A 125,820-nucleotide genomic window follows, 5' to 3' on the forward strand; every position below is an offset into this window, starting at 1 on the left:
TGAGGTTTTCTGTCCTTGGTGTGTCTTTGTCTGGTTTTGGTATCAGAGTGATACTAGCCTCATAGAATGAGTTTGGAAGGGTTCCCTCCTTTTCTATTTCAGGGAATAATTTGAGGAGTATTGGTGTGAATTCTTCGTTGAAGTTCTTGTAGAACTTGGCTGAGAATTCATCTGGTCCTGGGCTTTTCTTGGTTGGTAGGTTTTTGATGGTGTCTTCTATTTCTTTGCTTGAAATTGATCTGTTTAGATTATGTATGTCCTCCTATATCAGTTCGTGTAGATTATTTGTCTTTAGGAATTTGTTGATATCTTCAAGTTTTCTATTTTTTTGAGTATAAATTTTCAAAGTAGTTTCTGATTATCTTTTGTATTTCAATAGTACCCATCATGATATTTCCTTTTTCATCATGGATTTTAGTAATTTGAGTTTTCTCTCTCTTTCTCTTTGTTAGTGTGGCTAAGGGTTTATCAATTTTATTTATTTTTTTCAAAGAACCAACTTTTTGTATTGTCAATTTTTAAATTGTTTCTTTTGTTTCAATTTCATTAATTTCAGCTCTGATTTTAATTATTTACTGTCTTCTGCTGCTTTTGGTGTTCATTTGTTCTTCTTTTTCTAGGGTTTTGAGATGTAATAGTAGGTCATTTTTTGCTGACTTTTTATTCTTTTAATGTATGAGCTCAATGCAATGAACTTTCCTCTTAGCACGGTCTTCATAGCGTCCCAGAGATTCCAATATGTTGTATTGGTGTCCTCATTTACTTCTAAATATTTTTTATTTTTTATACCCTCCTTGATTCCTTCTTTTATCCATTTATCATTCAGTACCATGCTATTTAGTCTCCAGGTGTTGGAGTAGCTTCTATTTTTTATTTTATCATTGATTTCTAGTTTCATTCCATTATGATCTGATAGAATACAGGGTGGTATTTCTACTTATTTATTTGCTGAAAGTTGCTTTGTGGCATAACTTATGGTCTATTTTAGAGAAGGATCTATGTGCTGCTGAGAAGGAAGTTTATTCTCTCAATGATGGATGAAATACTCTATATATGTCCGTTAATTCTAAATCAGTGATTGTATTGTTTCATTCTCTAATTTCTTTGTTTAGTTTTTGTTTGGAAGATCTATCCAGTGGTGAAAGAGGTGTGTTAAAGTCACCCAGTATTATTGTGTTATGGTTTATTTGATTCTTGAAATTGAGAAGGGTTTGTTTGATGTACATAGATGCTCCACTGTTTGGGGCATATGTATTTACGATTGTTAGGTCTTGTTGGTGTATGATTCCCTTAAGCAGTATGTAATGTCCTTCTTTATCCCTTCTTAGTAAGTTTGGTTTGAATTTCACTTTGTCTGACATGAGGATGGAAACCCCTGCTTGTTTACACAATCCATGTGAGTGATATATTTTTTCCCAACCTTTCACCTTCAGTCTGTGGATGTCCTTTCCTATGAAGTGAGTCTCTTGAAGGCAGCATATTGTTGGGTCTTTTTAAAAATCTAGTCTTCAAGTCTAAGTCTTTTGATTGATGAATTTAGGTCATTAACATTCAGGGTTATTAATGAGATATGATTTGTATTCCTGGTCATTTGGGTTTAATTTTGGTTTTTAACTTGACTTAGTTTCTCCTTTGATTGACCTTTCCTTTAGTGTAGTTCCTCCCTTTGCTGGTTTTCAATTTTTTTAAATGTCCTTCTCATGGAATATTTTGCTGAGAATGTTCTATAGTGCAGGATTTCTAGTGAATTCTTTTAACTTTTGTTTATCATGGAAGGCTTTAATTTCATCTTCAAATCTGAAGCTTAATTTTGCTGGATATAAAATCCTTGGTTGGCATCCATTTTCTGTCAGAGTTTGATATATGTTATTCCAGGACCTTCTGGCATTGAGTGTATGAGTTGAGAAATCAGGTGAGATCCAAACTGGTTTCCCCTATATGTAATTTTATTTTTTCTCTCACAGTCTTTAAAATTCTATCCTTATTCTGTATGTTAGTCATTCTCATTATAATGTGCCTTGGTGTGGGTCTGCTGTAATTTTGTACATTTAGGGTCCTATAAGCCTCCTGTAGTTGATTTTCCATTTAATTCTTTAATATGGAAGTTTTCTGATATGTCATTGAAAAGATTGTGCATTCCTTTGGTTTGTATGTCTATGCCTTCATCTATTCTGATAAATATTAAATTTGGTCTTTTCATGTTATTCCATATTTCTTGGAAGTTCTGTTCATGGTTTCTTACCATCTTCTCTGTGTAGTAACTTTATTTTCAAGAGTATATATTTTGTCTTGATTATCTGAGGTTCTGTCTTCCAAGTGGTCTATTCTGTTGGTGATACTTTCCATTGGAATTTTTAATTTGGTTTATTGTTTGCTTCATTTTGAAGATTTCTGTTTGATTCCTTTTTATAACCTCTGCCTCTTTATTGAAGTGGTCTTTCACTTCCTGTATTTTCTCTCCAATACCATCCTTCATTTCAAAGATCAATCTCACTGTTTTCTAAACTCCTTCTCTGACATTTCTTCTACAGTGTCATCTATGGATTCTATTGTTGAAACATCTTGGTTTGTTTGAGTCATTTTGTTCCCTTGTTTGTTCATGTTGTTCATGTGTCTTCTCATCTAGTGGTATGGAACTGAGGCAGTATAGATTCTAACCTGTAGTCTCATAGTGTCACTGAAGGCTTCTAGTACCTCACCTTAAAGTGGGAGACCAACATTGACAGCATGCAATGCAAATGATATACAACCTTAAACCAAATGACTCCTTATTAAGGTGTTTACTGTTTTGTCACAATGAACCGAAATAAAGTGTTCAATTATTGTCTACAGTATAAACAGTAAGTTTGCTAAAAGGGTATACCATTTCAAATGATGGACAATGAGGGAACAGAAGTAGTGTAAGATGTGATTTTTATGAGAGACCGAGAGAGAAGATAGAGGTAAGAATGAGGGTTTTTAATAGAGGTTGGCTGTGGTATGAGAGAATTGAGGAAGAGAATACAGAGAGGTAAGTGACAGAAAAAACTATGTACATATTTTTTTAAAAAGTAAAAATATAAGAATACACAACAAAACTGTCATATACTATTCAGACATCCCATTCCTCAATAAATTGATGCATGAAAAATATTTGGATTAAAAGATGGCAGAGCTGTGAGAGAGAGAGGGCAGAAAAGAAAAAAAGGAGGAAAGTCTCAATGGAAAATTGAATGATTGCTTCCATTGGCTTTCAAAAATGTTCTCAGTTTCCCTTCTCCACTGATTGGTGGGGTTGTCTGAAGTTTGGTATTAGCTCCAGTTCAGTGGGTGCTGGACATATTGGGTGGGTGAGCTGATAGCAAGATGCCCTCACACCCTCTTACAGTCTTCCCACCTGTTGTAGCTGACCCCTTCTGTCCCTGCACACCTCAGGACTCACTGAGCTGGAGAGAGCCCAGTTTTCTCAAGTTTCTTCAACTTGTGCTCCCACCAGGGAACTGCCCCTAGTCTCCACCACAGGCTTGCCAGACCCAGACTGGCCCACACAAACCCAGCTGCAATCTGATGGACCTTCGGCTCCCCCAGGCCCTGTCTTGCTGCAGTCCCAAGATCTCAATGCCCTTTCAGCTTGCAGAGAGACCCCCAGGGATGTGCTCACACAAAGGAGTGACCCTGCAAAGAGACAGTCAGATGGCAGCCACTACCACACCAAGCAGAAAGACCTCAGGTGCAACTGGAACTGCAGGTACCCCAACATATCTCCAGGCCCCTGTCTGAGTCCTGAGACTGAGGTGGCCATGCCCCAAGATGGCAGTGGCTGGGGCAGCAAACCTGCAGGCCCCAGCTGGTGTCCCAAGATGGCAGCAGCCATGTGTAGACAAACCTGTGAATACTGTGACAGTGGACTTCCAGGCAACAGCAGGCAGCAGGTGATCTGCTGGTGGTCTGTCGCAGGTCTGCAGGTTAATGGTGGATGATCGGTGGGTGGCTGTTGGGTGGTGGGCAATGGGTAGGTGAAAGGCAGGCCATGGGCAGGCAAGAGGTGGGCAAACAGGCAAATGGTGGATGATAAGTGGTGGTCAGTAAGCAATCTGCACTCAAAAGGTAGGCTATATGCTGGCAGGTGGCGGGTAATCACAGTGGACCAATGGGGTAAAGAGCAGGGGATCAGTGGGTAGTAACAACTGCCTCACAGAGAAACAGTATTTCCTCTGCTTGAATCCCAAGTTATGAAGCTACTAGGAATGCAGACTCCCCTAGTTCACCATCTTGGATCTCTAATCAAATTATCACATTTTAGATACCTATATTCCATCATCTACAGAATGCAAGTGTCTAGGTGATCAACTAGGTGCTCCCTGGGAACCCTGTAGCAAAAATAAGAAAGATAGATGACTGGTTGACTCTTAATATGTGGGAGAACCAGGGAAAGAAAAAGATGTGATCAGATACTTCACATTCCCTATCAAAATCCACATGAAGGGACTGAGATTTTCCAGGATGGCTATGAAGCTGTGGTGTTGAGATTTGGGAAAACCAAACCCAAAGCTTAATCATCTGATCTGGTGAATTATAACAGATATTGAATTTTGACCCTCAGGGGGTCCTTTCTGTTAATCTTAGGGCACTTATTGGAAATAAACGGGATCATGAAAATTGGTAGAACCACAATGAAATATCACCTCGTACCTGTCAGAACTGCTGTTATTAAACACAAAACAAAACAAGAAATAATGAATATTGCCAAGGATGTTCAAAGAAGGGCTCACTGTTGGTAGTTATGTAAATTAGTATAGCTATTATAAAAATGGTATGGAGATTCCTCAAAAAACTGAAAATATAACTACCTTATGATCCAGCAATCCCACTTCTGGGTATATATTCAAAGGAGATAAAAATATGGATCTTGAAGAGATATCCACACTTTCATGTTCATTGTGGCAGTTATTTGAAATACCCAAGTTGTGGAGTCAGCGTACATGCCCATCAACAAATGAATGGATAAAAAAGTGTGGTATATACACAATGGAGTATTATTTATCCTTTAAAAAGTAGGAAATTCTGTCTTTTGTCACAATATGTTTGTACCTGGAGGCCATCATGCTAGTTGAAAGACAAATACTGCATGGTCTCACTCACATGTAGGGTCCAAAAAAGTAAAATTCATAAAAGCAGAGACAATGGTGGTTGCCAAGGGCTTGGGAGTGGGGGAATTCACAGATGTGGTCAAAGATAGAAAATTTTAGTTAGATAGGAGGAATAAGTTCAAAAGATCTATTGTGCAACCTGATGACTATAGTTAATAATACTTTATTATAATAACAATGTATAGTATACTTAAAAATTGCTTAGAGATTTTAAATGTTCTCACCATACCTAAAAAAATTTGTGAAGTGTTTTTGCCAGTAGAAGTACACATTCTACTCCTGCCTGAGGTGATTATTTCCCCATTATCTGAAGAACCCATGTGAAGTAGTGGTCTTACAGGGCACTGCTGAACCACCACCTCTTGTTGCTTCAAAAATCTTTAATGAGCGTCAAATTCCCAGAGACCAAAAAAGTGGGAGGTAAAGTTTTGACCCTTGTGGAGGTATAGAATGCACTGAAGAAATCAATGATTTTTTCACTAATGCATACAGACAAAATGTGGGAAAATTTGTGTGGGAATGGTTCTTAAGGGTTGAATGTGAAGATAGAAAGAAACTCATGTTGAATGACACCAAATTCATTGATATGAGCTCATATCAATGCTAAATATTATGCACAGTATCTAGATTCAATGGCTTAATTTCAGAAGTTAGGGAAACTTCTCATAGTTCACTTGGTTGGTCAACTGAAAAATGTCCCAAAGGAGCCCAAATTAAAGGCAAATGTAAGAACTTGATGTGCACACAAAGAGATCTGAATGCTTAAGGAGATTGCAATGCTAGAGTGAAACTGATCATGCAAGAACTGTTCACTCACCTCCGTAGGCCTGGAGGACATGATGTTCAGCAAGGCAGTGGTGGATTACTTCACAGAACCCAGGCATCTTTGCAGAGATCTGTGGTGGATCTGCTCTGTTGGTAAGAAACTACTGTGTACTTGACTTTGAGGAAGAATTTCTACTAATATAGTTAAATAATTATGCTGTTTATTGTTCTCCCAACCTTCACTAAATGGAACTGTGACAATTACTAGTGTAATGATGCATTATAAAAAGGTAGGTTTATTCCCTAAGGTCCTCCAGAGAAGTAGATTCAATAAGACATATCCATATAAAAATCTTATATTCATATATATTATTGGAGAGAGGGAGGTGTTTCTTTTCCTTGTACCAGAGATTGAAACCCAGGGGTGCTTAACCACTGAGCAACATCTCCAGTCCTTTTCTTACATATTTTATTTAGAGACAGGGTCTCACCAAGTTACTTAGGGTCTCACTAAGTTGCCGAGGCTGCCTTTGAACTTGTGATCCTCCTGCCTCGGCCTCCTGAGCTGCTGGGATTACAGATGTGCACCAAGAAGGAGTTTTTTTTTAAGAATTGGTTTATGCAGTTATGCATGCTGAATAGTCCCTCAAGCTGGAGACCCAGCCAAGTTTGTGAGGTAATTCAGTCTGAGTCTGAAAGCCTGAGAACTTTGGGAGCTTATGATATAAGTCATAGTCCATGGGTAGAAGAATACCAACCTCCCTGCTCAGGCAGACAGGTAAGAAAAAAAGGAATGAATTCATCCTTCCCCTGGTTTTCTGTTCTCACCAGACCCTCAGTGGATTGGATGGCCCAATCACATCAGGAAGGAATTATGGTTTGAATATGTCCCTCAAAGTTCATATGTTAGAAACTGAATCCCCAGTCTAAGAATGTTGAGAAGTGGGACCTTGAAGAGGTCTACCCACACAAAGATTAATGTCATTATTGTGGAAGAAGGTTATCACCAGAGTGAGTTTGTTATAAAAGCAAGTTTGACTCTTTCTTGATCTCTCTAGCCATTTGATGCCATCTACCATGTTATGACACAGCAAGAAGGTGTTCATCAGCTGTAAGCCACTTGACCTTGGACTTCCCAGCCTCCACAACTGCAAGAAATAAATCTCTATTTTTAATAAACTGCCCAGTCCTGGATATTTTCTTTTATAGCAGCACAAAATGGTGTAAGATGGGAGGGCAGTCTACTTTACTGAGTCTGCCGATTCAAATGCTATTCTAAACCAGAACCATCACAAATACATTCAGAAATAATGTTTAACGCATGGTGCATTGCAGAAACAATCAGAATTTTCAGGGATTATTTGATACTGGGTCTGAACTAGAGTTATCTTTTGGAGAACCAAGATTTCACTGTGGGTTATGGGTCACTATAGTTGCTTATGGAGGTCATATGATCCACATGGTTTTACCTTAGATCCATCTCACAGTTGGTCCCTGAATTCACCCTTATCTGTCCCCAGATTCAGAAGGTAACATTCAGAAAATGGCAGATTTCACACTTTTGTTTGCTCACCTGTGGAGTGAGGGCTGTTATGGTAGGAAAGGCCAAGTGTAAGTCACTAGAACTGTCTACCCATAGTTACAGTAAACTAAAAGCAACACATCATTCCCAGGAGGATTATAGGAATTGGTGACATCATCAAGAATCTCAAAGATGCAGGTGGGTGATCTTTATGCCATGTACAAAAAAACATAAATCATAGTGAATGATAATGATTACAATCATCTTGGGCAGATGATTATTTCAATCACAGATGCTGCTCTATATGTGGTTCCTTGTTTAGTTATCAACACATTCCTGGGCACCTAATTATGATAAAGGAAAAGTGTGGCTTCAGTTGGAAAGGGCAGCAATGCACTATCACTTTTTTCATAACTTTATTGAGGTAAAATTTTATTACAATACCATGCACATATTTGAAGTATGCAATATGATCAGTATACAACCAATACAATCAATGTAAGAGCATTTCCATTACTTTTTCTTAATTTGAAATCATGCAGACTGTGTTTCCTGCATGATTGATTACATCAGAAATCAATCGCCTTAAGATACATAGGATGCCACCCTCACAAGTAAACTCTTTCAAAATTAAATGGCACACTTATAAACATCTCAGAGGTCAAGGAAGAAAGCACAAGTAAATAAAAAGTGCTTTGAACCAAGCACTATCACTTTTTACCTCAGGCTTATATCAACTCTCTAGACTTATGTTTTATATTTCTTTAGGGGCCTTGATCACTTTTTCCTTACAATACACATGACGCCATTCCTTTGCATTGATGACATTATTCTGAGTGAGTAGGAAATAAGAATTAACCCAGACACATTGGAAACACACTTGCAAGGCAGAATGTGAGAAATCATTCCCACACAAAACCAGGGCCTTCCAAATAAGTGAAAGTTTTAGTGATCAATTGGGTTGAGGCACATGAAGATAGTACTTGCAAGGTAAACAGCAAGTTCCTCCATTTTGCCTTTCTTATTCCTACTAAAAGGGGATGCAGCAATGAGTGCCTACTAGATTCTGGTAGTAACATATACCCTATAGTTGTGTACTACTATGACCAAATGAAAAGTGATCTGAAATCTTGCTAATCCAGCAAAAAGGAGTTTTCTGGCATTATCAGTGCCCTTATGGGTAATTCCCTGTCATCAATTTGCCGGAAAATCAAGCGAACAAACAAAATATCATGCCTGGTTTTCAGTCGTTACTTCATAATATGCAGGTACTATCTGTATCAGTTTTCTACTGCTGTATAAAAAACTACCCGCAACAACAAAAAATTACTGCAACAAAATCATATAAACAAACGGTTTCATATGCCTCAGCTTCCATTCTCACAAGATGAAAGTTAAGGTATCAACCAGGCTGATGATTAACTGAGACTCAGAGATGAACATATGCAAGCTCATTCAGGTTACTGGAAAGTCTAGTTTGTAAGGTTGTAGGAATTAAAAAAAAAACACTCTAAGATCCTAGGACCACACCTATACTTCCCTAAGTGCACACCTCCTTTTTTATGCTATAATAGTGTATTTTGGTGATAGTGGCAAGGATGGAGGTTATTCATGGATCTGTAAAAATTAACTTCCATGCCCAAGATGAGTCCTACCACAGACACAGCTAACTATACAATCTATGATCAGAAGAGACCAATAATGAGGAACCAAAAATGAACTTTCTTCCACAGTGATTTGTGGGCTTCCGGGAGGCAGGCTGATTATTTTGGAAACTGCCTGAAAGAATCAAGGCAAGGGCAGCTCTTTGTACTTGCTTCAATAGGCATTTATGAAGTACATGGAATTTCCTCCTCAACCATATTATTTGGAGAAAATCAACATTCATGGAAGGAGAAAGTGCATTCTGCAACATCATGGTATTTCCCACACCATTACTAAATAGAATTTCCATTTGGCACACATGCTCTTTGAATTCAATGACTTCCTGTACTCACTAAAATCCTATTGTGGCTGACTAAAAAGAATATTGCCTTGATCATGTAAAACCTCTATTATGGTTCCAGCTTCGAGGCAGAACTTTGGAGAGTTGAGTCAGGATAACCCATAAGGAGTTGAAGCTCTATTTCAAGTAGCAGTGATAAGGACCTGTTGCTCTCACTGGTAAAATCATATCTTCAGCAAAGAAAGAGGCAATGTGAGGTCTCCTCTTCCAAGTGAGTACCCAGAAGCACATGTTACTTCCCATCCCAACAACTCGGCTCTTCTAGACTACAGACCTTTGGAATTGGATCCCTTTTCATAGGGGGATACAAAAACAGCTCCATAGAAATGGAAGCTGGGTCATCCAGCACGTTCATCACTATGGATTGTTCTTCCCCTTCCATCCACAGATGCAAAGGAAGGTTTCCCAAATGTGTGGAGTGACAGAACCTGGCCATCACAGGGGACTGGGATGCTGCTAAACAGAGGCTAAGGAGGAAGATGCATGGAAGACCTAGAGTCCTCTTGGCACTCAAGGGTTCTGCGCTTACAGATCATGGAAAATGACAATTCAGCAGGACATGAAATGGCATAGACCCTTCTGTAAGAAGGCTGTATGTCATCCTGCCACACCAAGCACTGGGACCTGCTGTGGAGCTGCAGGACTAAGAAAGACGTGGTGCAGAAGATGGTTATAAGTAGCAGCCATCACTCTGCGACCTGCTTCAGAAAGGAGGTCTTATGGCCTGAATATGAGGGTCCCCCCAAAGACCCGTGCTGATGCAGGAGGGAGGTGATTAGATTACGAGAGCTGCGACCTAAGCGTGGGCTGATCCAGCTGCTGGAGGAATTGAAAGGACTAACCGGGTGGTACCTGGAGGCAGGTGGGGCACAGCTGGAGGAAACAGGGCCCAGGGAACATGCCTTTCAGGTTTCTCTTTTGTTGCTGGCCCCTTGCATTCTCGCTCTCTCGCCCTCTCTCTCTGCTTTCCAGCTGTCTGAACACAGCAACTATCCTCCACCATGGCCGTCCACCATGATGTTCTGCCTCACTTCAGGCCCAGAGTCATGGTGCTAGCTGTCCATGGACTGAGCCTCTGAACCTGTGAAACCAAATTAAACTTCTGCTCTTAGGTGTTCTTGCCAAGTACTTCTTGGGTCACAATGATGAAGAGCTGACTGACACTCGAGGACTAAGGTGCATCTGGCCTGAAGAGTTAAAAACATCTCCCACTCAGGTGGGTGACAGACAAACAAACGACTTGCAAAACAATGAGGGCAAAAGCCAACTTTTATTAACAGAAACTCATAACATCAAAACGCCGGGCCCCTTGACTCAGCCTCTGGAAGGCCAGCCTCTCGAGTAACACAGGCCAGGACACTTCAGTACATGCTGCTCCATTCTCAAGCACAGCAAACTGGTTCTCCTTTCTAACTCATCACCGCGAGGACAGAATTGTGTGTTCAGGTGCGATATCTTAGTTGTGGGAACCTGTTTTCTCCAGCACCTTCTCGAGTTGCTTAATTAAGTCTCGACGTTTAAACCTGAACATGAAGACACAGGCCATTAACCAACAGAATCCCAAAGAAGCCAGGAAGTGGAGGCGCCATGGGAGACAGAGAGGGCGCTCGCCGTCTAGGTGGGGAGGGAAGATGCATGCACAGGGAGAGGCCCTGGTGCATGAGGAGTGTCCACTGGGGATCGGAACCCGGCTCAGACCATGGCGAGCCGGCTGGGCCAAGTGGGCGTGGGAGGGTGAGTGGACTCACAGGAGGCGAGTTGAACAACACAGAGCGAGCCTGAACCGGGCGTGAGTGGGGGCAGGACCCAAGACGCTCTGGCCGGACTGGCCCTGTCCCCTACCACTCGACCCGGCACTGCCCCGGCCCAAATGCCGAAAGAGATCAAGCAGTTCCTCGCTCCACCCACCTGGCTGCTTCCTTGATGGTAAACTCAACAATCTGCTTCTTGACTTCCGCAGAGCCTCGCACTTGCTCCAGCAACCTGAAGATCCTTTCATACTCTGAAGATAGTAAAAACAACTCAATCTTTCCCAAAATGAAGAAGAAACAGAACTCAGTCTTGCAGGATGTGGGCCTCACTAATCCTGCCCTCTGGGCCAGAATGTTACGGACTGGAGGGGACAGAAAGGGTGACATGGAGATCCCTGCACACAGCCACCAAAGGAACTCCAGGAAGGGGTAAGCATCAAAGAGAAGACAGGACGTATAGGGGGACATGGTAAGCAAGGAGGGGGCAACTGTCCCAAATTACCCAGGACTCAACTCGGGCAAAGGCCGAGTGCACTCGGCCTATTCCGAGCTCTTCCGAATCACAGACTCAGAGCCTTCCTGCGTTTCCATTGCTACATCCTCCCGCCACTTACTTCGTCCAAACTGTCGAACTTCCTTCATGAGCTGATGTTTGATCCCAGCATTGATTTCATCAAAACTCTGTGGAAACGGATCAGGCACCACCTCCACCATGGGCAGGGCTGGAACGTCACGACCAGGTGCACAGGGGCCACCGCTAGTGATTGCTGCCCCCAGTGGGTCCCCACCAGCTTCCAGAAGCAGCCCTGCCTTGCTGGGACCAGTAGAGTCGTCAGCTGGAGAAGCCAGTGGAAACAAGGGAAGAACACTGCCAGCTGCCATGCTGGTGGACAAAAAGCCTTCCAATGTGGGGGATTCACTTTCCACGGTCTCCTCATGGGCACCACGGCTGGCAGAAGCACCTGGAAACCAAATGGAGAGGCTCAGCTATGAGGCGGGCAGGCTTCAGCGCCCCACACGCACATGTGCGTGCTCATGTTCTGCTGCGCTCTTACTCAGAGCAGGTGGGTGCAGCAGAGAAATCGTGCACCTGAAAGGTGGACTCCAGGACACAGGACAGGAAAAGCACCTCCCAACTGTGGCTCTAGGACTGCAGGTAGAGACACAGGGACAGGACATCTATCAGCAAAGCATCCACAGAGTGCTGGCACTCAAGATTCTGTGTCCCCTGGAGGCACTTTGGGTGCCAAGAAGATGGAGGTCTCACATGCTGTCAAGATGCCTGATGTGATTCATAGTCAATCACCAGAGATCCCTGTCAAGAGGACGGAGCCTCCTCATCCATGCTTGCAGTATCAGAAAAATGCATTTGCTGCCCTCAAGGGTGGCACCTCTAACTACACCAGCCCCCTTGGTGCCAGGAGCTGGGGATCAGCAGTGAAGACGACAGACAGAAAATGTCCCTGCCCTGATGGAACCTGCAGCGTGATGGGAAGTCAGACAGGAAGTGCATGGCGAGCCCCAAAGCCATCCCAGCTGCACTGCTGTGGGGAAGAAGTGAGCAGGGGAATGAGAGGGAGCAGCAGAGGGAGCCTGCAGGGCTGAGGGTGGTGGCGGGGCCTTCTGGGTGGTGTCCTCTGAGCAGAGCCTGAGGAGGAGACAGAGCAGGCTCGTACAGATGCAGAGGGACAGAGCCAGGCTGCAGTGGGGGTGAGGGTAAGGGTCACAGGGGGGACCTGCTGAGGACCATGGAGTGGAGGACAGAGGCAGAGAGAGAGGAGCAGGCCACAGGCACCCAGGAGAGGCCGAGGCCCACAGTCAGGACTTGAGGCTGGGTTCTGAGTGCTTGGGAAAGTGGAGGACACACTTCCAGGGTGGACATGGCTTGGGCCCATTGCTTCCCTGCCGACACCATCACGCTCACTGCAGGAGAGAGGGTGGGGGGAGGAGGGGGCGTCATGGAAAGCAACATGGCAGGGGATAAAGGCATGAGAACAGGTGGTGATCAATCATGTCAGAGTAGAGTAGAAGACCAGGGCAAAGTCATCACAAAGGTAGATTGGAGAGGAAAGCAGAGGCAGAAAGATGCAAGAAAGATCGGGATCCACCAAAGAGGAGAAGCAACAAGATTGGGCGGATGGAAGTCCCACAAGGTGCCCACCAAGGAGCGAGTGAACGATTTGGCCACATGCAGCTGAGAAACGACTGGCAGTGGCGGCTCCCATGCTGGCCTTCTGACCCTGGTTTCGGTGGCATGAGGAGGCAGGAGGTGGAGCCCCTGTGGTGCAGTGTGAAGGAGACTGGGTGCACGCTGCGTCCCGACCCACAGCAGAGCCCGGGCAGAGAGGGGCTTCACTTGCATCTCCACGGCTGCTGCCCCGTCCTGTCCTGCCTGCGGAAGCTGCTTTAAGCTGTGACTCCTGAGCATCTCCCAACAGTCCCCTGGCCTCCCAGGCATTCCGTTCCACGTGCAAACTGCAGGTTGGCCCACCCACCCAGGACACAATTACCATCTCCCTGGGGCTTGGCGGAGCGCTCCAGATGGGGTTCGCCCTCTCCTTCCTCTGGCACTGGCTGCAGGACCAGAGGCTGCTTCCGCTTGAAGGGTCTAGGGCTCCTGTCTTCTGCAGCACGTTTCCCTCCGTTTTCAGGCCCTACAGAGAACTCATCTGCTTTGTCAGCCATGGTGTCCTGAAACACACCAGCACAAACATTCCGCTCATTGCAAATGTGACCCTCACAAGACTGCAAAGAGACTTGCATGCATGAGGAACCGTGCTCTTGTGTCCCCATGTGACTTCACCTGTGGGCCAAGCTTGGCCACACCCCCACAAACACTGTTCTCAGAAAAGGCACCTCATTTTAGGCCTGTCCAGAGGGATCGAGGGGGATGAGAACATGCAAGGTGCTGCTCAGGGCCACACACGGCACATGGTTAATCAACGCCTGCGCAACGAGCACATGTCACCAACCACGTGGGGACATGCCTGATGACCTCATTGGGGAACGCCACACTGTCCCGGGCACCCCCTCTTTGGAGCGGGCAATCCCTTGCTTGTTCTCATACGAGAGGCAGTTTGTCAGGTACGTGGGTTGGCACTGATAAGCTAGGGTGTGCCCCATGACTGTGGGTGGCGGGTAATGGTGAGAGACAGTGACAGAGAAGACCAAACCCTGCCATCCATGGGAAGCGCAAGAATCTCCCCACCATTACTAGAGTAAAAGCAGGACAACCGCTTTCGGAGTCACTTACATTACCCATGAAAGAGGAATGCAAAGAGGAGGAAATTGTTTTCCTGAGGCCGTTTAATAACAGCCAAGAACTCTGTATTTTATTTTAATTACTTTTTCTGATGCATTAGAATTTTACATCAGAATGGGATTCTTTTTCATATCCTCATCCATGCACACAGCATAACTTGGTCCAACGCCTTCCATGCCTTAGCTGGCTATTCGGCAAAGCCACAGTTCTGGGAAGAGAAGATGCAGCGGTTAGGAAGATTCAGTCCCATTGGTTGGGATGGACTGTCCCAGAGGCACCTTGTCCTGGCCCAAGCTTGCACCCCAAATATCATCTGCTGAGCAAACCTCTCTGGACTCGGAGGAGGAACACCATGCGAAGCAAGGAGGTGTGTAGAGGCGAGGCAGCAAGCAAGAAAGGAAATGGAGGATTACTGAACTCCATAGAGTGAGGCGCCATGGGCTGTGTTCGGTGGCAATTTGCAGGCACCTAGGAAGCAGGTATAGTGTGAAAGAGGAATGCAGTCCGCCCAGCAGTACCAGGCTTCTCACTCAATCCTGGGCATTCGTGGGCATCCAGAAAGCTCCTGTGACATTTCTGAGTGTGAATCAACACTTGTGGCAATTACCAAGCCCCAGGAAACTGCTAGACTGATGTTTGAACCCAAAATGGTGCACATCAGGCTGAGTGTCTGGTGAATGTATGAAAACTGAGCAGCACCGTCACCTCCCAGGGACTCCACCTGCAGCCAGGGACATGGCAAGCCCATGGGCTCTATGGTTGGGGTCGTCAGCCGTGGGCTAAAGGCTTGGTCCTCAGCGTGGACACTACTGGTTGGTGGTAGGAAGTTATGGAGGTGGAGCCTACTTGGAAGCCATGGGACACTGGGGTGTGCCTTTACAGTCTCTACCGTTTACACACACACGTCATATTCTCTCTCTCTCCCCCTCTCTCCTCCTCCCACTTTATCCTAAGCAGTGAGTCTGAGGCCAGTGTGGGCAACAGGCTGAAACCCCATCTCAAAACTATTAATTAAAGTGAAGTCAACAAATGCACTCTGCTCTGAGGAATATGTCACATAAGAATACCTGTGGAATGCAGTCATGTCGAAGGTGGAGGGAATTTGAGGGAGTGGCAGAAAGATATTCTGAAAATCTCTAAGCTGTGACATCTTAGGAAGTTAGAAGAGGAGTCCAAGAAATCCCAATGCAAAGAAAATAGAAGAGCTTTACTTTCTTGGTGGGCAGGGTGCTGCGATTGCAGCCAGGGCCTGGCACTGGCAGGCAGGGGTTCTACCACTGAGTCACACCCCTAGCCCCAATTTACTTCTTAAGGGGAAGCAAAACTAATGAAATGCAATGAGAAAGGGACAACGCAAAGACCAACAAGGCCAAAGTTCATCTTTTAAACACAAACAAAGTGTAGACATCTGGGGCCTCGCTAAGCAACAAACATCTTAGTGCTCCCTGGGACCGCAGGTCCACTAGAATTGGAGAGTCGCAGGGCAGATGAGCAGTGCCCTCGAGCAAGCAGGACACGCAAATTGTGGAACATTCCATGTTTGTAAAAGAAAACAAACAAGAGCAAAATCTTATGTTAAAGCATGCTAAGAATGGAAAAGGAGATGTAGCCACTGATCCAGGAGCAAAGGAAAAGAAGAGGTTGAGATGAATATGAAAAATATCATTTCACCGTTCAAAAAAATGAGATGACAAAGATAACACTTGAAGATTAAAGAAACAAAATCTTTTTTAAAAACTCAGGAAAAGTTAACCCAAGGTAAAAGAGAAAGCCTGAAGTTTCTTGGGTTTGGTAATTTTTTTCCTTGGTACCAGGGATTGAACCCACCGTGGGTAGCCCTGAGCCACATCCCCAGCCCTCTGCCCTTTGTAAGTTAGAGACAAGCTCTCACTGAGTTGCTTGGGGTCTAAGTTGCTGAGGCTGGATTTGAACTTGAGATCCTTCTGCCTCAGCCTCCTTGAGCCACTGGGATGGTAAACTTTGGAATAAAGAAAAAATTCTGACCAATGTGATCCTACGATATGCATAAGCAGAAGAGTGAGAAATTATACTCCATTTATGTATGATCAATCTAAAGGTAAAAATGCATTCTACTGTCATGATGGAAATTATAACAAAATAAAAAATTAATAAACAAAGGAAAAATTCATACCTTCCAATTCTCCTAAATCAGTCCTCCAAATGCTCAGGAGAGACGTGTGTCTTATACAAACTCCTTTGTAAAGTAGAAAAAAGGAGCAAGTTTTTGGCTCACTTTGTGAGGCCAATGTCAACCTGACGCCAACACCTAACAGGGACATTAGAAGCAAAGAAAACCATGGGCCAACAGCTCTCCTGAAAATACTGAAGAAATCCCTAAAAACAGGTAAGCGCCCACTGCAATGAGAGATGAAAGCATGTACATCAAGGCATGGTGGGTGTAAGGCGGGAAGGCAAGACTTGTCCCCACTCTCAAGCCAATCACACTTAACCACGTTAACAACAACAACACCACAACAACCAGAACACAAAGGGAGCTGAAGTGATCATTTTTAAGTTTTGTGAAAAGTTCAACTCCTATCATGATTAAAAACGATCCGTAACTGAAAATTGAAGGAAACTTCCTTAACCTAATCAAAGTTTTTTCCCCATCTCTGAAAACAACCCAAAAACCATGCAATACAAATAAGGAGAAAAATCATGGAAAACACCTAAATTAGAGGTGAAATATTGCACAATTTGTCCCTAAATTTTGTAAACAAGATGAGGATGTCTACACATATTCGATAATGTGTTGTGGGTCCCCAAAAGGGCAGTACAGCCAGATAACTATTACAGTGTCTGTACACTTCTACTTCAAGTAGAAGAGTGAAATTGCCATCATTCACCAAAGACATTCTACAGAGGTAGAATATTCAAAAGGACATAAGCCATTGCAAGTAGGAAGTGATTGTAGGAAGTTCCTGGATCCAGAAACAATCATCCAAAACCACCAGCATGGAATCAGCAGAAGAGAAAATTTAAGGCAGTGTTGAAAACAGTGCCCAGACATTGAAAATCTAGGAGCACATTTCACGAGAGATGTTCTGGGGCATTCCACAAAGAGAAAAGAGCACAGAGAGAAACTGAGAGCTGGGTGAGTGGAGACAAATGGTCTTGTGGTACACGGGGTGACTCCTTATTAAAGCTCATGCCTGCATCCCAGCAGCTCGGGAGGTTGAGGCAGGAGGATCTCAAGTTCAAAGCCAGCCTCAGCAAATTCGTAAGCCCCTGAGAAACTTAGGGAGGCCCTGTCTCCAGATGAAACATTAAAAGGGGTGGGCTGGGGATGTGGCTCTGTGGGAAAGCCCCCTGAGTTCAGTACCCCAGACAGAATGAAAGATGAAACAAGCCAACAAGTAAACAAAATAATCTTTGTCAATTCTTCCCAGAATGGTTCTGCCAATCTTATTTAAAATCTCACCGTGTCAGTTTTGCAAACTGACAATCTGATCATAAAAAATGGAAAGCAAAGGTCTTAAACAATCCAAACACCCTTTAAGAAAAAGGGCACATACCAGACTTACTACAAAAGGTAATGTAGGCCCAAGAACCTGATCCTGGAGCAAGGATAGCCACATACACCAATGGAACAGCACACAGTCTCACGACACATTTGGAAATAAAAATAGCTGGATTGATGACACTGGGGCCAGAGAACCACTGAGAAAAAGAGTCGTCTTTCCCCTGGCTACTTGTCTGAGACTCCTGGTGGAATCCAGGCTCCCCACGGGCTGAGGGGGCGCTCCACTGTGGAGCTGCATCTTTGGCCCAAGACCTCCTTTCAACAAGCCCACTTCTTGGAGACCAGCAAACCCCTACCCTACTGGGAGAAAGAGCAGGGTGTTGCCTTTGTTGCCTTTGTGGATTGGGGGTAGCCCAATATGTTTGTAAAGAATGCAGACACCAACCATAAAATCCAGTCTGAAAAATGAAAAGGAGAATTTCAGTCACTAAGGCCACATTAAGTCCTGGTGCGTGGGCGCTGGCCTGTAATCACAGACACGTGGATGGCTGAGGCAGGAGGATCCCAAGCTCAGGCTGCCAGGGCCAAGAAACCAAAGCCTGTCTCAAACTTAAAAATCAATACAAAACAAAGGACTGCAGGTGTCCTCTGGTGGTGGGGGGGCACCCCCCAATTCAATCTCCAGTTCGGGAGGGGTGGGCTATAAAAGCAAAACAGCGATTTGAATAGGAAACTCAAAATTCTCTTTTTGCCTATGCACTTACATACGTAAATGTATATAAATCTAAAAAACCGAGTGGAACCCCGAAATATGAAGAATGTCTATCTCGCCACGTCTTCAAGTACCAACACACCAACAGCGTGTGCGCAAAAGTCCCGAACAACCCTCAAACCCTCCTCAGCCTCCTCAATGTGCAGAGAAATGCAAGTGCAGACAGAACAGAGGGCTGCGCACCCCGCAGGGTAGCGGATATTCCAGTGGGACTTCGCAGGGCACCTTCCAGTTCTTCCAGTACTTCCAGCACCAGGAGCTGCTGGAACCTTCCCACACCCAGATTCACACCCAGGCGCCCAAGGCCACGGTTGCAGATTCCCTGGGCCCGAGGCCGAGCAATTCTGCCGGCAGCCCAGCGGTGCAGCGTTGCTCCCTGACAAGGTGCCCGGGGTAAGGGCGGCAGGGCCCCAAAGCGGAATCCCCAGCACACCCACCTTGGCTGATACCCGACCCGAAATGGCGCGGCCACCCCCACCCGGCGTAGGTGACCTGGCCAAGGAATCCACCTCACCTGGGGCTGAGAAAGAGTCTTCAGGAAAGAAGCCCCTTCTGTGCGGAGATCCACACTTCGGGGACGGTCTCAAGGCCCCGATGTCAAGGGTGCAGGCAAGGAGCGAAGCCCTGGTGGCCAGAGAGCACCAAAGGAACAGTCCCCTCGTGGGGCTCACCCAGGACGCCGGGGAACACTGCCCCCTTAAGGACGGCTGCTCACCTGCGGAACACTGCCACGTGTGTGCGTGCGTGTGTGCGTGTGTGTGTTAGTGTCGCCAGCACAATCCAGCACAATGTCCCTCCCAGAACCGTGGGGGCTCCCTGAAGACACTGCAGAGCTCAAAGAGGGTGACAAACGGAAAGTGCTCCTGGGCCCAAGAGCATCAGCCCAATGGCATCCATATAGGGCTGAGCAGAACCACCCCAGGTAGAGTACCCCAGACTGCACCGGGACCCCCCAAACAAGACACACCTCCCGGGCTAGATGAGAGCACCCCCGGACAAGTCCCCACCCCAGCGCTGAAATGCTGACCTTGTAGGGAGCCTCGGATGAAGCACCTCCCCAAACGGCAGTGAGGATGTGGCGCCCCCAGCAGTGGGCCTTCTAGGAAGGCGCCCTCTGGGGCTGCTGCAAATGCGCCCTCTAGGGTATCTGGGGGTCGCTGGGGGTGTCTTTCCAGAAGCATCTGGTACATGAGTGCCAAGGGGGATGCAGGGAAGCCGCTGGCCACGGAGTGTGGCAGGCCTCTGTGCCCTGCCCAACCGGGTCCAGGGGAAGCCGCGTCCGTGCCAGAGCCGCGTGGGCACAAACCCGGCGACCAGCGGGACCCGCTGTGCCAGCCAGGGAAACCAGGGCGCGCCACTTTCCCTTTCGCTCTCTCTGGCGCCCCCTACACACAACCTTCCCTGACAGCTGCCACCAGAAACATCTCCAAAGGAACCGGTACCTCTTCAACTGAGCAGGACTGAGCGTGCATTTGGAGCTGACAGGCAATACAGGCGGCACACGACACGAAGGAAGGGGCCGATCGATCATCCTACAGGGTGAAAACACGTAGGACAAATCCCACGCCTCGCCGGGAGGAACAATTAAACGCACTTGTTGCGAGCCGCGCAGTGCGCACACCTGTGACTCAGCGGCCCGGGAAGCTGAGGCAGGAGGCGAGCAAGTTCAAAGCCAGCCTCAGCAATGCCCCCAGGCCCTGAGAAAATTAGCGAGAGCTGTCCCTAGAGCAAATAGAGAAAGGGGCACTGGGGATGTGGCTCAGCGGAAAGCATCCCTGGATTCAATCCCTGGTACAAGGGGAAAAAAAGGAAAGGGCTTGTTGGGAAGGGCACTCCCCAGAACCAAGGGCAGGCATCGTTCCGGGGCAGAATGTTAGAAGCAATCCTAGTGGAGTCGACATGAGACAAGGACGGCCACTCTTTTTCTTCATTTTGCCCAGTGCCACAGGCCTCCCTGCTGGCACCTGCAGGTCCTTGGTGGGCAAAGCTCTTCCCACAGAGCAGGTTCTCAGGGACAGCCCTGAGAATGGTGCTTTTCAGGGAGTCGTCCTGCATGTCAAGTAGTGACACTTGTGAGGGAATAGAGATTCAGGGGCAGCTCCAATCAGCTGTCCCCTCTAGTGGCAGACAGGTTGCTCCAGTCCTGAGCTCCCATTAAGAGGATTGCTGGTTTAAGGTTCCTGAGTAGCTGAGGTGGGGATGGGGATGGGAAAGTGGAAACCCACCGAGCTGACTGAAGAAAGACTCCTCCTGTCGTTGCAAGATTTGGGTTAATCTTTACACTTCTGAAAACATGTAATTTTTTTACTCTTTGAGACTGGGTCTCTCTGTGTTGCCCAGGCTGTCCGAGAACTCTTGAACTCCAGGAATACTCCCACCTCATCCCCAGAGACACTGGGTCCACAGGAGGGTCCCAGTTCTTGGAGGAAAACATTTACTGAGATGATATCTACCAGCGTTCACATTGTTTTTATACAACAGTGGCTTCCCCCGCCCACTTCAGTCCTGGGGGATTGAACCCAGTGGGCTGTTCTACTGAGCTAGATATGCAGCCCTTTAAAAAGTTTTTTAAATTGGCAATGGACCTTTATTTTATTTATTTACTTGTATGCGGTGCTGAGAATCGATCCCAGTGCCTCACACATGCTAGGCAAGTGCTCTGCCACTGAGTCACAACCCCAGCCCTTAAAATTTTTTTTGAAACATGTTCTTGCTATGTTGCCCATGCTTCCCTCAAACTTGTGATCCTCCTGCCTCAGCCCCTGGAGTCCTTGGATTACCCACCCAACAGCAGTGCCTTTTCAGAAGTCCCTACTCCTCTTTTCTGCAAAGTGCTTTTTCTTGTGGGGAACATTTTTTTTCCTAAGGAATTCTCATTTTATTGTACATATGTATATATCAAGTTTCTAAAATTATTTCCTCTATACTTTATTCTGTTTTCAAACATTGTACAATGAACACTGCAGTAAGAACATAACATGTTGACGACGTTTTCTGGAGACCTCTGGATCATTCCTCTGTGTTCTTGAATAGTCTGTGCAAATGTCCCTGGAATTGTCCCAGGGTCACCATCACCATAATCACCATCACCATCACCAACACCATCATAACCCTAACCCCTGAGTGGAACATTTCAAGGACCTTTACATCCAGGCTATTAGACTATAGATTATTTACGTTGTTTTTCATTTTGTTCTGGTAGATAATCTTAAAGGCAGTGTGCACATACTGTGAAGAGTTCCCTCTAAACAAGGCCTAAGTAATTGCTTCCTTAGCGAGCTTGTTACTGCAACATCCACATGATGAGATGGTGTGCTCAGCATATTCCATGTGTGTGTGTGCATGCGCAGCCAGTTACTCTGAATTTAGTGCTTCAAAACTGTTACTCCTAATGTAGCGACTTACAGTAATAACCTATTATTATTTATTATATCTAATAATAACTAGGTGTAAGCTATATCAATATAAATATATAGATATAAATATATATAGATATACATAGCTATATAAAATATAAAAACCAAGTGTTTGTGGTCTTGACTTGGTTCTCTGCTTTGGATGTCAAAACATTGAAATTCCAATCTTGGGCAAGCTGTGTTCTCTTTCCGAAATTCTGAAGTGGAATACAGTTGAAAATTCATTCAGATTTTTGGCAAGATCTAATTCCTTGCAGTGCGAAACCAATGTGCTTGATTTCTTGCTCGTTGTGACCTGCGTTTCACTCTCAACTCAGAGGCAGTTACATGTTTTCACGTCCTTCTCTCCATCTTCAAGCCAGCAAGGGATAATCAAATTCTTCTCAGGCTAAGAGCTACAGAAGCTGTTCTGCTTTTTAAGGACTGTTGGGTACAGGTCTGGACCACTCAGGGTAGTCCCCTAGACATAGATCAAATAATTAGTATCCTTAGTTATGGCTGGAAATTGCATTTTTCATGTTATGTACATAATCCAGGAGTGAAGTTCATGGGCACCATTTTAGACTTCTGCCAAGCATAGACAGAAAAATTCATCTAGCACTTTTAGGACCCATGGCCACTTCATGGAAGTTACTTTTCAGCTTCAGTACTTGCTTGAATCTAATATTGTACATACTACTTCTATTGATAAACAGGGTGTTTCTTTGCCTATCTATTACTATGACTTTGGTTGGTCAGGTGGCACCCAGGTTAAAACAGATAGCTCAGGTGGTATCATAACTTGGTGTCCATACTCATGCACTGAGTGTTAGCAAAAGTCAGTAACCAAATGTTTCCCCAAAAGACCAGAGTGATATTTGTCTCTCTAGGGAATTGGTATCAATTTGCAGCTCATATCTTATAATTATTAAGGAATCTTTTTATTAGGAAAATACAAAACTGCATTGAGAGTTCATTTCACTCCACTTGGAATGGCAATTATCAAGAATATAAATAGTAATAAGTGCTCAGGAGGATGGAGGGAGAAAGGCACACTTAAGCATTGTTGGAGGGACTGCAAAGTAGTACAACCACTATTGAAATCAATATGTAAATTTCTCAAAAATCTAGAAATGGAACTGCCATATGTCCCTGCTATTCCACTTCTTGGTTTTATCCAAAATAACTAAAATCAGAATACTAAAGTGATACATGCATTCCAATGTTTATAGCAGCTCAATTCACAATAGCTAAACTATGGAACCAACTTCGATGCCCTTTAACAGATGAATGGATAAAGAAAATGTGGTATATATACACAATGGAGTTTTACTCAGCCATAAAGAAGAATGAAATTAGGGTATTTGCTGGTAAATGGACGGAACTATAAATTAGCATGCTAACTGACAGAAGCCAGACTCAGAAAGTCAATTTTTCAATGTCAAATATTCCTCTCATTCACAGAAGCTAGAGGGAAAAAGGGAATAAAAAAGAATTAAGAAAGAGGGGATCTCGGGAAAATAGAAGGGAGAATAGTAGAACAAATTTCAATGGGAAAGAAGGATGGAAGAGAAAGGGAAAGTACTTGGGAATGAAATTGACCAAGTTATCTTATGTGCATGTATGAATATATCACAATGAGTACCACTTTTTATATAATTATAATGCACTATTTAAAAGTTAGAGGGGAAACCAGTTAAGCAGAGGAAGGGGACCAGGATAAGGAGGAGAGGAGGGAAAGGGGAATTCCTGGGGAATAAAATGGAATGAATTATGTTATGTGCACAAATGAATGTCACAATGAATCCCACTATTATGTATAATTATAATGCAGCAAAAAGCATAAAAAGTAAAAAAAAAAATCTGATTATCTCTCTCTCCCCTGTACTCCCACCTTAGTAAATGGTTGCCAACTTTACCTGAGTAAGAATGAGAGTATAAATTCTCTCCTCAAGAGACATCACCTTTATTTATGAGATTTTTCAGTCTATAAAATAGTTTAGTCTGGGATTTTATTGAACCTCAATGGAGTTAAGGAGGATTGCAGGATTTCCTGCAGAGCATTGCCTAGTATGCCACACAACCAGTGATGGAGGTCATTGGAAACTCTAATCTAATTCATTCAAGACTGCTAATGGCCACGAAATTCAGGAATGAAGGTTTGGGTCAGTCCACCAGGAACAGGATGATCATTAGACAATTTGCTGAGGACAAAGGGATTATGGAATGGGTACTGGAAAAAGTAACAAGACCAGCAGAATTTAGACATCCAAATGAGCCCTGGCTTCCTGGCTTTCCTTTCTCATCATCCTGTCTTTTCCCAGGAGAAAGAAATCAGAGGGTCCTCAAAAACCCTCCTCCCTACACCTCCAGCAGACACAAAGATAATAATTATGAGTACCATTTCCTTATTTTGTCATGAAATCATTTACATAAATTAAAAATATATTTTTTAAAATAAGAGGCTATCTCATTCCCTTATTTTCTAAGATGAGGTATGTTATTAATTTTATTACTTCAGTGTCTAAGAAACAGGACATTAAAATAATGACCAAAACGAGAAAAATAAGACAATAGGTGGGAGAAATGTATTGTGTTAAGCAGAATTATGACATTGTTCTTGTCTCCTGTTCCGTCCAGCGGAACCGGTGCGGAGAAAGGAGACACCACCAATCTTTAGTTGACGAGATTTATTGTGTCCCCCCTGTTTTTCTGCCTCCTTTCTTCAGCCACTATCTCCCTTCTCCTACCCTCTCCCTCTCTCCTCCCCCAGGCTCCTAGCTTATCAGCCAATTATAGCAAAGCTTTCTCTCACACAGGAGAGCATGTAGAGGAATGTCAGCATAGCACTATATGAATCACGAGCTGTCCACGTGCGGCAAGATATTAGATAGCCAATCCTAGAGCCTGGCATTAACACATCATAAGTCTCCAAGGAACTAGTAGGCAAGCAACCTTTTTGGGTACTTCCTTATTTTGGTATCCAGTGCCCTTTGGCTCACTGCCAGGCGCCATCTTGTCGAAGATGAGATGTGCCTGGATACCAAAGTGACAAGGGTATTGTGATGGGCTGACAGATCTGACTCCATGAGAATGTTATAGGCCAGACTCTAAGGGAAATGACTAAACAGACTCCATTTTGCTCTAAGACTCCATGTTATGTAGGAAATAAGCTTCTCCCATGGGATCACCCCACCTCTGTGCCCATCATCAGTTACTTGGTGTGACATGTTGAATAATATACAATGGCAACTCCTATGTAGTAAAGAATTGCTCTTTTTTGATTCCTATTGCTCTTAACCAATGTACCATGTAAACGGTAATTGTGTGGATGTTAGCAACCATTCTTTAGTTTGTACCTAGGTAAGGGTCATTTTGACCCACTTCCCCCTCTGTTGATGATCTTATAATGTTAGTTTGTAATTTCGAATCATAGCAACAGACACTTATGATTGATGTGATTTTTGGTATAAGAACCCCTACAACCCTGTGGTCGGAGCTGTTCTCCCAATACCCATTTTTTTGGGGCATTGTGTGAGATAGTCAGCCGGCCGGCTTAATAAAGACTCTCAAATTTGGACTTCTCAGTGGTGATCGGTCTGTTCTTAAGTTGTACCCCATAATAGTATCACTTATAATGTGTCACTTGTCTAGACTGAATTACATGACCCACAATTCACTTTATGGAATGTATGTGGTGTCTCACAGGGAGTTGCTTTAAAAGGTGTGGGTGGTGGTTGAAGGGAAGCAGCAGTCATTTGTAGCTCCCACACATTGCTACTGATCTGCAGACTTACCTTATTGGCATGAAGCAACAACTGGACCTGTAATTTCTCTACCTTCCTCTGCATGCTCCTTAAGCTTCTCCATCTTCTGGGTCAGATGCGTGTGTTTAGCCCAGGAGAAAGGGCCCTCCATGACTTCTTCAGGAACCCTTGCCTCTGAAATCAGAGGTGACAAGAAAGAATATGTACCTCAATCTGCCCTTACAGTATTCCAGATCATGTTTGTGGGTTTCAGCTTATTTGTTACTTCCTTGTTCTCAATTGAGATTAAATCAAACTTATAGAGTCTGTTTAATCACCCTACATAATTGCACAATGCCAATTTCTTTTATCTAATCAATTAGTCTATGGATGCTCTATTGTCATTAAGCTGCATTGTATAGTCACTTGTAGTCATGAGTTTTCCTTCATGTTGACACCTTGTACACATGGCCTGTCTTGAAATTCATCATTTAAAATTTTCTTGCTATTAAGTTCAAGTGTCCAAATTAAACATGAAGAAATACCATGGATAGCGAGTGATGGTTCAAAGTCTAAATACTTATATTCTTATTTAATTTTTTAACAAAAATGGCACAATGCATTTTCCTATAAAGGAATAAAAATCATGAGAAAGATTAGAACTTCCTCCAATCTTAAGGTACTTATGAAAATCAATAAAATGTTCTATTTTATATATGCAAAATCTGAATCTTTTTCCACATAAAATATATATACAAAATAATAAAGCCTAACCATACTGTTAAATACAAACCTTTGAATTAACATTAAAGAGAAACTACACAGTATTTTGTTTTTGTTTTACTATTTTAAAGGCATAAAATTTGCAAGTCATACCTGCAGACAATTGCCATACCAGAACTCCTTAATCAGCTCCAAACAACTATGTCAGTGTCACGTGTGCACGAATGCGCACGCGCGCACACACACACACACACACACACACACACACACATTGAAATCTCCTATTAGTTTTGCTTCTCTGGTTCAAGACTGAATGAGTCAGATTTTGGTATTAAGAATGGTTCCAAAGGAACAGAATCTTATGATGACCTCCTTGAATTCTTCCTGGGTTTTCTGGAAAAGATCTTTAATCTTGTTAGGTTTATAGGCCTCCATGACTCTGTATCTGGTGGTAAAGTGGACTCTGGTAGTCCACAGCAGGAAGTAGCAAAATAATTACTCAAATTCCCATCTTTAGATACCTGTAATCAAATACCTATAAAAGACACATCTGTGGATCTAAGTCTTAGAATAGTTTAGTCAAAATAAGGAGTACTATGGAGTTGTTCGTTCTTTCTAAATATGTCGAAGAATTTGGGAAAAGAAAATGATGAGTTCAGGATCTTAAAGTCCCCAATTGAAGTTCAAATAAAGGACCTGAAATCTATGAATGGCCTTGTAGAAACTGCTATGTCCTGTAGCCACTAGGTCAAGATTTGGGAAAACAAATTTCATAGTCTAATTCTGTGAGTGGATAAATTACAACATAAATTGAATTCACAACCTTACAGGATTGTTTCTATTAATATTAGAGCACAGGTGGGGAGAAATGGGATAGTGAAAATTGGAATAAGAATATAAGGTTCCATGCCAATGAATCTGGGCAACTTATACTCTCTTAGACAGTTAGGGCTACTATAATAAAGTACTATAAACTAGGTGGCTGAGAAACAACCAAATTTTTAAAAATTTTTATTTGTTTTTTTTTTAGTTATACATGACAGTAGAATCTATTTTGATGCATTTATACAAACATGGAATATATCATATTCTAATTAGGATACCAGTCTTGTGGATGTAAACAATGTTGAGATTCACTGTGGTATATTCATATATGAACATAGGAAAATTATGTCAGATTCTTTCCACTGTCTTTCCTCTTCCTATACCCCTCCCTCCCCTTCATTCCTCTTTGTCTAATCCACTTAACTTTTATTCTTTCCCTCCCCAAACTCATTGTGTGTTAGCATCCATTATTCTTGATGGGTATCTAGGTTGGTTCCAAAGCTTAGCTATTGTGAATTGAGCTGCTATAAACATTGATGTGGTTGCGTTACTGTAGTATGCTGATTTTAAGACCTTTGTGCATATACTGAGAAGTGGGATAGTTGGTTAAATGGTGTTTCCATTCCTAGTTTGTTTTTTTCTTTTGGTGGTGCTGGGGATTGAACCCAGGGTCTTGTGCATGCGAGGCAAGCACTCTACCAACTGAGCTATATCCCTAGCTATATTACTAGTTTTTTGAGGAATCTCCATACTGCTTTCCAGAGTGGTTGCACCAATTTTCAGTCACCCCTGCAGCAAGGCATGAATGTACCTTTTCCCCCACATCCTCGCCAACATTTATGGTTGTTTATATTCTTGATAATTGCCATTCTGACTGGAGTGAGGTGAAATCTCAGTGTAGTTTTAATTTGTGTTTCTCTAATTGCTAGATATGTTGAACATATTTTTCATATATATGTTGACCATTTGTATTTCTTCTTTGGAGAAATGTCTGTTTAGTTCCTTTGCCTGTTTATTGATTGGGTTACTTGGGGTCTTTTGTTGTTAAGCTTTTTGAGTTCTTTGTATATCCTGGAAATTAACAACTTATCTGAGGTGCAGGTGGCAAAGATTTTCTTCCATTCTGTAGACTCTCTCTTCATGTTCTTGATTGTTTCCTTTGCTGTAAAGAAGTTTTTAGTTTGATGCCATCCCATTTATTGATCTTTTATTTTACTTCTTATGTTTTAGAAGCCTTGTTGAGGAAGTCAGTTCCTAAGCCAACATGTTGGAGTGTTGGTTCTACATTTTCTTCTACTAGGTGCAGGTCTAATATGTAGTTGTTTGATCCACTTTGAGTTGAGTTTTTTGCAGGATAAGAGATAGGGGTTAAATTTCATTCTAGTGTATATGGACTTTCAGTTTTCCCAGCATCATTTGTTGAAGAGGCTATCTTTTCTCCAAAGTATGTTTTTGGCACCTTTGTGTAGCATGAGGTAACTGTATATATGTGGGTTTGTCTCCATGTCTTCTATGCTGTTCCATTGGTCTTCTTGCCTGTTTTGGTGACAATACCATTCTGTTTTTGTTACTATAGCTCTGTAGTATAATTTAAGGTCTGGTATTGTGATGCCCTCCTGCTTAACTTTTCTTGCTATGAATTGCTATTCTGGGCCTGTGATTTTTATTTCATCTTCAATTTTGAAGCTTAATTTTGCTGGGTATAGTATTCTTGTTTGGCATCCATTTTCTTTCAGAGCTTGGTATATATTGTTCCAAGACCTCCTAGAGTCTGGGCTGAGAAATCAGCTGATATCCAAATTGGCTTACTTATAAAAGTGACCTATTGTTTTTCTCTAGAAGCCTTTAAAATTCTATCCTTATTCTATAAGGCATTTTCATAATAATGTGCCTTGGTGTGGATCTGTTGTAATTCTGTATATTTGGAGTCCTGTGTGCCTCCTGTATTCGATTTTCTATTTCATTCTTAAGGTGTTTTCTTTTAGTTTGCATTTCAGAGCCTTCATTTATCCTGTTGCATCTTGAATTTGGCCTTTTCATGTTATCCCATATTTCTTGAAAGTGATATTCATGATCTCTTAACATGGTTGACTTTCTTTATAACATTTTATATTTTATCTTTATTGCCTGAATCTCTATCTTCTGAGTGGTCTAGTCTGTTGGTAATGCTTTCCACTGAATTTTTATTTTAGTTTATTGATTTCTTCATTTCAAGAATTTCCATTTGGTTCTCTTTCAGAATCTCTCTTTATTGAAGTGATCTTTCACTTTCATATTTTCTCTTTGATTTCACTCCTTACATCATCTTTTACCTCACAGATCTGTTTAATTATGAATTTTCTAAATTCCTTCTCTGATTTTCCTTCACTGTGTTATCTATGGATTCTGCTATTGAGGTATTTTGGTTTGTTTGAGATGGTTTGTTGCCTTGTTTTTTCATAATGTTTGAGTGTCTACCCATTAATCAGTATGAATCTGAGGTGGCAGAGTTTCTATCCTATAAACTTATAAGTGTCCCTGAAGATTTCTAGTACCACATGGTTTAGAAGGAGACAAATATTAACAACAATCAATGCAAACAATATGCATCATCAAACTAAATACTTAGTTCCTATTATGACATCTACAATGCTAATTGGCACAATAAACAGAAATGGTATGGTAAGCAATTCAACAGTAAAAATGGTAAGTTTGCAAAAGGTTTTCTATTTCAAAAGGTATGGGGAATGCAGAAGAGATGTAGGGTGTGGTGATTATGAGGGAAGAGGAGATAAATTAGAAGTAAAAAATTGAAGGAAGAGTGAAAAAGGGAACAATGTAATTTGGCTGTTAGTCAAAATAAAGAGAGAGAATGAAAGAGAATCAAGAAAAATATACAAATGCAGTACAATACAAACAAAACCAAAGGATACTAATCAAAAACCCTAGCCCTCAAAAGACAGTTATAAAAAATAACTACCTTCAAAAACTGCTAGAAATAAGAAGAGTGAGATGAATATATATATATATATATATATATATATATATATATATATATATATATAAATGTCCGTGAACCATTCAGTATACAATCAAAAAAAGAAAGAGAAAGGAAAGGAGAAAAATAAAATATATAAAATAAAATTTTAAAAATGTTCTTGATGAAAAATCAAGAAATTGTTTCCAGTGTGGTGGTCAATGAGAATATGTTTGTTGCCTGTTTCCAAATGTCTTTTTTCCAGTTTTTTTTTTTTGTTTTGCTTTGTTTTGATATATACTGTAACATAAGAGCAGCAGTCTCAGGCTGTCAAGACCTTCCTCTTTTTGTGGTGTTCATCAAGTTGCCAGTTGGAGTTCAAAAATTCTCAGCTTCCCTTCTGGGCAATATGAGATAGAATGGGTTTGAGAGTGTTGTCTGCTGAACTCTCAGGGTAGAGCCACTCTAGATTTCTGTGGGAGGAGTTCCCATAGGTGGAGCTCCTCAAAATGGGACTTAGGTCTAGGCAGGCCCCACGTGCTTCCCTGAATGGCGATTGATCTACGGATTTTAAATCAGCATACCTCCAGGACCCAGCAGCTGCCAATTCATGCTGGGAGTCTGTACCCCAGGAGTTTCCCCTGGTTTCCACTTATGCAGCAGAGAAGGTGATCCTTTGCCCCCTCCACCCCACTCCCACCCCACCCTTTCTGGCCTCCTGGGCTCAGTCTCCAAGTGCACACACTCCCACCTGCCCAATTAAATTCCCAGCCCACCCCAGCTGGTCCTGTGAGCTGCCAGACTTGAAGGGTGAATGTTACCTGGGATCATGCAGGTCTCAGTGGGTAAAACACTCTCCATGCCTGAATTTCTCCTGGTTTCCTAGGCACACTTTGAGTCCTGTGACACGCCTCTGCCTGATCTGATTTTCACACCCAGATAAAATTATATAGGCCCAGGTTCCTGGATTTGTTCACAGCTGCAGGCTCCTGTAACATGGCAGGAAAAATGGCATCTGCCTCAGTTCTCTGTGGAATGGTGTCTTTCCCACATGAGGATATAGTGTAGCACTTCTTCTGGATCAGCCCAGCAGTTTCCTTGATCTCTGATTTCTCCATATCAAGACATGCCATGGTGCCACCTGAAATATGGGTTCTCTTAGTACCCCTTCCTGCTTTGCCTGGTGGATCTGCTCTGACAGCTGCTGGTGCCAGCAGTGGGTTTTCTTCTATTATATTACATCCAAACTTCTGAATCCCCAAGCTGTTCTGAGAGCTGTTTACCCAATTTCCTGGTTTCACACCATACAGCAGCTTGGAAAGCAAACTCCTCTACTCCACCATCTTCCCTTCTCCTCAGTTTTACTTTTCACAGTGTTGGAAGTAGAAAGTCAAGATCAGCGTGCCAGAGTGATTGGGTTCTGGTGAGAATTCTCTCTCAGGTTGCAAACAGTTGACATCTCATGGTTTCCTCTATGATGGAAAGTGGGTAAGAGAACTCCTGGGGGTTTCTTTTATAAGGGAACTGATATCACTCATGACAGCACCACCCTTATGACCTAACCACCTCCCAAAGGCCTACTTCCTAATATCACCACAACAGGGGGTAAGATTTCAACAAATAAATGGTGGAGGGACATATTCAATCCATTGCAGACTTCTAAATGCTGCAAGATATCTTGGTTAGTAGAAGTAGTACTTCCATTCCTGCTTAAAGAGGAAATTTCTCTTTTACCTAAAGAACCTGTGAGGGTCTCACCTTAGATAGTTGCCTTGCAGGACATAGCTGATCCTCCCCTAGAGCTACTACTACTATATCTTCTTGTTTCCCCAACTCTACCCCACCCCCGTACTGGGGATTGCACCCAGGGGTGCTCAACCACTGATCTACATCCCCAGTCCCGTTTTTTAAAAAATTATTATGAGGTAGGATCTCACTACGTTGCTTAGGGTCTCACTAAATTGCTGAGGCTGACCTCAAACATGTGATCCTTCTGCCTCAGCCTCCCTAGTTACTGGGAGTATAGGTATGCACCACCACACCTAGGTCATTGCTTCTTATACCTAGACTCAAGTTCCCACAGGCCAAAAAGTGAGTTACAAAATTAGAAGTATGATTTGGAAGTATGATATTCACCCAAAGAACTGCGTTATTTTTCTAATTTATACATACAGTAGCCTAGGGTAATTGACAGAATGGTTCTTAAGGCAGGGATATGAAAATGGAAGCAACAAAATGTTCAATCTGGTTGCAAATGTTTGTGTACAAATCTTTGTGTGCACAGATACTTTCCTTTCTCTTGAGTATATGCCTAGAAGTGGGATTTCTGGGTTATATGGTAACTGTATGCTTAATTTTTTGATGACATGCCAGACTATTTTCTAGAGATGCTGCACCATTTTCCATTCCCACTACCAATGTTTGAGGATCCCAATTTCTTAACAACCTCAACAACACTTGTTAAACTCTTGTTAATTCCAGTATTGTGAAGTGGTATCTCATTGCAATTTTGATTTCCATGTCCTTATAATGGTGTTCAGAATCTATTTATGTGCTTAAGGTTGTGGAAATAAGGTCTCCAATTCCTTGCTGGATGTTAGCTAGACACTTAAATCCTCCCCATTCCTTCTCAAGTGGACCCCTACACCTTTAGAGCATTAAAGTCATGTTCAATCTTTCTTGTTCTTTGCATATCTCTGACTTCCTCCTTTGCTCTAGGATAGAAAAATCTGTCTGTTTGTAAGAACTAACTTCAGTGTGTCAGGGACATCTGAAGGAAAACTGAATTAGGGAGATTTTTCCTTCCACAAGGGCCCATCTCAGATGTGGCCACTGGAGTGGGTAGAGGCTGCATGACTGTGGCTGGATCTTTGCTATCATGGGACCCCTGCAGAAGGATGAGAGCTCACAGGAAGTAAGGCCACTGAGACCCTGGTAACCAAGTCTGACTGTGATGAGGACTCTGGTGGGACTTCATATCAAGTCCTGGTGCTGAATGAAGGACAGAGGCTCCTAATAGTGTGGACACTGCCAGAGTTGCAGTAGCTAGGCTAGAATGTGCCCTAGAAGTACATGGCAGTGAGATTCCTCAGGATCATGGCCCACATCTCCAGAACCCAGGATGAGTCAACGAGGCCACCTCCAGAGCCTGCCCTCACTTATACAGGCCAAGTTGACAGCTATTTACTTTCTATCCTTTTGGCATTTTGGTTTCACCCCAACAAGTTTCTGAGCAATGACCCCAGAGATTGCTCCCAGAGACCTGGATAAGAATGCAACTTGGCAGATGGGGTGCCTTAACGTTGAGAATCCCTGCTCTTTCGGTCATTAGTGAGGGCAAGTTGTCCCAATGCAAACATTGGTGCTACATTTTGCAAGGTAACAGGTCAAAAACCTCAGGAGTAGACTACGCTTAGATTTTTGCTAGAGGAGGATCACAACTTGAACCCCAAATTCTGCCATGTCTTCAAAAAGTGGGGATATTAGAGCAGCAAGAATTCCCTGAGTAAGATGTTCTCTCTCTAGAGACTTAGACTGCCAGTTGCATCTTCTACAGCACTGTTGACAGGGCACATATGAAAACTTGGAAATCCATACATAATAAGGGACTAGAAAACCTGAGGCCATCTACCCAAAGTGCCCAAATGGAGTCACTCTTAAATAATAAATGGCATATATTTCCAGAAACTTCTATCAGTGAGAAATTTACTATAGTACCCATTTCCCCACACAGGAAAACATGAAGAATGAGAAATATTAGGGGTCATGAACCCTGTAAAAGCTGTAGAAGAGTGTAGTGAAGAACCACAATTGCAAAGGCAAAAGTTAAATTCTTCTATTTTTGACATTTGTCCAAACTGAATATATCACTGAATAAAAGAGTTCAGGAACTGGTGTTCTGATTTAACACAAAAAACCTTATAAGTATGTTCAAATATAATAATTCCATTTATATCCAATTAAGATTTAAAACTCAAGTTTTTATTTTAGGGATAATGTCTTAAAAACTCAACCCCTATCTGTTCAATGTATTATTATTGTAAATCAATAAGAGAGAGGAAAGGAAACTTATTAAAATGAATCTATTACTTGTTTTGTCTGGGACTATATACATTTTCCCACTTTCAAAACTTACTTGAAGTACAGCAAAATTTATTTAAAATTGCTGTGTCAGTAAAATATATTATAATGAAATTTCTAAGAGTTTTCATGGAAAAAGCAGTTTCACTGTTGACACAGTTGTTTGGAAGGGATTGCTTCACTGTTTTGTAATCCAAAAGTTATGTTTATTAAACACACTGTCAGAAAAAAAGTCTTTTTCAGTATTACATATTCCTGGACTGTTGTATTATGATTTACCTGTGCTTTGGAATTTTCAAAGAACATGCTTTCTTTTGGGAATATATTTGATAAGAAAGTTCAAACATTGTCTTCATCTCATATAGGAACACAGTTTTGTTTTTCTTTTAGATCCCAAAATAAAACACTCGTTTTACATTTAAAAAATCCAAGTACAACAGGATTCATATCAGTGTATGATTGAATAACCAGAAGACTGAAATGATGGAAGAGCATAATTAGAATCCTGCCTACCAACCAAGCCAAAGTGGATAGCTACAGCCTACAGTTCCAACTGGGCCAGACCTGAAGGACAGTGGTAAAGGGAAATCCTCTCAGAGGTAAGAACTGTCCACAGTGCACCTGGTTGTTCATTCCACCTGGAGGAGAGATGGTCAGAGGTACCAATATATGTCCATACATAAGGTATGTTTAATTCATTGACTGAATGTTCAGGGACTTTGAGGATACATGAATGAAAATTTTTGATGAGGAGTTCTGGGAGAAAGGTACATATATAGACCTGTTCAGGTGGATTTATTATGCAAAGACATATGGGGCTTCATAAGAGTTTTCAGCAATGGGTAATCCAACTACAGCATAATTTTAATAATTTGATGATTAGGATACCCATTGTCTACATATCAACCAGTTTCTGTTTAGCATTTGGCTTATGACTCAATGGGTTCAAGAACAAAACAGCCATGGTGGCAGGGATTGAGGCTGTGCTGAGCAAAAAGAGCTTCCTCTTAACAAGGCCAACCTCATCATTGCCACTGCTGAGCACTCAATCTTCCAGAAGCAAAGATCAACACTGAGCTTCTCAATATAGCACCTATCTCTAGAGGGATCGGCCTGGTGCCAGGGATTATTATGGACTCTTTCCATTACTGAAGGGGCTGAACTTTGTTCTTACTTGAACAGATATTTGGTCTACATATGGGTTTTTTCCCTACCTGCAGTGATTTTGAGGAAGCCAGTATTTGTGAATTTGAAAAATGCCTCATCCATCAACATGGTATTCCAAGAGACATCACTTCTAAACAAAAAACTCATCTAACAGGAAACAAGTGTGTCAATGGAACAATGTTTATGGATTTCACTGGTTTGATGGTAATGTTCTAAGCATTCATTTGCCTAGATACAGGATGCTCTTTCTTCCATAGCCCAGGTTCACCAGTCTTGCACTCAAGGTATAGAAATGGCAGTGTCTTCTCACACTATTACCCCCACTCGTGTAAAAGAAAAATGACTCTCATTCCCACAATTTTACATTCTTATGAATTAGAGATCTTAGTTCCAAAGAGAAAAAAGTTTTTTGCCAGGGGAAACAACAATGACACCATTGAATGGGAAGTTGAGACTTCCATCTGGTCCATCTTTCTCAATCAACCTGAAAAGAAGGGCTGTAGTATACTGGCTGCAGTGATTGAACATGAGTTTCAAAGGCAAATTGAGTTCCTACTACAAAAGGGTCTGTGGAGGAGTATGTCCAATATGTCTAGCGCTCTTCTGAGTACTCCCATGTTTTGTGATTCAAATCAGTGGATAATAACAACCCAAGTGAAGCCGAAATCCAATGGCCAGACCCCTCCAGAATAAAGATTTGAGTAATTCCATTGGGCAAAAAACATAAACAGCTGAGGTGCTGACTGTGGATATGGGTAGTGAAAGAAGTCAGTTATAAATACCAGATATGACATTGTGACCTGCTGCACAAACAAGAACTGTCATAGTATTTGGTCTGATGAGTTAATAGCATACCTCACCTCAATGGAAAACCAATAAGAAAACAAATTATATTTTAAAAGGCAATTCTTAAGCCTAGCATTTACTGAGAGAATCAGAACATCAAAAAGCTCTATTGCTTTTTCCTAGCCTTGAAGGGCAATTTCCTTGACTTCCATATTCTAGGAAATTTCACTAATGTCCAGCTTCATTATACAGCACAGAAAATCTATTCTTGTTTCTCAAGGATAGTTGTGACACAATGAAATGCTTTTTATGTAATTAACTTTGTTGTGAAGGTTGTAGGAATTTACTTTTTTCTAATAACTTCTCAAAGTCCTGAATTAAGACTCTTTTCAAACTTCAAAATAAACAGACATTTCATTAACCCAAAGATACATAAAACAACTATGATGTGTAAAACATTGTGAAGAATACAAAAAGGAGTATAAAACATATAAGGAATCATAAAATGAATTCTCATGGAAAGTTTCAGGATACAAAATCAACACACAAAAATCCATTGAGTTTATACATATTAACAAGGAACTCTCTGAAGAGAAAATTAAGAAAACAATTACATTTATAATACCACCAAAAAGAATTAACCTAATCAAGGAGGTAAAAGACTTGTGCCCTGAAGACTACAAAGTATTGCCCAAAGAAATTTTAAAAGACACCCTATGTTCATTGATTAGAAGATTTGATATTGTTAAGATATTCTACTGCTCAAGAGATCTACAGATTTAGTACAATTCCTACAAAAATCTCAATTTTTTTCACAGAAATAGAAAAAAGAACAACCTAAAATTCATATGAAATCTCAAGGGCTCCAATATCAAAGCAATTTTGATAAAGAAGAATGAAGTTAGAGGATTCAGACTTCTTGGTTTCAAAATATATTACAAACTCCAGCAATTAAAACATTGTTGTTTTAAAACAACAATGAAAAATACACCAATGGACCAGAATAAGACCCAGAAAGAAACTCTTGCATATGTTGTCAAATGATCTTTGACAATTGTGGCAAGACAAATCAATGGGGAAAGGACAATGTCTTCAACAAATGATGTTAGGAAAGCTGGATATCCATATGCAGAAGAAAGAATTTCAACCCTTACCTCACACCATATTACAAAAATTAAGTCAAAATGGATTAGATACTTTAATGTTAGAACTAAACTATAAAACTCCTAGAGGAAAATGGGGAAAGTTTTATGACATTACATTTGGCAATGACTTCTTGGATATGCAACAAAAACAAAAATAGACAGGTGGGGTCTACATCAAATGTAAAACCTTTTGCGCATCAAGGACATATATATCAACAGAGTGAAAAGGCAACCTATTGAACAGAAGAAAATATTTGCAAACCATGTATCTGATAAGGGATTAATAGCCAGAGGATGTAAAGAATCCCTACAGTGCAACCACAAAAATAAAATAATCTAATTTTAAAATGGTTAAAGAACTTGAATACACATATCTCCAATGATGATGTAAAAATGACCAATAAAGTTGGGCATGGCAGGATCTGCCTGTAGTTCCAGGTACTCTGGAGGATGAGGCAGGAGGGTTGCAAGTTCAAGTCTAGCCTCTAGCAACTTAGTGAGAATTTGTCTCAAAAGAAAAATTTAAAACAGGATGGGGATGTATCTCAGTGACAGAGCACCTCTGGGTTTACTCCCCAATGACACAAATAATAATAATAATATAAGATAGACATAAATAAATGGCCAACAAGCATACAAAAGGATGCTCAATCTCACTAATCATCAAAGAAATGCAAATTGAATGCATAATGAGATGTCACCTCATACCTATTAGGATGATTGCTTTCAAAAGAAAACAAAGCAAATAGCAACTCTTCTCCCTCACCCTCTTCCTCCTCCCTCCTCCCTCCTCCATCTCGCTCTCTTTTTTGGACACTAGTGAAGTTATCAGAGTATCCAATTGGTTGAATGGATCACCATCTCCTATCATATTTATAATCTCTGGTGGAACAGATTTTGACAAGGAGCCATCAGGTGGTGTTTGACCACTTTTCCTTCATCTCCTCAGAGTCATTATGACTGACAGTAGCATCTGGAAACCAAATTAAATGGTTGAGTTGCAAGGTATGTGCCTTTCATTACTGCAACAAGACTTCATTGTGCTTCCATTTCTAGGAGGATGTTATATCATAAAACAAAAGGAATGAATTAGATAGAAATCTCAGACATGAAAAATTGAGCTCAGGAAAGACAATACAACAAAACAATCTCCTCTTGGCACTATCAATAAAACAGAAGCAGGTAAGACTGTACACGTAAAGAACATCCATAGTTCCCTGGTACTCTTCACTTAATGTTGCCTTTTTGCCTTTTACAAGTATGAACTGAGTCTCACTTGATGTTGTGATTTCTGAAATCTGCATATAATACACTATGATTTTCTGAACTGGAAGCAAAACAGTGAGTCTCCCTCAATCCCTTCTCTTTACCTCAAAATTTCTGAGAAAATAGAAGCAGTCATTAGAATTGAAAACTGTATATCCCATCACTGAAAACCCCCTTCTATCTCTTCTGTCTCAGAAAAATGTTTTTTTGATGTGGTGCTGGGGATTAAACCGAGCCTTGTGCATATGAGGCAAGCATTCTACCAACTGAGCTATATCCCCAGCCCACAGAAAAGTGTTTTGTTTTAACTCCAGGTCTGACAACTCTATTTCATCTATTCATCCTCTGTGCCAGACACTGTGCCAGGAGCTGGGGATCAGCAGTGAAGACGACAGACAGAAAATGTCCCTGCCCTGATGGAACCTGCAGTGTGATGGGAAGTCAGACAGGCAGTGCATGGCGAGCCCCAAAGCCATCCCAGCTGCACTGCTGTGGGGAAGAAGTGAGCAGGGGAATGAGAGGGAGCAGCAGAGGGAGCCTGCAGGGCTGAGGGTGGTGGCGAGGACTTCTGGGTGGTGTCCTCTGAGCAGAGCCTGAGGAGGAGACAGAGCAGGCTCGTACAGATGCAGAAGGACAGAGCCAGGCTGCAGTGGGGGTGAGGGTAAGGGTCACAGGGGGACCTGCTGAGGACCATGGAGTGGAGGACAGAGGCAGAGAGAGAGGAGCAGGCCACAGGCACCCAGGAGAGGCCATGCAGAGCCCGTGACCCACAGTCAGGACCTGAGGCTGGGTTCTGAGTGCTTGGGAAAGTGGAGGACACACTTCCAGGGTGGACATGGCTTGGGCCCATTGCTTCCCTGCCGACACCATCACGCTCACTGCAGGAGAGTGGGGGGGATAGGAAGCAGGGAGATAATCTAAGATTTTTTCATATTAACTTGGTGAGAAATCATGGCAGCATGGACTAAAGGAATGGAGAGAAATGGTGGTGGTTGAAAACTGTATTAGAAGGTTGTCTGGAGTTGCTAAGAGATTGCATGTGTGATGAGAATAAAAGATATCACAGAGATTGTAAGAATTTCTGTCTGAGCCACTGGGTAAATAGTAGTGAAAGGCGGGTAAAAGAGCTGACAACAATTTAAGAAAACTGATTGTACCTAACACTTTCTGATTCAGTGTTCAGTAACCTTCTTTGATAACTTGAAATCAGCCATGTTGGAATTATTTTTACATTATATAATAATCTGCAAACACTACAAACCAGGGCTTTTCAATCTTATCATCCTTGCACACCACATACAGATAGCTGGTTGTTTTGGTTTTGTGAGCACATTACCAAATGGGTAATCACATTCTCTTTTATTAAGTTCCATCTTCATTTATTTTTGTATGGACCAAAAATTGCATTATAACACAGTTGACTACAAAAGAAAGGCATATAAATTATGACAGAGAAAAAGTCAGCATCCTTAATAATCATGGAATAACAAATCCCAAATTTTAGCAGAATTCTAGTATTACTAGTGAACCTGTGGTTTAAAGAAATTTTATAAAAACAGAGATAATATTAAAGGAAATTTAAAAAATCAAAACTTCTAGCAAGCTATTATTTTAATGAATACTTGCTTCACCTGATGAATAGAAAGATGGTTCAACTTTGAAAATCAATTCTTAAAATCCACCACTTCAATAGGAAGAAGGAAGAAATGTGATTATCCTCATAGATACCAAAATGCATTTGACAAAATTCAAAAGTCATTGCTGAATTTTAATGACAAGGAGTAGGATTAAGGTTAATATACAAAATCAATTTTTTAATAGCAACAATTGGAATTTAAAATTTAAAACATTTTTGCAATAGCACCAAAATAATGAAATATGTATAAATCAAATAAAATATGTACAGCATTTTTTTGTGTTCCAATAAAACTTTATTTTCAAAATCAAGAAGGCCAGATTTGGCTCACAGGCCTTTTGCCTGTCTGCCCAAGAGCACTGGTTATTTATTTATTTATTTATTTAAGTATTCTAATTATACATAGTACTTTGGCTCCTTTTGACAAAATTATAATACAAGAAATTCAATTTCAATCCCACCTTTTCCTCCCTCCTTCCCTCCCCTTTTCCCTCCTCTACTCTACTGATCTTCCTTTTACTTCTTTCTAATTTATTTTTGATTAGTATTTTCTATATATACATAAAGGTGAAATTCCCTGTGGCACATTTATATATGCATAAAATGTTATTTTGTTAAATTCATTCCATATTTCTTCCCCATTCCCTTCCTTCCTCCCTCTCGTTCTCTTTCTTCTACTCCACTTTACTTTCCTATATCTTTATGGTATTTGATCCCCTCTCCCAGTACCTTCTTTTCCTTATTTTACTCTAACTTCCATGTATGAGAGAAAGCATTCAACCCTTGATTTTATGAGTCTGGCTTACTTCACTGAGCACGATTTTCTCCATTTCCATCCATTTAAGGGTAAATGCTCCTTGGTTATTACTCAACAAATTTGAAAAATTATGTCTGTACAAAAACTTGTATGTGAATGTTTACTGCAGCTGTATTCATAATGTAAAAACTGGAAGTAAACAAAATGTCCTTCAACAGTTAAATGGATAAATGAACTGTGGGAACATCCATACAACAGCCTATCATTCAGAGTGAAAAATAAATGATTTATCAAGATGAAGAAACATAGAATACTGAGTGCATAGTAAGTGAAAGAAGCTAATGTTAAAATGCTACATACTGTGTGATTCCAACTCTATGACATCCTGGAAAAGGCAAAACTAAAATGACATTAAAAAGAACAGGGGTCCTTCATTCCTCCATTCTTGCCCCCCTCCCTAACCCTTGAAGGACTGTATAGAGGGAAAAGAGGGGTGGGAGGGGTGGGGGGAAGGGGAAAAATAACAGAATGAATCAAACAACTTTGTCCTATGTAAATTTATGATTACACAAATGGTATGCCTTTACAAACAGAGAAACAACATGTATCCCATTTGTTCACAATAAAAAAAAAGAACAGGGGTTAACAGCATCCTAGGGGAAGGGGAGTGAGGGATGAATAGGTTATGTCTAGGAATTTTTAGGGCTGTGATTCTATATTATAATGTCATTGTGAATACATAACTATGGATTTATTAACTTTAGAACAGAAAAAGTGAACCCTGATGTACACAAATTTAAAAAAATCATTTATTTACAAGGTTAGGGAAAGTCCAGAATAGAATGTGGAATGTGATGAAATAATCTAACTTTATTACAAATTTATGAAACATACATACCAAAGTGGGGGATTAACCTAAGTAACCTAAGTAACTTTGGAAATGAGTAGAGTTTATAAAACCAATGGCAAACATAACCTACATAATCATTGTGTTCTGTGATAAAGTTGTTTCCCATGGGGGTATGGACTCACAATTCTAAAACCACTTTACATGTATACTGGAATCAAACAATTCAAGCAAGTGGATTGCAAATGTTGGAGATCAGTTTTCTCAGTTGGAGGGGGAGTTTATATATAAGAGAAAAGAGGTTAGAATGATCTATGTGGTAATGAATGGAATATCAGCATGAACTCTTGTTTAATAGAACTACAGATGTTACATACAGATAAATTTACACATATGTGTAAATTCATAGGTTATAATGCACACATATATTTTCTTCATCTGTCAAAAGGACCTAGAGGCAATGAAATGCCAGTAGCAATGAGCAAATCCAGTGGCCAGGTGTTGGTTTATAATACTGTTCTTCAATTCAGGGCTCTGGAGAAATAACTGGAGAAGGAAATGTACCACATGAGCCTGAAGCATTCTGTAGTGCCATAAAGTAAGAAAGTACTCCCCATTCCAAATTCCACAATGATGGTGGCAGGGATAGGGGGTGGGGGGCATGTAAAAGGACAGAGGAGCCCACTAAAAGAGCATTCAGAGTTTGCACCTGGAACAATTTCAGCAACAAAATAAAGTAGTATTACATGATAACCCAAATTATAAATATCCACAAATCCAAACTCATATGAGTAAAGAATTGGTTAAATTACTAAGTGGAGAAGAAACACATCTTTGCAGAATTCTAATAACTCCTCACTCCTTAAGTGTGAACTGTGTGTGGTGAATTCCTTTCAAAAACTATAATATGAAAAAGGAGGAAAAAGAGTAACTTTAACAGTGGAGAAACCTGGCTGAAGTGACTGAGTTAACAGTGATGTTAAATATGTACCCTTGATATGATGAGAATAGCAGTTTACCTTGGTGTTGTTCCAAACAAAATACGATCCTGGTCTAATAATGGGAATATAAAACATCAGACAAATTCCTGTAGAAGACCATTCTACAAATACTTGACATATTCCTCAAAACTGTCAAGATCATCAACAACAAGAAAAATCAAGAAACAGTATGATTGATGTAATGTGGCACTCTGGAAGTGATCCTGGAACACAAAAAGGACATTAGGGAAAATCCAAAAATCTGAATAAAGTATGGATTTTAACTAATATATATTAAGATTGGTTCATTGATTGTACCAAATGTCTAAGTTTTTTGTATGTCTAAAGCAGTTCTAATAAATTTAGAAAAAAATTTTTAAGAAGAGGTAGAGGAAGCTGGGTACAGTGTTACCCACTTGTAATCCCAGCTACTTTGGAGTTTGCAGCAGAAGGATCACAAGTTTGAAGTCAACCTGGGCAACTTGGTGGGACCCTATCTCCAAATAAATTAAAAAGGGTTGTGGCTCAGTGGCTTGCCTAGTATGTGTGAGGAACTGGGTTTGATTCTCAGCACCACATATAAATAAATGAATAAAATAAAGGTCTATCAACATCTAAAAAATATTTTTATAAAAGGGTTGGGGATATAGTTTAGTGGTAGAACACTTGCCTGCCTAGCATGCGTGAGGCCATGGGTTTAATTCCCAGTACTGAAAAAGAAAAAAAAAAAGAACTATTGAAGAGACACTAGATAAATATATTGATCAATATAATTTGTGAACTTTGGCAAAGTAGCTACAAAATCTATTTGGGGGATACATGCAGAAATTTGAATATGAAATAATACTAGCTGGCTTTTTTAGGTCATAGCATTATTTACTATGGTATTGTGGTTAAATGGGAGAATAGCCTCACTTTTGTAAGAGAGGCACACTGACATATGTAAGGATGTTGTAAAATGGGATGACAAAAGCATGCAATTTATCTCAAATGATTAAAGCAGGGGGAAGGAAAAACATTTGGAGAAAGCAAAAGCATCAGTGACAAAATATTTAGGAATAATGAATTTAAATGAAACATTCATCATGTTATTCTTTCACATTTCTGTAGGTTTGAAATTTTTCAAAATAAACTTTTAGGAAAATATCAATATGATTTTAGATTTGGACAAAATGATATCTAAAGGTCATCTTGAAAAATAAACATTTGTGATTAGATACTGATATTCAAGGACCAATTCTTATATCCCAAAGGGCACTTGATGATTTACAAATATAAATAAGGCTATACATTCTATTTTGACTATAAAACATAAAACCGCAATAAGACTTTACATGTACAATGAAAGTACCCATGGAACTTAGTAAATAGCATCATGCTAGAAAAAAATACAGTCATGAAATAAACTCTTGCATTTTTCTTGGGACAGTGAAGCAGAAGAAATGAGATTTTAAAAAAAGTCAAAAACAAACAAACAAATAACGCCACCAAAAACAAGGCAAGACAATCATTTATTTATTGGACAGGGCAAGGTCATTTAAAGAGAGAAAACATATTCAAAAACGTGTTTAGCTTGGTGTTACAGGCATTGATGCTCACAACAAACAACACTACTCAATACATCATGGAAATAGGCCACATACAACCAGAAAGATGCTGTCATGCCACTCAAAAATAAGCCACAATGCTTGGGAAACAATTAGGGAGTTACAGAGCATAATAGTCTCCAATTCACCAATCTCTGTTTTCTGCCATTGGGCCATTAGGCCATAATATTGGCTGGTTCCCTGGTTATTGAGTCTTCCTGTATTCTGAAGAACTTGATTGGTATGCACTTCTCACACTTCTGAATTGTCACTGAAATCATAGTCAACTGAAGGATTAGCTAGCTCTCATCACTATAGTTTTGAACTACCTTAGGCAATAAAGAACTCACTATCTCATAGTGATGTAAATAAAATTCCACTTAATACATTTAGCACTGTTATAATGCACCCAAATCACCCTTATAAGTCCTATGGTACATACTTTAAAAAGATAGCAGAAATTCACTGGAGTAAGTTTTAAAAGAGATTTGGGGAGCTCACCTGGCCCGAGGTATAAGAGGTGCCAACAAAGACAGACACACCTAAAAACTGCTATGTCAATTATTTGCCAAATTATTTGGCATCATTTTTTAGTAGGACTTTGTGAATGGGCCAGCAAAGATATATTTCAATGTTCATTCTACAAACTAGCCAAAATATTATAAGCAATAGTATACCATGAATGATTGGCTATTTAGCATAAGATTAATCTGAGAACCCCGTGAGGTATCTGGCCCTCCTTCCTTAAATTCATTCATTTATCAGTCACTTCCTTACACTACAGTAAGAGTTTTCAAAATGAGAACAAATTTTTCATGATAGAGAAAACCGTTTTTAGGAAGCCAATCACAAAAGACTAGATATTATATGAATTCATTTATATTAAATGATCAAAATAGGTATAGAGAGAGATATAAAGTGAACTAGTGGTTGCCTAGGGCTGGGGAACATTGGGAAGAAATAAGAGATGACTGCCAAAGGCACAGGGTTACTTTTAGTGTGATTAAATGCTCTAAATTTGTCTGTGATCATGGGTGCACAACTTTGTGAATATAAAAATCATGAAGTTGTACCCTGTAAATGGGTGAATTACAAGGTATGTGAACTATATGCCAATAGCATTGTTACAAAAACATTAAGAAAGGAAGACAGCCCCAAAAGAGAAGAAAACAAAAGGCTCTCCCAAATCAAGCCATACCTGAGGAAATGGTAGACAAGCCTTGTTTCCCACATGCTATTTTGACTTCATCACTTTATCCCTGACTTCACATTTTAACACATGTCTAAATTATTTTAGATTATCAGAAAATTTCTAACTTTGTTCTCCTTAGAGATCAAAGTCAGTGTTCCACTTACTAAGCTGGTAAAACAAAAGAAAACAACAATAAAAATCCAATGACAAAATAATCTCATCCTTTGGGGCTGTGCATGACCAGGCAGAATGGAAGAGCTGAGGTTCATTTCCAATGGAAAAAATGCCATCAGGAATAAGGACATCTTATGATTTTTGCCTAAAGCACGTTTCCTTTTCAAACCTGCATACATTTATTCCCTTTACACCTATACAATTTGACAAAAGTAATGTTTTTATAACTGTACAATTCAACAAAAGCAATGTTCTCTATCAAGAAATACTGAGCTTCCTGCTCAAAGAGCTAGCCACATTTCCCTAAGAGTAAAATTACTATTTTTAAAAAAATTCAACTCTGTATCCATCCTCACCTTCGGCACTATACAGTGAAGATCGAAAACTCTAAGCTGGTTATAATTTCTGAAATGATTTTAATTTTCTAAAATATTCAATATATTAGTTCCAAATATTTAGAATATATTTGGCCCAATTCTTTTGGGTTTGCCTTTAGATTAATGAGAAGCTTCCATTATTTTCACTAATTTAGTAAGAAATAAACTAACACAGATTTTGAATAAGTTAAACTGGCTCATGACATGTAATCCGTTTTCCTCAGTGGTTATGATTGTTCCACATAGGGATGAAAATGAAATCACAAATGGCATTTTTGGTCTATCTTCAACTATTCTTATACTACAAAGTTAGGAAAAATTTTTACAGCTAAATGAGGAGAACACAAGCAGCATTACAGCAAGTTAAACTTGTTAAGTGCATTTGTTATGACAGAATTTGACGCAAAAATTGCTCACTGCACACAGAACCTCAGAGAAGTGATGAAACAAGACAACTGATGTTAGAAGGTATATGGGAGTGGGGTGGGATGAGAATCAAGGATACATTAAGATTGGGCAAGGATCTTGGAAAAAAGAGCCACTTTTTAGGGCATATAAGAAAAACTGAGAAGTCACCATTTTGGTCTCATTAGGGAAGTCCATTTGATAAGAATTGAAGACCATTTTATTATAGTTCATGCTGCAAAATGCAGTAGTCACACAGTATTTCCAAAAGGATTCCTAAGAACTAGTGCAAAAGAAATCTAAGAAAATAAATAAACACAAAAACCAACATTTTTCAAGGAAATGTGTTCAAAACAGTGACTTTTACAAAAGATGCAAATTTGTTTCAAATGAAAATATATATGAAAGATCAAAGACTCATTTTGTAGATAATTTACACTGCATCTATGATTTTTAACAGTGTACAAACAAGGGGCATAGATTTTTTTAATTAGGTCTGAAAGATCAATATAAATACTGATGGGGTGGGGGAGTGTTTTATACCCCAAACTCCAAGATTCAACTCTGTGTCCTGTCCTGTTATTATAATTTGTAAAAACCTTAGCGGCGCAGTGATTCGAGTTTTCGTAACTTCAATGATGTGTTAGAGGACAACGCCTCTTGATTTGAAGAGTTTGTTGTATCCGAAGGCCGGAACAGTACTCGACCACGATGATTAAATACATAAAATGATGGGTGATTCCTTAAGGTATCAAATGTCCTTAAAGGGAAAAAAAAAAGCATCAATTTTAGATAAAATTTTTAAAAGCCTATTTGAAAATAAGCAGGTTTCTAATGAATTATGAATTTGCTATGGACTATATTTTAACTAAGTATAATGAACGCATAAAATCAGATTGTAAATGATAATCATACTAGATCTCTCTCTTTTTTAAACTGTACAAAGAAAATAAGAAACCTGGAAAGCTAACACAAAGCTCTCAAATTTCTTTTTTATTCAGCCATTCCTTCCAGGATGCCTATGAATAATAACCCAAATACTAGCTCAACTTTAACCACCTCTGTAAATCTAACAGTAGTTTATGCCAAATAGTCTTTCAAAAACTTGCACATAGATTACACCTTTGATTATTCTCATTTGGCCCTCGCTATTCAGTCATATGATCATTTCACAGATCTGTTTTCCAAGAATCTTTCAAGTACAACAACAAGAAAAAAAAATTTTTTTGGCCCTCTTTACCTCCCATTGGCTAAAATCATATATCTTGCTACCACCTACCTGATGCCATTCTGTTTTACTTTGTTTTTTCCTGACCCCTTGCCTGTGATATTTTATAAGAGCAGTAGTGATAGTGGAATATCCTTTCTTTCTAGTGAGATCTACGTAGTCTTAAAAAAAGTCCACAAACACCTTGGTGTATGGCCTTTAGTGTTTGCTTTCAAGTGTTATTTTCCTGGTAAGAAGAACTCTTCCTTTGATTAAAACTCAGATCTCAAAATCAACTGACATAATCATTCAAGCCCACCTCCATATACAACAGGAGACCTAATATGTGACTATTTAAAAATGTAACAGCATGTACAAATATGTAACAATGAATCCCCCCTATGTACAACTATAATACACAATAAAAATGTAAAACAAAAAATGCAAATAAAAAGTAAAAGGGGTGAGAGGAGATGAGTTTCCTCTAACACGTAAATGTTTACTGTGAACCCTCCTAAGAAAATAGTTATTTCCAGGATGATGAAAGTGGATAAATTTCAGAGATGGAATTGAACAAAACTAAATTAGAAATATGAGAAAGAAAAGCAAACAAAGCTTGTGAAAACAGCTTAGAAAAAAGTACAGGAAAAAAGAAAGTAGAGTAACAAATACTTTTTTTCATCCAGGGATACAAAAGGGCCTGCAGGCACAGCTTATGTCACAGACTGGTTCAAATGAGAGAGTAAACAGAAAACCCCTTATTAGTCCAAAGACTAAGCTGGGACAAGAGGATAAAGGATGAAGAAAGGAAGGAAAGGGAGAGGGAGAGAAAGGGGAAGGAAGGAAGGAAGGAAGGAAGGAAGGAAGGAAGGAAGGAAGGAAGGAAGGAAAAAAGGAAGAGGGAGGAAAGGAGGGATCTTGGTTAAATTTTTTGAGGAATTATCTATTTTTCTCCCTCCAACCAACCAATAATTTTAAGCCTCTAGTTGGTACCATAACCTAATACCTTATTCTAATATAAATAATCAGACATTCAACTTCCATTTTTCCTGTCATATCAAACACTGCATCAATATTTTTTACCACTTCCTCATACAAACTACATAATCAAATGGAAGAACAAAACCTACTTTTATGTACTAGAAATTACATAATAAAGCAAATCCCTACAAAATTAAATGCCTCTGAAAAGGGAAAGACTTACTTATTTTTTAGTTCTGAAGTGGCATCCATGTCTTTAAACTCCCCTGCAATATGAACTATACCATAACAGGTAACTGCAAAGGCCAGAAGTGTCTGAAGAACTATCTGTGAGTATAAAGATTGACATTACAAGTAATACAAAAATACTATACAAAACATTCACGATCTTCTCTCCTACTCTCTGAATGGCTTCTAACAGGTAGTCCTCTCAGTGCCATTTATCTAGAAAATCAGTTCTCATTTGAAATGATTTGCACTCAGACACAATAAAATCTTCCATTCATTCTGTGGCTTGGCTGCAAAAATATGTGTGATGCTTCAATAAATGAACTCAGCAACACACTCAAATAAGCAAAATCAGTACTAAATAAATATAAAATCAGTATTCATTTGTCAAATAGTACCTGTTTTCAGCAGCAACTGAGAATTTTTTAAATGTGTTATTTTCAATATAAGTACACAAAGCATATGGTATAGAGTAAAGAAAAGAAATAAAAAGACACCACTTACCCACCATCCAGCTTAGACAGTTTCCAGCACCTTTCAAGTGTCACATGTCCCTCTCTGATTATTTCCCTTACCCTTCTTCTCAAAGTTGAATATTGTCCCCAATTGTATGTTAATCAGTTCTTTGCTTTTCTTAATAATTTTTCTAGCTATGTATGTAACCCTACCTTACTTTTGCTCATTTTGAATTTTATTTAAATGGACTCACAGGTATTTTTTTCAGTCTAGATGTCCTCATTCAACATTATGTTTGTGAAATTATCCCCCCTGCAGTATGTAGTTATAGTCCAGTTGTTTTCATTGTATTTTGTATGTCATTATATGGAAATACCACAATTTATCCATTCCACTGCTGATGGATATGTGGGTTGTTTCCTGTTATTTTTATAATGTCAACTTGAATATTCTTGTGTGTATCCTGGTGCACTGTAGTGGAAATTCTGAGCATAAAATATGCACATGTTCAGATAAGGTAATACCAAACAGTTTTCCAAAGAATCTGTGCAAGCAATATAGTTGAATGTTTGAAATTAACCAACATGGGAATATAAGCATATTTTCAGAATTTTAAAAAATTTCCAATTTGTAATAAAAAGAAAGTTATTAAAAATAGATATGAATATGTGTGAATGTTTGTGTGTATCTACTACAAAGCAAAGGTGATAGGGTAGCCACATCTACCATACCCTTAATTATAAACAACTCAAGTAAAAATTTGTCACAACCTATTATTCTGTTTAGATTAAAACCTAATGTCATATGTATACCAATTTACATTCCAACCACCAATGTACCAAGGAGACTTTTTGCCTTGAAGGTACTGTTAACAAGAATGTGGTAAATCTGAGTTGTCATGAAAATATATTTAAGATAAATAAAAAAACTATAAAGTTTTATATATGTACCCACACATATAATAACAATTTTAAAAAGAAAAATTTTATGTTTTGATTAGTTAAAACTATGAATACATAATAGTTTACCCATAGGAAGAAGTCTAAACCAATATACTTCAAACTATCAGGAGCAGAAATAAAATTGCCAAGGAATGGGATCAGTTTTGTCATTGTTTTAATTTTGTGCAGCTAGCTTTACTTTTCATACTTATTGTTTGATTCTGTTACAAAGAACTTATTACTTTTTAAAGTTGAAATCCAATAAAGATAAAAATTGTGGGTGAAGTTGGAATGTGATATTTTAACTTAAAAAACACTTTCTTGTTTCTCTTTAGTTTTACCATCTATGTGTATCCCTAAACAATGTATTATTAGCTTGTTTTAAAACTTCACATAAGAAAGAACTTTTCTAAGAAATAAAGTCAAATAATAAACTTTTATATTTTTATTTTTAATTTAGCACTGACATTTTTATTTAATACTCCTAAGAACCAAATAATTAACCTTTTAAGTCCCTTTCATACTGTGGACAGGGTAACTTTTAGTAACTATAGTTCTAGAAACCAGAGAAATCTTTCACACTTTCTAAATTTGGGGGGTATTACAAAAAGTGATGAAAAGTAGAGAACAGATGTTACTTCATGTTTGAAAAATGTTAAGAGGATAAAAACCAGTAAAAGTTATAATAAGCAAAGTGACTTTAATTTTAAAAATATATTTTAATGGAATTTAAATGACCAACTTACATCTATTGGCAGTGATTCATCTTCTTTTTCTGTTAATCGCATATAAGAACGATCTATAAACCAGAAGAACACCATTAAGGAAATTGTAGCCCATTTTTCTTTCTTAAAATGCAAGCAAATCAATATACCAAAGAAGTGGCTGACTTATATGCTACATAAAGTAATGCTAATCCCGGATTCCTCAAAAACCTCTATCCTCTAAGGCAGTCAGTCTTATCTTAATGAAATATTTTATTCTCATTGTGACCTGCTTTGTCACCTTGTAAGATGGGGTAAGAGTGATAGATGGGCAAGTATGAGGCAGGAATACCCAAGCATAATTTTTCTTTTTTACTGAAGAAATATGAGAAACTTCTGAAACTGTTTTTTTCACTTAGTAAAAGAAATAATTTAAAAATTAATAAGTCTACAGAAAATCTCAGCTCTGAATAGTACTGCCATCAAATAGTGCAGCCAACATGGTACTGGTTTGGAAATGTTTTTCTGGAAACATGATGGTGCACTGCTGGAAGTGAAATTCCAGGACACCAATTTCTGCATCTAGTACTTTTTAATTATAATTCTGCTGCTGCCTTAACTTCAGGAGGCAGCAAGGGATGAAGGAAAAGGATCAGGATTTGAAAGCTGATATACCTGAATAATGGTATCAGCTCTTCCATGTATTGTAATTTGCTACATCTCACTCAATTAAGACATTCTCAGTGACTGTAACATGTATTTCAATTTTTAGAGTGTTAAAATGTGGGAGTGAGAGGGGAGTGTGTCTTAGAATCAGAGCAATGCTGTATCTTTTCATTGCCTGAGTTTCTGAAACAGCAAAATGGAAATAATGTGAGGATGAAGTGAGATTCACTATACCATAGCTGCTCTACTATAACAAAAGTCATTACAGCAAAGATGAGCATGTCAACTCCATATTATGCTATTTGCTGCCACAATCCGACATGACATAATTAGTTTCAAAGGTATTAGTCTCTTGCCATTACAAAGCATGAGCATTACAAAGAGGTCTCACTGCAGTGACAAATCCACAAGGTATTCTCATCACTTGAAAGATAAAAATACAGAATCCTAATTCTAGATGGACCTAGGACAATTTCAATTTAATCATGTACATTGGACTTAAGATACCCAAACTGTTTTGAGTGAAGTTTTAAAAGAGAATGTGTTTAGAGACATATTCTTAACTTTTAACTTACAGAATTTTTAAGGACAGGGGTTAAAAAAAAATCAAACCAAAACCAAGAATAAATTTGGACTAATCTTTTGTCTGTTTCATTTCTAGTTAGTTTTCTTGTTTGCATGCAGTTTAACCTGACTCTAACACTACCTTTAGCCAGGCATTTCTTCATCTGTAAAATGAAGGGATAGGACTTCAGTGATCTCCAAGGGCTCTACTTGCTCTATGATTGTATAATTTTACTGCTAGGGCTTATTATAGAAAAATAACATTGTACTCCAATGTATCACAATCTCCTCCAGGACCATGCTTTTCTCACCTGGGGATCTTATTAAAACGCAGATTCTGATTCAATAGATCTGAGGTGAGGCCTGAGTGTCTTCTAACAAGCTCCCAGGTGATGACCAGGAGGCTGGTCTGTTGACCACACTCAGAGCAGCAAGGCTCTGGGACAAATTCATTAACCACCAGTTCCCGAAATAATCAATGTCCCTGCTTCCATGCATCCTTATACACTTTTAGCATACCATCTATATCACTTCATTGTGATTATATCTTGATCCACTTTTTTCCCCAACTAGCCTATGAACTCCCTTATGGCATCGCTGTCATTGTACTTGTACCAGCTGAGCAAGGAGCAATTTCAACTCAGAGACTGAATTTTATAAGGCAGTCTAGCACATATCTATCTTTTGCCCAAGGTCACACTGATTTAGCGGTCAATCAAGTTTTTAACAACCGTCCCTTCAGACTCCCAGTCCAGTGCTCTTTACCTCTATCACAGTGCCTCCCTGAGGCAACTGGTCACTTAACGTCTCACTCTATGTCTGGACAGCCCAGAAGTCCCCAGGATGGTGTCCACCTAGTTGTCATGAGGCCACAGGCACTGAAAGTCCTCAATGCCACACTGCCTGATCTGCCCTATGCCGGATCTGACATCCCTGGCCTGGATTCCCTGACAGACTCCCGCTCTGAACCCTATCCCTGGCACCCCCTTTCAATCTTTCTTCAATCTCGGGTGTCCACACCCTTCAAACCCCAAACCTTCCACCGCAGACCCCGCATTGCTTTTCTGAGTCACTCCAAACTGTAATGTCTTAAATGACCGCTCCTCGGACTTTTAGTCCGACAGTCCCTTAGGGGTGCACCCACATAACGCTCCCGGTGTCCCACACCGGAGAGGTCTCCGTCCTCCGGGTACTTACGCTGCGCAGCAGAAAAGGCGGCGTGGGCTAGAGCAAAGAGGCCGATTCCTACCAACCCCTTCCATAGCGATGGCGCCATGATTCTGAAAGAGCAACAGCCCAAAAAAAAAAAAAAAAAAAAAAAAAAAAAAAAAAAAAAAAGGCGAAGGGCGGCGGAGCTGTTCCTTTTTTCACCGGCGGGTGTCCGCGCGGCGCGGAAAGGTGACGTCACTAAAGCCCTGGGCGCGAAGTGCCTTAATGGTGCAAGAACTAGAGAACCGTGAGAAAGAGGAAACAGGAATGCTGGGAAGAAGGAGACAGCGACACGGAAAAAGGTCAGCTAGAGCCTCCGAGCCTGCGCAGTGTGGGCACTCTGCGAGGGGCGGAGGGCATAAAAGAAGAGGTGAAAGTGAGACCAATGGGGAAGCGAAGAAGGGCTCCAGCAAATGAGCACGGGCCGCGGGAGGAGGGGCGGGGCCTGCGGAGAGGCCAGAGCGGAGCCGGGGCGGGGGTAGGAGGTTGCTGGGGGCAGTGGTCCAAGGACGTTGGTGCTGGCTCAGACCCCTTCCCTCGACAGTTGTTTTTTGTTGGCTGCTTCATCGGTTTTGATTTTGGTTTCCCTTCAAGCTGTGTGCTTTGTTTTCTGTAGATTTTTCCTGCTTTTGCCCTCTGGGAACTGGCACTGCGTAAGGAGGCAAGGGTGTTAAATTGAGGAGGCAGGTGGAGCGTCGAGGACAGTAACCTGGGATTTGGAGCCCCCAACACTTGGCACACGGGCGGCGCTCAGCAAAGTTAGTTCCTTTCTCTTAATGTTCCAAGAGTCTTGGGAAAACAATTCGCGCCAAAAGGAGTTTAACGGGGCAGAACCATTTGTCGTGAGGAGAACCAGCGTACATTAGGGATGGAATAAAAGAATAAACATTCTAACAAAGCACTACCGGCTTATCTCTCTCTATATATATCTATCGATATAAAATCAGGATAAAATGTACTTGCTTTTTTCCATTTTTCTTTATCTTCATCCCCTAAATTTCAGGCATTCAGTAGTGAGGTTCTCCCCTTTACCTCTTTCTGCTCTTCTCTCCCGTCATGAGCTCATCCATTCATTTCCTACTTCAACCATCATAAATATTACAGTGATTCCAAATCTATATCTCTTGTCTCAAATATCTCCTTCCTTAGCTTCAGATCTGCATTTCCAACTACCTTCTGAACATTTATTTTTATGTGAGTCGTCCTATGGCACTTCAAATTTACCTAGCCAAAAGGGACTTCATCTTTTGTTTTCCCAAACTCTGCACCCATTCATCCAGTATCCCCTGACGGAGTGGCACAACATTGTTAAGTACATATCACAAGGTAAATGCAAGCTATAGATTACCTTGCTTTCCCTTGAACCCTATCAGAATTGTATGTTTAGCTGCATCAATTTACCCCTTACTTCCTCAAAAATGCTTAACCTTACCACCCCTTTTAAGTTTGCAACATTCTCATTTATGATCCCCTTAGCCTGCTGTTTTTATATCACCTTCTAACCTACTATATAAATGATTTATTTATTATGTTTGTTGTGTTATTGTTTACTGTTCCTCTTCCCCCACTGGAATGTAAGCTCCAAGAGGACAAATTTTTCATTGCCTAGAACCTTGACTATCACTTGTTGGGCATTCAATAAATGTTTGTTGGATAAAGAATGAGTGAATTGTGGAAAAGAAATGGGAGGAATGTGTTGCTTCTTGAAATGATGTCAACAGTCTCCATTATTTTGAATTAGATTCCAAAATCCCTGTGGACTTCTGATATGTTTGAGTTTTTCAAAGCTGAAAAGAATTAGAAAATAAAGAAGACACCCAAAGTTCAGCATACTTCCTCGACTTCACTGATATAACTTTTGCTCTGGATCTCACTATCCAAATCTTTACTTATGGTCATTATTTTCCCCTGAACTCTTTCCAATTTCTTCACCTGAAAGCCAAAATTTTACATAGTACTTGATCAGTGTCAAATGTAGTATAATGTATTCCTTACAAATACAGTCCCATTTATAAGCCTCATAATCAGGAAGAACCAGAGGTAACATGTAGAGTTGGCAGGAAAGTGCTTCCTTCTCCACCCTTGGGAGTTGGCAAGATAGAAAAGATAGTTAACAAAAGAAAATCTTAAAACCTCGTTTTAGCTTGGATGATGGTCAAATTGAAATTAGCTTTTTCAGGTGTCCTGGTAAATTACCTTTTGTTGTGTCAATTTTTCAAAAGCAGAAAATGATTAAGCATTTTCTTAAAGTATCTGAGATGTGGTTCTTTCTTGTAAAAATATGAGATTATGGAAAATAGAGCTGGTAAGGTATCTGGTATTTGTACATGCCACTAAAGCATTATCCTAGTCTTCAGTAGATGACTCTTGTCCAGACATTGAGCTTCATTTTCTCTACTGCCCTCTTAAAATGCCTTCCCACTCTCTTTTTTAGCCTCTTACCTATGTACTGAGTACAAGAGAAACCAGTATAATTTCACATTTTCTAGTAGTAAATATTTAAATCATGTTCATGGCATGAGATTTTAATCATCTTTATCTGTAGATTCCGACCTGAAGAGAAGTCAAGGTATTCATAATTGCAGTTATCAAAGATCATTCAAATAAGTACCTTGGGTTCACTCATAACATGATTCTGAAAGTTGGAGTTAATCCCAAAGATGCAAAGTACAACTAATGACAGCACAGTTTTCATGACCTCTTAGAACAAAAGTCAAACCTCAAGAGAAAAATATTTAAATTCCTAAGTGGCCCTGGAAATGCCTTTAGTTTTCCCAAACAACTATTCATATGCACCATGGAAATGATGTGGATATTATTGAAGGTGGAGATAATGATCTCTAAAACGCTTCCTACTGAGATATGAAGATTCATCACATTTCCCAGGGCAGTCTGTTGAATAGAGAAAGCACAGCTAACCCAGAACTGTCTTTAAGTTCATTTACTCTGTTCCATGACACCCAAATAGATGAATATCTTCACACACCACAAATCCATGTCTCCATTTCCTATGCAAATTCTTCCTCTCTCTACCACACTGTCCTTTCCAACTTGGTTCACAAATCCACTTTCCCTAGGAATATGTTCCTATTATAGGTATCTATAAAAGGTAAATATCTATTGTAGGGACTAAACCTTTGTTCAAGCTATTTATAATAAATACAACCTTTCTGGGTAACAAATCCTAGAAGCCTGCCACCTGCTGGGCAAACTAGTATTTTCAAGTTTGAAATTTTATCCACTTATTTTTTCTTTACCAAAGTAATGTGTGCTCATTTTAAGAAATTCACACAACAACAATAACAACAACAACAAATGTATACCTCTTCAAGAATTAAAGTGGTGCCATGGAATTTTGAGTTTGAAATCTTAGTAAACAAGACTGGTTACATGATTCATATCTTTAAGGTTTGTTTGATGGATAGTTTATACTACAGTAGTTAAAAATATTTGCTCTGATATTGGATTGGGTTTGAATCCTGGCTTTTCTTTTTCTACCTCTGGGAGATTTGGGAAGTTACTTAACTTTGCTGTACCTCATTATCCTCATCTGTAAAATTAGGACAATAATAGTGTTTATTTGATATGGTTGTTGTCAGGATTGAGTGACAAAATACATATAAAGTGTTTTAGAATCCTTTCACACATAGAACTCAGTAAATGTTGCCTATTGTTATGAACTCTTCTAGCTATTTTTTCAAACTAAACATGTTCCTTATCCCTTTAGTCTTTCCTAAAACATTAATTGCTTCTTCCCTTTGATTATTTTAATTGCTCTTCTCTGGACAATTTCCAGATCTACTAATATCTCTCTTAGGGTTTCATTGCCACATCTGCACAAAGTATCCTAGGTTACTTGTATAAGGTTAATATGATTATTCATTTCAAAGAGCCTTCCTAATGACACTGATGGATGTATTTGCCTTTTTAGCACATTGGGTTGTTCTGTTCAGAAAAAAGAAAACTTTTGAAAACTCCAGCATTGTTATGCTGGGTTCTAAATGGTAGAACTTTATCTTGCACCTAATCTTGGTTCTGTTTTCCTCCCAGCACTGGGGATTGAACCCAGAGGTGCTTTACCACTGAGCTACACCCCCAGCCTTCTGCAGATTTCTTTTGAGGCAGTGTCTTGCTAAGTTGCTAAGGCTGTTCTCAAACTTGGGATTCTCCTGTCTCAGCTTCCCTAGTCACTGAGATTGCAGGCATGCACCACTGTGCTTAATACTGGTTCTGTTTAAATAAAGGTATTCAGTATAATACTACCCAAGAACTATTTCTCTTTCCACCCTCTCTTCATGGGAGAATGCAGGAGCTCCCACAGCTTCAACATTGTGCATGTACCTCCCCAATGTACTGTGGGGCCTGATTTCACCACTGGACTGTTACTGCCTATTTTACTATCTGCACTTAGATTTAAATCCAACCTGTCAGCAGAGTTCTAATCTACCTTCTGACTTCACACTAATGCTACTAATGGCCCTAGGTCTTTTTTTCCAGTTATCTATGTTTTCCAGTTATCTTTTGGTTCTTCTTCCCCGGCACTTCTAAGCCACGCACCCAACCAACTGCCAAGCAGGTTACTCCAAGGAGAAACTGGCAGTGGGAGTGAGAAATGTGGAGCGGTGTTAGGTGGAGAGAGAAGCACATTCAGAAAGAAGCTGAAGACTCATGGGGTTTAGCTGCCTGGTAGAGTTATGGTCCTCTCAAGGTTCATCCTGGGATCACAAGTTGGAGTCTGGCCTGGGTCACATAGCGAACCTCTGTTTCAAAATAAAATAAAAAGGGCTGGGGATGTAGCTCAGCAGTAGAGTGCTTTGCCCAGCACATAGAGGCCCTGGGTTCAATTCCCCAGTACTGGAAAAAAATCCTCCTGGAACTCTGATATAATGATGTTGCTGAGGGAGTGGTCTAGGTTGCTGGGGTCACATAAACAGAGGTCAAATCTGGAACTTGAAGACACTTGCTTGCTGGGCACAGGGCACATGCCTATAATCCCAGTGACTCAGGAGACTGAGGCAGGGGGATAACCAGTTCAAAAGCCAACCTCAGCAAATTAGTGAGGCCCTAAGTAACATAGTGAGACCCTGTCTCTAAATAAAAAATTAAAAGAGCTGGGGATCAGGCTCAGTGGTTAAGCATCTGTGGGTCAAATTCCAGTACAAAAAAAAAAAAAGACATTTGCTAACTGTGGTTAGGGAAGGAAATGTGTGATTTTTTTTTTTTTTTTGTCAAATTCTGAACACTTGGAGAGTGGAAAGGGGTTTTGTGCTGAGTCAAAACAGCCTTGGAATAAGTGGATAGGCCTAAATAAGCAGGCAAGCTCTTTCACTAGATCTGGGCCATCAGGATAGGTCTGGGGAGAGGGTAGTGGGAAACCTAGGAAGGTTCCACACATGGGTTTCATGTCTATACAAACCCAACCCTGTGTGAATAGAGTAGTGAGATTAGGCTGCAGTTAAGGATAGCAGACAGGTGGCCAGAAGTTTTCTTGGGAAGAGAAAGATCCAGGTAATAATTGGAGACACAGTTACTGTCCACTGTCTCTGGGCTGGTTAGTTACTAACCAGAACTTAGTGTGGAACACCATTTTGGAGATATTTTTTTAGGCTCACCATCCTCACAGAGCTTAAAGAGCTAGTTAGTGGGACTAGTGGGGATGAATTCACACTTGGGAAGCTTGGAGTTGGTTGAGTGTTGTCTGAAAGGGAGGCCTTAAGATGAAAATGTTTGAGAATCCTGAGTTCCAGACAGAATGACGGAAAGTAGATCAATAGTAGTACCAATAAGGACATGAAGAATTTGAGAAAGGACGTAGGAAGGGGGAAGGAATGAGCTCATTTCAAAACATTTTTAGTTTTGGAGAGTAGTAGGAGCCTCAACAGGATATACTCATCATCTAACAGATGGCGGCCTGAAGGGAGGGTGGCAGGTCAAGACTTGAGATTTGTAGCTCATTCACCTAGAAATGAAAGTCTAGAGAACACAAAGAGCCCATGCAAACTAAGGAGTGAGCTGAGAAGTATGGAAAAAATAGGAATCCACTGTTGTCAAACACAAAGCTCAGGTATGGAGGTGAGAACTCTGAAGATTGTGGTGTGCAAGGCTGACAGACACAGAGAAAATATTGAGAAAGAGAGATGACATATGGGGGTCAGAGGTGACTGCTGACCTGGGGACGGTGCTTCGAAACAGAAATAAACAAGAAGAAGAGAGAGAGAAAAAAAAAAAACCCTCAACACACCACCAAAGATTTCTTCTTCCGTAAGGGAAGGGAGGGGTGTTTTTAAGCACCTGGTAAATCTGAGTGCAAACCGATTTGAATCTTTGCAAGAATGATGGGTTTCTCTGCATAGGTTCCTGACGTGACAGACGATATAAATCAAGTGTTTACATGTAAAGCAAACTGAATATACAGACACACGCAGCATCCACACCTTGGAGTCATTTCTTTTGTGAACTACTACAGTGTTTTTATTTTCCCCTATGAGGACAGAACGAGGGGAATTCTCTTTAAATTACAGAGATGGAGATTGAGGTCACTCCCATGGGGACAACTTCTTATCCTGTTAAGAGACACTGGGGGACGATATTGAGATGGGTTATGAAAGATCGAATACCCTGAGGGCTCTAAGAATAGGATCAAAGTAGACAGGAGCGCAATCTGCCTGTGCCTGAATACACTGAGCCAATGTTTCCTTAGCAGAAGGCCCTGGGCTAGATTCGACGGCTTTTCAGTCCCTGACAGCGCTCAACCGTGCCAGACAGCCGGCACAGGGGCCGAGGAATAAGAAGAGCGAGCTGACTTTGCTGCGGCCCCTTTAAGAGAGGCGGTGGCGAGGCGCGCTCCGACGGCTTCCCTCTGGCCCCGCCCCTTTCCCGTGAGCCCTCGGGGAGTGGTCCGACCGCGGGCGGCTGCCGGTGAGGAGAGGGGCGGGGGGCGGGGGGAGACATGGCTCGACGCGGCTGGCGGCAGGCGCCCCGCGGCCGCGGCGTCGGCGCCGCGCCCCGGGCCCGCCCGCTCATGCGGCCCCTCTGGTTGCTCCTCGCAGTGGGCGTCTTTGGCTGGGCCGGGGCTTCGGACGGCGCCGGCCGAGCGACGAGAGCCATGGACGAGGAGATAGTGTCCGAGAAGCAAGCGGAAGAGAGCCACCGGCAGGACAGCGCCAACCTGCTCATCTTCATCCTGCTGCTCACCCTCACCATTCTCACGATATGGCTCTTCAAGCACCGCCGGGCCCGCTTCCTACACGAAACCGGCCTGGCTATGATTTATGGCAAGTGCCTCAACCCCTGTTCGCCCCCTGGCACTTCCCCTTTCTCTGCCCACCGGCTGCTTCACCTCCACCTCTTGTCCTGGCCCTGCTCGGCCTACATTCAGCTCCCCTTCTAATTGCTTCCATTTTCTGCCCTTCCTTATCCCTCTTTATTTCTGCTACGCCCCCCGATTCTCTGTCTCACCTTCCTCCTCGGCCTCGCCCTCCCTCCCCCCATCTTCTCTGCCTCTCCTCACCTTTTTCGCCTCCGACCCCACCCCCTTTTTTGTGCACCCGGCTCTCCTTTTCTGCCTACGAAACTCGGGACCCGGACTGGGGTTGAGCATGGGAAAGGAGTGGGTGCGGTGTCTCGAATTGGGCTGGGGGCTGGGGGAGGGGAAGAAACCATTGCGATCTATTTCTCTGGGGTGTCAGACTGTTTAAGGTTTATGGAAGCTGCAGTAGTATCTCTACTGCCCAGCATCTGGCATTCTTTTGGAACTAGAGTCGACCTTTATTCATTACACAGCTCTTGCTATGCCTTGTCCTTTTGAGGTTGAAAATGAAAACCTTACTCCTGTGGAGCCCAAGCAAAATAATCTGAACGTGAAATAGGCTCCACAAGGTATGGGGCATTTTAGATGACGTCCTGATTTATTGTACTATGCCTGTAATATCTCATATGGATACCTGTGTTCGACCTCTCCAATTCAGGCTACAGAAGTGAGGACAGGGAAGAGTTATGGTTCCTCCAGAAGTATGGTGTACTATAGGATCATCAAGACAGTTCAGCCAAGCAGCAGTTAAACACCACGCATATGCAGTATGGGTGACTTTGCTATTGGCATGGAGTTATTGACTGATTGTTAAGTGGCTTCATTTCTTGGGTTTCAGTGTGCTTTCTTTTTGAGGTTATTTATTTATTTTTATTTTTTGGCGAAAAGCCTGAGAAGGGTAAATCAAACCATGGGCTCAGAGGCATGTTGAGCTATGCGTGGGCCTCATAGGGGGGAAAAGAAGATACATATTGCTGACTGTCTTAATCTGACTATGAGGGTACCTCAGAAGAGATGAGGGCAGACAACCAACCTGTCTGTGTAGTGCATGTGTGAAGATTATCTTCATTTGGAACAGTCTTTAACTATTTTTTACTATTATTAATAGTCTTTAACTATTATTTATTATTTTAACAGTCTTTAACTATTAACTTATTGAGGTTTGTCTCTGAGACTTGTGGATAGGTAGATGAAGCTCTGGCATGAAAAGACATTTCTCCATGCAACCTCCCACCCCCACCCCTTTCCAGTAAATCCAGACTTCTAGAATGTGCATGCATCTCAAGGGTAGCAAGCGAAGGTAGTTGTGTGCCTCAGGAAAATTCATGAGCTCAGGCTTATTCTCATTTGTAAGGTAATAAAATTCTAAGCCTTTGTGTACACTATTTCTGCTCACTAGGATTCCTAGGTTTTAGACCTCTTGGGTAGTTTTTTATTTCTTTTTTTTTTCTGCATTTCATTTGCAGTGCCCCTTAAGGCAGGTTTGCCAATAATCTCTATATTTTTATGTTATTTCTATGTATAACAGTGTGTGATTTATTTATTATCCTCAAAAACTATTTAATGATCAGCCTACTATGTATTATGCACAGAAAATACAAAGAAATATAGGCCCCTTGCCTTCAAGGAATTTATAGACAAGTCACAAAAAGAAAATAATGACATCTTAGATTTGGTTAAGTGTGAAATGAGTATTATGTTAAAATAAGGAACTGATCACAGATATCTCTTATAGACACAGATAATGTGATTTTAATAGTTAAAGGTAGAACGTTACGCTAGAGGTTGGAAAATTTTTTTCTGTTAAGGGCTAGATCGTGAAGATTGTTGACTTTATGGGTCACATAGATTTCCATGTCTGTGTTGCATTTTATTCTTTGTTGTAGTTGTTTTTCTTTTTATAAGCCTTTAAAATATAAAACTGCATTTAGCCCTCGGGCTGTACAAAAACAGAGGGAGAGCTATAGTTGCAAACCCCTGCCTTTAGAGTTGGACCTGGATTCCTGTCCCATTGTATCAATAGCCATGTGTGATCTTAGGCAAGTTCCTTCTCCTGTTGAACTCTCATCTCTATATTGGGGTTAATGATTATTGGCTTATTCTAAGAAAGAAATGTTTTTAGACTAGTACTTAGTCCCTATGTAAATGCTCACTCAATGATAGTTATGCTATTATTATTATTGCTGTTATAATTGCATTTTATAAGGTTAGACTTAGGATAGTTATTTTAATTGCTCAGTCTTATAAGGGGCACACATAATATTTTTTAATAAAATAGGAACTTTGAATTGCCCTGAAAATATTTGCTCTTTGGTAGCTTGATATCACTAACTTCATCTAATCTGTGGGCTGAAGTAAAAAAAGTAAGATTAGTGATTGTATTTCCTGAAGTTTCTAAGTTAAAAAGTGATAGAGTACCTTAGTATTAGTATTCTGTGAAGGAAAATCAAGGGTATCTCTTGTGGAATATGAAATATAAGAGTGTAAATCTGGGAGTAAAATCTGGGATTGATTTGGCATTCTTTAGCCTGTCTCATTTTCTTGATAATGGGCAGTGGGGATTATGAACTAAATAGCCTTCTAACTAACTCCCAAGTCCAGTTCAAGTCTAGATGGGATTGGGCCAAAGTATTTTCAACTGGAAATTGAAATTTTCTAATCCTAATTACTGTAATTCATCTCTTCTTATGACTCTTGCACCTTCATAGCTGTTGTGTTACTATAGTATTTGAAGACCTTATTTTTCAGCTTGACTTCAGTTAAAAAGGGAATGCCCTGCACCTCCAGGATTCAGCTGACTACTGACTGGCGATCTTATTCCTGTGATGTTGGTTTAGCTGCTTGACTCCTGGGAAAATGCTATTTAAAATGAGCCTTTCCTTTATCTTTTTGAGAAACAAGGGTAAAAAAAATTAGATCACTAATGTGGTCAGTTTCTAGGTTGTAATATAGACTAATTGCTCCCATTACAAACACAATGTCAGAGCACCCACGTGTTTGGTTCATTGGGCTAGCTTTCTTAAGAGGCTTAAAAGTGAGTCACTGTTAGTAAAAATTATCGAGGTAGTTAATTAAGTCCAAAAAATAACCACTCACCATTTGCTTTCCAGATAGTATGCAAAGCAAAAGATGGAAGAAATATTTGTTTTGCTTTAAGCTTAGGGACTCTGGGGTCCTAGGCTTAACTAGTGTGATTCATCAGTAAGCATTTATGAAATGTCTGTATGTATGAAATATTATGGGAAATATAGGTCTGAGCCGTAGTCCCTGTGCACAAAGCACTTAAAATCCACTGACTTAATAGATAATGTTTATTGGGCATTACAACATGTTAGACATTGTGCTAAGTGCTTTACAAGTATTCTTTCTTTTACTTTGCAATACTGGGGATCTAACCCAGGGCCTCATGCCTGCTAGGTAAGTGCTCTATCACTGAGCTTCATCCCTATGCCTTTATTAAAATTTTATTTTGAGATAGGATCTCACCAAGTTGTATATGCTGGCCTTGAAATTTGCCACCTTCCTGCCTCAGCCTCCCAAGTAACTGGGATTACAGGTGTACCATGTGTAAGTATCATTTCATTTGAACTTCCGAACAACCCTGTTATGAGATGGATGGTATTATCTTTCCTATTTTACAGAAGAGGAAATTAGGACTCAGAGAAGTTAAGTGACCTCCTTGATGTCACATAACTTACACGTATTTAACCAGGATTCAAACCCACTCAATCTAGTTCAAAAGGCCCATTCTCTTACCTCTTAAATCACATTCCTTCATGTCAAAGAGATAAAACTTAACTGTAAAGACAGGCGAGTTAGTATTATCACCACTGCATATGAGGAAATAGCTTCAATGAGGGGTTATCTACCTTAAGGTTACAGACTAGAACTTGATGGAGCCACAATTTATACACCTCTATGACTTCTAAATGTAGGCTTTTTGTCCTATACTGTACTCAATTTCATAATATAAAATATATAAGAAAATAATACTTAAAGTTGAAAGGGTTTTGAAGGTAGATTGTAAGGGAAAGTTGTGAGTGAATGGAGACCTAAACCATTCTGGTTTTTCAAAGAACCATTGGAGAAGTAGTTCATGTTGATGTGAGAGTGAGGAGATGATTAGAAAATTATAGTGAATTTGGAGTGAGAAAATCTAAATTTTAATTCTCACTTTGTCACTTGATGACAAATAATGTTGGGTAAGTCATTTATATCCATTTCATAGATAAAGAAACTGACAGAGATTTATAGTATCTTTGTCATGAAATTATAAGGCTCAAATTATATATATATATATATATATACACACACACACACACTTATATATGTGTGTATATAACATAAATACATTATTTATTTTTTTATAGAAACAACAGTAATTGGTTCAGGGTCCTAGGTGAAAAGGTTTCCTTGAAAAAGAGGTTTATCTTCCCTAAGAGGAGAGATGAAGATTAATGAGCTTATATTGCAGTGGAGAGGCTTGGAATTGAGAAAGCTGGTGTCAAATCCCCACCTCAACTTCTCAGAAAAGTAGTCAACGGGGTTACGAGTTGAGAAGAAGGATAAGAGTTAGAAGAGTCACTGTTGTGAATGTGCTAGGAGACAGAAATGAATAAATGTATGTAAAACTAAGAGATCAGCAAAAGCCTTGACTTTCTTGACTACCTTGAATTAGTTTTTTTTCTCTGCTGGTAATCAAACCCAGGGCCTTACACATGCTAGGCAAGTGCTCTGCTACTAAGCTACACCCCAGCTCTTGAATTAGCTTCTTATATAGCATCTAATAACATTCTTCAAGTAATGAATTGTTTTATACACATGCACAAATACATCTTAATCTATAGAAATTTGATCAGTTTTGGCCACATCTAATGTTCCAGTGATATTCCTTCTTTAGTTTTGACTGTTGGAGGATTCATGTGCAGTAGGTTGGATAATGGGCTGAAATTCATTAGAAAACCAGTTTCTGCCTAGTGGAAGATTCTGGGGCCTTGGGTGATGCTGAGTTCCTTATCACTGGGAGAATTTCCAGCACAAATGGGTCATGATTGTGTAGGAGGGGTAGATGCATCCGTTTTGTGAAAGCTATCTCTTTGTGGTTATAATCCTTGGTGCCTGTTAGTGGTAATTTTAAGTTTTATAATATCAATATTTTCTGTGCCTCTGTGTACGTAGGAGTCTAGAAGTTTTTGCTCTATCCTCCTAACAAAGCACCCTTTTTGTGTCCTTTCTCTTTTCTGAGAATTGCCTTAACTTCATGTTTAGGATTTAACCTTTTAAAGAACCCATAGTAACTTTCTCTGTTGACTCTTTTCTGAGAAATAATTTTTCAGATGCCTTATATCATAATAGAAGGATCTCAGTTTTTTCAACCTAAGTAATTATTCTCCATGCTGTTGTTTTATATGCCAAAGTTTCAAATCTGCCCAAGTGCTGTGCCCTCCTCAGGGCATGCTTTAGTCAGCTTTTCACTGCTATGACCAGAAGATTTGAGATCAATAATTTTAGAGGAGGTTTATTTGAGGTGCATGGTTTCGGAGTTCTCAGTCAGGCTGACTCCATTCCTCAGGGCCTGAGGTGAGGCAGACCATAGTTGTAGAAGTGTATGGCAGAGAAAAGCAGCTGGAGACATGACACCAGGAAGCAGAGAGGTAGAGACTTCTGCCACCACAGACAAAATATAACAAAGGCATACCCCCAGGAATTCACCTTTTTAAGCCACACCCTATCTGCCTACAGTTATCACCCAGTTAATCCCTATCAGAGGATTAATGCATGGATTAGGTTAGACTCTCATAACTCACTCATTTCGCCTCTAAACCCTCTTGCATTGTCGCATACATGAGCTTTTGGGGGACACCTCACATCTAAACCATAACAAGACATGCAGTGATGTTTCAGCATAGGACTGGAAATGCAGAGGATCCAGTGTGTACTATTCCTTATATAGTTGGTTTTGGGGATGTGGAAAGAATTTATGCTGTGCTACTAATTTGTTGTATTTGTAGTAGCTGATCTGTGATTTTTGCATGCATATATAAGGGAATAACTTTTTCTGAGCCTCTTAATTAGGAAGTCTTGGGATAAAAAAGAACAGAGCTGTTTTTATATCATATAGGCAGAACAGACTATTTGGATCTATAGTCTTTTCTCTCCCAGGTCATATCTGTCAAGCATAGTTCATACCTAGCAGTCACTTTTTAATATTTTTTTTGATGCTGCAACTTTTTAAAAAGTGAATCTTTCATTTATGTTAAATCTGAACTTTGGATAAAATGTTTTTAAAGTTGTTGTCATTGTACTGTTAAATAATTCATCATTGCTGCTTACTTATGAAAGCTTGTGTGACTATAAGTTGACTAGAAGGATCCAGCATCTTTGCATCCTCCCTCTTTCCTGGCCAACTACTGTTTTTATACTTCTGTTTCTGCTTCACTCCTTCCCACTATGACCTGGCTTCTACCCGTATTGTTCCACTGAAACTGCCCTTATCAAGGTCACTGTGTCCTCCTTTTTGTCAAACACTGTAGTTACTTCTCAAGCCAGCCTTACTTGACTTTGCTGCAGTATTTGATAGTTTTATCACTTATTCCTGTTCAGAAATAAATTATTCCCTTTCTTCCTGAATTCTTAGCCACCACTCATTTCTCTTTCTTCCTACTCCTGTGGCTTTTCCTCCATAGATTGATCCCTCAGTTCCTCCTCTACCAGTCTCTCTGTGTTGCATATTAATGGATTAAAAACCCTGGCCCTTTATCCGTAGTCTTCTTGATATTTTGCTTCCAGGTGGTCTCATCTTTGCCTGACTTATTAATTTATGATTGCCCAGAATATATCTGAAGTTGAGACTTCTGTGCACAAGTATATATTGTATTACAATTATTCAGTTTGTTTTTACTAATTGGATTGAGAGCTCCTTGAAGGAGGCATTTCTTTACATCTCTGAATCCCAGGACCTGCCTAACATAGAACTCCATTTGTATCTTAAAATAATGGTTGGCTGGTCAGAATGAAGGGCCACAGGAGGGTAAAATGTAACTAATAGTGATATATGATGCATCTTAGCATTAAAAAAGTTTCAGAAGTCTGGGTGGGTTCAGCTTGTAGTTGGTGGAATATTACTTGATCATTAAAAATGAATGGAGTTCTGATACATGCTACAAGATAGATAACCTTGAGAACATTATACTAAGTAAAAGAAGTTAGGCACAAAAAGCATATTGTAGGATGCCATTTATATGAAATGTCCAGAATGGGCAAATCCTTAGAGAAAGAAACTAGATTAGAGTTGCCAAGAGCTGGGGGTTAGACGTGGGGGAATAGGGAATATTCTAATTCTTTCTGGCAAGATGAAAATATTCTGGAATTAGATGATGGTGGTTGATATACAACTTTGTAAATATACTGAAGACCACTGAATTGTATAACTTAAAAGGATAAACTTTATATAGCATGTGAATTATATCTCAACAAAGCTGTTATTATATGGATTTCCAGTTGAAAAATGTAGTTTTATAGAACCTAACCTATTATATTGTGCTTATTTGAATTCTAGTGCAATAATCCAGGTGAATCCTAGCAGTATGTTGATTATATAGCACCAGATTCAGGACTTCTCCATGTTTTGGTTTTGAAGCAATACATTTTAATATTTAAATCTAACCTTTGAGTAGTAGAAGAATTCAATCAATTTACAAATAATATATTGACTTTCAACTTGTTAAATGTGTATTAGGCCAGCTATATGCTTTGAGCATAAACTTTGGGAAGCATGTACTTAGGTCTGATAAATTCATGGAGGCAAAAACACATTTGTAACATGACTATTTGTAACATGACCAACTTGGGGCATATTCCATGTACATATGAGCTGAAGATATTTTCTCATTTTGTTCCTTTCCTGAACACTTATTAATCTAGAAATACACAGTGATCCATGGTATTGCCCTGGGAAATGTTTTTCCCTCCTGTCCTACTGGATTACAAGAACATTGGGCACTTGGATGTGTGAAGTTAGTAATACTTTAAACTATAACTGCATTTGGTATTGATTCTGAACCACAAGGGAATACCATCAGAGATTTTCTGTTATCAATCCAGAGATATGTGTGGAATGCAAGCAAGTGGTCTCTGTCTGCAAGAAGAGCTTACATTGTTCTTTTTTTTTTTTTTTCAGGTCTTTTGGTGGGCCTTGTGCTACGGTACGGCATTCATGTTCCTAGTGATGTAAATAATGTGACCCTGAGCTGTGAAGTGCAGTCAAGTCCAACTACCTTGTTGGTAAACGTTAGTGGAAAATTTTATGAGTATACGCTGAAAGGAGAGATTAGCTCACATGAACTCAATAATGTTCAAGATAATGAAATGCTTAGAAAGGTAAGTTTTTAGCTAAAGGGAATCTTTATTTTTTTTTAAAAAGTGTATAACCAACAGCAAAGTGCTTCTGAAGAAAAATAATGATTTTTTAAAATATTTAAAATGATTTGTCTTTTAAAATGCAATAAAACCTCAGTTAATATAATAATGTAAGGAAGTGAATATTCTGTACATCCTAATTGATGCCGTGTTGTTTTATTCTGTGTTGTTTACAGTTGTAATAAATAGTGACCAGGATTGAGTTAAGCAGAATTTATAAGCATTTCTCTCAATTTACAGATGGTCCTTAAAGTTTTAGAGTACTTTAGAGCTTTGAGGTTATTTGACATTTTCTAAAATATTCCATTAGTATTTCTTTTAATTCTTTCCTGCCTTGGTTGTGTTATACACTGAGCACAATTTAACCTCTTTTGGGTTCATAATCTGGCACAGTTTCAGGGGCCTCGGTATGAGCCTTGGTAGTTGTTTAGTGCTGTACATAATGCTTTATGTAGGAGGTTGAGTTGCAATCATACTGGCTCCCAGACATTTGAGGAGCCGCTTTCTTCTGTCCCACTTACAGTTTCTTTTATGAAGTTTCTCAGTGTCAGTTGGTGCATGTTTGTTTTTGCTATCCTGGGTTTGTTAGCACTGCAGAAAAATAAAATCCTAGTAAACTTAAGTTTCAGCATAGGTATGTGTGTAGCTGCTTTGGAATGGAATTCTCCTTCAGCCTTATGGACAGAAGTGGGTGTCTGCATTATTAAAGCAAATGGGTTTTAAAATGAGTGGGCTATCAGGACTAAAAATTGGAGTTGTCCAGAAAGTTTTTACCACCATGATATGTTGTATGACTTTAGAGATGTCACCTATGTAACAAGTTGGTTTTCTCTTGCCAACAATAGTGACATACCCTACATTATATATCATCAGTTTTGGATCTCTTTTTTTATTTAAAGCAAAATTATCTGTTCATGCTTTTTCCTATTTTTAAGATTTTTAATAAAATTTTTAACAAACTTTCCTCACATGTGGTTTAAATATTTATTCCAACACCATGGCCTTGTCATTTGGTTGAGAAGTAAAACAACAAACCATCCTATATGTGCCTAAGACAGGCAAGTATTAGATTCCCTATATGAAATATTTTTAAGTTACCATAGTAATATTCTTGTTATTGACCAGTTTTACATTTAATTTTTTTTCCTTTTTGATAATTTGATATGTAGTATGAGGTCTTCTAAGGGAATCCATCTAAAATAATTCTGTATTTTAACAGGTTACTTTTGATCCAGAAGTATTTTTCAACATATTACTTCCTCCTATCATATTTTATGCAGGTTATAGTCTGAAAAGGGTAAGTACTTTTTTCATAAGTAAGTACTGCATTTCTTATATTTTGAATAACCTTAAACTTTCCATGAGCTTTATAATATTTGACACTTCAGAAACAGGCCATTGTTTCCAGGTTCCCCTCCCTTCTCTCTTTATTCTTTTTAGATGCTGAAATTTATGCCTATGCGAGAATGCTTTCTTTTACCACTTTCTTCTACTGAATAATGTGTTTAATATTAACATAGCACAGTAGAATAGAGAACCTTTTCTTTTTCAAACACTTGGGGAGTATTCTATTCTAACACAGTGTAACTTTTTTATTTTGTCAGAGACATTTCTTTCGGAACCTCGGGTCTATTCTGGCATATGCTTTTCTTGGAACAGCAATTTCTTGTTTTGTTATTGGGTAAGCATTTGAAACTTGTGGTACTTTTAAGCCTTCAAATTATAATTCTAAAATAGTTCATTTTCGATTTATGGTTATTGGAATTATATTCCTGAATGTGTCTAAGGACTTTTGCATTAAGATGTGTTCAAACAGGTAATAAATTGTTTGAATTTTCAAGGCCAAGGTATTAACTATATTTAAATGTCATGATTTAAATTTGGAATTAGCCACAGAGTACTATAATAGATCCATCTTCTTACTGTTACTTTAGTCTTAACTTTCTTAACAGTGATTTTTTTTTCTAAAGTAAGAATATTTTTATTGAACAGATCAATAATGTATGGCTGTGTAACACTGATGAAGGTAACTGGACAACTTGCTGGAGATTTTTACTTTACAGATTGCCTGCTATTTGGTGCCATTGTATCGGCAACAGACCCAGGTACTTTTTTTTTTTTTTTTTTTTTTGTGGTGCTGGGGATTGAACCCAGGGCCTTGTGCTTGCAAGGCAAGCACTCTACCAACTGAGCTATATCCCCAGCCCTCCAGGTACGTTTTATATTAATTGACCTTAAGTACTTCAAGTACAGTGTTTTCTAGTCAAAGCACTTGTGGATGTTTCTTTTAGGCCTAGAATTTATGATTAGATACTTCCCTAGCACTATACTTTCCAATTGCAGAGGAAAAAAACTATTCATAATTTCTTTTGACTTAAGTGCTCATTTGTTCTCTTTCTCCTTTATTACATTTGCCTATTACTGGCCTGCAAATTGATGCTATCTAGATGAGGGCTGTAAGGTACTTTCTTCAGAAATTTAGGTTGATCTCTATCTTTAGTGATTGGGTATAGAAGAAGATGAACTAGTTTTTAGATTTTTTAAAATGGGTAATAATTATACACTTCCTTTTAAACTTCTAAAAAAACTAGTTCACTAAAAATCTGTCTAATTCAGCTATTTACATTTAATGGTAAGAAAGAAGTTTTAAAATTATTCTTAGGCAGATGTGCTGATAACAGGTATGATTTTGGGTCACTGGTGGTCTTAAGTATACATGAAATAATTACTTTTATAAAATTGGCCTTGTGATTATAAAATTGTTTTAGTATTAACATAGCTTGCTTCCCTTTACTTTTACTGTCAGCTCTCTAAAAATTTGTGTTCCATAAATAATTTAATTGTACTAAATGAGGTTTTCATTTTCCTAATATAATACTGCTATGCTTAACAGTCACATTCATATTAAGAATTTGTAGAAAATACAGAGTGAAAAGGTTAGTGTAGGAACATAGACTGAAGTTTTTTTTTTGTGTGTGTGTGTTTTTTTTGATACTGGGGTTCCAATTAAGAGCCTTGTACATGCCAGGCAAATGTTCTACCTCAGAGCTACATCTGTCAGCTCCTAGAGGGAAGTTTTTTTTTACAAAATATTTTTTAGTTGTCAACAGACCTTTATTTTACTTATTTATATGTGGTGCTGAGAATTGAACCCAGTGAGTTGCACATGCCAGGCAAGCACACCACCACTGAGCCACAACCCCAGCCCTAGAGGGAAGTTTTTGAAGTAAGGATAGACGTTTTCTTTTACTATGAGTGAAGACTTTGGCAGAGGTTTGTTCTGTTCTACCTTTTGACCCTTTAAGTTAATCATGTTAAATTGTCATCTAGTACAATTAAAGGCAGGGTCCAAGGTTATCTCTGAATTCCTATATTAATAACTCTGACAACACAGGGCATTATCAGAAGGAGGAAAATATGTTCTGTACTACTAAGAGATGATTTCAAAAGATTATTTAGGGGGCCATTTTAGACACTTGTATATATAGTTTAGCATTTTAAAACTGGAAATCAGATTGCTTCTTTAAAGACCACCAAGGCTGACCCCTTATTGTTTTTAGCTGCTTCCATTGTCAATATGAAGGTAGGGTGTCTTTTACAAGGAACCAGTATCTTTAGGTTCTGTGTCCCCTCACTAGAAGCAAGCTTCTCGACTTTTCAAAACCTGTAAGAAATCTTAAGTTGATTGGACTTACTACATTATTTCCACCTTTTGGTTTAGTTTGGTAGGAGTGCTGCCTGAATAACTCAAGCAAGAATCTTATGCTTACATAAAGTTGGACAGTTACATATTTTTATGAATTATGTAGGCACTTGCCCCAATTCTATTATTTTGCAATTGTTAACTTTCTAGAAGGATGAGCTATAGTTTCTCTTTTCAGAATTCTGAATTGCCCCACCCTTCTCACTTTCTCTTCATAAGCTTTGGTGTTGGTATATTTCAGCTGCAATTCTTTGCAGTAGAAATTATATCTTTTAAAATGTACGTTTCCTGTTTTTATGGTTGGCATTTGAAAAAGACTCTCCCATCTCTGGTCATATTAATCTTTCATGGCTGCTTGGGTTTATTTAGTGGGTAAGCTATATGTGACTCAGCAATTAAAGTTATAATGGAACTTCTCAACCTTATCTGATTTTCTAAGAATTCTAATATATTGCTTCCCAAAAAGAAGGGTTTGTTTTGGGTTCTTTTCCCTCTCAGGGTGAAATATCCTAACTGTTGGTTTCTTTTTCCATTAAATGTGGCAACTGTAATCCTGGTCATAAATTTAACCCCAACCAAAATCTGAACTTGTTGTTTTTATTTCTTACTGTCTTTGCTAAACCAGTGTGTTTGCAATTTGCAAGTCAAATAAAAGTGAGTTTTAAGGCTCCAAGGAAAAAAGAGTATTTGCAGCAGGAGATGCTTTTCATGCTATTCTTCATTAAAGATGAATGATTACCTGGTCGTAAGAAATTCTTAATATAGTCTTTGTGAAAAAGAAATGTACAAAACCAGATTATTTACATTTGCATAAAGAATGTTAGACAACTCAGTCCCCCAAGTTTGTTTTCACCTGTTTTTTTTTTTTTTTTGGGGGGGGGGCAGTGCTGGGGCCTTGTGCTTGCAAGGCAAGCACTCTACCTACTGAGCTATATCCCCAGCCCTTCAGTTGTTTTTAAGACAGTGAAAAAGGAGAAGTTGCATGTGCACAATTAGGGAGAAATAATGACAAAATCACTGAATCATTGATATGATGAGATAATACTAAAAAGAAAGAAATGAATTTCTAAATAGCTCCATATCAGTTCTTGAGGGGATTATATTTGTGATGTTTAAATATTTTTTTGATTCTTTCTACTTGCTAGTGACTGTTCTTGCCATATTTCATGAGCTTCAAGTCGATGTTGAACTCTACGCACTTCTTTTTGGTGAAAGTGTCCTCAACGATGCTGTTGCCATAGTGCTGTCCTCGTAAGTGTTTCTTTTTTATTTCTTATTTTCTTATTATATTCTAAATGTTACACTTGAGGGTACTGGGAAATGAAAATCACTTATTGAATAAAATTAATTATGAATAGAAACATTGAGAAGAACAAGAATTTTTTTTCCTCTCACAGAAGAAATGCATAGTTTATAGATAACTTGGAAAATGCAGGGAAGAAAAAAATGCCTGTACTCCTGCCACTTAACAACAATTATTGTAAATATTCTAGGACATTTCCTTTTTCTCTTTCTATGTATGATATTTTTACGTAATTGTGATTGTAACATCTATGTAATTTTGTAATGTCTTTTAACATTATAAAATGAACTTTGTTTTTTAATTATATTTAATTTTTAACAGATAATATATCTGCATGGTTCAAAAATCAAAACTATATAAAACAATTTATACAGAAAAATCATGTTCTTTTGTCCTCATCCACCTGTCTCTCCAGTCCCTTAGAGTGAACCATTTTTGTTGGTTTATTATGCCTTGTAGTATTTCTTTGGCAAACACAAATATGAATATTTTTGTCCTAATTAGTTACACATGACAGTAGAATGCATTTTGACATGCATTCATACATGGAGTATAACTTCTTATTCTTCTGGTTGTACATGATGTAGAGTTACAGTGGTCGTGTAATCATATATGCACATAGGGTAATAATGTCTGATTCATTCCACTGTCCTCCCCACCTGCACACCCCCTCCCCTTCCTTCACTCCCCTCTGTCTAATCCAAAGCACCTCTCTTCTTCCCTAGCCACCCCTCTTATTGTGAATTATCATCTGCATATCAGAGAAAACATTTGTTTGGCCTTTGGTTCTTTGGAATTGGCTTGTTTCACTTAGCATGATATTCTTCAGTTCCATCCATTTACTGGCAAATGCTATAATTTCATTCTTCAAGGCTGAGTAATATTCCATTGCGCACGCACGCGTTTATGTGTATACATATACATACATACATACATACCACATTTTCTTTCTTCATTCATCTGTTGGAGGACACCTAGTTTGGTTCCATAGCTTAGCTATTGTGTATTGAGCTGCTGTAAACATGGATGTAGATGCATCACTGTAGTATGCTGATTTTAAGTCCTTTGGTTATAAACCAAGGGGTGGGATAACTGGGTCAAATGGTTGTTTCATCCAAGTTTTCTGAGGAATCTCCATACTTCTTTTCATAGTGGTTGCACCAATTTGCAGTCCCACCACCAACGTATGAGTGTACCTTTTCTCCCATATCCTCACCAACATTTATTATTGCTTGTATTCTTTATAATTGCCATCAAATATGAATATTCTTATTTGCTTCTTTTTATTTTTATTTTTTTAGTTTTTGTAGTGCTAGGGATCAAACTCAGGGCCTCTTACATGCTATGCAAGTGCCCTACCACTGAGCTACATCCCCAGGCCCTCATTTCTTATTTTGAAAGTAGCCTACAGTGTATGTGTGAGAACATAAATGTATTATGGTGATGTTTCCACATCAAAAGAGAGACTTTCCTCATTCTTTGCAGCTATGTAGTATTATGTGTGTGACCTGTACTATAGTTTATTTGTTCAGTCTTATTGTTGGACACTGGAAGGGTTTTCATTCTTTTGCTGTCCCACATGATGCTTCAGTGATTAACCTTGAACTTTCTTCATTTTGTACATGCATAGGTACATGGTAGGATAAATTCTGAGAAGTGAGATTGGTGGTTGGTTTAAAGAGTAAATACATAAATACATTTGTAATTTTGTTAAACATTGCTAAATGGTCAAAGGGATTGCACCCCTTTACATTTTAGCTACTAAATTATGGGACTATGTTTCCTCACAGCTTTATCAATAGAATATTTGTCAAACTTTTATATTTCTTGCAGCTTGAGAGTTGAAAATATCTCATTGTAGTTTAACTTGTATTTCTGTTATTAACATGATCATTTCAGAAGCTTTCATCTTTTTTTATACTGAGTTTGGAACCCAGAGTACTCTACCTCTGAACTACATCTCCTGCCTCAGCCTCCCCAGTTGCTGGGATTTACAGGCATGTGCCACTGCACTTGGCCAGAAACCTTTTATCTTTAGAAGTATTAAGTAATATGCCTTTTATTGAAGATAGTTATTGAATGAATAATATTTTTATCTAAAAATAGAAATTACTATACATGTGTTTACAGGGTGTTTGCAGGTGGAAGAATGGGTGTGAACTGCTAAGGAACTCAGTACCGCCTACCTGTTCTTACTAAGCAAATATCTAACCATGTAGACAGTTGTCATTAATTCATACCAGAACTTTCTGTGTGAGAGAAGTACAAGCCCTTCACATTCTCTCTTTATATCTTTCCTTAATTTCTACTTTATAAATATAAAAGAGTAATAAGTCACTCACTGTGGTTTACATAGCCTGATTGCCACTGTACCTTACTGCAAAGAGGGAAATTACCCTTTCTGAACTATAACACTAACCCTTTAAATGTTGTATGTGACAATATACAAAAGGTCAACTCCTTTTGTGTGTGTTTGTGTATGTGTGTGAATGCAGTATATGTATTACTTCCTCTCTTTCATATTTATTGCCAGAATTTCTTTGCAGCTATCTACAACTATTAAAAATTGAATTTTAATGCAGAGGTTTGAACTAATATTGACACTGAACCTTCGATGATGATAGGTACAAAATAAAAGTAGTACATGAATGGAAGAAGAAATAGAGAGTATTGTTGTAATTTGTGGTATAAAAAAATGAAGCTACAGAGATTATCGAGCTTCCAGTACATAAGTACATTTGAGATCAAGTGAGATACTAAGGTACAGGTAGTTACTTTTAGCATCAATTCTGTTGTAAACATTTATTCTATTTAATCATCTTACTAATTAGTGTTCCTTATACATTGTCCTAATGGATTAAGAGTCAGTCAAAAAATCTGTTTTGTTCTGGTCTTATCTTAAACTGATGTGCACTATGCTTTAGTGTTTTCATTAATAAAGTAACCTGTTTCCTGCAATTTAGGAGCAGTCAACTAATGTAAAAGGAAGGGAAAAAACCCTCCTTGAAATGTTTTGAGGTTGGTGATATACATATCTGTATTGGGGAAGAATAAATGTGTTAAGAAGAAAAAATTCTTTCCATAGCACTTCTTAGAAAGGGCCACACTTATCCTGTTGCCACCATTCTCAAACAGGGTTCTATGAGAAAATGATGTATTACAGAAAAAGATTTGGGTGGTTCCTTTGTTTTTGTTTTTGATACTGGGTATTGAACCCAGGTCCTCATGCATGCCAGGCAAGCACTCTGCCATTTACCTACATCTCCAGCCCTTTTAATTTAAAACAAAAGTTTTAGACAGAGTCTCTCTAAGTTGCTGAGTCTCACCTTGAACTTGGGATCTTCCTGCCTTAGCCTTGTGAGTAGCTGGAATTATAGGTGTGTGCAACTGTGCTTGGTGTGAGTGATTCTTCTCCTAATTCTGCTAAGTATGATATATAGCTAGTACCATTCTGGATTGATAGGAGATAAGTCAGCTCATTACATTGTCTGGGGGAACACTTGTGGAGAAGAACTGTATCTAGACAGTATCATTAATGGGAATCATTAGCTGTGTAAGTGTGTTAATGGAGTTGAGGAAATGGTTCCTGCCCCAAAGTTGAAGGGAATACAGTTGTGTTGCTGCCTATGGGAGGGTACTTGCTGGAGCACTCAGTGATAATTTGGTCATTATCTTAATTTTCCTTTGAAGTGTGTTTTAAAGTATGAAGTGTTTTTAAGTATGTTAGATATGAATAGTATACTTTGTGTTTCATTTTCTTAGTTTGATGATTATGTACTGTGTATATTCTATAAAGCAGTTTTGCATCAAAGCAGGGAGGATCCCTTTCCAAAGGAGTTCTGTTTGGCAATTAACAGGTTATGGCAACCCTTCTTGAAATTTACTTTGCAAGTTGTTTTTGTTTCTGCTTTTTGAATCTATTGGATTAGCAGTCTTTTTTAAAAAAAGTTAGCACTTTTAATCTGGTTCTCTCATATATAGCTGTATGAGGTGAATCTGTATATACTGACATAGTATGGGGTGTGTGTATGTGTGTGTGTGTGTGTGTCTAGTTAGTTAGTTAGAGATACAGTATAGGATGCATAGTATTTCACTGAATGAATATACCCCATTTATCATGGAGACCTCATTTCACACTACTTTAAAACATATTTTTGGGAGTTGTTTGCATTTTATAAAAAGGAACTATAGTGAGTAAATAAACATGACCAATTGTTTAATATCACTAGTTACCAGAGGTGTACATGTTAACCTGTGACCATTTTTACCTGTTCAATTAGTAAGAAAAAATTGTTAATGATAGTAGTTACTACTGGTAATGGTGCATTTAGTTATTCTAAACTGGGGGTAGTCCCATCCCCCACTCCAGGGATATTTGATAATGTCTAGGCACATTTTGGGTGCCATTACGAGAGAATTACTACTAGCATCTAGTGGATCTCAGAGACCCTCAGTGCATGGGACAGTGTTCCCCACAGCCAACAATAGTTACCTGACCCCAAATATCTCTAATGTTAGGGTCAAGAAATGCTGGTGTAGCTGTGCATGTTGGCGCATGCATGTAATCCCAGTGACTCGGGAGGCTGAGATAGGAGGATTGCAAATATAAAGGCAGCTTCAGCAAAAGGGAGGCACTAAGCAATTCAGTGAGACCCTGTCTCTAAATAAAATACAAAAGGCTGGGGATGTGACCAAGTGGTCCAGTACCCCTCAGTTCAATCTCTGGTACCAAAAGAAAAGAAAAGAAATGCTGATGTAGTGAAACTAGACCACTCATACATTGCTGTTAACATTGAATTAGTGTCCTCTTTTATCACTTATGATAAATATTTTAATATATATTTGTGATAAAATTCAAAGTGTTTGACTTACAAAGTGGAAAATTCCTGAAATTTCTGCTAAAAAATAATCAATGTTAGGATTTTCATCTCTTCATTAATATATTAACATACTTATAAACATATTAGTTTTTAAACAAAAAGCATAGTACTACATGTAACTTTTTTCTATAGCTTGCTTATTTCACTTGGACATGGCACTATATTAACATGTCTATTTTCCCACTGTGTATATACACCACAAATTTACCAATCCCCTGTTGACTAACATTTAGGGTGTTTGTTTGTGTAGTGCTAGGGATAGAACCCTGGACATCATGCATGCTAGGCAAGTACTCTGTCAGTGAACTATACTCCCAGCCCAGTATTTGGTGTTTTCTAATGTCACATTACTATGACTTCCATCGCAGTGATCATATTTATGTGTATGTCTCTGAATCCTTGAGACAGTATTTCTGTAGGGTACCTTTTATTGTTGTTTTGTAGGATACTTTTGGGGGGGTTGTGGTTCTGGAGATCTAACCCAGGGCCTGGTACATACTGGATATTTTAGTCAGGTTTTGCATCACTATGACCAAAATACCCTCCAAGAACAATTTAGAGGAAGGAAATCTTATTTAGCCTCAAGGTATCAGAGGTCTCAGTCTGTAGATGCCTGAATCCATTGCTCTGGGCCCAAGGTGAAGCAGAACAACATGGGGAAATGGCACTACAGTGGGAAGCTGCTCTCTCCATTGCAGCAAGGAAACAGAGAGGGAAGCAAGGAAGGGACCACATGGAAGTTGCATCCTTCCAGGGCACACCCCTAGTGACCCACCTCTTCCAGCCATGCTTCATGTTACAGCCCTCATAATCTAATCATTTTACCTCTGAATATTCTTACATTACCAGGAACTTTGTGGGGACACCTCATATCCAAACCATATCACTGGGCAAGCTCTCTACCATATAGGATACTTTTAAAGGTATAATTCTAGGATAATGGGTATGATATTTTTAAAAATTGAGAGATATTGTTATATTTCTCTCCAAAATTGTAATGGAGACCTTTTGAAAGCAGTTGAACAACATGTAAAAAGAGCCATAAGTATGGTAATCCTCTATTTCTAGGAATGTCGCACAAGGAAATAGCCCAAAACATGTAAAAAAAATTTACAAAGATGTTCTTTCATGCTGTTGTTATAGAAACAAAAATATTGGAAACAACTTCTAAATGTCTAACAATGGGCATATGGTTAAGTAAATTTTAAAAATCATGATTATTATTGATTAAAGGACCAGAATTCAAAACTATGTTCACATAATTATAATTATTAATCATAATTATTATGATTATAATTAAATATGAACTAGTATGCATATGACAAAAAGAGGGGAAACAAATAAGGAAAATAAGATGGATCCGTCAGGAAAGTAGAATGATAGGACGATTTTCCTTCAAAACTGTACATTGTATGACTTTCAGAATTATAAATATTCACAAAAATGTTGATGCCTTAAAATGTTGGCTGATGTAGAAAAGATAAAGATTTCAATCCAGAGGTCAGCATTTGCCTAAAACAGAAGAAAAGAAACCTCTCAGCCTGTCATGTTCTCTGTGCATCCTTGTATATTTTAGTGATTAAAGAATAAAATAATGATTAGTGCGAATGTTGAATTTACTTGAACTAATTCAGGCAAAGCAACCTCATGAGGCATGGCATGGATATTTTTTTCCCAGCCAACATCTTGGAAAATATTGCCAGGAAGAAAGAAGGTTATTATTGCAATATCTGCAATATCCTTTCTTTTCTCCAGCCAGCTAATATATTTTAATATTATATTGTGGTTGGATTTCATTTATGATAGGACCCTTTATGTGTAGGTAATGTAACATTATATTAAAGGTATTTCATATTTATCAAAACAATATCAAATCTTCTGTTCCCAAAATGTATATTTAAACACAGATATTTATATTTTTCAGTTAAGACAGTCTCAGAAATTTGTAGAAGCCATTGTCAGAAATTAATATTAGTCCTATACTTCAATGAAATAGATAAAAAATTAGAAAGTTTTAGTTTGGTCTTAGATATTTTTAAATTTAACCTGGAATGTATTAAAAGAACTTGTTTTACATCGTAAACACATTTTTTAGCCAGAAAAAAAAATATTGCAGTAACCACAGGGTGAATTCATTGTATTCTTAGAAATGTGCTTTTCCTTCTTTTCTTTGACATGACTTGTATGATGCTTTTGAGTCTAGACTTTATAATGTGGTACCTCAATTAACTGAGATGAGAACTGGTAAGCACTGTTGGCAGAGACTTGCTGGCAAGAACAATTTTCTCAGCTATTTCTATGTCTTACAGTGACTGTTATAAAAGAAGCTTTTTGAGACCAGGTTTGGACTGTGAGTTCAAGATGAAGAGTGTCCCCTGTAATTGCCTGTCTTGGCTTGGTACAGAGTGACTTTCTTTCAGAAGTTTGGGGTGGAGGGTCCAGCTGAGTATGCTCAAAGTACTGTTGAATGGATTCTAATTTCTTGGAAGGCCTTTCAAGCCCTTTTTCTATAAAAGTCCATTTTAGTGAGTGAATAGATATTAGGCATTTGGCCCATTCTGGTTTTCTAAAAGTTAAAAGGGCTCTTCAGTCACCTTTTTTTTTTCCCATAGGAAAAACAAAGTGTGACTGGGTTAAGTATTGAATAAAATTCGTATGCCTCTGCTGGAAACAAGTGGGATTTTTCATCAGTTTGTTCCCATTAGTGTGTTGGAGCTTTTGGGCACTTAGTAATAGTAGTTCTTCAACAGAATCACAAAAATTTAGTGCTGCACAGTATTGAGGATGGATGAACAGTCTTGGAACAACTTTTATGTAGAGGTCTTTACAATGTTCTACCTCTCAAAATTGTCTTTTAAAGAAAAGCTGAGTTTTCTTGCTAGCTGAATACACTGCAGGAATTTTTGGTAACCTTTTGCCCTTATTTTGACAATTCAAGTGCAAAGGTTTGGGTTTTTTTTTTTCTTCTTTCTTATTTCATCTTTCAATTTCTGTACTAAGTAATGTTTTAAAGTCAAAGTTGCTTCTAGAAGTAAGAGCATTCTCTTTTTTGTAGTTCAATAGTGGCATACCAGCCAGCTGGAGACAATAGTCACACCTTTGATGTCACAGCAATGTTCAAGTCTATTTGGATCTTCCTTGGGATCTTCAGTGGATCTTTTGCCATGGGTGCTGCTACTGGAGTGGTGACAGCTTTAATATCCTTTTATCATTGTTCATCTTTTCTTGTTAACCTCACAAGGTAGTTGAACACTGTAATCCATGATTTCTCCTAGTTCCACGATTGGAATTGTGTTATAATTATTAACCTTATAACCAAGTGTTTGGTCTGAAAATCTGAAGCAATAATATTTGCCAATAAGTAAATTAAAGACTTTCATTGCTTTGCATAGGGCTCAGTACCCTAAAACTTTCATACAATAATCTAATTAGACACAGAACCCCTATGATGGTAAATTTTAAAATTGTGTATTAAATCGACATAAAGGTAGATATACTCCAAAGAGCTTCTGGGCATTCTATGCTGACAGTCAGCCTGGCAGTCTTTTGCTCTTCATTTACTAGGCCAGACAAGAGATGTACAACCTGATGTTACATGAACAAAATATGGTACCTTGGTGAGGACATACAGGATTTTATACCAGATCCCCCTTTGTGCTCTTGAGCCCTGGACTGGGAGACCAAAGGACTTGGGTTGTAGTCCTGATACTGCCACTAGTTTAGCTATGAGAAATGCTGGGCAGGTCATTCGTATATTCATTGAAAAGATATTTCCTGATTGTTTGCTACATGCCCTATACTGTGCTATGGGTATTAAAGATAAACAAGGTGAATGTGACCCCTGCCTGCCTGGAGGTTGTGGTGTTGTGACAGGTGCAAACATGATATAAACTTTGTCACTGCCTCTTTGGGTCTCAGTGTAGGAAAGTGGAAGGTGGGGACAGGAGAAAAGTCCAGTAGAGCTTGATGCTAAGGAGTTTCCAGCTGTAAATATTCTAAGATACTTTTATATTAAAAAATGAAAAATTCTTTTTTGAGAAACTCTTAGTTTGGTATACATTGTGGAAGAAGCTTCTCTGGTGTTTTTTATGGGTGAATTGAGGCATAAAGGACAGTAAAATAATTCCAAAGAAGGAGACAGAACAGATACTATCTCTTCCCTGTAATAGGTTCCTTGAGAGAAGAAGTATATATTGTTCATTTTGTTATGGTACAGAGTTGCCAAAGTGACTCTAGATTCTAGCTCAACATTTGTCACAACTTGGCATAGATCCTTCCACACTCAAGCAGCAAATACTTTTTAGACTAGTATAAAGTGAGTTAAGTGCCTCAGTTTCTTCATTGTGGAATGAATCCTCTACATCATAGATGTGTTAGAGGGTCAAATAATTGTGAAATCTCATGGAATTATGTTTTTATAAATGTAAATTGATAGAATTCTGGACTCTGTCTTGCTTTGGATCACAGCAACACAGTTGGTATGTTGTACGTGCAGTCTGTTGCTCTGGTCTACTTGTCCTCTACCATGTGATTTCTGGCAAGGTATGTGATACCCATAAAGCAAGAGGAGTAGCTAAGCTATGACACTTCCTCTGAAGGAACTCCTAAGTTCCTTCACCTTGGTGCCTCCTTATTCTGTGACTTTTGTGTTAGAAGGGTTAGAGAACGCTTCTCTAGCTTTCATGGTTCCCATGCTTTGATGCTTATTTTTCTAGTCACACGTTTGTATTCCAAGATCTCGTTATCAGGCTTAACTGTCTCACGTGACAAAATTCACCAAATTACGGGAGTTTCAGTTGCTGGAGACAGGCTTGTTCTTCTTGATGTCCTGGAGCACCTTTCTATTGGCTGAAGCATGGGGCTTCACAGGTAGGTTACTTTCTCCTTTTCATTGTAAGCTCTTACAAGGAGTGACTTAGCCACTTCTGCAAGTGGATCATCTTCTTCATATTTGAATATACTTATTGGGATTTAAGCTGTCATTTTGGAATGTAAACAAAATTTTCAATGGAAGTTGTTCCCTCAGCAAAGTAAGTCAAAGTAAATGAAAATGTCAGCACTATGCATATAATTGACTTATGTAAAACAAAAGCCTCAATGTAAAAGTTGGGAGCCATCCTTTCATGTGAACTCGGAATTTGTTGTCTTCATAGGTGTTGTTGCAGTATTGTTTTGTGGCATCACACAAGCCCATTACACATACAATAATTTATCCACGGAGTCTCAGCATAGAACAAAACAGGTAAGAGAAACTTTATAGTTTGTGAGTAAACTTTCCTCCTTTTAGCAAAATACAAATTTTCTTAAAAATAGTCTTTAATTTGTTCAGGGTATTGTCTTCTCTTCCTTTGACTTTAGAAATAGATGAGACTGGCAAGCTAGAGAGTGATGGCTTATTTAGGGTGGAGATAGGTCAGCAGAATAGTCAGGGCCTATTATTGTGTTTCCAGTAACGTTATTTAGCTTCTTCTCTTAGCCTAATGCAGCCTCTTTTAAGAGTAATGTTTTAGAAACTCACTCTGGCTTGGTTATAACTGCTGCTGTGTGATACAGATAAGATTAATTTCTAATCTAACTAGATCTGCTGCGCCATAGAATGCTAACTTCCTTCAGTCTTCACTCAGGCCCTGCAAAACCTCTGTTTCCAGGAACCCCAGGGAACTGTTCCAGTAATTGGGTACTGAATGATCACTTGTGCAGGGTACCTGAAAGGAATTATGAAGAAAATAGGCATATAATTTTCCAGTCTTAGGTGGTAAATGGATAAATAGGTAAACAAAATGTACTGTCTGGAATAGAAATGTGTGCATATTTGTTGATTATTATAGTAAGAATTAGGACCTTTCAGTTTTGCCAGGTGGTTTTGAGATGAGCCAGGAAAGGATTGACACTAGAGCAGGAGCAACAGTTTTTTTTTTTTTTTTTCTGTTTGCCCTGGAGTCCCAGGTTTAATTTATGACCTATATCTTCCCCAGCCCTTCAAAAGTAAGTAGTTTCCTCCCCCAATCAAATACACTGGAGTTATACATCTTTTTACAAATTAATTCAGTGCACTAAGTGTAAAGAAGAAAACCAACTTGATAGTGTTCACAGAGTAAGAGTTTCCATTCTTGTTACTAACGGAAGCTTATGTACAACTGATAGGAATCCTAGATTATGTGCTTCAAGATCTGTGGCATTATAGGCCATGAGGGAAATGGGGGGAAATGGTTTGAGGCTTCAGGATCTGGATGGCTATCATAAAGGAAATGGCATACCTACAAGGATGGGAAGGATTTGTAAAGGCCTAAGGGAAACAAAGGCATAAATTAAAAAGAAGGCAGTAAAGTGTAGAGCAGTGGCTCACCAACTATATAGCCTTCAGGTCAAATCCAGCCCTTGCCAGTCTGTTAGCTATAATGGGTTTTACATTTTTAAATGATTAAGAAAATATCACATGAAGATTCTGTGACCCCTGAAAGTTATATGGAAATCACATTTCAATGTCCATTAAGAGTTTTGTTGGCACACAGCCACACATACTCTTTTTTAAAAAAGTGTATAGCTTGGGGCTGCTTTTGTGCTACACAGGCTGAGTTAAGCAGTTGTGACAGAGACCTTGTAACCTGTAAACCCTCAAATATTTACTCTTTGGAAAAGTTTGCCAACCCCTATGTTGTAGATTAAAGCTGTGACTCTGCAGTCACTGTATTGTGTTCTACTTCTTAACTGACTGTGTAATCAGGAGCAAGTTACAGAACTTCTCCGTGCATCAGTTCTTTAAAATAAAATAATGCCAGGCATAGTGGTGCATGCCAGTTATCCCAGCTACTTGGGAGGCTGAGGTGGGAAGATTGTTTGAGTCCTGGAGTTCAGACCAGCCTGGGCCACATAGTTAGACCCATCTAAAAAACAAAATAAAAAACTCAAGGACTAGGTTTATAGCTCCAGTGGTAGAACACTTGTCTGGCATGCCTAAGGCTCCAGGTTTGATCCCAGCACCACAAACAAAACTAAACAAAATAAAATAAAATGGAGATACTAATAGTCTTATCTCACAGAGCTGTTTTTTTCTTCTTTCTTAAATTTTGGAGTATTTTTGAGATAAAAGCAAGATAATGTACATGAAATCCTTAATTTAGTATCAGGCACATACTAAATACTAGATAAAGTATAGCTATTATTATTAAACAAGTAGGAATAATAGCATATTAAATCAGTTAAATTTAAACATAACTTATTTTAATGTTTATTGTCATTTTTTATCATAAGCCAGCTCTGCTTTAAGAAGATGAACTGCCAGGAGCAGTGATGTACACTTGTAATCCCAGCAACCTGGGAGGCTACAGCAGAATTTCAAATTCGAGGCCAGCTTCAGCAACTTAGCAAGGCCCCTCTTAAAATGAAAAGTAAAAAAGACCGGGGATGTGCCCAGTGGTAGAGCACTAAGCATTATGAGCCCATGTTCTTAATGTTATTGTCCAGAGAGCTCATGGGGAAGAACAGGGATAGATAACTATAATGGCCAGAGGGACAGCAGCCTATGGAGGACCTTCACTTCATTCAGCAAATCTTGTACACCTACTGTTAGTGATTTTTAGGGAGGCAATGATGTGAATGGGATGGAGTAGACAGGAAGCAAGGGAAGGCACCAAGTGCAGGACTGTAGCACATAAGCCCTGTCCCTAGGAGGCTACCTCCCTGAGGGATAAGACCCATTAAAAAGTAAAGTCAGCAGCAAGTCAGTGAAACCATTGTGATCCTGCAGCACTCAGTGCCAGGATGAAAAGAAGTTGAATTAGCCAGGAGCAGTGGCACATGCCTTTAATCCCAGAGGCTGGGGAGGCTGAGGCAGGAGAATCACAAGTTCAAAGCCAGCCTCAGCAACTTAGCAAGGCCCTAAGCAACTCAGCAAGTCTCTGTTTCTAAACAAAAAAAAGCAGGGGGGAGAGGGCAGGGATGTGACTCAGTGGTTAAACACCCCTGGGTTCAATCCCCATTACCAAAAAAGAAAAGAAGGAGAAATTGAATTGGATCTTTATAGATTGTAGAGATTGTAGAGAAACTGCTATTTTTAGAGATTCACTGTGGGGCAGGAAATGGGGGTGTCAGGGATACCAGTTAGGGTCCTCTTGCAGCATTATGGGTAGGAAGTGATGAAAGGTAAACTAGGGCAGTGGAGGACACAAGAAACATTCCAAAGGAAAATTTGACAGGGTTAGAAGGTAGAGGAGAAGACTGAAGATGGGGATTCGAGGGAAGTGAGGAAGCAACAAGTCCCACTTTCTATGGGACTGGAAATGTCATCTCTATATTTGTTCCCCTCTGAGTCATATATTTTGGGTTTATGCATGAAGTTTACATATGTAAAGTATCTGTTTCATTATCTTAGTAATACTCAAATTTTAAAATTGTGTGACTTAATTTATTTACTGGACTAACCTTTTAAAATTTCGTTTCAGTTGTTTGAGCTTCTCAATTTCTTGGCAGAGAATTTCATCTTCTCCTACATGGGACTGACACTGTTCACCTTCCAGAACCATGTCTTTAACCCAACATTTGTAGTAGGAGCATTCGTATCCTTTATCATATCTTCTGTTTTGAAAACTATTTTAATTGAGATTTTCAATTGGTTTTTGGACATATGGCTGATAAGAATACATTTAAATATGTAAAATTTTCCTGAGTAAAACAAATAAGGATTTCAACTTTTCTATTCCATTCTATTGATTTTATTCTGTTATTTTTATTTGTTTATTGCACAAATAACATTGACAGATTGAAATGACAGAGCAGTCTTATACCATTCTGCCAGCCCCCAAAGGTTTGTCTTCTGTTACTAAAGAGGAGGAGGAGAACATGAATACTAAGGAACAATTAGCAGCCCATGCCACAGAGCAATAGGAGAAAGAGGAAGAAAGCTTAAATGAGGCCCCTTTCTTTCCCTTCTTTTTCTCTGTCTTCTATATGAGCACACTGAGTCTTTAAAAACAAAGGGAAGAAGCTGAGAATATAAAAGAGAGTCAACAAAAGTATAAGCTCATGAGAAGATAAGGGAGAGTTGGAATCCCAAGCATGTGAGGAGGAATTGACCTTCACTTGGAAGAAGGACAGCTGTATGTACCTTTATTACAGGAGACGATAGGGCATGTGGAGAGGAAGGTACACCTGTAATATGGGGCTCTTAGCCAATGGCTTCTATTTTTATCTGTGAAGTAGGAGGTGAGATCATCTGCTAAGAGTGAAATAGAGAGGTATATCAGTTATCCATTGTATAACAGATTACTCAGAACTTAGCTTAAAACAAGCATTCTTTACTTCACACAGTTTTCGAGGGACAGGAATCCTGGAACAACTCAGTTGGGTGACTCTGGCTCCAGGATCTCTCAGGAGATTGCAGTCATGCTGTTTTTCAGGAACTGCACTTAAGACTTGCCTGGTACTGGAGGTTCCACTCCAAGTTACTCACATGGCTGTTGGCAGATGGCTCCCTTCCTGTTCCACAGGGACCTCTCCATAGGGCAGCTCACCATGGCTTCCCCCAAATTGAGCAAGCTGAGAGAGCACGAAAATGTTAGCTAAAGTACCTCTTATAAACTAATCTTGGAAGTGACATACCGTCATCACTTCTGCATTCTTCTATTGGTCACACAGACCAATCCTGGTACAGTGTGAGTGGGGATTATGCAAGGGGACCATCTTGGAGACTGACTTCCATGGGTGATAGGAGTTTTGAGGAAGGTGGAGAAAGTTTATGAAATACTTGCAGAGAGTGGGAGAGTGAGGTGACCAATGAAATGCAATAGGATTGTTGAGCAGTGAGTAGGAATCCATTTGAGTTTGAGGAACAAGTATTATAACAAGAGAACAAATGTGCCCTGTCCTATGTCTGTGTCCAGAAGGACTCAGCTGTAAGCATGGAGAAAAGAGATAGTTGGGTCCATCCAAGTTTGGGATTTCCTTGAGTGTGTGCAATATAATCAGAGAGGGGCAAAGCTAATATTAGGATATTGGAAAGAGTATTCCTAAGATGTGGATAAGAAGTGGAGTGACTAAAGGAGAGGACTAAAAGAGGAAAAAGTAGAGCCATCTATGGACTGGAGGTTCCAGTGAGGTGAAAGAATGACCATTATGGAATAGTTGAATGCAAAATATAGAAAGAAAAATTGTGGTCAAAGAGATGAACATTTGAATAAGTGCTTTTCAAAAGAAGTTATTTATTGAAAACTCAGAATGAAGGTTCTGCTAACGAGATTGGTATAATTTAAAAAAATAAAATTCAATATAAGAGCTCTGTTAGAAAGTAAGATATCACTAAAATGCCGTTCTGCAGAGTTTACTGGCCCAAAAGATAAAACTCTATTACTAAGAGAAGAACCTTAGCTGAAAGACAACCATGAGATTAGTAACTTCATGTCCTGTGAATACCTGAGAAATTTTTGAGCAATCAAGTGACTTGATTGGAAATAAGGTTCAATATTCTCTATAGGCCCCTACATCTGTTGGGAACTGAAATTTCTCAATTTAAAAATTTTATAAAAATTGACTTTTAACAGGAGAGAGCTGTTCTCTTTCTGTCTACATTAGGTAAGATGTAGGTTTGGTTTCATGTGACAAAGACTCAAATTTAACTTACATTTAAACAAGACAAGTTTCTTTCTTTTTCATGCAGAAGTCTGAGCTGGTATGTCCACAGAGTCATCAGGGACCCAAGCAACCTTGTTGTTGTTTTAGAGATTTTCTCTTGTTCTGGTGGTTCAAGATGTCTCACCCCTATGTCTGCCAGTTGCCTTCAAAGGCAGAAATGTGTGTATATCAGTTCCCTTTAACATCACTTGTTACACCTACATGCAAGGGAGGTTGGGAATCATAGTGTTTATCTAGGTAGCTATGTACCCAAATAAAAATGGGGAGTGGGAGGGAAGAGTGTACACTACTATAGAGGCTAGGAAGAATGAGATATTGGGGAGAATTAGCAGTTGCTGCTGTAGGAGTCCACATGCTTTGTTTATTATGTTTTCTTCTTTTATTTTAGGAAATCACTATTTTAGATGACTTTTATTTTAGAATAAAATCATTATGATGATAATACAGAAAGTTCTCATATACCCTCCATACAATTTGCCCTATTATTAACATCTTAGCCTGGTACATTTTGTCACAACAAATGAGCCAGTATTGATACATTATTATTAACTAAAGTTCACACCATATTCCGATTCCTAAGAATTTTCCCTAATGTCTTTTTTATGTTTCAGGGTCCCATCCAGAAAACCACATTACATTTGATTGTGTCTCTTTAAGTTCTGCTTAACTGTGACAGTTATTGAGCTATTCCTTGGTTTTGAGGACCCTTGGCAGTTTCGAGGCATAGTGGTTGAGTGTTCTCAACTGGAATTTGTCTGATGTTTTCCCCATGATTAGATTGGGGTTATGTGTTCTTTGGGAGGAATACCTCAGAAGTAAAGAACCACTCCCTTAGCCCCCATGAGCCTTTTCTGCCTCAGCCTAAGAATTGGCCATTTCTTGAATGAGTCCTGATTCCTTTTATTGGAGAATGGTATTGGAAACCAAGATCTGGACACTCAATGTGCTCATCACTACCAAGTGTCCTAGATTCTAGTCCCTAGCAACTGATAGAATGAGGAAATATCTATATATATATATATATATATATATCAAGTGATATAGTCACATACATCTATACATCTTTTGTTTTGTAACCATTTGTGTCTCCATTAAGCTAAACGTGGGTTCATACTGAAGCTCCAACTGTAATCCATTACTGCCTGGATCATTCTGACCTTGTTTCCTTGCTGATCTCTAAACTTTCATTCTGTCAGTGAGAAACCTGGCTCTTACTATCTGTCATCCATTTACCTAATTGTTCAGTTCCATTTATATGAACTGTCATGGACTGCTTAAGGATGGGGATATGTTTTGAGAAATGTTTCATTAGGCAGTTTTGTCTTTATGTGAATATCATAGTCTGTATTTATACAATCCTAGGTGGCATAGGCCAATCACTGGACATGGCCTCTTGGTATAATTAAGAGACTTGGTAAACATGAGGCATGCAAGACTGCCGCTGGTGTAAATGCTGTTTTACAGTAAACTTTTTGTTTTGTAAGTTGGAGTACACTTTAAAATAATGATTAAAAGTGTAGTGTGATAAATACATAAACCAGGAACAATCATTCATTATCCTTATCAAGTATTATGTACTCTCCATGATTATACTTGCCGTACTTTTTAATGACTAGTGGAATAGTACATTTGTTTCCACCAAGTAATGTGCTGTACTTTGATGATATAACAGCTACATCACTAGGCAATGGGAATTTTTTAGCTTCATTATAATCTTATGGGAACCGTGGTATATGCAGTCTATCATAGATTAAAACATTACATGGTGCATGACTGTTTAACAGTATCAGAATTGTTAACCTGTACTCCTGTGGGAGTACTTTACCAATAGACACATAATTTGTACGTGCACTTCTTTTAGTCTTACAGACTATATACTTTTCCAAGGTCTCTAAGGTTGGCACTGTTTCTGCCATGTTATTTTGTTTTCAATATTAGATTTCCCTTTATATTCTTTTCAGGAAATGGTATTGGGATTGTATTCTGACCCCTGAAATGAAAATTGTAATTATAAAGCAGGAGTTTCTATAAGACAGAAAGTAAAGGAAAAAGACACTAATATTGGTTTCTAGTTAAAACCAATCTTAACTCACCTTAAGCCTGTCCTTTGCAGCAGGTTGGAAGTATAGATTCAGTGGGATGCATCAGGGTTTGCAGGAATTTCAGTGGTGTGAGGTGGCTGAGCTGCTGTTTGTTCTTAGAAAGGAAGGGGAAATTTAGCCAACATTACTCTTCCTGTCAACCCTAATAATGAAAATTAATTAGCCTATTTTATTAATAATCTTAAATATATATTAGTGAAGCCCTACTTTGAAACATATTTTGATTCATCTGATGAATTTTTGTATGTTAAGCTTATACTGTCCAATTTGGTAGCAACTAGCCATGTATGATTATTTAAATTTAAATTAATAAACATGATGTAAGAATTAAAATTTCACTTCCTCAGTCACACTTGCCATATTTTAGGTGTTCACTCTATTGGACAGTGTAAATACAGAAAATTTCCCTACTGCAGAAAGTTATGTTGGACAGCATTGTGTTAGACAATGGAATCAAGAGACTGGGTTAAAAACTGAGCCCCCTAAAATGACTTTTCAGTATCTTGAATATATAGTATAAATAATGTCCATAGTAAGAAGAAATGATCCTTAACCTATTAATAATTTTAGATTGCTATTTTCTTGGGAAGAGCTGCCAATATTTACCCCTTGTCTTTCTTACTTAATTTGGGTAGGAGAAGTAAGATTGGATCAAATTTTCAACATATGATGATGTTTGCTGGTAAGTTATAAATTTCTTCTCTTGCCTTCCCCAAGAAATCATTCACAACGCAGATTATGTGCCAGTTTATGTGATTTGAAGCTGAGACGTTATGTCCCTAATAAAGGACTCTGAAACATGGACATTGCATAATCAAGGTGAAAATTCTTATCTCATTCCTTCTATAGAATTTTTTTCATATTATGGTTGCAGACCCTTGGTTCAAAAATATGTCAATGCCAGGTAAGAAAGATAAAGATGAATGTAATTTTCATTCCAAAATATATAAGTGAATGTTTATAGCAGTTCTGTTCATAATTTCCAAAAACCTGGCAACAACCCACATGTCTTTTTGTGGGTAAATGGAGAAACAAATCATGGTCCATCCATGCCATGGAATACTGCTTAGCACCAAAAAGAGCAAACTATTTGTGTTAGTTAGTTTTTCATCACTGTGACCAAAATATCTGACAGAAACAACTTAGAGAAGAGGAAAAGTTTATTTTGGCTCATGGTTTCACAGATCTCAGTTCATGGTCAACTGACTGTTACTCTGGGCCTGAGGCGAGGCAGAACATGGAAGAAGGGCCTGTTGGAGGAAAGCTGCTTAGTTTTAGGACCACCAGGAAGTGTGGATGGGAGCATACAGGGGGTCAAGATATAATCTCCAAGGGCACATCCCCAGTGATATACCACCTCCAGCCACACCCCAGTTACCACCCAGTACAATAGTCATTTCCAATTAATTCATGAGATGGATTAATTAACTTATTAGATCACAGCTCTAAAAATCTAACCATTTCACCTCCTGCATTAACATGGGAGCTTTGGAGGTCACTTCAAATCCAGACCATAACACTAAACATGGATGAATTTCAGAGGCACTGGGCCAAGGGAAAGAAACTGGTCTCAAAGGTCAGATGCTCTATGATTCCATTCACATGACATTCTCAAAAAGACAGAATCATGGCAATAGAGAATAATTGGGTTTAGCAGGGTGACAAAGAGGTTGGACTAAAAGGAGGTAGCACAAAGGTATTTGGGGTAAGATGAAACTGTTCTGTGTCTTGATTGTGGCAGTGCTCTACTCGTCAGAACTCATGGACTGTATATCGAAAGATGAATTCTTCATGTAAATTAAAAAATACATTTTAAAAAATTCTTAAAATAGCAACATGTCAGTATCATACTAATTCTATTACAATTCATGTATATTTAGATATATTAACATTTATTTCATACTTGTTCCCCTGCTTCTAAGTTTTAGGACATGCTTTATAGCTCTGAATTTTTGAAGTTTGTGTTGGCGATGAGTTATTGAAGGAATACCTCTTCCAATCCCTTGTAGGCCTTCGTGGTGCAATGGCATTTGCCTTGGCCATTCGAGACACTGCCACTTATGCACGACAAATGATGTTCAGCACCACGCTTCTGATTGTGTTCTTTACTGTGTGGGTATTTGGAGGTGGCACCACTGCCATGCTGTCGTGCTTGCATATAAGGTAAGCAGGAACTGGGGGCCTCATTTTAATATGAAATTTTAATTCAGTTTTTCTTTTAGTCATCAGAAGCTTTGGTGACTCTGTAATATGTCATTTTTTTCTTTTAAAAAGTATAGAAGACACAGTACAGAAAAACAAAATTATGTAAAAGAAAAAAATAAAAACCATTATTAACACTTTGAAGGATATCTTTTCAGATCTTTTGCTATGCATTGTATGTATTTCAAACAAAAAAGTGCAACACTAAAGGTACTCTTGTAGACTGGTTTTTAAATGTAATATAGCTTGGATATTTATACTAGTATTTATGCCATTATTTGAATGGCTGCATATATCCTGATTTACTTAATCAAATTCCTTTCAAATTTTTGTATTGTTTTTAAGATTTTGCTATTGCCATTTCCACTTGAGGATGTTGCTGTTACCGTCAACAATGTGAACATTCTGAAGTGTGTACACAACCATGCAATTGTTTGATTCTTTCCTTAGGAGGCATTTCTAGAAATGGAATTGTTTAGTCAAAAGGATGTGCATGGCTGGGCATGGTGGCACATGCCTATAATCCCTGTGACTTGGGAGGCCAAGACAGGAGCATGACAAGTTTGAGGCCAGCCTCAGGAATTTAGCTAGAACTGCCTCAAAATAAAAAGGGCTAGAGATGTAGCTCAATGGTAAGGTTTCCCTGGGTGCAATTCCTAGTACCAAGGAAAAAAAGGACATGCATATATTTAAGGCTTTCAGTCGTATTATCAGGTTGGATCCATCTGTGATGTGTGAGACAATTCAATTTACCCCAGTGCTAATCCATAATAGATGTTATCATTCTTTCTCATGTTTATGATCAGCACTGTTTCTAACCTAACAATCCAAGCCAAGATCACGAGGCCCTAGTCTTCAATGCATACTGGTTAATGTATTCAATTTGAAAGCTCCCTTGTATCTCAAGAGTTCTACATTTGTTTCCATGGATACAGCAGCCTGTATTGCTGAAGCCTTTGTAGATTTTAGTTCTGTTCGGCTGAAAGTTCATAGATGTTAAGAGCTACCAGGCTCCCAGGATACGAAGGGTTCATTAGAGAAAACATTTCACATTTTATAGAATCTATTCTATAAAATCTATTTACCATTCTATTTTGCCTTTCTTTTAATATCGTAAAGACCAGCCATCCTTGAATCATGCTTTAAATGTTGTTATTGCTATCTTATTCTCTCTTTGCTGTTCAAATCCCCTGTTTTATAATCTCTGTGTTGTTGTGTGTAGTAGACAATACACTGTAGCATATGTTCTTATAACCCTAATGTTCTTATGGACCTCATTATTGCTTCAAGGAACACCTGGAATTTATTGAGCACTTACTATGAGCTAGGCATTGTACTAAGTGTATTTAATATATTTATCTAATTATAGTTACTCTGTTTTACAAATTAAGAAATAGAGACTTAGGTTCTTAGTTGTCTAAGGTCATATATGTATATGTGTAATACATTTATATATATTAATAATATATACATACATTTATATGTGTACATATATATAAATTAAATGATAGAGGTGAGGAACCTCTGGTCTTATTTAGTTTCTTCTGTACAACAGTGCATTAAAAACTGAGTGGCACATTTCAAAAGGACTAATCTCCTTTCTTTTCTCAATGACTTATAAATGAATACTCTCCTAAGGAGAACAAAATTAAATGTAAGATAATTTAGGAAAAGTAATACTCTTCAGTGGAGTCTCTAGGTTTAAGGAGAATCAGTTCTTTTCCCTCCACAAAAACCAAACAAAACACACATGCTTTACCATCCCTGCCAAGAGAAAAGCAAAACCAAAAACCTGCCTACTCGCATAATATGTGTCACTAGTTTTGAAACCTTTCTGGCTGACCCCATCTTGCCCATTCTTAACACTGAATGGAATGCAGTTAAATATATTGCCTTATAGTCTTCTATTACTTGGTTTTTTGTTTTGAATTTTTCAGCTTCTTTGTGACAGAGGCTGTGTTTTAAGCTTTTCTTCCCGCCCTCTCAATTTGCGTAGTATAATTTTGAGAATACTGAGATATTCTGAAAGTTGAAGATGCATGCACACTTACACTTAGCCTTGTGTTCTTGCCCTTCCTTCTTACTAATTCTGCAATCTTGGGCAAGTTCTTTAACCTTTCAAAGCCTATTTCCTCATCTGTGTCACATACATCATAGTAGCTATCTCTTAGGGTTGTTGTGAGGATTCAGTGAGCTTATGTCTACAAAGCTCTTTGCACAGCCTTTCAAATGTGTCTTTTGTCCATTCACTTGATGAATACTTACTGAGCACCAGCCATGTGCCAAACACTGTTTTAGGCTCCAATTCAGCGATTCACAGTTAGGGACCATTTTGCCCACCAGGGGACATTTGGCACTGTTTGGAGACATTTTTGATTGTCACAACTGAGAGAGGGGATTACAACAGGTTTCTGCTGGGTAGAGGCCAGGAATGCTGGTAAACATCCCATAGTGCACAGGGCAGGCTTGTCCCCCAACCTGCCAACAAATAATTATTTGGGTCAAAATGTCAGTAATACTAAGGTTAAAAAGCCCTGCTCTAGAGAAGGGCAGTGGTAATGAAAAGATACCTGATCTACTAAAGTGTATACTTTAGTGGGAAGAGACAGACAGTAAACTAGTAAACAAAATGTATGTGACAAATTTAGATGATTATTAAATGTGATGTCAACCAAAGAAGGTCCTTTGATACTGACTGGGGATGGGGGTATATGAAGAGGTCAGGGAAGTTTTCTCTGAAAGGTTACATTAGAGCTCAGTCTTCTTGAGTGACAAGATACTGTCAAATAGTGATCAGGAAGAACAACAGTCCGGGCAGAGAGAATAGCAAGTACAAATGCCAAGGCAGGAACAAAGTTGGCCTAGTAGATAAACAAAAAAGCTCATATAATGGGGGCTGGTGATTTGAACTACAGTAGGTAGGAAATGAGGTGGGCCAGATCCCATGGGAGTGAGAGATCTGCAGACTTCTGTAAAGGGACAGAGAGGAAGGATTGTGGGCTTTGCAGATATATGGTCTCTGCCTTAGTCACTCATCTCTGGTGCAGAAACAGCCATAGATGCCATGTCAATCCATTGACATGGCTATGTTCCAACCAAATTTATTGACAAAAACAGAGGGGTACCAGATGTGGTGCATAGGCTTTAGTTTGTAAACCCCTGCTGTAAGACCTTATAAGATATGCTGAAGAGTTTGAATTTTAAAATATAGCTAGAACTCTGGATTATATTAAAGCAAGGGGAATGACATGATCTAATTTACAGTAGTAAAGGATCACTTTAACTGTCCTATAAACAGTGAATCCTCAGTGAATCAGAGTCACAGCCATTCCTGTGTCCGAAACATAATTTGTGACAGTCACATTTGGCTCCTTATCTACTGCACATGCTTTGCATTTCTCTGTCTCTGAGCCTTTGTTTATACTGTTCCCTCTGGCTGGAATTCTGTGTCACTCCCAGTGACATAGCCAAGTGTCTCTTCCTTTGCCCCCTGTTCCTTTCTCTGGGAACCAGTCTCTGTAATGTTGGGTTTTTTTATTATAGCACTTATTTCATTTAGTTATGTAATAATAACAGTATTGTTATAAGAGCTACCACTTAGCATTAAAGATGCATCAGATGCTCTTTTCTTATTTTTTATTTGTTCATTATAATTATACATAATAGTGGGATTTGTTATGCCATAATCATACCTGCACATAATATGTTCAGTTTTCTTCCCTGTGCCTTCCCTTTCCCCCTCTTCTCCCTCCCCCTAATCCACTTACTCTCCTCTACTGATCTCCCTTTAAATTAGTGCATTATCATTATATGAGCAAGATGCATTGTGGTATATTTGTACATGGATATAGCATAACTCCATAGATTTCGTTCCCCTCTTAAAAGCTTTCAATACATTTTCTCATTTAATCCTTGCAACTACTCTGTGTGGTAGATACTAGCCCTGTTTTCCAAATGATAGAATTATGATCCATAGGGTCACATAACTTGCCTGAATTCACATAGCTATATAGCAGCCAGGTACATATTGGAACCTAGTGTTCTCTGACAGCAAGCACTTAGTGATTCTGCTCCATCTGTGTCTGTTTCCCCCACTAGTCTGTGAGCTCCTTGAGGACAGGGACCATGTTTTAATTCATGTCTATGCCCTGTGCCTAGCACAGTGCCTGGCAAATAATAAGTGCTCTATAAATGTTTATTACATTGTATTGGCTTTGGGTAATGTACCATCTGAGTGTTATAAATGTACTATCTTCAGGACCACTAGATGTCACTTGAGATGCATAAATGTGGTTAGATTTTAATGTGACTGAGAAGAACTTAAACAGCATCTGCCAATTTTTAACAAAGTAAAAATGAGCCTTTCTTTGAATTTTGAATCTGGCCATCTGTTTTCAAGTACTTGATCATGACAACTTTGCCTTCCAGAGGTGTCTTGCATCATTCTCCTCCCTTGAGTATTACGTGTCTTTGGGAGTGCTCCTGCTACAGCTTCTCATACTGCTATTTTGTCTGTGTTGTCTGTAGTAGTTAACTTAATTGATAAACATTTGAGCACCTATTGTGTGTCAGGTACTGTGCTAGACTCTGGGGATACAGAGATGAATTGAGACATGGCCTTTACCCTCAAGGAACTCACAGTCTTTTTGGGGAGACTGACAGGTAAATAACTAAACTCTACTGTGCTAAGTATTATAACCAAGGACTCCAGGAAGTGCTGCCGAAGCAGGGAGGAAAAGATAATCTGCTTGGAGGGGTCATAGAACAGTTACTTTGTAACTTAGCAAACAAGTAGGAAAATGAGAGAAAGCACATCTCAGCTAGAGGGAATGGCATGAGTGAAGGCATGGAGGCCCTGAGAGGACAAGGATTTGGGGAGGTGTTGGTGGGCATGGTTAGAAGACAATGGTGGGGAATGAGAGTGGGAAGGTAGGCTGGAGGGTCGGGGGGCCACTAGTTTGTCTAGAGTCTTAAATGCCACACAAAGGGCTTTAGACTTGCCCCTTTGGGTTATAAACCATTCTCAGAGTGTTCTGTGAAGGGAGTGACCCAAAGAATTCTGTACATCAGGCACTAACCCTAGGCGAGAGGGTGGTGGTGGAAAGGCTTGTATTCTGGCCCCATGAATCAGAACAAGTGAGGGCCATGCTGGAGCAGCTGGGGTGGCAAGGACAGGAGATCTGAGGGGCAGGGTAGAGGAAGAAAGGACAGAGCTGGTGAGTACTCATGTTTAGGGGTAGAGAACAGTCCCAGATAAATTATTAATGAAGCTGTTCCCCAGGATACACAGGTAAAAAAGAATTTTGAAGAACCAAGGCTAATATCTGTTCATTAGCCTATGAAAAAACTGAAATTGGACCCTCTCTTCCGTCATCATAACAGAATGTTGCCATGAACGCTGCAAGGTCCCAAAACATGCAATTCCCTCCCGGAATTGCATTGTGCCCAGCCTTGTTTCGGGAACTTTCCATTAGCTCTTATTCAGCAACTGGGCAGTGTTGCTCTCCCTGACTGCTTAGAGTGGACTTATGTTCAGAGAAGAAATGCTATTTTACTGAAACTGGTAAGTGGGATTACAGGAATAGAATTCTTCACCCTGCTTGCCTTAGAATCCAAGCTGTTGCTAAGGAAAGCGTCAGGAGCCAAAAATGTACATCAACAACTGTAGAGGGGTAAGAAAACATTAACCATTCCATAGCTTCTGTGTTGAGAAGAGTAGTTTCCTGACAATGTACATATGTGACTAGGCCTTTTTTTGGCTTCAGAGTCTCACTTGCTCTTTGTGTTTTTCCTTTAGGGTTGGTGTTGATTCAGACCAAGAACATTTGGTAAATATGCGTTTGTGTTGTCCCTGGCATTTCTGTCAAGTGTGCAGCCATTTGGAACGAAAACAGCCTCCTGTAGACTTCATGTCACTATTTAGATCCTGTCCTGTCTGCCTCAGCTTTTAACTGACTTCATTCCTGGCTTTTCTCACTGCTCCATAGAGACAAAACCACATTTTAGTTAGCTTGTGGTTATCAAGGGTGGCAGGTTTCCTATCTGAAGGCCATCCTGGGCTTTTGCCACAGAGGGGAGTAGTCTCTTAAGCACTCCTGGGTTTTCAAGTGACTGCTCTGGCACAGGGAGCCTTTTTCCACTTTGGTTTGCGCATGAAGGCTTGTCTCTGATGTCAGCCTCACTCCAGCTGCTCTTCCTGTGTAACTTTCAAATTGGATGACCAGCAGCTGGCCCTGAGAACTGCCTAGAAGCTTTTGAATCTTGAACTAGCCTTCCCTGCCTGCTCAGGAGTCTGCACTTTCTTACCCTGTGCCTCAGCCTTGGCCACATTTCCTTGCTTCCTTCCTTCCCTGTGTCAGTTTCTCAGTTGTTCCTATGAACTCCAGCCTGTTGAATTGAGCACAGTGTAACTGGCTGCACTTTCCAGACTGGCCACCCTTTTTTGGTATTTTCTATTGGCTATTTAATGTTTTCTGAGCACCACTGAATATGTGGCTCTGTATTAGACATTTAATGAAAAATCAGAGAAATGAGGTTTTTGACAAGGGAAAGCATCTTTCAAGTCACAGTTCTTGTTCTTGTCTGAAATAAGCACTGTTATATTTTTCTTTAGGGTGTGGTTAGAAAAACGTTTTCCAGATTCATTTCCTGAATGCTAATTTTGTTAGCTGTTGAATGATGAGTGCCTGTGTGTATATGTGATATAGTAAGTACTCGCCTCTTTTGTGGTCAGAACCTAAAAGTAGAATTCCATGGGCTTGAAATACTTGAACAAACCAGGCGGGATAAATTCCCATCGTGCCAAACTGCTGGATTAGTGTCCAAGTGGTAAAAGCTCCTCAGTGCCTCCACCCCTGTGGCAAAACGAGAATAAAGTTATCATGCAGCTCACAGGACAAATTCTTGATTGTTGTCTGAATAAGACTCCATCAGCTGTGTCACTTCTGTTACCAGAGGGGAAATGAAAATGGAATTATAGGGAAAGAGCCAGGTAGTTGACTCGGTTGTAATATACAGAAAAGAAGAAAAAAAATTCCCCTGCTTTCAAAACTCTGTGGATGTCTTGGTTATATTGTGTACTCAATAAATGTCCACAAGGAAGCACAGAGGAACATGATAGTAAATATGGAGTGTGGGGGTTGGATGTACAGGCATTAATGTGGTGAGGAGGTGGGGAGATCTATAAATGAATTTTTCTTCAAGAAGTAAACACTAAATAAATAAATAAAAATAGAACAAAATACCATGGACTGGACATATAACTTGGCATTAGAGCATGTGCTTAGCATGCACAAGACCCTGCCTCGTTCCATCCCCAACAACAATAAAAAAATAAATAAATAAATAAAAATAAAAAAGAGGTAGAGGCATGCAACACCATACCTAGTGATGTGAAAGGAAATATAGAAGATGGTTTTCAGCACTTATAAGCCCATACAGTGTCCTCAAAAATTTTTGTGTATGTACTGAACCATGTCAAGGAAAATAATAACTTTTTCTGAGGATTAGGGAAGACAGGAAGGAGTCAAAACCCAGAATCTAAACTCTGTGCTCTGAGAAAATCATAGAACCTTAGAACATTGGCACTGGAAAGGACCTTAGTGATTCTCTAACATTCGCATCTTATACATGAAGAAATCCGAGTCTGGAGAGGTAAGAAGGTTTGCCCATGCTAGTTAATGTCAGTGGGCCAGGACTGGAACCAGATAGTCTTACTGCCCAACTACTGACCACACCATATTATAAATAAGGACACAGTTTATATTTTTGGAAGCTATTTTAGAAGGTAACCTGCTTGCTGTATTAGTTTTCTCTCCTCAGCAGTCAGGCTTACATTGGAATTTCCCTACCTGTTTGCTAGTGTGCTAAGAACATAATAGTAACTTGGAATGCCAGTTACTTTTGAGATCCATGACAGCTCCCAAAGCTAGGAATGTTGGTGTGGTGTTTTTTCTACTTAAGTCGCTATTGCATTGGGGGTATAAGTATTTCAGATTTCAAAAAGTGAATTACCCTACACTGACTATTTAAGTGGCAATAGATTCATAAATTAGCAACTCTTCTAAATAATAGAGATGTTCAGAAAAATATTTAAATTTCTTACTTCAAAGCTATAGCATACAAGCTATTAAATTTCTGACGTTACCCATGTTGGAAAGTTTCTTTTCTGTAGGTACTAGTTCTGACTCTACTAAGGAATGACTCTACACAAACCTGTTTGTGTATGCAATGATTTTTATATTATCTTTCTGCAGGGTGTTCCAGAAAATGAAAGGAGAACTACCAAAGCAGAGAGTGCTTGGCTCTTCCGGATATGGTACAACTTCGATCATAAGTATCCTTTACTGAGGAAAAAAAAAAAAAGGGTAGTATGGACACAGAACACTTGTTTCGTTTGTTTGTTTTATGGTTCCAGGGTAGAACCCAGGGCCTTGCACATGTGAAGCATGCACTCTACCACTGAAAACTCCAGCCTCAGAACAACTATTTTGACTGTTGCCTTCTGAGAGTGGAATATAAAACCTACCTGTAGTCTCCCCTTTGTCCATCAGTGTGTGGAGGAGGAAATTCACACAAGTGAATGCCTTTGCAAACCCAGGAAATTAGCAGAGACAGTTGATGGTGGAAGCTGGCTATGTGGAGGGAATCAAGAGCCCAGATGTCATACTTTCTTCAACATACAGGCTTATTTATCAAGCAGACTTTAATATTTGTTGTCCTTAATATAATTTAGTGGATCTTATAAAAGGTTTTTGTTTGTTCTTGTTGGGGTACTTGCTAGGGTGAAAGAGGAAAGGCTGCGTTAGGGGAAAGCTTGGAGATGAAATAAAACTGCAGTATCTATCGGTACTTCTCTGACCTTTCCAAAGACCAGGAGACTCGGCTGTCCATTCAGAATGCCATAAATGGTGGCAGTAATCATAGCTACTCAGGAGCCTGAGGCAGGAGGATCCCAAGTTCAAGGCCAGCCTGGGCAACTTAGACTTTCTCTGAAAATAAAAACAAGCTTGGGGATGTAATTCAGTGATAGACACTTACCTAGCATGCGCAAGACCCTGAGTTTGATCCCCGGCACCACAAAAATGCCACAAATAGCTAAATGTTTTCATTGATGATCATATTTTCTTGTCCTATTGTAAGTTTTCTTCATAGCTATACTTTGAATAGTGTTGATACTCTATAACCTGTTTAAATCATGCCTTTTAAAAAACATTTTGGTACTGTTAAGATGTTTTTCTTATTTGAAATTTGAACCAGAAAAAAGAAATCATGGAGTTCTTTTAGGCTAAGATTTATCAGCAAGTGAATGAAAACTTAGGTTAGGTTCCATCGAAGCAGCTTTGGGATAAATAAGCATGTAAAAATTGTTTTCTTTGCTGATCAAAGTCTTGTATACTTAAGAAGAATGCACTTGACACTTATGATTAGAAGCTCCTAATAATTGTATTCTGTTTACCAGATATTTGCATTTTTTTTTTTTTTGGTACCAGGGATTGAACTCAAGGGCACTTGACCACTGAGCTACATCCCCAGCCCTTTTTTATATTTTATTTAGAGACAGGGTCTCTGAGTTGCTTAGTGCCTCGCTTTTGCTGAGGCTGGCTTTGAACTCGTGATCCTCCTAGCTCGGCCTTTGTCTTTTCTCTTTCTTGTTGACTTATAGTTCTTTTTATACTCCTGAATTAAGTTTTTTGATGATTTTATGCATTGTATCTTTTCAATCTGTAGCATGCGTTTTCATTTTTAAAATCCTGTCTACTGAGGAACATAAGTTCTTCATTTTAATTAAGTCCACTGTATTATTATTTTGTGGTTATAGTGTTTTCTGTCCAAAGGTTATGAACATATTTTCCCATTTTCTTCTAAAAGTGTGACCGTTTTAGCATCATCTTTTGATCCATCACAAATTGTTTTGCACTGCCTAGCATATACAAAGCTCCTGGGTTCAATCCCCAGCTATATTTGCAGCCCTTTTAATTTTCCTTTGTGACAGGGTCTCTCTAAGTTGCCCAGTCTGGCCTTGAAATTGCTATCCTCCTGCCTCAGCCTCCCAAGTGACTGGGATTGTCAGTATGTGTCACCATGCCCAGCACAAATTAATATTTACCTGTAGTGTGAGGTGCATATGGTCAAGATCTACTTTTTTTCCAATATGGATATCCAAATAATACAGCACCATTTCTTAAAAATACCATCATTACTCCCATTAAATTGCAGTGAAATCTTTGTTGTAAATCACTTGACCATATAAGAGGGGCCAATTTCTGTACTTTGTATTTTGTTTCTCTATTTTTATATTAACAGCACACTTTTTAATTACTGTACTTTTTAAGAAGACTTGCTACCTGGTAGGGTAAATCTAGGTTTGTTCTTCTCTAGTACTACCTTGGCTATTTTAGGTCCCTTGTATTTTCCTTTAAATTATAGAAACATCTGGTCAGTTTACACATTTTCTGCCTTGCTAAAAATAACTTTTTTAAAAACCTGCTGGAAAGAATTGATAGTTTAGCAATATTGAGACTTCCAATTCATGAACACAGCCTATCTCTCCATTTATCTAGGTCTTCTTTAATTTCTCTCATTTACGTTTTGGACTTTTCAATGTACAAGTCTTTTTCATTAGATTTACCTCTAAGTATCTGATGATTTTGATGCTATTGCAAATGGTATTTATTTCATTTTCTATTTGTTTGTTGTTATTATACATATAATAGGATTTCGTGTATTGATCTTGTGTCCAGCAGTCTTCCTAAAGTTCGCTTATTATTTCTAGTGGTTTATAGATTCTTTTTGATTTTCTGCATACCCAATTAAGTGATCTATGAATAATGATGTTTTTTCTTTTCCAACCTCTTGTATTTTTTTGTTGTTATTGTTCTGCATTTATTGTGCATTATCGTTGTACATAATGATGGGATTTGCTGTTATACATTTGTACAGGCACAAATTATAACAATGTATTTTGGCTAGTATCATTTCCCAGTATTTCCTCTTTTCCTTCCCTCTTCCCTCCCCCTGGTCCCTTTCCTTGGTTGTACTGATCTCCCTTCAGTATTCATGTGATCCCTTCACCTTTCTTTTCCTTTTTCCTCTCTAGCTTCCGCATTTGAGAGAACACATGTAACCCTTGTCCTTTCTGAGTTTATCTTTTTATGCTTAGCATAGTGTTCTCAAATTCCATCCATTTTTCTGCAAATGACATAATTTCATTTTTCTTTATGACTAAGTAAAACTCCATTGTGTATATAGGCTACATTTTCTTTATCCATTCATCTGTTGATGGCTGATTCCATAGTTCAGCTATTGTGAGTTGTACTGCTATAAACATGGGTATGTATGCATCACTGTAGTATGATGATTTCAGTTCTTTATACATTTAGTATAAAGAACTAAATACTAAATACCAAGAATTCATATAGGTGGGTGTGACTGTGGTACCATGCCTAGTCTTTTGAGAAACCTCTATACTGATTTTCATCGTGATTGTACTGATTTATAGTCCCACCACCAGTGTAAAAATGTTTCTTTTTTCTCCACATCCTCTCTGGTGTTTATTGTTGTTTGTTTTCTTGATGCCCTTGTATTTCTTCTTTGAGTCTTAATACATTGACTGGACCTCTCCATTTCAATGCTGAATGTAAGTGATGATAATGACATTCTTGTCTTATTCCTGATCTCAGGGAGAAATTTTTCAATGTTGTACCATGAAGTATGATGTTAGCTATAGGTTTTTGGAAATAACCTTTAGCAAATTAAGAATATTTCCTTTTATTTCTAGGTTTTTGATAGTTTTATCATGAATAGATATTGAGTATTACGATATGCTTTTCCTGCATCGATTGAGTTGAACACATGATTTTTTTCTCCTTTAACCTGTTATTGTACTGATCTGCATTGATCAGTTGTTTGAATATAAAGCCATTCTTGCTTTGCTGGAATAAATCCCACTTGGTCATGATATGTTATCCTTTGGGTATGTCCCTGGATTTAATTTGTTAATATTTTGTGTCTACTTTTGTGAAACATATTGGCTTGTGATTTTTAAAATTCTAATTTCCTTATGAGGTTTCTATAACAAGATTATGCTGACCTTATAAAATGCTTTGGGAAGTATTTGCTCTTTTTTTTTTCTGAAGGATTCAATATGGGATTGGTGATATTTCTTCCTTAAATGCTGGGAAGATTTTACCATTGAAGTCATTTGGACCTCTTGCTTTTCATATGGGATTTTTTTCATCTGTTTAATAGATAGAAGACTATTCAGATTTTCTTGATTCTTTTGTGAAAATTATTTGGCAAGTTCTTTTTGTTTTTATTATTTTGGCAAGTTCTTTTAAAGAATTTGTTCGTGTGAAGTATAACACCACAACTTGCTAGCCTTAATACTATCCTATTCAGTGCCACTGGACTCAGACTTGGTCATTTCTATAACCAGTGTACTAGTATCATTCTAGTTTTTAATTGGCTTTGCATGGCCAGATGTTTTATAAAGTGTGTTTATATTGAGTATTTAATCTTTACTTAGAATTTATTAATATAGAAAAATCATAAAATTTTGTCTGGCTTTCCCATTTTTAATTAAGAACTACTTACCTTAGCTTCATATTCTCCCCACCAGTGCCTGCAGTGCTGGGGATCAAGCTCAGGGCTTTGTGTATGCTAGGCAGGAAATCTACCACTGAGCTACATCCCCAGTCCAGATTTTCATCTTAGAATGTGGGGAAGATGGGGAACTGGGGATGCAGCTCAGTAGTAGAACACTTCCCTAGCAAGTGTGAGACCTGTGTTTGAATCTCCACTACCACCAAAAAAGTACATGGGGAATATGATATATTTGTCTGTATCCTTTCTCCCTCCTCCTTTTTCTTGTGATTCCTTCTGTTTCTTCTGAGTATCATACATTATCATATCTGTTTTTGCTTTTTGAAATGAGGGTCTATAGTAGAGGAGCTCATTATACATAGTTTATTGAAATGTCTTAGGAATTGACTTTCCTACCTCCTTACTGTTTTGCAGGAAAAGATTCAACCTGAAACTGAAGTTTCAGCTTAGAGTGTTCAGGAGGCCACTTGAATCCACAGTAAATTATTAAAACAATTTTTATTACTTTAGTCTACTATCGAAATATTTAATCTTCTGACAAGTATCATTCTTTATTTTCTCCCTTGCTTACTTCAATGCCAAATATAGAATGACTTTTGCTTTTAGTAAAGTCAGAAAAGCAATATGATGTAGTGGAATGGACACATAATTTGAAAGCAGACCAATTTTGACTTAGTAGATCAGTCTCCATTTCCTTAATTGTGTGACTTAGGCAAGTCCCTGACCTGTCTGAGCCTCAGTTTTCCTATCTGCAAAACAGAGATGCTAAAAAGGTCTCCCTTTGCTGTCTCACTGTCATCATGTGATGACAACATGAGATTGCATGTGTGAAAGCCCTTTGTTAACCTCCGAAGTGGTCAATGGTTGGTGTACTGTGATAATAACTGTCATCAACTGAGTTGTTTTCTGAATGTGTGGAGAAAGCACAACCCTTCCTTAGCTGCTCACAGCTACCTGAAGCCTCTGTTGACTCACAGTGGGCCTCCTCTCACCACCACGCTCCCCACCTGCTGCGGGCCCATCGCCAGGTGCCTAACAAGTCCCCAGGCTTATGAAGTAAGTGATTTTTATCCACCAACTGAACTGTTCAGCAAGTTTAATTTAGCTGCTCTCTGGGTGGGTTTCTGGTTTTGTTTTATTTTGGTTTAATTTTTGGCCTTTGAAGTATAAAATCCCTCAGAAGGAATTTAAACATACTTTGCTCAACCAAAAAACACACTAAATCTACAAATAAAATTCATGGCCTTTTAAATATTATTTGGTAACAGATATAGAATGGTACCTTATCTTACTTAGGCGATTTTACTACTTCATTCTATTCCCATGCAAGCTTTCATTTATTTGTAGCAATGTGGCCTGAGTTCAGCACTAAATGTATGTTTTTATGTGCGCATTAGGGTTGCCACAGTTATGTTGAGAGAATTTTAAAACAATTTTGATGCTCCTAAAATGGAACAGACAGTCTGTTTCATACCTACCAACTTTTGGATATCAGAGAAAGTTTTTCTGTTCCACATTGCTTTGAGGCAGGGACAGCTCTAGACAGGATCTAGATTGCAGATGATACAGACCAACCTAGGATTGGTGATTTGGTAAATATTCCAACTAAGAAAAAAGTGAGAGATATGCTAAATAGCCACCATTTTTGTAAGGCAAACATTTTAATTTTAATTTTTAAAATTTTTGATTCTAAACCAACCCTTTAGAAGTAATCTATGGCATCCAGTGGACTCCCCTATTAAAAAAGGCCACTAGTGTTGACTACTCAGACACAAACCCAGGACCTTGAGTGGATAGAGGGGAAGCTGTAGTGAAGCAGTGTCAGGTACCCTCCAGTTGCTTGCAGCTTCCTCTGTGGCATAGCAGAGCAGATCCTACAGGAAATGTGTGGGAAAAAGTAGACTGCATGGGGGTGGCACCTGGGCCAGTGTCAGGTGGTGGGAGTGGAAGTATCCTATGGCTTTGTTTAGAGTCAGTGCATATTTTTGACAGACTGCTGGCACAGTGGGAAGAACACCCCCATGTTGCCTTCTCTCTTTCTCTCCCACATTGCCCGAACTCCCCTCTCAAGCACTCTCCATTTCTGCTGTGCCCTGGTAGCCTGTTTGATTCTGTCCAGAGATGTCAACCTGCTCTGTTGGTTCAGATAGTGAGGTTTGGCTCTAGAGTCCCTCTTGCTATCACCCAAAATCAAAAGGCTCACAACAACTATGTGTCCTGTGGACTATAGGAAAACAGGATGCATCACTATATGAATTTCTGGGGCTACTGTTACAAAGTACCACAAATTTTTGAATATCTTAAACAAAAATGATCGAAATATCTTAACAGTTCTTGAGGTTAGAAGTTTGCAGTCCATCAGTGGCAAAGCACTAGCATGCATGAAGCTCTGGGTTCAAAATCATTAAAAAGTCAATGAAATGGTCTATATAAATCATTTGGCACAATGCCTGACACAAAAATGAATACTTCATCTGTTTTTTGTTATTATTGTTATTATTATTGCTATTACCACTTTATTTATTTATTTATATTTTGGTACTGGGAATTGAATTCAGAGGCACTTGACCACTAAGCTACATCCCCAGCCCTTTTTATTTTTGATTTTGAGACAGGGTCTAAGTTGCTTAGGGCCTTGCTAAGTTGCTGAGGTTGGCCTTAACTTTCATCCTCCTCCTCTCTTCTTTTTGCAGTAATAGGTATTAAACCCATATTAGGACCTTAGGCAGGCTAGGCAAATCTCTCTAACACTGAACTACATCATTCTCTTTTTAAATGCTATGTCGAGGCAGGGTCTGGCTAAATTGATCAGATGTGCCACCATGCTGGGCTGTATTTTTACCTTCATGTACATCTGGACTGTTCCAAGTACTTATAACCATCATACTGTAGTTCTGTTATTTATAGTATATAAATTATTTATTTTTATTTTAAAAATTTAAAAAATGTCCAAAGTCTAGGTAAGGGCAGAACTGGTTCCCTCCAGGCCTCTCTCTTGTACTTTGCCTGGCCATCTGTGGCATTCCGTGGCTTATAGATACATCATTTCAATCTCAGCTTTCATCTTTGCATGGTGTCTTCCCATGTGTACCACTGTGTCTAAATTTCATAAGCATAACCATCATTTGATCAGGACCCACCTAATTTCTAAATATGATCCTGTTTCCAAACAAAGTCACATTCGTAGGTTAGGCTGTCAAACATCATCTTTGGGGAATAAATTTAACCCATCATAGCCATAAAACTTGTTTCTTAAAATACATTTTTGTTACTCATTATTTTTTTAAGTTATGAAATTAATATGCTTGTGGCTAAATATTTAAACTGTGGAATGTACAAAGTGAAAAAAAGTAATTTTCTTCCTACCTAACTCCTTATAGGTGATCTTTAGTAAAGGTTTACGATAGATACTTTCTGGTATATTTTTTCTATATAAACTTAATTTATTCAGTTTTTTGCAATATTAGGGATTGAACTCAGGGTGTCGCACGTGTTAGGCAACTGCTCTAACACTAAGCTACATCCAGCTCTATCCATACAAACTTATATATGTGTATAGCTTTGTTTTGTACACATGGGATCATAATAGGTGTACTGTCCCACTACTTGCTTTTTTCAATTGCTGATACATTCATTATTGATGGCTTTTCATTAAATACATTAGATCTGTTACCTTCTTTTTCATGAATATAAAATATTCCATTTGTAGCTACACTAAAATTGATTAATTCAGTCTCCCATGGACAGACATTTGTTTCTTTTTTTTTTTTTTTTGCTATTACAAATAATACTTATGGTGAATATATTTTTTAAATAGCCTTTTACTTATCAGTTTACTCAAGGATATAAAAATATATAGAATAGCTTTTAAAGATAAAATTGCTGGGTCAAAAGACATAGATTTAAAAATTTGGTAGATATTACTCTAGACCTGAAACTTAATGAAAACATTAGGAAGTACTGAAAAGCCTCTGCTATCTTGTGAAGGAGTCAAAACACTTTGTTGTGAGTAGTGTTGTATTGAATGACAGACACTAGTTAAACTTATCATTAAACTACATTAGGGGCACAGGGACTTGGTCTGTTTGGTGGCTGTTGATTTATTTTTCAATTCACATTTGTTTGTCTAAGTTATTTAGGGAAATTTCTGGCAATAGCCAGTGTCCAACAGTATAGAAACATATAAAGTAAATAAAATTCACTAATAACTCTGTTGTTACAGAGTGTTTTAGTCAGCTTTTTCCCTGCTGTGACCAAAGGACCTGACCAGAAGAACTGTAGCAGAGGAAAGTTTATTTGAGGGCTCATGGTTTCAGAGGTCTTAGTCCATAGAGGATCAGTTCCATTCCTTGGGGCTTGAGGTGAGGCAGGACATCATGGTGGAAGAGTGTGGCAGAGGGAAGCAGCTCACATGGTGATCAGGAAGCAGAGAGAGACTCCACTCTCCAGATAAAAATATATACCCCATAGCCATACCGCCAAGTCCCACCTCCTCTATCCACACCCTACTGCTTCAATTACCACTCAGTTAATCCTTATCAGGAGATTTAATCACTGATTAGGTTAACACTCTTATAACCCAATCATTTCTCTGAACCTTCTTGCGTTGTCTCACATGTGAACTTTTGGGGGACACCACATCTAAACTATAACACAGAGCTAATGTTGAATACCATTCCAGACTTTTCTGTGTATACACACAGCTTTTATTTACCAAAATGGGACTACACATTCTTGATTTTTTTCCTTTTTGTAGAAGTTTATTAAGCATGCTATTTTGCCACAAACTTTCCTTTGTAAGCAGACCTTATAGAGCTGGGAGAGAAGCATGCAGTGAGGATTTCATATTTCTATGTCCCAAACTATGTGAGGTACTTGGACTAGGTAGCACCGAGTCTTTTATCATAACCATGCATTTATCATTGTGTTCCTCCCCCTCTCACCCTGGACTCTTAAGACCCTTGATGGCAGGCCAGTGTGTGAAAGAGCAAATGCTACTGCAGGGAGGGAGTCAAGGAGGGACACCTAACCTAGACCTGGAAGATCAAAGATGTCTTCTAGGAGAAAGTTCTAAGTAGGTGCTAGTCACATGAAGTGGGCAGGGGGGCCGGCATGTAGAATGACACAGAGGCAAGAGAAGCCCGGAGAGATCTGGGCAGCTGGCAGCCCTGCAGTCTGGCTGGCACACATTGGGGCTGTTGGGGGGTGAGATGCAGATTGTGTCAGAAGATGAAGCTGAAGGGGACAAGTCACTGCCTTTTTTCTTTTTAAAAAAAAAAATCAGCGGCAATTTGGATATGCCTGAATCTTTTCTAAAAATATTTTTTAGTTGTTGGTGGACCTTTATTTGTTTATTTATATGTATGTGATGATGAGAATTGAACCCAGTGCCTCACATGTGCTAGGCAAGTGCTCTGCCACTGAACCACAGCCCCAGCCCCTAAGTCACTGTCTTTTAAGGCATGGTAAGGACATTTAACCTTATCCTGGCATTAGGCCACTGATGAGTTTTAAATAGGGAATCTTTTAAAATTCTCCTACTCAAAATGGTTCTTTAATGTCTCAAAAATTCTTAGAGCTTATTTTATTTTGCATTTAGAACCAGGAACAATTGAAAGATGATGACTCTGATCTTATTCTCAACGATGGTGATATCAGCTTGACCTATGGGGATTCCACTGTGACCACTGAATCGACAATATCTAGTGCCCCCAGGAGATTCTTAGGCAACAGTTCTGAAGATGCCTTGGATCGGGAGCTTGCATTGGGGGACCACGAGCTGGTCATTCGCGGGACACGCCTGGTTCTGCCTATGGATGATTCTGAACCTGCATTAAATTCATTAGAGGATACGAGACACAGCCCAGCCTAAGCTTATTAATATTCACTTAGTGATTTGTATAATTTGCACATGTGATTGTGAAGAAATTTGTACTACCTAAAAAGTCCTAGTGCATGTCTCTGAATGTGTAAGCTATATAAATGCTATTTATATGGCATAGAAAGAATATAAATATCCTGTACAAGGCAGATTGTGAACAAACTATTCTTTTAAGTTTTTCTGGCTGCACTATGTAGGCTGGATCTGTTTTAGAAAGTTACTTTCACAGTGATGTTGTGTGTTCTGTTAGCTTCATGTCTGAGTTAAAGTATAAAAATGATGGATTTACTCTATATTTACCTGACACTTAACCGGAGTACCAAGTTCTTGTGATGTGAATTAATTTGTGTGTGTATGGTTGGGGGTGGGGAGAAGAAGGAGGGAAGTGTTATTTCCTAGTGAATCCAGGGAGGAGAGGTTCCTTTGTTGGGACACTTTTGTTGATTGCTGCTGCCTTTGTCATGACCTTTTTCTTTCCCTTTTCTCTTGTGGCCAGTTGTGGTGTAAGGAGCTGATGACATTTTGATCTTGCCCCACTCAGGTTGCGGAGTGAGGTATGGGGCTCTTTCCCCCCCCCCTTGCTGTGAAAGAACAGATTCATTGGACTGCAATACATTGCTATTTCAAAGGAAGACTGCAAATGACCTCCAAGACCTTATTTCTTTTCCTCTAGGCCAAGACCCTGGAGTTGCATCCAGCCGGCTTAGCCAAAGTACAGGTGTAAATAGTTCAGGGCACTTGATTTAGATTTGGAGGGGCTGGGGCAGGTGGAGAGGGGACAGAGGGCAAGAAGGGAGTGACTGGTATTGGAGGTCTCTCTTCCCAAATATGTAAATATTCTATACCAGATAAGTTTAAATAAGAAATTTAATTGCTGCTTAATTTTTGATTATGTACTTTATCTGTATAGCAAGCTTTGTCGTCACAAGTTTTTATATCAATTTAAATCGCTGCTCTTTAGCAGCCGAACAGGAGCAAAATGTAAAATTTTTAAACTTACTGTGTCTAATTGTCATTTGTTAGTCTGTAGTTGATGTTGAACGTTAATTTATGAATCCATGAACATCCCATACTACACCAAAGGCAGTCATAAGAGAAATACGATGCTCTGGAGCATTTATTTTAAGGAGGCTCCTTTGTGTGCAGTGGGTATAGCTGTCTTCATTGTCATGTTACTTTTTAATATTAAATACCTAAGCTGCCATGTGTTTTTTTTTTTTACAGTTTTCAAGGAAGAGCACAGAACAATTTCCCATTTCATATTCATAGTATGAAAGTGGATTCTATTTTGTAATGCTGAAAATACCTATAGGTACAGTGAATGCTTGGAAGGGGAATACTTTTTGATGTTGATTCTGACCTGTTAATAATTCTGAAGTAAAATATAAACTTTTGTGGATTTTTTTCCTCAGGTCTGAGTAGCATTGCCTTAAATCTTACCCAATTAGAAAATTGATCTACTTATGTGATGTTCAAAATTTCCACTGAAAACTGTTCATCCAAACAAAACACGTACTTATTCTCCAAAAGGGTTCTGTGCTATGGCAAACACTCCTTGAGATTTTAAGGGAATTCTAATATTGTACCCTTTAGTGGCAGCCTTGACTGTTGGCATAGCCATTTGTTATGTAGTGGTAGCAACTTTCCTGCTATGCAGGAACCCCTCCTGTGAAGTGTGTGTTTTATATGATGTGTGCCTCTTCGTGCAGTAAATAATTTCTTGTTGATGTATGTTTGAGGGGCTTTGTATGTCAGTATCATCTTCCCACAGAATTATTCAAGTTATAAAAGGTTATACGATAATTTAACAACTACCTTTTTTATTCTGTCAGGTTACTGAGCTCACTTTATGAACATGGCTGTAAATACTTAGCATGACAAATTCCGTAACTTGTCTGTTTCCGCATGCATAAGGCTTCTCATTAGGGAAACTGATAAAGCTTGAGTCCACTAAATCTGCCTTCAGTACTTTATCAAAGGGGAACCAAGCCTGCTGTGCTTACATCGGCCTCTGGAAGATTTTTCTTCTCAAACCTATGTGCACATCTCCACACAAAGAAGAGCAAACATTTCTGCTCAGACACCCATTGAATTGAAACACCCGAGTGAACTTTGATGAAGTACAGTCTGAGTACCATCATGTACAAGTAGAACTGTTTTGGGACCTGTTTTTCTGTTGTTTGTGGAACCTACATGTTTGATTGACTTGAACGTTGCATCTTTTAAAGTTATTTTTAAAGGTCTCTTGGCATTTATCCTAGTTGTCTGTGTTTGGCAATGTGCTGTTAAAGTAATAGACTTTTAATCTTCATGTATTTTTTGTTTTCCCTTGGAGTACTTGGACAAATGTTATAGTGGTTTCTTTTAGAAAAATCTGTCATTAAAGAAATTATAGCCTTGCAAATAACCACTCACCATATTTGAGTCACAGCTTATTCTAGTGAGATGTAAAGAGTGCTGACTTCATTTATTTTTCTACACACACACACACACACACACACACACACACAGGAAAAGGGGGAAGACTGATGGTTTAAAAACAAACCTAACAACTTAACTTACAGGGTGGCAAATTCTCAGTGCTTATGTGTAAGGGTGGGTGTATTTGCATATGGTCACAGTTGGGCCATTTAAGAAATATGAGTCAAAGTGGTCAAATTCCATTACATTGATTTGTAGCCTGTTAACTCAGTGATGGAGAATGTCATGAAAATGTTAGTTCTTTCTATTAGATGGGGAGAGTGGATTCTGTATCCAGTTAGGTAGAAAGGCAGTTCCAGGTTTGCTTGAGAGTGTGGTCCCACAAATAGTCCTTCCTCCAAGTTAAAGACACATCACTATTTTTGTACATGAGGTGTTTTATATGTTAGAGTTTGCTGACAGCATCATTACCTAGTCTGGCTAATGGCTCCAGGCACCATCTGTTGTGCCTTCTTGCCATCCACTCTGGCTTCCATGCTCATGGCCCAGTGAGAGGTACAGATGGGGGGGCCCACACACAACAGACTCATTCCTTGAAACATCTCACATTTTCTAACTCGCCACACATCTATTAACCTGACCCATGGGTAGAATGTAAGGAAGTGAAAAGATAGATGTTTTGACTTAATCATAAAGTTCTTGATAGGAAGTACAACACTATGATGATGCAGGAGGAGGTTTGAAAATAAATTTGAAGATGATAACAATAATTATTATTTTGGTGCAGGGGATTGAACCTGGGGTGCTTAACCACTGAGCCACACCTCCAGCTATTTTTAATATTTTATTTAGAGATGGAGTCTTCCTGAGTTGCATAGGCCTTGCTAGGTTGCTGAGGCTGGTTTTGGATTTGTGATCCCCCTTCCTCAAACTCCTGAGCTGCTGGGATTACAGGTGTATTCCCCCATGCCCAGCAGTAGTCCCCATTTTTGGGCCCCTCTTAGATGCAAGCAATGTATAACTGAGGTATTTTTAAATTCAGTTTTATGCATACCATAAGGGTATATTCTGCTATTGTCATTTCACAGAGGAAACAGGTGCAGAGGAGTTGTCATGTGGCTAATGAAGTCACAGAACTAGGACTCAAATCCAGTCTGCTTCCCAAGTCCAGAATAACCCCTACTCTACTGGCTCCAAAGGCAGGCTCTGTGCTAATCCATCTTGAGTATAATGAGAAGGATAATGAAGGGAGTTGCAGAATTCCAGCCTGCCGCCCACACCTGCTTGTTAACAGGCCAAGGCAAGGCACGCAGCTCTGTCCCTCCACTTGCAGCCCTGTTGGCGGCCTGACACAGGTTCCCCTGCTTGGGAGTTTTCACATTCCTAGCCAAGGGCCCTCCTGTGTCTTGTCTAGCCCATGGGCAAGGCAGCCTGGCTAGCAGCATTCCTTCACACTACCTCCCAACCTTTCCATCAAGTGGTCATCTTTCATGGCAGACTTTGCAATTCTAAATAGCAGCTTTGTGTCCACATAGTTTGGTTTAGAAAAAAGAAAAAAAAAAAGTCCACGTATTGGAGTTACACAGACCTGAACTCTTTCTTTACACCATTCACAGTAGAAATGGCAAATAATTGAATAAAATCCCCAGCTCTGCTGGAGAGTATTGTACAGGAGATACTGACAGCCATATCATAGAGCTCTTAGGAATCTTTCATGCAAGAAGTGCTGATCACCTTTCAGTAGCGCAGTATGCATCTTTGTTTACTGGTTCTTTTTAGTTATACATAACATTAGGATTCATTTTGACATAATTATAAAAGCATGAAATATAATTTGTTCTAATTCAACCCTCAGTACTTGACAAATAACCTCAAATACAGTAATCATAAATGCTGTGATGGAAACATGGGGCACTATGAGAGGAGATTGTCATCTGCTGATACAGGAACCAGGAATGATTTTCCTAATGAAGTGATTGTTAAGATCTGACCTTTAGAGTAAGTCAAGGGCCAGTAAGGTGAAGGGAAGTGAGGATGAGCATTTTAGGCAAAGTGACAGTGACCTATAGTTGCTATTTCACACAACATTCCTTCAATCAGACTTTGGCAAAAACACCATGTGCTCTGCTATATACATGGAGTGAGAAATAAGAGATGCAGGACTACCCTCAGCACTTACATATTAGTGGGAAGACAGTACGCATCCAACAATTATATAGTTGTGAGCATAATGAGGTGTGTCTTGAACCAAAATCTCCCTGCAACTACGACCCCTTCCCCTGTTCTGCTGGATCACTTAAGCCAAGTCTACCCTCTTTTGTGTTGCAGCCTTCAGGCATTTGAAAAGATATCTTCCCTGAGTCTTTCTGTTCCCAGGCTAAATACCACCATTCCTTTATCTTCTGAATATTGGGCCTGAAGTCCATTGTTCTACACTTCTCTGAACACGCCTTGCCTGAGACCACATTGACTTGGTTTCAGTAGCTGCATCACACTCTCATCTTACAGTCAGCCAAAGTCTGGGCCAGCACCCTGCCCTCAGGGAGCTTACATTCAGGTCAGGGAAGGCAATAAACACACACATAAGCTTAAAATAATGAAAGGTTGGGATAAGTGTCACATGGGAAATGGTGTAGAGAGTAGTGGGCAAGAGGAGATTGGGCAGGATGGAAGAGGCAAGTCAGGAGGCCTCGCTTAAGAGGTTCCACTGAAAACAAGATGAATGAGCCATATGCTCAGTGAATGTTTATTGACCAGGAGAAAAATGTCCTCCTGACCTTGATTCAGTTGGAGTTTGAAGGCCAGCATGGCAGAATAGGAGAAACAATAAGCTAACAGGAGACCAGAGTTCTAGCCCTGTATGCCACTGGGCACTTTTCAGAACCCACTTAAACCTCTCTGAACCTACTTCTTCCTTTATAAAATGATGGCAGTTCATGAATTCCATAAACATGTACTGAGCTATTAACATGTGCCAGGCACTGTGGTAGGTACTAAATTCTGGTTCCAGCCCCAACTAACTGCCAGGCCTGTTGGGGGATTAAATGAAGTGATATACATAGAAACATTTTAACTGGGACTCACAAGGCTCTTGAAACCAACATTCAGTATTCTGTATGGTTTTACTGATGAGGTGCTATTTGAATAAAGTATGGAAAACTCTGCAGACCATGCAACTACTCTGGGCTATTTTCTTCGGAATCTCCACTTCAGCAAGTTGGAGGCATCCCAAGTGGTTGCCATAGTGAAGATAGAACTCTGAGAACTGGCTTAGTCAGGGCTGTCATGGCTGGAGTCTGAACTCCATGAGACCTGGCAATTTCTCGCCAATTCTGCCAAGTGAAAAAATTAATCTCCTTTACCATGAATCCATATTGCAATTACATCTTGGGTAGTCCTGCCCTCTGTGTCATGGTTGCACACCAGGTCTGCTCATTTTCTACTTGGTGTGTCTGGATGGTATTGGGTCTCACCACAGAGACACAGTTTAGTTGTGGAAGTTATTTTGCAGTGATGGAAAAATGTATTGAAAGCTCTGTGAGCACTTCTTGGAAACAAGGTTTCATTTCTCCAGATTTATTGGAACTGAAGTGCTTGACTATGTGTTTAAATACTAATCCTACAAAAATTGAGAAGTATTTGATTCTTGGTTGCATTGGGGGGTCACAAGGCTTTATTGCATGAATTTTGTTGTTCATTCAAATTTCCTATACAGCTGTGTTCCCATGTGGGTCAGACAAAAAAGCTATGAGCTATTTTTTCATCTGAAAAATCTGGAAGACTTCTGTCAGATAATAGAAGTTGCTTGTTTTTTCCATCTTGGAGCTGGCTTAGTGTGAGAAAGCAAGATAATGACAATTGAACCCCCTGAGTGTGTTACAAAATTGTTTTTTAACACTTTCTCAAAGTCCAACAAAGCTCTATTTTCTAAGGGGAAGCCAGGAGGCTGATGTTTAAACACTGCAGCCAACCAATATTTTATTTAGTAGCTTCCAGTCAATAAACACTGAGCTCCTCACCTGGATTGAGACCTGGGTCAGGCACTAGGGACAGAGAGGTGACTAAATCTGCTTTCAATCTAAAGAAGAATGCAGCTGACAAGGTAAGGGCATTGCAATTGTGTGAAAAGCATTAGAAAAGAGTTGCTATGTGGAATTCAGGGACCTCATATTGCTGCCTATGGTGGGCAGAATATGGCCCTCCAAAAATGTCCACACCCTAATCACTGGAACTTGTGAATATGTTAGGTTACATGGCAAAGCAAATTAAGGAATTAGGGCTGCTAATTAGATAATCTTAAAATGGGGAGATTATCCTGGATTACCCAGGTGGGTCCAGTCTAATCACACAGGCCTTAAAATTGGAAAACCTCTTTCCTAGCTGTGGTCAGAGAAAGACTAAGTGACAACAGAAGTGATGTCAGAGACATTTTCTGGTAAATGGATGAATTTGGAGACTATCATGATAAATGAAATAAGACAGTCCCAGAAAACTAAAGGTCAAATGTCTACACTGATATATGGATCCTAACCCACAACAAGAGAGAGGAGAGATGTTCAGTGGAGTAGACAAAGGGAAATGAAAGAAAGGGATAAGGGATGGGAATAGGAAAGACAGTGAGTGGAGTGAATCTAATATCACTTTCCTATGTTCATATATGAATACACCACAGTGAATCCCACCATCTTGTACAACCACAAGACTGGGATCCTAATCAGAATAAGATATACTCCATATATGTTAATATGTCAAAATACACTCTACTATCATGTATAACTAAAAATAACCAATTTAAAAAAGAGCGAAGTCAGACGGGTGCCACAGTCATGACTTTGAAGGTGAAAGAAGACAAGGAATGGATTCTTCCCTAGAGCCTCCAGAAGGAATGCGACCCTGCAGACACAATGGATTTAGTCCAATAAGATCCTTGTCAGACTTCCAACCTACAGAACTGTCATATAACAAATGGGTGTTGTAAGCCACAAAGTTATTAGTAATTTGTTATGACAGCAATAGGGAACTAACATGCCACCTTTGAGGGACAGAGGGTTGTCTCTGTTACTATCACATCTAGAATGTCTTCTGTGTGCCAGGCATTGTGTATGGTGCCTAAGATACAGCAAGTCCCAGAGTTCACGGTCTGGTAAGGAAGATTGGCAAGTGTACAGACAACTGTGACATAGTGCATTAGGTGCCATGATGGAGAAAAGCCCAGGTGATAATACTCTCAGCCTGGGCAAGGATTGGGAGGCTGGAGAAAGCTCTACCATTTCCATGACATTAACCTAGCTTTAACGAGCACTTCCACATTAGTCACTAGTCTAAGGAATTTCCCCAGGCCATCATGCCCACTATATTATCCCAGAGTGGCAGTGTGAGGGAGACACAGTCATATTTGAGTTTTAGAACTATCACTCTCAATGTGGCTGCAGTGGGAAGGATAGATTCTTTGGATAGGGGCAAGAGTGAACCCAGAGATGATGGTTAGAAAACGTGACTAGGTGAGAGAGAGAGAGAGAGAGAGAGAGAGAGAGAGAGAGAGAGAGAGAGAGAGAAACTGGTCTAGACCAGAGAAATGTAAGTGGGAAAAAGAGGGAACAGATGCAAGAGACATTTAGTAGGGAGGCTCAACAGACCTGGGAGAGTAAATGTAGTGAATGATTGAGGAGGAGTTTATAATGATTCCCGGCAATCTGGATTGAGCAAATGAGTGGATGGAATGGCAATAGCTATAATTTTAGAAAATATTAGGGCCAAGAGGTTAAGAGATAAAGCAGTAAAAGCACAACTCTAAATTTGCTTCTGAGCCAGACACAAAAAGACAAATACCACATGTTCTTTCTCATATGTGAAAGTTTAAAAAAATTAATCTCAAAGTGGAAGAAAATAGAATAGTAATTACTAGAGGTTAGGAAATGTGGGAGAAGGGACATAGAAAAAGGTTGAATAATGGGTCCCAAAACACTGTAGATAGGAAGAATATATTCAAGTTTTCTAGAGCATAGAAGGGTGATTAAAGTTTATAATAACCTACTATATACTTTTTGAAGATCTAGAATATGAGAGTTCAAAGACTCTGAAACATAAGGCTCCAAACATTAAAAAATGATAAGGAACCGGAAGCAGTGGTGCATGCCTGTAATTCCAGCAACTTGGGAGACTGAGGCAGGAGGATCACAAGTTCAAAGCCAGCCTCAGCAACTTAGCAAGGCCCTAAACAACTCAGCGGACCCTGTGTCAAAATAAAATACAAAAAAGGGTTGGGGATGTGGTTCAGTGGTTAAGCACTACTGGATTCAATCCCCAGTACCAAAAAAAAGATGAGATGGAAGTGCTGATTACCCTGATTTGGTCATTATGAGTGGTATGCACAAACTGAAATATCACACTCCCCACAAATATGTACTTTTATTATGTGTTAATTAAAATTAAAAATGAATATTAAAAAAAATAAATCTGCTATACTTTGACAAGGGAAGATGGAAACTTAATGGAAGAAGAGGAGTGGGAGAAGGGGACTAAGGGCCCCAGATGAGAAGATTGGGAAAGAACTCAAGTTGGAAAACACCAGGATTTGTAAGGCATTCTCCCATTATAACCTAGGAACATCTGGAGCTTTTTGCTCTGGGTGGTGTCTGGGGAAAATAATTACTCTAACCAAAGTACAATGGATAGAGGAAAAAATAAATTATTTTTCCTCCTTATAAAACGACAGCTTCAGAAGTTCTCAGGGAATGATGGGTGGTGTTATTAGGAAACTTTTAAAAGTGTGTCACTCTGGATTTCAGCATATCCACCACCAGTCTGGTAGGAAGAATGAAAATATATGTTGTGGGCTCTCTAAAGTGCAGTTCTTAGCATTTTCCAAGAGGGTCAAGGGCCAAGGAATGAATAGTGGATGTGGAAAGGAAGCCACGACTGGTTGGCCAGACCCCTCTGATTCTGTGGAGGTTTACGTGCAAGCTGAGGCAGCTCCACTTTTTGCCTTTCCCCAAAGGCTATTGCAAGAGTTCCTAGCACATGCATTTGAGTGTCCAAAGCCCTCTGCTATGCTGTGCTCCAACACCACGTGCCATTCACTTGCTGAAATTGACAGTGCCTGAGCTGCAGTCTTGGCAGAAGTTTGAGCCAAACAGCAACTGGTGGGACAGAGTTCATCAAATATGCCTGGATAGAAATCCTGTAAAAATTGATTTTTGCCTCAATAGAAGGAATTCAGCAAGTGACAGGGTAACTTATAAAAGAAATCATAGAGGCCTATATTAAGATGAAGGAAACATCTGGGTTTTGTTTTCTCAACTTTTATTAATTCATCTGAGGTGTGAGTCATCAGCTCGCACAGCCAATGTTTTTAAAATGAAGTCTTCGTTGCCTCCAGAGTAGTTGGGGAAAGGCACTTCAGAACCACCTTGAGGGAAAGACGATCCATAGAGAGGTGCCATATTTTAAATGTAATGTTGTTCCTGGTAGGTATTTCCTAAAAATTGCCTATGTGTTAAACCATGACTACATTCTTTCCTCAGTGGGATTTTATTCACCCACTAGAAACTGGAGGATTGACTGCTGACATAAAAATGTATATTAAACCCAGAATCTCACAAAATATGTCTTTCATCTATTAAGACAACTATTGGCTCACTTTAGTCTTTCCCAGTAGAGGGTGGGGTCAGATGTGTAATCTTTGGGGACACTTAAGAGGGAAAAGTTTCCTCTCTGCTCAGGGTTTTCTGGAACCCAAAATAATCCCACCCTACAAAGGGAGCTCAGGTGGAGACACCAGTGAGAGAAGGAAGATTTCTTCCTGCACCTAGACCCTCACCACCATCTGGGTCAGTGATTCTGTGCTCTCACCTAATCCTCTAGTTGTCCAACACTGTATTTTCAAGATGGCTTCTCTGAGTTAACAGTTGGCCTATGGTCATGGCTCAGGACAAAGCTGGCTGGTCTGCGTAATGATGGAGCCAACAACTGGCTCTCATTACAGTGTAGTCTGTCCAAATGAGTTCTGTTCTTTCTGACTTGTTGGTGGGAATGTCAGAAATGGGGTTCAATTCTGTACCTTTCAAAGGAGACCAATGACTTGTGCTGTTCTTCCCTCCACCCCTCCTTTTCTTCTTTTCTTTTTTCCTTATCCCATTCTTCTTCCTTCCATTAACATACTTTGTCTGAGTGCCTACCTCCACTCTAGGTACTGGAAATTCAGAGGTGAGTAAGTGATGGTTCCTACCATCAAGGAATTCAGTGTATTGGAGGAGACAGACTTGTAATTAGATGTCATTGGATATATGGTTTTAGAGCTCAAAATTCCTAGTTTGTAAATACAGTAGGCTAAAATGGTCATATTTTTCCTGTGGAGAACTCCATGTCATCTTTTAATTATGCCCTTTGCCACAATCAATGGCATAGATATTAGATATTTTTGGTATTTCTCTGTGATTTCTCAACTGATTTTACATAACTTGGAAAATGGTGTCTACCCTGACAGCTCAGGACAACTATTGCTGGCTTCAGGCTTGTGTAGTTTTTTTTCCCTAAAATAGGCTTTAGGTTATTGTCCCTTGTAGCAAATGAAAACCCCAATCTTCATAAAGAACATGATGTCATTGGTATGCCCTTTTCTCTATTCCCCATCCGATTGAATTTAGATATGACACTGGCAAGAGCAACAGAGTAAATAATCAATTAGTGATGTGTTTGGTCCAAGGGGGACTTTTTTGACAGTCTGTTCTAACCATACAAGCAATGTTTCCAATAAAAAGTTTTATTAGGTGTTGTCACAGATGTAAATGTTTCATAAAGATATCACTTGAGTTGTAAATCATACAATTCATACTAAAGTCACCTCATTAAATTCCAAAGAAAACTATGCCTTTCACATAAATTCTGGTCTCAAGTGACTTTAGAAAAGGAACAAAGAAGGAAAAAAAAAAAACAGATCTCAAGTCCCAGCCATCCGTGGCTGAACTTTAAGAGACTGACAGAAACACGAAAATTTCCCATATCTCTTTCTTTAATCCTCCTTTCTAGATCAGACCTTCCAAAAGTTTATTATCTTCTTAGGCCCATCAGATTCTCCAGAGAGAACAGAACTGGAGAAATGAGCCAAACTTTTAAAAACACAGCTCTGGCTTATTGAAGTATGATTGACAAGCTTTAAAATTTATCCTTTCTAGAGAATAGCTCTGTGAGTTTTAAAAAATGCATACAGATATTAACTATCACCACAATGAAGATATGGAATATTTCTATCTCTCCAAAGGATTCTCCCCTATCCCTTTGCAAGTTAAACCCTTCCCTGACTCTGGCTCCTGGCAACCAGTGACCTGTTTTCTGTCCCTGTAGTTTTGCCTGTTCCAGAATGTCATAGAAATAGAATCTTATAGCTTGTAGTCTTTTGCAGACTCTTTCACCTTTGCATTTAATAATACTATTTTCAGGGAACAAGATAATACATGTTTATTGTGTAAAAATTAAAATATTTAAGAAACAAGGGAAATTTTTTTCAAAAAAGTTTCCTTGCAATAAACTTGATAGTGCAGTTGTTTCTTTCACATATTGATTTCATTCCCTTTGGACATATACCGAGAAGTGGATCATATGGTAGTTCTATTTTTAATTTTTAAAAATTACTTGGTGCTGGGAATTGAATGGAAGGGCACTTAAACCACTGAGTCACATCCCCAACTCTATTTTATTTTTTATTTTGAGACAGGGTCTCTTTAAGTGACTGAAGTTCTCACTAAGTTGCTGAGGCTGACCTGGAACTTGCAATCTTTGTGCCTCAGACTTCCAAGTTGCTGGGATTACAGGCATGCACCACTGCTTCCAGCTATTTTTAATTCTTTTTGGAAAAACCCATACTATTTTCCATAATGGCTGTACCAGTTTACATTCCCACCAACAGTGTGCGTGGGTTCCCTTTTCTCCACATCCTCACCAGCAGTAGCCAGAATGGAGATTTTTAATGTTTCATCACAAATAATTTATAAATATTTGAGGTGGTGGATACAGTGATTTTTCTGATTCAGGCATTACACAAGGCATACATGTATCAAAACTTCATTCTGTACTCCATAAATTTGTAAAATTATCAGATCAATTAAAAAATTAAAACATAATACAAGTATTTCCCAAAGATAACCATTGTTAGCATTTTGGTATATTTCCTTCCAGTCTTTTTAACCCATAAGCATCTGCACTTACATCTAGAAAAAATATAGAAACTCAGAATCCTAATGTATAAAAGATTTTGTATTTCTGTTTTCTATTTTGTGACTTAACATTGGGAGCGTTTTCTCAAGGACTTAACCTTTTTTGAGGGTTTGAGGAAAGAGCCTAGTCAGTGGGTGCAGGGATGGACAAGAAATAGGTGCAGAACTACAGGGACCCAGAGGAACCAGGTTCAAGGCATCCTTAGGAGTCTCTGCATCATCTACATTTGGTGTTGCTGGCTGCAGAATTCCACTTGTTTTAATCAAAAGCTTTGTTCTTTTTAATGCTGGCTTTTTCTCAGACTAAAATAAATACACTCCCAGATTGAGTTTGGTGCTTGTTCTTCTCAGAATCAGCCGCACTCTGTGATCCTCTCCCGCTAAGAACTTTTCTCACTACTTCAGAATTGCTCATTTATATTATCTCTCTCCCCCACTAGACAGTGAGACCCACAAACACAGGCACCCTTAT

At 39.1% G+C, this 125,820-nt stretch overlaps 2 protein-coding genes across 4 annotated transcripts; one reads left to right on the plus strand and one right to left on the minus strand.

The window, feature by feature from the left end:
- Nucleotides 1-44,491: 44,491 nt before the first annotated feature.
- Nucleotides 44,492-53,771, minus strand: Mmgt1 (membrane magnesium transporter 1). Its single transcript, XM_047537164.1, has 4 exons — nucleotides 53,678-53,771; nucleotides 51,293-51,345; nucleotides 49,145-49,248; nucleotides 44,492-47,493 (listed from the first exon to the last, which is right to left on the minus strand). The coding sequence occupies exons 1-4, from the start codon at nucleotides 53,754-53,756 to the stop codon at nucleotides 47,334-47,336; spliced, it is 396 nt and encodes a 131-aa protein (XP_047393120.1). The 5' UTR covers nucleotides 53,757-53,771; the 3' UTR covers nucleotides 44,492-47,333.
- A 6,684-nt stretch (nucleotides 53,772-60,455) lies between these two features.
- Nucleotides 60,456-115,123, plus strand: Slc9a6 (solute carrier family 9 member A6). 3 transcript variants are annotated; one of them, XM_047536311.1, is made up of 17 exons: nucleotides 60,456-60,607; nucleotides 60,739-60,963; nucleotides 69,178-69,377; nucleotides 70,636-70,713; nucleotides 71,021-71,097; nucleotides 71,409-71,521; nucleotides 74,265-74,370; nucleotides 82,358-82,499; nucleotides 84,066-84,171; nucleotides 84,456-84,544; nucleotides 87,744-87,857; nucleotides 92,601-92,712; nucleotides 94,040-94,193; nucleotides 100,030-100,060; nucleotides 102,488-102,567; nucleotides 107,786-107,891; nucleotides 112,435-115,123. In XM_047536311.1, the coding sequence occupies exons 2-17, from the start codon at nucleotides 60,795-60,797 to the stop codon at nucleotides 112,705-112,707; spliced, it is 1,950 nt and encodes a 649-aa protein (XP_047392267.1). In that variant the 5' UTR covers nucleotides 60,456-60,607; nucleotides 60,739-60,794; the 3' UTR covers nucleotides 112,708-115,123. The 3 variants fall into 3 exon arrangements, with proteins under 3 accessions (XP_047392267.1, XP_047392268.1, XP_047392266.1); XM_047536312.1 differs by lacking the exon at nucleotides 60,456-60,607 and adding an exon at nucleotides 98,805-98,894 and having other exon boundaries at nucleotides 60,625-60,963; XM_047536310.1 differs by lacking the exon at nucleotides 60,456-60,607 and having other exon boundaries at nucleotides 60,625-60,963.
- Nucleotides 115,124-125,820: the final 10,697 nt, after the last annotated feature.

Source organism: Sciurus carolinensis, chromosome X (genome assembly GCF_902686445.1).
Source record: "Sciurus carolinensis chromosome X, mSciCar1.2, whole genome shotgun sequence".
NCBI classification, from domain to species: Eukaryota; Metazoa; Chordata; class Mammalia; order Rodentia; family Sciuridae; genus Sciurus; species Sciurus carolinensis.

Excerpts from the sequence above, each read along its gene's own strand:
- Mmgt1 (XM_047537164.1), bottom strand. The coding sequence starts at position 53,756 with ATGGCGCCATCGCTATGGAAGGGGTTGGTAGGAATCGGCCTCTTTGCT. Across the intron at positions 51,346-53,677 it reads CGCCTTTTCTGCTGCGCAGC|ATCGTTCTTATATGCGATTA; the intron begins GTAAGTACCCGG and ends TCTGGTTTATAG. Across the intron at positions 47,494-49,144 it reads ACTTCAGAACTAAAAAATAA|GACATTTGATACCTTAAGGA; the intron begins GTAAGTCTTTCC and ends TTTCCCTTTAAG.
- Slc9a6 (XM_047536312.1), top strand. The coding sequence starts at position 60,639 with ATGGCTCGACGCGGCTGGCGGCAGGCGCCCCGCGGCCGCGGCGTCGGC. Across the intron at positions 69,378-70,635 it reads ATAATGAAATGCTTAGAAAG|GTTACTTTTGATCCAGAAGT; the intron begins GTAAGTTTTTAG and ends GTATTTTAACAG. Across the intron at positions 71,098-71,408 it reads ATTTCTTGTTTTGTTATTGG|ATCAATAATGTATGGCTGTG; the intron begins GTAAGCATTTGA and ends TTTATTGAACAG.